Source organism: Haliotis cracherodii, unplaced genomic scaffold, assembly GCF_022045235.1.
Source record: "Haliotis cracherodii isolate W230 unplaced genomic scaffold, xgHalCrac1.p SCAF_7, whole genome shotgun sequence".
Taxonomy (NCBI): domain Eukaryota; kingdom Metazoa; phylum Mollusca; class Gastropoda; order Lepetellida; family Haliotidae; genus Haliotis; species Haliotis cracherodii.
The window spans coordinates 55,495,603-55,639,781 of NW_027266330.1; the positions used below are offsets into that span (position 1 = coordinate 55,495,603).

Here is a 144,179-nt window from a genome sequence, read left to right on the forward strand (position 1 = left end):
AATAGCACAAGGCAAGTCGATGATTTTGAGTACAGGGAAAATATGTAAGAGAAATCATTAAATATGCACGTCTGTCAAAAATACATCTGTAATAATATCATAAACAAAGCCAACAGATCGGAGACTATACATTAATTAAGAACGATACTGTATTTATTGATATATTGTTTTTAATGTTGTTACCTGTAAATACCGAGCATCTCAATTGGTTTTCCCCATTCTTTAAATACACAATTAAAATATTTTCTTGTGTAATATTTAAGCATCAAGGACAATACTTGAAATACCAATTGCAAAACGTCAACAATGTGAACTGTCGGGTACAATTAGCAGAACCCAGTGCCTTGCTTCACCATATTAGAAACGCCACCATATACCCGCACCAATTTAGTGGTTTACTATAACAATATAAGACATGTCATTGTTTAGGGGAAAAGATATATTCTTCATACACCACATTTTACGTTACTGATAAAGGCGAAGGATGTACTGGTTGACTGTCTGTACAACATGCGCTAAAAGTTTTAAGATTGTACCGGCTTTGTCGGCGTACCTAGCAGGTTAGTTAAGGGAAGATCAGTTGAAAAAGAATCCTGGCTGTTACAATGCAAGGTGAAGCAAAGGTGTTTACCTCAAAACTACTCGCACAATTAAAATGGATTTACTAAACAATCTAACTGCAGTTAAGAAGAATGTATTAATACCACAATGCAAACAATTCATCACGACAATATGGCATTATTAATATGCAAAGTCATAATCACAAGTCGTATGATTCTCCAAATCCACATCAGACATCATTATTTCAAAATGGTACTGTAACCTGGGGTTACACACTCGGTTTTTATTTTATGTCATTAATTAATAATTAATAGAGAATGCTATAATTTTTAAAAGAAACGTAATTGGACATGTACACTTGTTTTACTTAGTGTATATGAATGTACTCGAGCTGTGTCAAACTAGGAGCGCAAGTAACAAAGTATTTACTGTGATTAAAATATGGAAAAGACGACAAGAGACAGTATACCTGGAAGAGAAGGTATATCTTGGGTCTATGTAGGAATCAAATGATGACAGGATACAATGCGATTAATTTACGAGGGACTGGTAGAGTAAGTGTGGGAAGTAAGGCACGGGTGGCGTAGTTGGTAGTTTGGGAAGGTCTCAAAAGGGGGATAAATGGTATTGGGAACAAGGTCCAAAACTTGTAGAAGTCACTAAGTGGATGGTTAATTAATCAATCTTGGGCTTAATAAGTAGCGTTACAAGGAGCAGACTGGTACGGGCCAGTGTCACATGCCCTCTATGTCGTCACGTTAATTAATCTGAGAAGATACTTAAAACATCCGTCGTCCTTATTAATTTACCTACGGTAGCCCAATCCCTCGTCACACTCAGTTGCGTCAGACAGAAATATATACTCACGGCAGCTGATGAGCTCAAGCAGGTAGTGTCAGACAGCGAGGTACAGGGCAGGACCTGGTGCTCCTCCAAATGAAACTGTGTTCCGAACGTACAACAGATTTTATTCTAGTTCTTCATATCCACAAAATGTCCATCCAGTAGCTCGCCGGTGATCAAGTCTACACAAACACCTCGGTTACCAGGAGACCAAACAATCAATATAGTAACGTGTGAGACATTGCGCAAGTTTCATTGTCACCCTATATATAATCAATTACTTCCAGGGAATAGCACAAGGCAAGTCGATTTTGAGTACTTGGAAAATAGGAGAAAGAAATCACGAAACATGTGGGTCTGATAAAAATACATGTGTAATAATATGAATAAAGCTTACAGATTGGAGATTATATATTGATTAAGAACGAACTTGTTTTTGTTGACATGATGTTTTTAATGTTGTTACCTGAAAATACCTGACACCCCCATTGGTTTTTCCCACTCTTTCCCAAGAAATGGCTGTGGTTCTATTTATGATTTACATTACCCTATTATGAGGTGCAAGATAGAAAATCGAAACTCGGGCCTTGGAACAATCGATAAGAACATGAAGGGATGTATTATCAAGTTTATTTCATTTTCATATGGAATTCATTGTTATCTAGAGATCAGTAGGTATATTATAGTTTATATGCATATGTCTTTATGGGATATAGGGTACACTTCAATCTGTTGATTCCGAACACATAGATTTAGAAAATATTTTCAAAATGGTACCTGTTACGATTTACGTACGTGAAAGTGTAAAGAGTGAGTGAGTGAGTTGGGCTTAATGCCGCTTTTAAAAGTATTCCAGTTATATCACAGCATGTCAGCTTAATGTGGGAGGAAAGCCCGAAGTTCTCAGACGTTTACCACTTCAGTGAAACCAACGGTGCTGCCAAATCTAGAAACATAATTGCGGCGAACCGGGATTCAAACCCAAAATCATAGGTTTCTGGCGTGCCCAAGGGACGCAACTCTGCACAGCGAATCGCGGCACCTCTCACGACTGGGCCACCCGTGCTCCTTCTTTAATTAGTAACAATTAGGAACAACCAAAGTTCCTGAGAATATCCGCAATGTATACACAAATGTGAATATGTCACTGGAATGAGTGAGAACCACATTTGGAATGGAACTCGAGTCTGTGGCATGCTTAGCGAACACTTTTACTGCAAGAACACCCTTGGCAAAAAAACAACAACGCCACTGACTCAAAAGTGTATTGTTTGAGACATCCAACGGACATGACCGTTGATACATGTCATCGATCCCAATTGCGTCCATCGATGCTCATGATATTAATCACTGGATTGTCTGGTCCAGACTCGATTATTTTACAGACCGCCGTCATATAGCTGGAATATTGCTGAGTGCGGCGTTAAACAACAAATCAATCCAATCAACCAAATAATTATATGTGTTCCAGTGGTACATGTTAATATCGAATATTCTGGAGTGAATCCAATGTTATAGAGTGAAACACAATGATCACCAGCTTCTCGTTGTCAATGGGCCACTGTGGTTTGGCTTTACAAAAGTATTCCAGATGAATAAATTATATCGTCAACTTGAACGTTGATGTGCAGTGAACAAACACCACCACTTACATCTTGGCCGCAAAATATATTTTGTTGTGACAACGATAGTCTCATGGTTCGTTGGTGTCTGTTGCGTCGTTTCAACTGTATACACATTTCATAATATTGATTGTGAATAACCATGAACACAACACCGGAAAATATCAGGAAAGAATTATTATACATCATTCCACTGCTGAACTGTACAAGGGGTGGTCGGGTAGCCTAGTGGTTAAAGCTTTCGCTCGTCACGCTCAAGACCCGGGTTCGATTCCCGACATGGGTACAATGTGTGAAGCCCATTTCTGGTGCTCCCCGCCGTGATATTGCTGGAATATTGCTAAAGGCGGCGTAAAACCATATTCACTCACTCACGTTACTGTACAGCATGAAGTAAACACCTCCAGTCAAATTAATTATACTTTTAATAAATGGTAGTTAAGTATTGAAATGCTTCTTACTCTGAATATTATAGTTGACAGTTCATATGGAGTTTGATTCCACCAACGTCACGACACGATGAGTAATGCTACGTTTGTTATTTGCCCCAATGTTTTCATGAGGCTATGGGGCGGTCGGGTAGCCTAGTGGTTAAAGCGTTTCATCGTCACGCCCAAGACCCGGGTTCGATTCCCGACATGGGTACAATGTGTGAAGCCCATTTCTGGTGCCCCCCACCGTGATATTGTTGGAATATTGCTAAAAGCAGCGTAAAACCATACTCACTCACTTATGAGGATATACTTTTAGCGTGTTTGCTAGTACACACTTGAATAAATGGAATAAAACTTAAACATGTTATTTTCATGTAGGCAGAGTCCAATTAATGGAAGTATATTGATTTACTTACTTCAGAATATATCATCCGTTCAAGCTACAAAGATGTTTCAGAAAAGGGAGGGGAAAAGTCCCATATAAACTTCATACCCAAAAAAAACCCTCAAACGTACAGTGCGTGTGTTTTGTGCATTAAAACATTTTGGACAGTGTGTAGCTCCAAAAACTGTCAGTAAAATAAGTCAGATAGCTTTGATTACAGGACATTCAAGAAATTCTTGTCTTGAGCCATGTGGTACACACTTGACAGGAATGATAAATGGGACTTATTGTCTTTCAATGTGGACCCAAACAGCAAATGGAAAGTTCACAATTCTACTAACACAATGCAGCAGAGATTGTCCAACTGGCATACCCTCATCCTGGTTCCTGTTCATCCATGGCAATATAGAAAGAAAAAGAGGATTGAGGGAAAGTAAGTTCTCTTAACTGGTGAACATTATCCGTAGGTACTGTCAAGCGAACAGTTATCACACTCTGTTTTGAGTATTGAAGAATAGGATGAAGTTGCATACTGCATCAGGAACCATCATGTGAACACTGTTCAATGTGCAATATACTATAGGCATATGAATAAAAGAAATTGATAATTTGATTTTGGCTTATGTTTCATTTGCCAGCTATGTAAATGGGGATGTTTCATGATTTTGCCTCAGTTTAATAGCCACACTTATCTTATGAAACCATGCATTGCTTGGGCATCTCAGGAATATATAACACTTGTTTCCATAGCTCTGAGAACGTCTGATGACACATTGATCTGTTATGTCAAAGTCACAACCAGACAAAATGTTTGTTTGTGGTCTAACTCTTCCTTTGGGCAGGGGTCGAAGTTGGAAAAAAGGTCGTGCGTGACCTATATATATACTACATTTTCCCCTAAATTGCCTTTTCTGCAGAAATCTTCGGAAATTTTATACATATACTGGTTATATTTTTTTCATATTTTTGTCAATGATATGTTGAATTCTACCAAAGGACTGCATGTTTGGTTTTTGTGCTGGATAGCTCTTTGAAATGTTTTTGAAATAGCCATACTGATATTGAAGGTCAAATTCACACTCAAAAGTGATAACTCATGAAGGGTTGAAGTGTAAGATCAAGGCAATAGTGAAGGGGTCATTCATAAAGTATTTCTGCAATTATAACTAAAATGCCTATTTCTGGAGATATTTGTGAAGTATTAAGCACGTAGTTATATCATTTGAATACACATGTATGAGCAGTGGTTACAACTCCAGTGTCAAATTAACTCTCAATCTCTTTTAAAAAACGAATTCACAGTAACTGAGGAAGAGCTCACTGTAGTACCATAACACTAGGGTGAGATAAATTTCAATGAAGTTAGCATTTTTGATATAACAAGTACATGTACCGTTACAAATAGTCGCATTATCATCTCACTAGGACCAAAGGCCCAAGTGAGCACATTGTCAATGACTTTTTCTTTTTCTCAGTACAAAATGTTTTAGGAGGATATTTTCCATTAAAGTAACACAGAATATTACAACAGCTATCTGTTATGCACAGGCTAACATTATTTACTAGAAACAAGACATGAAGAAAATTTGCATCCGGATACTTTCCCGGAAACCTTCTGGAAACCTTCCGGAAACCTACCAGATGCCTTCAGCAATCTTCAAATTTCTTGGTATTTTCAATATATTTTCTTTTATGTGTTTCACACTTATGTGAACAAAATGCACCCCCCCAACTTTTGACATTTTCTTAGTAAGGTTTTCTGAAGGTATCCAGGCCGGATCCAAAATGGGTAGGTATCCGGAAGGTTTCCGGAATACGGAAACCTACACTTTTTTGGCTGTGGTCATTCTCGCTTGCAGTGCGCCACTGAAAACTTTACTTTTATTAATGATTGTTTCTAAGTTGCAGTATGTGCGGTTAACGGTGTTAACCATGATGGCCTGTCGCCCACAACGAGGTATGTCGCAAAAGATGGAGGCTTGGAAACAGTAGCTCGTTGCTCATGATATTTTATTACCACTGATTATGGCTTGTTGCCTTTTGTAGGGCTCTTTGCCATGTATATTTGAAGCTCATTGCGTTAATCGAGACTCGTCGTCAGTATTTGTATATTGTCAATTTATTCAATGTCATATGTTAGATATTTTGTATATCATGGATATGAAATGACTGAGATATATGTAAATGTGATATTAATGTTGATTTAAACGGTGTGGTGTGGTGCACTGCATAGCAATCCAGAGAGTGTTGCGTTATTTGTTGTATTGAAAGGTGATATATAGGAGAATAATAATATCATAAACAAAGCTTACAGATCGGAGACTAAACATTCATTAAGAACGATACTGTATTTGTTGATATGTTGTTTTTAATGTTGCTACCTGTAAATACCGAGCATCTCAATTGGTTTTCCCCATTCTTTAAACACACAATTAAAATATTTTCTTGTGTAATATTCAAGCATAAAAGGCAATACTTGAAATACCAATTGCAAAACGTCAACAATGTGAACTGTCGGGAACAATAAGCAGAACCCAGTGCCTCACTTCACCATATCAGAAACGGCACCATTTACCCGCACCAATTTAGTGGTTTACTATAACAATATAAGACATGTCATTGTTTAGGTGAAAAGATATATTCTCCATACACCACATTTTACGTTACTGATAAAGGCGAAGGATGTACTGGTTGACTGTCTGTACAACATGCACTATAAGTTTTAAGATTGTACCGGCTTTGTCAGCGTACCTAGCAGGTTAGTTAAGGGAAGATCAGTTGAAAAAGAACGCTGTTAAGAGGCAAGGGGAAGCAAAGGCGTTTACCTCAAAACCACTCGCACAATTAAAATGGATTTACTAAACAATCTAACTGCAGTTAAGAAGAATGTATTAATACCACAATACAAATAATTCATTACGACAATATGGCATTATTAATATGCAAAGTCATAATCACAAGTTGGCTTTATAAGTTGAGTTACAAGGAGCAGACTGGTACGGGCCAGTGTAATTAAGGGGTATATGACGTCACGTTAATTATTCTTGGAAGATGGGAGAGGATAGGTTGAGAATATAACGGGATTGAAAATCGGATATCGGACACAACGGTTTGCGGGACAGAAATAGACAGGTCGGAGGTCATTGTGCTTCCAGTTGCAGATGTCATCATATCCCAATTGCTGTGATCGATGCTCATGATGTCAATCACAGGCTTGTATGGACTAGACTCGATTATTTACAGACCACCGTCTTATAGGTGGAATATGCTGAGTGCAGCGTTAAACAACAAACAAACAGACAAACATTATAGATAAAACGGGGAGAGGCAACTCTCGAGGCTGTGTCACATCACTTTACAAACACCACTGTCCTTCTACAATAATCACACGTGTTTTAAAATGTTTTGCCGATAAGCTACCTACTTAAACTGAAAACAGCTACTCACTTGAATCAATCAGATCACAAGCTGTACATTCATTTACATAACAATTCACCCAACTGAAATCCTCTTACCTCAAGTCAAGTCTAATTGCACCTGATACCCTGATCAACAGATAAAAGTATATACCCTATACTTAAACATACATTAAACACCCGCTGTCCTAATTAATATACCTACGGTAGCCCAATCCCTCGTCAAACTCATGATCAGTTGCGTCAGACAAAACATAAACTCACGGCAGCTGATGATCTCTAGCAGGCAGTGTCAGACAGCGAGGTACAGGTCAGGACCAACAGTGCTCCTTCAAGTCTTCCCATCGTACAACAGAGTTTAATCTAGATCTTCCTAGCCATAAAATGTAGAAGCTCGTTGGTGATCAAGTCTACACAAACACCTCGGTTACCAGGAGACCAAACAATCCATATAGTCACGTGTGAGACATTGCGCAAGTTTCATTGTCATCCTATATATAATCGATAACTTCCAGGGAATAGCACAAGGCAAGTCGATTTTAAGTACTGGGAAAATAGGAGAGAGAAATCACGAACAGGTGGGTCTGATAAAAATACATGTGTAATAATAGGAATAAAACTTACGGATCGGAGATTTTATATTAATAAAGAACGAACTTGTTTTTGTTGACATGATGTTTTTAATGTTGTTACCTGAAAATACCTGACACCCCCATTGGTTTTTCCCACTCTTTCCCAGGAAATGGCTGTGGTTCTATTTATGATTTACATCACCCTATTATGAGGAGCCAGATAGAAAATCGAAAATCTAGCCTTGGAACAATCGATAAGAACATGAAGGGATGTATTACCAGGCTTATTTCATTTTCATATGGAATGCATTGTCATCTAGAGATCAGTAGGTATATTATAGTTTATATGCATATGTCTTTATGGGTTATAGGGTACACTTCAATCTGTTGATTCCGAACACATAGATCTAGAAAATATTTTCAAAATGGTACCCTTTACATTCAACGTACATGATAGTATTAAGAGTGAGTGAGTTGGGTTTAACGCCGCATACCACTTCGGTGAAACCTACGAGCACAGATATGGTGCTGACCGGGATTCGAACCCACAATCATAGGTTTCTTGCGTGCCCAAAGGACGCAACTCTGCACAGCGAATCGCGGCGCCTCACACGACTGGGCCACCCGTGCTCCTTCTTATATTAGTACCAATTAGGAACAATCAAAGTTCCTGAGAATATCCGCAATGTATACACAAATGTGAATGCGTCACTGGAATGAGTGAGAACCACATTTGGAATGGAACTTGAGTCTGTGGCGAACACTTTTACTGCAAGAACACCTTTGGCAAAAAAAAACAGCGCTACTGATTCCAAAAGTTTGTGGTTTGAGACATCCAACGGACATGACCGTTGATACATGTCATCGATCCCAATTGCGTCCATCGATGCTCATGATATTAATCACTGGATTGTCTACTCCAGATTCGATTATTTTACAGACCGCCGTCATGTAACTGGAATATTGCTGAGTGCGGCGTTAAACAACAAATCAATCCAATCAACCAAATAATTATATGTGTTCCAGTGGTTCATGTTAATATCGAATATTCTGGAGTGAATCCAATGTTATAGAGTGAAACACAATGATCACCAGCTTCTCATTATCAATGGGCCACTGTGGTTTGGCTTTACAAAAGTATTACAGACGAATAAATTATATTGTCAATTTGAACGTTGATGTGCAGTGAACAAACACCACCACTTACATTTTGGCTGCAAAATATATTTTGTTGTGACAACGATAGTCTCATGGTTCGTTGGTGTCTGTTGCTACGTTTCAACTGTATACACATTTCATAATATTGTCTGTGAATAACCATGAACACAACACCGGAAAATATCAGGAAAGAATTATCATACATGATTCCGCTGCTGAACTGTACAAGGGGCGGTCGGGTAGCCTGGTGGTTAAAGCGTTCGCTCGTCACGCCGAAGACCCGGGTTCGATTCCCGACATGCGTACAATGTGTGAAGCCCATTTCTGGTGCCACCCACAGTGATATTGCTGGAATATTGCTAAAAGCGGCGTAAAACCATACTCACTCACTTATTAGGACATACTTTTAGCGTGTTCGCTAGTACACACTTGAATCAATGGAATAAAACTTAAGCATGTTATTTTCATGTAGGCAGAGTCCAATTAATGGAAGTAAATTGATTTACTTACTGCAAAATATATCATCTGTTCAAGCTACAAAGATGTTTCAGAACAGGGAGGGGACAGTTTGCCACGTATATTTGAAGCTCGTCGCGTTAATCGAGACTCGTCGTCAGTATTTGTATATTGTCAATTTATTCAATGTCATATGTTAGATATTTTGTATATCATGGATTTGAAATGACTGAGATATATGTAAATGTGATATTAATGTTGATTTAAACGGTGTGGTGTGGTGCACTGCATAGCAATCCAGAGAGTGTTGCGTTATTTGTTGTATTGGAAGGTGATATATAGGAGAATAATAATATCATAAACAAAGCTTACAGATTGGAGACTCAACATTCATTAAGAACGATGCTGTATTTATTGATATGTTGTTTTTTTTATGTTGTTACCTTTAAATACCAAGCATCTCAATTGGTTTTCCCCATTCTTTAAACACACAATTAAAATATTTTCTTGTGTAATATTCAAGCATAAAGGGCAATACTTGAAATAGCAATTGCAAAACGTCAACAATGTGAACTGTCGGGAACAATTAGCAGAACCCAGTACCTCGCTTCACCATATCAGAAACGGCACCATATACCCGCACCCATTTAGTGGTTTACTATAAAAATACACCACATTTTACGTTACTGATAAAGGCGAAGGATGTACTGGTTGACTGTCTGTACAACATGCGCTATAAGTTTTAAGATTGTACCGGCTTTGTCAGCGTACCTAGCAGATTAGTTAAGGGAAGATCAGTTGAAAAAGAACGCTGTTAAGAGGCAAGGGGAAGCAAAGGCGTTTACCTTAAAACCACTCGCACAATTAAAATGGATTTACTAAACAATCTAACTGCAGTTAAGAAGAATGTATTAATACCACAATACAAATAATTCATTACGACAATATGGCATTATTAATATGCAAAGTCATAATCACAAGTTGGCTTTATACGTTGAGTTACAAGGAGCAGACTGGTACGGGCCAGTGTAATTATGGGGTATATGACGTCACGTTAATTATTCTTGGAAGATGGGAGAGGATAGGTTGAGAATATAACGGGATGGGAAATCGGATATCGGACACAACGGTTTGCGGGACAGAAATAGACAGGTCGAAGGTCATTGTGCTTCCAGTTGCAGATGTCATCATATCCCAATTGCTCAGATCGATGCTCATGATGTCAATCACAGGATTGTATGGACAAGACTCGATTATTTACAGACCACCGTCATATAGGTGGAATATTGCTGAGTGCAGCGTTAAACAACAAACAAACAGACAAACATTACAGACAAAACAGGGAGAGGCAACACTCGAGACTGTGTCACATCAACTTACAAACACCACTGCCCTTCTACAACAATCACACGTGTTTTAAAATGCTTTGCCGATAAGCTACCTACTTTAACTGAAAACAGCTACTCACTTGTATCAATCAGATCACAAGCTGTACATTCATTTACATAACAAGCAATTCACCCAACTGAAATCCCCTTACCTCAAGTCAAGTCTAATTGCACCTGATATCCTGATCAACAGATAAAAGTATATACCCTATACTTAAACATACATTAAACACCCGCTGTCCTAATTAATATACCTACGGTAGCCCAATCCCTCGTCACACTCATGATCAGTTGCGTCAGACAAAACATAAACTCACGGCAGCTGATGATCTCTAGCAGGCAGTGTCAGACAGCGAGGTACAGGTCAGGACCAACAGTGCTCCTTCAAGTCTTCCCATCGTACAACAGAGTTTAATCTAGATCTTCCTAGCCATAAAATGTAGAAGCTCGTTGGTGATCAAGTCTACACAAACACCTCGGTTACCAGGAGACCAAACAATCCATATAGTCACGTGTGAGACATTGCGCAAGTTTCATTGTCATCCTATATATAATCGATAACTTCCAGGGAATAGCACAAGGCAAGTCGATTTTAAGTACTGGGAAAATAGGAGAGAGAAATCACGAACAGGTGGGTCTGATAAAAATACATGTGTAATAATAGGAATAAAACTTACGGATCGGAGATTTTATATTAATAAAGAACGAACTTGTTTTTGTTGACATGATGTTTTTAATGTTGTTACCTGAAAATACCTGACACCCCCATTGGTTTTTCCCACTCTTTCCCAGGAAATGGCTGTGGTTCTATTTATGATTTACATCACCCTATTATGAGGAGCCAGATAGAAAATCGAAAATCTAGCCTTGGAACAATCGATAAGAACATGAAGGGATGTATTACCAGGCTTATTTCATTTTCATATGGAATGCATTGTCATCTAGAGATCAGTAGGTATATTATAGTTTATATGCATATGTCTTTATGGGTTATAGGGTACACTTCAATCTGTTGATTCCGAACACATAGATCTAGAAAATATTTTCAAAATGGTACCCTTTACATTCAACGTACATGATAGTATTAAGAGTGAGTGAGTTGGGTTTAACGCCGCATACCACTTCGGTGAAACCTACGAGCACAGGTATGGTGCTGACCGGGATTCGAACCCACAATCATAGGTTTCTTGCGTGCCCAAAGGACGCAACTCTGCACAGCGAATCGCGGCGCCTCACACGACTGGGCCACCCGTGCTCCTTCTTATATTAGTACCAATTAGGAACAATCAAAGTTCCTGAGAATATCCGCAATGTATACACAAATGTGAATGCGTCACTGGAATGAGTGAGAACCACATTTGGAATGGAACTTGAGTCTGTGGCGAACACTTTTACTGCAAGAACACCTTTGGCAAAAAAAAACAGCGCTACTGATTCCAAAAGTTTGTGGTTTGAGACATCCAACGGACATGACCGTTGATACATGTCATCGATCCCAATTGCGTCCATCGATGCTCATGATATTAATCACTGGATTGTCTACTCCAGATTCGATTATTTTACAGACCGCCGTCATGTAACTGGAATATTGCTGAGTGCGGCGTTAAACAACAAATCAATCCAATCAACCAAATAATTATATGTGTTCCAGTGGTTCATGTTAATATCGAATATTCTGGAGTGAATCCAATGTTATAGAGTGAAACACAATGATCACCAGCTTCTCATTATCAATGGGCCACTGTGGTTTGGCTTTACAAAAGTATTACAGACGAATAAATTATATTGTCAATTTGAACGTTGATGTGCAGTGAACAAACACCACCACTTACATTTTGGCTGCAAAATATATTTTGTTGTGACAACGATAGTCTCATGGTTCGTTGGTGTCTGTTGCTACGTTTCAACTGTATACACATTTCATAATATTGTCTGTGAATAACCATGAACACAACACCGGAAAATATCAGGAAAGAATTATCATACATGATTCCGCTGCTGAACTGTACAAGGGGCGGTCGGGTAGCCTGGTGGTTAAAGCGTTCGCTCGTCACGCCGAAGACCCGGGTTCGATTCCCGACATGCGTACAATGTGTGAAGCCCATTTCTGGTGCCACCCACAGTGATATTGCTGGAATATTGCTAAAAGCGGCGTAAAACCATACTCACTCACTTATTAGGACATACTTTTAGCGTGTTCGCTAGTACACACTTGAATCAATGGAATAAAACTTAAGCATGTTATTTTCATGTAGGCAGAGTCCAATTAATGGAAGTAAATTGATTTACTTACTGCAAAATATATCATCTGTTCAAGCTACAAAGATGTTTCAGAACAGGGAGGGGAAAAGTCCCATATAAACATCATACCCCCCTAAAACCCTCAAATGTTCAGCGCGTGTGTTTTGTGCATTAAAACATTTTGGACAGTGTGTAGCTCCAAAAACTAAAATAAGTCAGATAGCTTTGATTACAGGACATTCAAGAAATTCTTGTCTTGAGCCATGTGGTAAACACTTGACAGGAATGATAAATGGGACTTATTGTCTTTCAATGTGGACCCAAACACCAAATGGAAAGTTCACAATTCTACTAACACAATGCAGCAGAGATTGTCCAACTGGCATACCCTCATCCTGGTTCCTGTTCATCCATGGCAATATAGAAAGAAAAGGAGGATTGAGGGAAAGTAAGTTCTCTGAACTGCTGAACATTATCTGTATGTACTGTCAAGCGAACAGTTTGCCACGTATATTTGAAGCTCGTCGCGTTAATCGAGACTCGTCGTCAGTATTTGTATATTGTCAATTTATTCAATGTCATATGTTAGATATTTTGTATATCATGGATTTGAAATGACTGAGATATATGTAAATGTGATATTAATGTTGATTTAAACGGTGTGGTGTGGTGCACTGCATAGCAATCCAGAGAGTGTTGCGTTATTTGTTGTATTGGAAGGTGATATATAGGAGAATAATAATATCATAAACAAAGCTTACAGATTGGAGACTCAACATTCATTAAGAACGATGCTGTATTTATTGATATGTTGTTTTTTTTATGTTGTTACCTTTAAATACCAAGCATCTCAATTGGTTTTCCCCATTCTTTAAACACACAATTAAAATATTTTCTTGTGTAATATTCAAGCATAAAGGGCAATACTTGAAATAGCAATTGCAAAACGTCAACAATGTGAACTGTCGGGAACAATTAGCAGAACCCAGTACCTCGCTTCACCATATCAGAAACGGCACCATATACCCGCACCCATTTAGTGGTTTACTATAAAAATACACCACATTTTACGTTACTGATAAAGGCGAAGGATGTACTGGTTGACTGTCTGTACAACATGCGCTATAAGTTTTAAGATTGTACCGGCTTTGTCAGCGTACCTAGCAGATTAGTTAAGGGAAGATCAGTTGAAAAAGAACGCTGTTAAGAGGCAAGGGGAAGCAAAGGCGTTTACCTTAAAACCACTCGCACAATTAAAATGGATTTACTAAACAATCTAACTGCAGTTAAGAAGAATGTATTAATACCACAATACAAATAATTCATTACGACAATATGGCATTATTAATATGCAAAGTCATAATCACAAGTTGGCTTTAGACGTTGAGTTACAAGGAGCAGACTGGTACGGGCCAGTGTAATTATGGGGTATATGACGTCACGTTAATTATTCTTGGAAGATGGGAGAGGATAGGTTGAGAATATAACGGGATGGGAAATCGGATATCGGACACAACGGTTTGCGGGACAGAAATAGACAGGTCGAAGGTCATTGTGCTTCCAGTTGCAGATGTCATCATATCCCAATTGCTCAGATCGATGCTCATGATGTCAATCACAGGATTGTATGGACAAGACTCGATTATTTACAGACCACCGTCATATAGGTGGAATATTCCTGAGTGCAGCGTTAAACAACAAACAAACAGACAAACATTACAGACAAAACAGGGAGAGGCAACACTCGAGACTGTGTCACATCAACTTACAAACACCACTGCCCTTCTACAACAATCACACGTGTTTTAAAATGCTTTGCCGATAAGCTACCTACTTTAACTGAAAACAGCTACTCACTTGTATCAATCAGATCACAAGCTGTACATTCATTTACATAACAAGCAATTCACCCAACTGAAATCCCCTTACCTCAAGTCAAGTCTAATTGCACCTGATATCCTGATCAACAGATAAAAGTATATACCCTATACTTAAACATACATTAAACACCCGCTGTCCTAATTAATATACCTACGGTAGCCCAATCCCTCGTCACACTCATGATCAGTTGCGTCAGACAAAACATAAACTCACGGCAGCTGATGATCTCTAGCAGGCAGTGTCAGACAGCGAGGTACAGGTCAGGACCAACAGTGCTCCTTCAAGTCTTCCCATCGTACAACAGAGTTTAATCTAGATCTTCCTAGCCATAAAATGTAGAAGCTCGTTGGTGATCAAGTCTACACAAACACCTCGGTTACCAGGAGACCAAACAATCCATATAGACACGTGTGAGACATTGCGCAAGTTTCATTGTCATCCTATATATAATCGATAACTTCCAGGGAATAGCACAAGGCAAGTCGATTTTAAGTACTGGGAAAATAGGAGAGAGAAATCACGAACAGGTGGGTCTGATAAAAATACATGTGTAATAATAGGAATAAAACTTACGGATCGGAGATTTTATATTAATAAAGAACGAACTTGTTTTTGTTGACATGATGTTTTTAATGTTGTTACCTGAAAATACCTGACACCCCCATTGGTTTTTCCCACTCTTTCCCAGGAAATGGCTGTGGTTCTATTTATGATTTACATCACCCTATTATGAGGAGCCAGATAGAAAATCGAAAATCTAGCCTTGGAACAATCGATAAGAACATGAAGGGATGTATTACCAGGCTTATTTCATTTTCATATGGAATTCATTGCTATCTAGAGATCAGTAGGTATATTATAGCTTAAATGCATATGTCTTTATGGGTTATAGGGTACACTTCAATCTGTTGATTCCGAACACATAGATCTAGAAAATATTTTCAAAATGGTACCCTTTACATTCAACGTACATGATAGTATTAAGAGTGAGTGAGTTGGATTGAGCACCGCTTTTAACAGTATTCCAGTTATATCACAGCATACCACTTCGGTGAAACCCCCGAGCACGGGTATGGTGCTGACTGGGATTCGAACCCACAATCATAGGTTTCTTGCGTGCCCAAAGGACGCAACTCTGCACAGCGAATCGCGGCGCCTCACACGACTGGGCCAACCGTGCTCCTTCTTATATTAGTAACAATTAGGAACAATCAAAGTTCCTGAGAATATCCGCAATGTATACACAAATGTGAATGCGTCACTGGAATGAGTGAGAACCACATTTGGAATGGAACTTGAGTCTGTGGCGAACACTTTTACTGCAAGAACACCTTTGGCAAAAAAAACAGCGCTACTGATTCCAAAAGTTTGTGGTTTGAGACATCCAACGGACATGACCGTTGATACATGTCATCGATCCCAATTGCGTCCATCGATGCTCATGATATTAATCACTGGATTGTCTACTCCAGATTCGATTATTTTACAGACCGCCGTCATGTAACTGGAATATTGCTGAGTGCGGCGTTAAACAACAAATCAATCCAATCAACCAAATAATTATATGTGTTCCAGTGGTTCATGTTAATATCGAATATTCTGGAGTGAATCCAATGTTATAGAGTGAAACACAATGATCACCAGCTTCTCGTTATCAATGGGCCACTGTGGTTTGGCTTTACAAAAGTATTACAGATGAATAAATTATATTGTCAACTTGAACGTTGATGTGCAGTGAACAAACACCACCACTTACATTTTGGCTGCAAAATATATTTTGTTGTGACAACGATAGTCTCATGGTTCGTTGGTGTCTGTTGCTTCGTTTCAACTGTATACACATTTCATAATATTGACTGTGAATAACCATGAACACAACACCGGAAAATATCAGGAAAGAATTATCATACATGATTCCGCTGCTGAACTGTACAAGGGGCGGTCGGGTAGCCTGGTGGTTAAAGCGTTCGCTCGTCACGCCGAAGACCCGGGTTCGATTCCCGACATGCGTACAATGTGTGAAGCCCATTTCTGGTGCCACCCACAGTGATATTGCTGGAATATTGCTAAAAGCGGCGTAAAACCATACTCACTCACTTATTAGGACATACTTTTAGCGTGTTCGCTAGTACACACTTGAATCAATGGAATAAAACTTAAGCATGTTATTTTCATGTAGGCAGAGTCCAATTAATGGAAGTAAATTGATTTACTTACTGCAAAATATATCATCTGTTCAAGCTACAAAGATGTTTCAGAACAGGGAGGGGAAAAGTCCCATATAAACATCATACCCCCCTAAAACCCTCAAATGTTCAGCGCGTGTGTTTTGTGCATTAAAACATTTTGGACAGTGTGTAGCTCCAAAAACTAAAATAAGTCAGATAGCTTTGATTACAGGACATTCAAGAAATTCTTGTCTTGAGCCATGTGGTAAACACTTGACAGGAATGATAAATGGGACTTATTGTCTTTCAATGTGGACCCAAACACCAAATGGAAAGTTCACAATTCTACTAACACAATGCAGCAGAGATTGTCCAACTGGCATACCCTCATCCTGGTTCCTGTTCATCCATGGCAATATAGAAAGAAAAGGAGGATTGAGGGAAAGTAAGTTCTCTGAGCTGCTGAACATTATCTGTATGTACTGTCAAGCGAACAGTTATCACACTCTGTTATGAGTATTGAAGAATAGGATGAAATTGCATACTTCATCAGGAACCATCATGTGAACACTGTTCAATGTGCGATATACTATAGGCATATGAATAGAAGAAATTGATAATTTGATTGTTGCTTATGTTTCATTTGCCAGCTGTGTAAATGGGGATGTTTCATGATTTTGCCTCAATTTGGGCATCTCAGGAATAAATAACACTTGTTTACTTAGCTCTGAGAACGTCTGATGACACATTGATCTGTTATGTCAAAGTCACAACCAGACATAATGTTTGTTTGTGGTCTAACTCTTCCTTTGGGCAGGGGTCGAAGTTGGAAAAAAGGTCGTGCGTGACCTATATATATACTACATTTTCCCCTAAATTGCCTTTTCTGCAGAAATCTTGGGAAATTTTATACATATACTGGTTATATTATTTTCATATTTTTGTCAATGATATGTTGAATTCTACCAAAGGACTGCATGATTGGTTTATGTGCTGGATAGCTCTTTGAAATGTTTTTGAAATATTTATCACTGATATTGAAGGTCAAATTCACACTCAAAAGTGATAACTCACGAAGGGTTGAAATGTAAGATCAAGGCAATAGTGAAGGGGTCATTCATAAAGTATTTCTGCAATTATAACTAAAATGCCTATTTCTGGAGATATTTGTGAAGTATTAAGCACGTAGTTATATTATTTGAATACACATATATGAGTAGTGGTTACAACTCCAGTGTCAAATTAACTCTCAATCTCTTTTAATAAAAGATTTCACAGTAACTGAGGAAGAGCTCACTGTAGTACCATAAAACTAGGGTGAGATAAATTTCAATGAAGTTAGCATTTTTGATATAACAAGTACATGTACCGTTACTAATAGTCGTATTATCATCTCACTAGGACCAAAGGCCCAAGTGAGCACATTGTCAATGACTTTTTCTTTTTCTCAGTACAAACTGGAAGTCTGGACACGAAATTTAAGGATATCATTAAACAAGAACTGATGTTTGTTCATTGAATACCATTAACATCTGAAAAGAACAATATATGAAATTGAACAATTGTCTTCTCCAAAAATGTTTCAGGAGGATATTTACCATTAAAGTAACACAGAATATTACAACAGCTATCTGTTATGCACAGGCTAACATTATTTACCAGAAACAAGACATGAAGAAATTTGCATCTGGATACCTTCCGGAAACCTTCCGGAAACCTACCAGATGCCTTCAGCAACCTTCAAATTTCTTGGTATTTTCAAGATAATTTTTTTATGTGTTTCACACTTAAGTGAACAAAATGCACCCCCCAACTTTTGACATTTTTGGGGTAAGGTTTTCGGAAGGTATCCATGCCGGATCCGAAATGGGTAGGTATCCAGAAGGTTTCTGTCTTACTTTTTTGGCTGTGGTCATTCTCGCTTGCAGTGCGCCACTGAAAACTTAACTTTTATTAATGATTGTTTCTAAGTTGCTGTATGTACGGTTAACGGTGTTAACCATGATGGTCTGTCGCCCACAACGAGGTATGTCGCAAAAGATGGAGGCTTGTCGCCCTGAGAATGTCGCAAACATGGAGGCTTGTTGCGCTGAGAAATTGATGCCTGTCGCATGTAAACAGTAGCTCGTTGCTCATGATATTTTATTATCACTGATTATGGCTTGTTGCCTTTTGTAGGGCTCTTTGCCACGTATATTTGAAGCTCGTCGCGTTAATCGAGACTCGTCGTCAGTATTTGTATATTGTCAATTTATTCAATGTCATATGTTAGATATTTTGTATATCATGGATTTGAAATGACTGAGATATATGTAAATGTGATATTAATGTTGATTTAAACGGTGTGGTGTGGTGCACTGCATAGCAATCCAGAGAGTGTTGCGTTATTTGTTGTATTGGAAGGTGATATAAAGGAGAATAATAATATCATAAACAAAGCTTACAGATTGGAGACTCAACATTCATTAAGAACGATGCTGTATTTATTGATATGTTGTTTTTAATGTTGTTACCTTTAAATACCAAGCATCTCAAATGGTTTTCCCCATTCTTTAAACACACAATTAAAATATTTTCTTGTGTAATATTCAAGCATAAAGGGCAATACTTGAAATAGCAATTGCAAAACGTCAACAATGTGAACTGTCGGGAACAATTAGCAGAACCCAGTACCTCGCTTCACCATATCAGAAACGGCACCATATACCCGCACCCATTTAGTGGTTTACTATAAAAATACACCACATTTTATGTTACTGATAAAGGCGAAGGATGTACTGGTTGACTGTCTGTACAATATGCACTATAAGTTTTAAGATTGTACCGGCTTTGTCAGCGTACCTAGCAGATTAGTTAAGGGAAGATCAGTTGAAAAAGAACGCTGTTAAGAGGCAAGGTGAAACAAAGGCGTTTACCTCAAAACCACTCGCACAATTAAAATGGATTTACTAAACAATCTAACTGCAGTTAAGAAGAATGTATTAATACCACAATACAAATAATTCATTACGACAATATGGCATTATTAATATGCAAAGTCATAATCACAAGTTGGCTTTATAAGTTGAGTTAAAAGGAGCAGACTGGTACGGGCCAGTGTAATTATGGGGTATATGACGTCACGTTAATTATTCTTGGAAGATGGGAGAGGATAGGTTGAGAATATAACGGGATGGGAAATCGGATATCGGACACAACGGTTTGCGGAACAGAAATAGACAGGTCGGAGGTCATTGTGCTTCCAGTTGCAGATGTCATCATATCCCAATTGCTCAGATCGATGCTCATGATGTCAATCACAGGATTGTATGGACAAGACTCGATTATTTACAGACCACCGTCATATAGGTGGAATATTGCTGAGTGCAGCGTTAAACAACAAACAAACAGACAAACATTACAGACAAAACAGGGAGAGGCAACACTCGAGGCTGTGTCACATCAACTTACAAACACCACTGCCCTTCTACAACAATCACACGTGTTTTAAAATGCTTTGCCGATAAGCTACCTACTTAAAGTGAAAACAGCTACTCACTTGTTTCAATCAGATCACAAGCTGTACATTCATTTACATAACAAGCAATTCACCCAACTGAAATCCCCTTACCTCAAGTCAAGTCTAATTGCACCTGATATCCTGATCAACAGATAAAAGTATATACCCTATACTTAAACATACATTAAACACCCGCTGTCCTAATTAATATACCTACGGTAGCCCAATCCCTCGTCACACTCATGATCAGTTGCGTCAGACAAAACATAAACTCACGGCAGCTGATGATCTCTAGCAGGCAGTGTCAGACAGCGAGGTACAGGTCAGGACCAACAGTGCTCCTTCAAGTCTTCCCATCGTACAACAGAGTTTAATCTAGATCTTCCTAGCCATAAAATGTAGAAGCTCGTTGGTGATCAAGTCTACACAAACACCTCGGTTACCAGGAGACCAAACAATCCATATAGTCACGTGTGAGACATTGCGCAAGTTTCATTGTCATCCTATATATAATCGATAACTTCCAGGGAATAGCACAAGGCAAGTCGATTTTAAGTACTGGGAAAATAGCAGAGAGAAATCACGAACAGATGGGTCTGATAAAAATACATGTGTAATAATAGGAATAAAGCTTACAGATTGGAGATTATATTTTTATTAAGAACGAACTTGTTTTTGTTGACATGATGTTTTTAATGTTGGTACCTGAAAATATCTGACACCACCATTGGTTTTTCCCACTCTTTCCCAAGAAATGGCTGTGGTTCTATTTATGATTTACATCACCCTATTATGAGGAGCAAGATAGAAAATCGAAAATCTAGCCTTGGAACAATCGATACGAACATGAAGGGACGTATTACAAGGCTTATTTCATTTTCATATGGAATTCATTGTCATCTAGAGATCAGTAGGTATATTATATTTTTTATGCATATGTCTTTATGGGTTATAGGGTACACTTCAATCTGTTGATTCCGAACACATAGATCTAGAAAATATTTTCAAAATGGTACCCTTTACATTCAACGTACATGATAGTATTAAGAGTGAGTGAGTTGGGTTTAACGCCGCTTTTAACAGTATTCCAGTTATATCACAGCATACCACTTCGGTGAAACCTACGAGTACAGGTATGGTGCTGACCGGGATTCGAACCCACAATCATAGGTTTCTTGCGTGCCCAAAGGACGCAACTCTGCACAGCGAATCGCTGCGCCTCTCACGACTGGGCCACCCGTGCTCCTTCTTTAATTAGTAACAATTAGGAACAACCAAAGTTCCTGAGAATATCCGCAATTTATACACAAATGTGAATACGTCACTGGAATGAGTGAGAACCACATTTGGAATGGAACTTGAGTCTGTGGCATGCTTAGCGAACACTTTTACTGCAAGAACACCTTTGGCAAAACAAAACAAACAGCGCCACTGATTACAAAAGTTTGTGGTTTGAGACATCCAACGGACATGACCGTTGATACATGTCATCGATCCCAATTGCGTCCATCGATGCTCATGATATTAATCACTGGATTGTCTGGTCCAGACTCGATTATTTTACAGACCGCCGTCATATAGCTGGAATATTGCTGAGTGCGGCGTTAAACAACAAATCAATCAATTCAACCAAATAATTATGTGTTCCAGTGGTACATGTTAATATCGAATATTCTGGAGTGAAACACAATGATCACCAGCTTCTCGTTGTCAATGGGCCACTGTGGTTTGGCTTCACAAAAGTATTACAGATGAATAAATTATATCGTCAACTTGAACGTTGATTTTCAGTGAACAAACACCACCACTTACATCTTGGCCGCAAAATATATTTTGTTGTGACAACGATATTTTCATGGTTCGTTGGTGTCTGTTGCTACGTTTCAACTGTATACACATTTCATAATATTGACTGTGAATAACCATGAACACAACACCGGAAAATATCAGGAAAGAATTATCATACACGATTCCGCTGCTGAACTGTACAAGGGGCGGTGGGGTAGCCTAGTGGTTAAAGCTTTCGCCGTGATATTGCTGGAATATTGCTAAAAGCGGCGTAAACCATACTCACTCATGAGGATATACTTTTAGCGTGTTCGCTGGTACACTCTTGAATCAATGGAATAAAACTTAAGCATGTTATTTTCATGTAGGCAGAGTCCAATTAATGGAAGTATATTGAATTATCCTTACTTAAGTATATATCATCTGTCAAAGTTACAAATATGTTTCAGAACAGGGAGGGAAAAAGTCCCATATAAACATCATCATACCTAAAAAAAAACCTCAAATGTACAGCGCGTGTGTTTTGTGCATTAAAACATTTTGGACAGTGTGTAGCTCCAAAACCTGTCAGTTAAAAAAAGTCAGATAGCTTTGACTACCATACATGACTTATTCTTACGGAAAATGAGCCCTCGTAAATACAGGAAAAGAAGGTCTACAATTGCTACCAATGCTCTAAACAACAGTTCATTTAGAAGTTAATGAGATTCTAGCTCATTGACTTGTGACCAAGGAAGTCGGGGGTAGGCAAGAGACAACACAATTACAAGTCTTAACGAAACCTATCTGACAAACAAGTGCTGGCTGGTTAATAGGACTATCAACTGCATTATTCCAACAGAGATTTGAAAGCCATCAACCGTGATCAGCTCAGTGTGTGTTTAATGAAAGAGATACAGATCTTTGTTTACTGAATAAACACATTGATCAATGTTCTGGAATATAAATAAACAAGATAATGAAGCTACATTGCCGCCCATTTGCGTCCAGGAAATATCAGGTCTCATGAGCATCGATCCTGAGAGCCTGACCCACCCGATCCCCTTAGTCGCCTCTTACGACAAGCACAATCGCCTTTAATGGCAAGCATGGGTTGCTGAAGACATATTCTACCCCGGATCTTCACAGGTCTCATACACAATTGCGTCAGACAGAACAATATACTCACGACAGCTGATGAGCCCAAGTAGGCAGTGTCAAACACTGAGGTGCAGGCAAAACTGAGTTTTCTACAGTACAGCTGAGTATATTCTAGTTGTTCCTATCAAAATGTCTAGTGGTAGAGCGTCCGCCCGGAGAGTGGAAGGTCCGGGGTTCGATCCCCGACCGCGTCATACCAAAAGACGTTAAAAGATGGTACTTGTTGTTACCCTGTCTGGTGCTCGGCATTAAGGGGCTAAAACAAGGACTGGTGGGCTCGGAGTCAGTATACTGTGTCTGAGTGGGGTATTCATGTTAAACTGCGGCATGGTATCTCAGTGAGCTAGCACTATAAATCGGCATCAGTCCGGACTAGTACAAGCAGCCACACAAGCAAATACACGTACATGCACGTCGCTATATAAGTGCAATAATCTTGGACGCGACGTTAAACACCATTTCACCTCACCTTACCTATCAAAATGAATGTAGAAAGTCGTCCATGATCAAGTCAAACACACACACCTTTGGTTACAAGGACAACAACCAATCAATATGTCACGTGTTATTGATTGCGCAAGTCTCAAAGCACTTTGTGTGATCATTCATTTCCCAGGAATAACCTGAGGCGAGTTTATTTCAGTCTGGGGAAATCAGGTAGGAGAAATCAATAAACATGCATGTTTGTCACAAAATGTGTGCGATAATATCATGAATAAAGCTTACAGATCTGATACTTTATATTAGTTAACAACAATAGTGTTTTGGTTAATGTATTGTTTGTTACTGTTGTTACCTGTAAATACCTATCACCCCCATGGGTTTTCCCCACTGTTTCCCAAGAAACGGCTGTTTATATTTTAATGAGAGCCAAATGAAATCGTTAAACTAGTCGTGGAGCAATCGATAAAACATGAGAGAATGTATTTAAAAACATTCGATTTCATATGGAATGCAAAGGTATCTAGAAGCGAGGTGAGGTGAAATTGGGTTTAACGTCGCGTCCAAGATTATTGCACTTAAATAGCGACGTGCATGCACGTGTGTGTGTCCGCTTGTACTAGTGCGAACTGATGCCGATTTATAGTGCTAGCTCACTGAGATACCATGCCAAAGTTTAACATGAAAACCCCACTCAGACACAATATACTTACTCCGAGCCGACCAGCCCTTGTTTTAGCCCCTTAATGCCGAGCGCCAGACAGGGTAACAACAAGTACAATCTTTTAACGTCTTTTGGTATGACGCGGCCGGAAATCGAACCCCGGACCTTCCGCTACCCGGGCGGACGCTCTACCTCTAGACCACGGAGGCGGTCCCTTTTCTAGAGATATATAGTTCTATGAATATGTCACTAGGGGATGTATAGGTACACATATGGGTACACATAGATTTAGAACAAATCTTGTAAATAGACACTTGTTACGTTCACCTTACATAATACCATTACCAAACAAAATATATCGATTTGTTCAGAAAATGGTGATCGAAATAAATATATTATCAGCTGATTATTCAAAATTCAAACTATTTCACACTTGTTTGAAAAAGTATTCCAGTCTGGAATAGTATTCCAATGGACTGTCCCCTTTTGGGCCTGGGATGGAATGTCCTCATCACCCCACTGCTGGTCGTAAAAGGCGACCTATTTGCCGTGGGCTGCGCCAATTTACTATCACAAGAGTTTAAACCACCAGCTTTTATAGTCCGGTGATTAAAGGTTTATATTTCATGAATGTACAATAAAATATAGACGGAAAACTTTTTTTTAACGCATTTCAGTTCCTTGATAGGTAGGAGGTAATATTTTTTTTATTTTTTTTATTTCATGTCTCACCTCATACACATAAAAAATATATACAGGTCACGTGATAAAATACATGTGATGAGCCATTCCGTATGATGATCAACATCAGACATATCATAAAAATTGCGATTAACGTTGAACATAAAACTAACATATTTTTAGTAACATTTATATATAAGGGCAGTGTAAAAGTACATGTGCTTCATTTTCAACAACATCTTTACAATTAAAACATACTCTCTCTTCAAGGGGTGTATTATTATATCGCCCTGTCTCCACATGTAAGGGGGCTACTCCACATCGGAACAACGACAGGGCTCTTCTGTGGCGTCGGAGTATTCTCTCTGTAATGTATGGCTCAGCAGTAAACTCGGTCTTGAAAGTACAGTAGTGTCTAAGTTTGTTGCCTCCCTTGCCAGTCTTACTGTGAGCACAAGCTATAGTCTGCTTCCAGTCCCGCACATGTTGGTCGTAAACTGCTTCCCTGACCCTGGAGACATTCTGTTTAATGTAGCTGCCGTTTGAAACTTCTTCTAATCCCAATAAGTTGAGTGCCTTTAGTTTGTGTCGTATCCGTTTGATCCAGTTGTATTTATTTCTATGGGCTTGTGTCTTTGTCCATTGGAAGATCTTGTATGTAAGACGATTTCTGCTGAGGCTATTCATTCTAGTATATACACGTATTGCACTTCCCCAAAGCTTGACAGGCGTGGGTGTCCATCCCATATCCCCCTCACCGGCAGCGTTAGGAGCTGAGTTTTGAAGGCCCATAAAAAACTTCATTACTCTATTTTGTATTGTTTTTATAGACGGTTGGTTCCTTGTCCCCCATATAGCTGAACCGTACTCAACCGACGACCATTCCATGGTGTCGTACATCTTGGTATACATGTATGTACCTATATGCATCCCTCCAATCGCCTTGAACTTCGAGATGAGTAGTCCCAGTGCGCGTGTGGCAGAACTTAACACAGCTTTCTCCATGCGTGAATAGTCTAAAAACTCTGTAATCAGGAGTCCAAGGTACCTATAAGTGTCAGTAAGATCTAAGATCATTGTTCCACGGTGAAATTCTTGATCAGTTCTTGGCGTCGATAAACTTCTGCAATGAATAACTTTAGATTTTTCCTGATTCACCGACATCTTGTTAACACAGCACCAGTTATTGAGACACTCTAATAGAACATTTAGGTCCGCTTCATTCTCCGCTAAGAGCAGTATATCGTCTGCATATGCTTACACACATACCTTGTCTCCATCTATAGTTACACCGATATCCAGTCCCTTCAGTGTGATAAGCAAGTCATTTATATACATGTTAAATAATAGAGGTGATAGTAGGCACCCCTGTTTAAGACCACACTGTACATTAAACCACTGGGAGAGCTTCCCGTTTATCCTGATGCATGTTTGAACGTTCTTTTATAACGATTGAAGGGCAACATATATTCTTCCATTAATACCAGCTTGTGACAGTCGTTTCCATAGAATATCTCGGTTTATTGTGTCATACGCCTTTTTAAAAACTATAAAAGCTAAAAACGTTGATTTCTTGAGTGATTTCAGTGACTCCATTATAGAGGTGAGTGGTGATAGGTGTTCTACAGTAGACCGTCCTTTCCTGAAACCGTTCTGTTCGTCTGCTATGATGTCGTTGTTTTCTGCATACTTATACAATCGGGCATTTAAAACAGAACAATACAATTTATAGCTTGAGTTCGTGAGTGATATCCCTCTGTATGATAATGGGTCGTACTTGTTAGCAATTGATGATTTGGGGATTGGATTTATTATACCTTTCGTCCATTCTGTAGGCATTATTCCGTTTACAAAACACAGGTTAAAAAGTTTATGAAGAAACTGGATACTGTTGGTAGTTTTCATAACATCAGTGGGGATGTTATCACAAACAGGAGCCTTATTTCTGCTTGCTGATCTTACCGCCTCAAACACTTCCTTGTATGTAAATGTTGTATTGATCTCGAGGCTGTCTGCATCATGAGAAGGTCCCTCTTCTTCACCTGGGCTGACTTCCTCCTCGGGGGTATTTGAAGTTCCACCATTCAGTAGAACTCTCCAAGTGTTCAGCACAGTCTCTTTATCAGCAGACAGACTGCCGTCCTCTAGTCTCATCTCCATTGGTACAGATTGAATTATGTTATATCCCACCCCTATCTTTCCAATCTTCTTCCAAAAATGCTTCTTGTTTTCTTCACGTAGGTTTTCCAGCTCAAACGGGCATTCTGTGTTATAGTTACGTTTACATTTTCTTGTCTCCTTGTCGAATATCATCCTTTTATGAGTGAATATCTAACTGATTTCTAACTGTTTTACACTTACACCATTCACGTTCTGCCTTACACATGTCAGTCCACAGTTCGTTAAGCGTATTATTCCACCATGGTTTCTTCCTCAACCGACTCCTCTTGTTAGGTTCCCATGTAAAGGTGAGTTTTCTTTTAGGTAGAGTTCTGTCCATCTCCTCTCTCACTGTACAAGTAAAACTATTGTAGGCCGCATCAATATCAGATTGATGACAGCTAGAAGCTTCCAGTTTATTGATTGTTTCATGAAGTATATGTTCACAGTTAGTGGAACTCATAAAAGTGTCAGGCACAGTTGATACTTCATATTTAGTCATACACAGAGAATTGGTCACGCATTCTTGAACATGATCACTTATAGACACAGAAGGTAGTTTCACACTCCATGATAGAAACGAATGGTCCAGTTTGGTTATGGCTTGACCACTGACACACCCTACACACCCCGCTGTTTCCACCAGGTCAGATACACGTGTCACCTTGAAATCTGATACACTATTCGCATTCTCATATGGATGTATACAATAATCGACAACAGATGCTCCCTTGCATGAAACACAAGTAAAATCATTCTTTACATTATTTCTACCATTTGAAATACAAAAAACAGCACTGATAAGGAAATCTATAAAAAGCTGTCCATAACTATTTCTAATTAAATCAGTAGTTTCTCTTGGTGGTAGAACATCCAGTCCTTCAATATAGTCCAGTAGATTTCCACATCTGCTGTTCATATCACCACATATATAGCTAATATTTTGCACATGGTAAGTGGATATCTGTGATAACAGAGTGTCGTAAAAGTCGGTTGCATCGATGTCTCTGGTCGAACACTCTGGGGGTAAGTAGCACACACATATACAGAAACTGCAAGTGGTATCAGTCTTGTGGTTCATCTTTAACCACATTATTCCTTCATATTCAGTATCTAAAACAGTCACATCAAAAGTTAGTAAAAACTCATAAGAGGCGACTAACGGGATCGGGTGGTCAGACTCGCTGACTTGGTTGAAGCATGTCATCGATCCAAATTGCGTGGATCGATGCTCATGATACCAATCACAGGATTGTCTGGTCCAGACTCGATTATTTACAGACCGCCATCATATAGCTGGAATATTGCTGAGTGCGGCTTTTAACAACAAAGCAAAAAAGCTGATAGTAGATAGAACTACATTACTGACAACCACTTATTCTTGAAATACAATGGTATGAACTTCAACTGAATCTTAAAAGAACAAACAAGAATCAGTGAGTGAGTGAGTCGGGTTTAACGCCGCTCTGAACAGTATATTTCAGTTAGATGACGGGATATCCGCTTGATGTGGAAAGAAAGGCCGCAGTGATGCAGGAGTTTACCGCGTTTACCAAAGTAGAAACATGAGGCCGGACCGGGATTTGAACCTATATGGCACACATCAGAGACGTAACCTTGACAACCTCATGACACACATAATATGCATCTGCCTCTGTTTCCAGTTTTATGAAAACGAAAACGTCGGCCGCGCGATGCTTCGTTCGGTGCATTAGCTCTTCGTAGCCGTCCAGGAAGGAGCGTTGCAAGTGATTTTACAGATGCATCAATCGATTAAAGAAAGATGACCGATCGTCCATGGCATTCTCAGAGGTTTTTTGTTGTTGTTTTGGTTGGTTGGTTTGTTGTTTTACGCCGCACTCAGCAATATTCAAGCTATATGACGGCAGTCTTCAAATAATCGAATCTGGGCCAGACAATCCAGTGATTAATATCATGAGCATCGACCCACGCAATTGGGATCAATGACATGCATCAACCAAGTCAGCGAGCCTGACCACCCGATCCCGTTAGTCGCCTCTTACGACAAGCATAGTCACCTTTCACGGCAAGCATGGGTTGCTGAAGACCTGTTCTACCCCGGATCTTCACGGGTAGTATATATTTTGTGATATTTTGTGATGTGATACGTTAAACTTAATAACCAAAAACTAAACAATTTCTTCATCGTTTTCGGATTGAACTGAAAAAATCTTCTCGCTGATAATATGCAACGTCAATTTCGTATTTTGTGTTACATTTACCGACGATGTTGTGTTATGCTGCTGTGCATCCGTAGATAATACCAGAAGACATATTGAGTACGAATGCATTGAATATGTCACATGTCCACAGGCACTGTGCTTTATTATTCATGGCACAACTGTAAATGGCTTCTTTGAGAGGCATTGATGTTGGAGTACTAAGTAAGGATAAGATTTGTTGATGAACACCTTCTTTAATACAATCAGGAGCGACGTTTCGGTGTAGGTTCTAACACCGCTTTCAAGCAGGTGATGTACAGAGTACTTACTTACTTTGGAGATTTTACGTGCGCTTTCCGACTCCAGCGTATTTCGCACACGGGGAATTTACAGAGAGTGGTTGACAAGTATATATACATGTAGAAGGCAATGTTTATACAGTAGAGTAGATATTACTGACCGCCGGTCAATATGTTTCCTACCCTTTTGTGTTCACAACAGGCTTCTCCACTCCAGTGAAACTACATCTGATATCTACTTTACAGTATAAACACGGTGTCCTACCTGTATATATACTGTAAATCTTGAAATTAACGCGAGCGTGAATTAAATGCGAAAAATACGACTGGTCTTTGTCCGAATGAAACTTCGTATTTATGTCTCCAAAAATCACTATCAACAATGAGCCGGACTAACTCCGGAAATACCAACTTGAATATATACACAAACACGGTTTATTAAGCAGTAGTTGTAACAAGTACAAAACAATGTCATTTACAGAATAGGAATTATACAATAGGCATCCGGCGAGTTATCACTGGGGTCAAGAGTTCTACCCACTCGTGTCAATCTAGGCATCATTGACAACTCCGATTACTGAACTGTTGTTCGTTCAGTTATCTTTTGCCTTTGAACTATCTTAATGCCAGTCAACAGAATAAACATATAAACTGTGTTTTTAGGAAAACACTGTTTATTGTTATTACGGAAGTGCTTATACTCAGTGCTATTAAGCGGTGCGACTTGTGTTTGAATGGATTAAGTTAGAATATGTATAATTCGACTGGGAATGGGGTGGGGGAGTCGCATTGATTTTGAATCGCATTTATTTTCAAGATTTACAGTACTTGCCAACCATAATCTTTGAAATGATATATTCGAGGGCCTATCCCCTAAAATAAACACATCTAAATTCGCGGATGATGGGGCCCTCTGGATCCGCACAAAAAGCATTAAAATGGCCCGAAACCTACTTCAAAAATCTCTAAACAAAATACAGCAATGGGCTGCCAAATGGGGCTTCTCCCTTAACTCAGAAAAAAAAATACAGGAATAGTATTTAAACACCAAAACATGAAACCCGCCTCCCCAAAACCCCAGCGTTTAACAAACCAATCCAATTCCTAAAACAAACCAAATTCTTAGGACCAATTTTCGATGAACATCTCTCCTGGGACGCTCACATAAATAATCTAATAACTAAATGTAGCAAAGATCTAAATACGCTACGATGCCTAACTGGCTCAAACTGGGGGGCCTCCAAAGACACCCTCTTCTCACTCTATATATCACTTATTAGACCTAAAATAGACTACGGATGTGCCATATACGACACCCTAAACCAATCCCTAAGCAAAAAACTAGACTCAATCCAATATCAGGCTCTAAAACTAATAACATGCACTCAACATGGCACCGCCTACGCTTCACTCCAGGCCTTAACAAGAGAAATGCCACAAAATCTACGTAGGGAACAATTAACCCTAAATTTCTGGGCCGCGTCTCAATCCAACCCCCTAATTCAAAACCTAATAAACAAAAATATCAGCCCCAAAAACCAAGCACTAGCTCGAAAACACCCTCTACTTACTCCAATATCCCAAAGAATAACCAATTACATAAATGAACACCAAATAAACAATATTAAACAAAACTGTAAAAAATCAAATATCTTCCCAAAAAAACTTAAAACACCGAAAATAGACATAACACTAGCTAGCACAATAAATAAACAAACCGACCCGAACATAGCAAAAACCACCACACTAGCATACATACATGAAAATTGGCCAAATTGGTGTCACATTTACACAGACGGATCCTCAGATCCGATCTTCAAACACACAGGTTTCGGAGTCTACATCACACAAGCAACTAAAGCCACACAATCCTACCGACTCCCAAACAATCAATCAATATCCACGACGGAACTAATGGGCATGGCCTCAGCCCTTCATAATCAACAATCTAAAAAACAACCAAAAATCCTAATACTTACCGACTCGCTCAGTGGACTACAAGCTCTCCAAAATAAAAACACCAAAAACCGCCCTGAACTAATAAATCAAATACTAAAAAGCTCAAACGATTTAACTAAGGCAGGCAAACAAATAGTATTCATTTGGATCCCCGCCCACGTAGGAATATACGGCAATGAAATCGCCGATAAAGCAGCTAAACTATCCCTCAAAATCCCAGAAATAAGCTTAAACCTACCCATCTCCAAACCAGAAATTAAAAGTGTCAACAAACAAAAAATCACCAAAAAATGGCATAGCCTTTATCAAAACTCAAATAGCCAAATCAAAAAGGTTCTCAAAAAACCCTAACCAAACCAAAAATTCTACATCCGTCCAAAAAAATCCACAGAGTAATTACTAAACTCCAAACAGGACATACCAACCTAAATAACCACCTCAAAATAATAACAAAACACGCAACAGGAACCTGCCCACATTGCAAAACAACAAGAAACCCCAGAACACGCACTCATACACTGCACTCACTACCTACCACACCGAACTACACTACAAACCACCCTAAATCTAAATAAGGCTCTTACTCTAGAAGCAATCCTAAACCCACAAAATAAAATAGAAAAATTCAAAGCCTTAGGCGTATACTTAATCAAAACAGGACTAATAAATCGCATTTAAAACCCCAATAAACTACCAAAACCAAACCACATAATCAAACTAACAAACTTCCATACTCAGGTCCTTTAGTTCACCCCCCCCAAACCCTCTTGGCATTTTTTCCAAATTTCCAAATTTCCAAAATTCTATATAAGCAACCACTAAAACAACCCTACTGGATTGCCAAACAACTTTCTCCCCTTTTTTGGGCACACATTAAATGGCTTGGACAGGCCCGTGTGCGAAATACGCTGCAGTCGGAAAGCGCACGGAAAATCTCCAATACAAGTAAGTAAGTAAGCATAATCTTTGGTTACAATTTGTGACTCGACTGATTGTGTGTAAAAGTGTCGAATGTCATAGATCACTGCTCATGCTATGGGTCACTGCTGCTCGAGTGGTCATACACATATATATGTGTTCAAGCGATAGCTATAATTGTGCGAGTGGGTGCATTTTGTTTTACAACAAAGTAAAATCCCAGCTGTGTCACAGAGGTCTGGGGAGGTCGGGTAGTCTAGTGGTTAAAGCGTTCGCTCGTCAGACCGAAGACCCGGGTTTGATTCTCGACAGGGGTATAATGTCTGAAGCCGTGATATTGTTGGAATACTGATGGAATATTAAAAGCGGCGTAAAACAATACTCACTCACTCACAGAGGTCTGTACATCACTGTGTCTGAGCCAAGAGATTAGTGGTTGATAGCATGAACAATGTATTACCCTACAGGTATAGTACTACATGAATTAGTCAGGTCATACATTGTCACTATATAATTCATTTTCCTCAACTCTTACACAAAGAATGGTAACCTGAGGACCTATTCTAGCCGGGTATCTCCATCGGATGAAGTGAGGTGATATAGGGCTTAATGTCGCGTTCAAGATTAATGCACGTATATAGCAACACCCCACAAATGGGCATGCACGTGTGTGTGTGTGGCTGCTTGTACTAGTCCAGACTAATGCCGGTTTTATAGTGCTAGCCCACTGAGATACCATGAGATGCATGGATGCCCTCTCAGAGTGAGTGAGTTGGGTTTAACGCCGCTTTCAAAAGTATTCCAGTTATATCACGGCGTGTCAGCTTAATGTGGGAGGAAAGCCCGAAGTGATGCAGGTCTCAGACGTTTACCACTTCGGTGAAACCCACAAGCACAGGTATGGTGCTGACAAACCTAGAAACATAATCAGGGCGAACCGGGATTCAAACTCACAATCATAGGTTTCTGGCGTGCCCGAGGGACACACTGCACAGCGAATCGCGGCGCCTCTGACGACTGGGCCACCCGTGCCCCCCTCAGACACAGTGTACTGATTCCAAGCCGACCCATCTCCGGGGAGATGCTCTATCTTAAAGACCATGGAGGTGGTCTATATCTCCATGGGTATGATATTTTAAAATAATTAAAACAATATTTCTGTCAAATGCTTTATTATGCAAATGGAAATGATCATTTCCGAAGAACTACCCCAAATACGTACCCGGTAAATGAAATATGTTTGTTTCAACAATTTCAAAGGTTCAATGGGTAATTCATTATTCTTTCAGCTTTAACAAAAGTTAACAAAGCAAGCGCTTACATTTAAAACAAAAATTCATATGTATACAATGAAACGTTGTTTATATATATCATCATGACATTATGACATAACATGTATAACCTAGTGGGTAAATAAAGTTTAATATCACAGTCATCAATATCTCGGCTATGAGGTAAACATTGGCCAAGCTATCACCAATAATGTTTACAGTTTGACTTTGAACATTGAGCATGGATAAGTTTTGTTTACTCTTATGTAAGATTTTGTGAACTAAGAGCATGGGACTGACAAATCAAGGATCTTGATCAGGATAAATCTGGTACATCACTGAACATCAGGGAACCATGCAGGTAGCAGTGGTACCATAAGTCCCCTTGGTCCCTAGTATGGTAACCTTAACCTTGTTGCTGGCGATCTATAGCCCCATTTTTATATTTTGTCGTACCTCAATAATCAGATATTTTTAATGTTCTACAACTAGTTTTAAGTCAATCTGTGATACATTGCTAGTTATTATATTGTCCCTCGTCGACAGTTTTTATAATTATTGTATAACTTGTTCAAGTCACATTATGGCTGAAATATTGCCGACGTGACCTTAATTAAACTCATTCACTCACGCTGAACATCAGGTTGCAGCATGGCTCTCAAATGCCACTCAAGGAATTTGGATGTCTGAGAACACCTGAACATTCCATGCATCCTCATCTAATGCATCCTGAGCCAACCAATGGTAAAAAAAGTGAGCACCACTCACATACGGATAATAATCAAGCTGTTTTCATACAACAGACAGCAGAACCTGGTACTGCTCAGAGGCGCAACTCTGCAGGGTTATTTAGGGGGACCTAGGAATAAGACCATTAAGCCATCAATACATTCTGTATGATTGTATCAATATTATGCTGCATTATGGCAATTACATTTTCCCCATGATACCAAAAACTCTCTGATAAAATATGTAGCATATATTCTGAAGACTCCGTAGATTAATGAGCATGTCATTTCGAAAATCTACAAACATTTATGTCACCTGACCTCAAATGGTGAATGTCTCATCCTTCTTTATGAGACCCGTGAAAAACCGGAGTAGAATAGGCCTTCAGCAACCCATGCTTGCCGTAAAAGGCGACTATGCTTGTCGTAAAAGGCAACTAACAGGATCGGGTGGTCAGGTTCGCTGACTTGGTTGAAGCATGTCATCGATCCCAATTGCGTGGATCGATGCTCATGATTCCACTCACTGGATTGTCTGGTCCAGACTCGATTATTTACAGACCGCCGTCATATAGCTGGAATATTGCTGAGTGCGGCGTAAAACAACAAACAAACAAACCTTCTTTATGAGTTGCACACCACCTTAGAGCAAGTGCATGATACTGCTACTTGTGCTGATAATATTCGTTATCTGTCACTCAAACATTTACCCGAGACATGCTTAGAAACATTGTTACATATATGCACACAATTGAAAGACAGTTGCAGCTCTTTTTAAATACAATCCAATGGTTGGTCACAGCGTAACCGGCCTCAAGTTCTATTCTGTCGACAATATATACCCCAGAGTGACCCAGACTTAAATCAAGCAGGCACTCCCATTAAAGTTGTAAAGGAATCCACATTTTTTAGAATAATTCTTCATCAGCCCCTACTTTTTTGCCACATGTCAAACATCTGAAAGCTAATTGCTGAAGGCACTTGATTTTAAATTTAAATTTCCGAATGGGGAGGTGGTCAGTCGACCCTCCTTCACTTGTAAACATCACTGATCCTTTCTAAACTCGACTTTAGTTCAATCAACTATGGCGGAACCCTTAAAAGTAACCTTAGGATATTAAATACTATCCACCATCAAGCTCTAAGACTTTGTCTTGTATCTTTCCGAACTTCTTTTGACAGTCTGTACGATGAGGCCGATGAGATATCTCTTAAACCCCGCATTAAACTATCTTTACAGCATATCACAAAGTTATATTATAATAAGTCTAACCTGCGTAAAACATTGTGTTTTACCCCCTGAATAATCTGAATAATAAAATGTCATCTTTTATTCTTTTGGAATAAGAATTAACCCTTTTAGTTCTGCTGCTAATATTAAACTTGATAATATATATATATATATATATATACTTTCCGCTTGGTGACTTCTCCGTCTTGGCTAAACTAACCAAATCAGAAACAGTATAAACTAAAATGTAATCAGTTTGAAGTACATGTACATCTAATACTTACAAATCGAAATTTACCGATGGGTCCAAGGATGGTGACGCTGTTGCCAACACTACCATCGTTGGATCCAGACGTTTTTCAACCAGATTACCACATTGTTCTTCCCTTTCACAGTCGAATCAAAAGTCATTTACACAGCTCAAGAATACATCAATAAACAGTCTAAACATAGCCAATTAGGCTTTAAGACATAATTTGCGTCAGCATACAGTTTTACTTGACATCATTGAATTACATGACAACCTGGCTACCAGCCAATGCGACATCGTCCTTTGTTGGTAACCTAGCCATGTTGGAATTATTGGTAACTAAATCAGCACTCAACAGATCTGGGACACCACTTTTGATACCATACAGTGATTATAAACCTGTGACTAGAAGTTGTGTCATATATCTAATGCAAAAGAAGTGGGACACTCAAGTAGGTATGGATAAATTACTTCAAATTAAATCAACAATCCGCCACAAGTACTTAGGTTGTCAGTCCAGTCGTCTCAGGCGCCACTATTCGCTGTGCAGAGTTACGTCCCTTGGGCACGCCAGAAACCTGATTGTGGGTTCTAATCCCGGTTCAGCCCGATTATGTTTCTAGATTTGTCAGCACCATACCCGTGCTCATGGGTTTCACCGAAGTGGTAAACGTCTGAGACCTGCATTACCTGGGGCTTTCCTCCCACATTAAGCTGACACGCCGTGATATAACTGGAATACTGTTAAAAGCGGCGTTAAACCCTCTCACTCACTATAATGATAAGCTGTAAATTAAATCCAGAAACAGTGTAATTAGGCATTCTATATTAAGTGTCTTCACGTTTCTTTGTGTGAGACATTGCATTATTGCCTGGATATACAAACAAGACACATACACATGAAAATATGAAAAAAGAACTTCTTTAAAGACATCTGAAATGATGATTCAATAAAAGCCAGACCAAAAGAGGATGAATTTACCCTTATTTATAAACAGTTATATTACATTTTGTAGTATTACATCCATACCTAATCTCCCTCTTATTCTATTCAACCAATTGTAATTCCATAGAGGACCAAGGTTGAACAACTAAAAAATACTAACATACAATGACATTGAAATATATAAACAATGAATATTCCGTTTCTGATGACCTTCACAATAATGACCTTGACCTATGCATTTGGATTGACCTGTAACAGTTCACATTATCATACACAAGCAATACGTGACATTACACCTCAGGAATGTTATAATATTGTACAAGGGTAGTGAGCGTAAAGACTGAATGAAGAATACATATATTTACTTTAAATCCAGTCTCTTTTAAAGCCATTTCTGGTGTCCCCTGCCGCGATATTGCTGGAATATTGCTAAAAGCGGCGTAAAACAAAACTCACTGACACACTCTTATAAAGCACATGCACATTTTTCCTTATATTTTGCACCGACGAAAACTTGTACATGTAATACAATACTACTCAACTTTATGAAGATTTATTTGTATTATTCATGTATTCACAATTGAAATGTCAAACCCCTGTACGTGTAAATGAGTGACTTTTAAGAAACACATGAAGTCATCAAAAGTTATAACAACATTGTGTCCATAAAACAATTATGCCTCATGACAGCTCTTCAGTGTAACTGACAATGACATATAAATGACGCCACTCTTATGACGCAGCAAAGATGTGGTGTATGTTAGGAGATGTTTGGAATGAAAAAGTGGAGTCACTGTAAACAAACAGCAGATTAGAGACCCCAATGTTCGATGCTTAAGTGTCAGCAAACACATTGATGATTGCGGAAACGGGAAATTTAGTATTTTTCCGTTTTATAAATTGTTTACAAATAACAAGCAGCAGAGACTGGAAAAAGAACAAGTGTTTATCCAATCGATGAAACCCAAATTGAACTCTAGAATGTATTAAAAGATTTGTCATTTCAAACGTAAATGTAACACTGCTACGTCATTGTCAGTTACACTGAAGAGCTGTACCTCATTTTTGTATATATCAAATTCTGAGTCAAAAGACCTCTAACTGTTTCAAAAGTTAGTGGACCAAAACTATCCTACTTCATGCAAATAAACACATAATGTCTTCACTTGATACCGAGTTTGAACGAAAAACATTGAATCTCTGAAAGGAGTTTAAATGATAAGGTCCATTAAATATATATATATGTACTCCTTCTCCCTGAGTGTGCACATTCTGAATCATGCGATTTGCATATAAATAACCACTTAGACCTTTCCTCATTTCCCCGACAATATTCATATACCTAAGTTAGGGAATATGACCCAATCTGCAGTACTTGCAGGCTACGAGGTTGGAGAAAGCAACGCCCCTTCGTCCTTCCGTCTCTGTTTGCGTATCTTCCAAGTTTTATATTGCTAAAAAGAGGTTCGCCAAAGCATTGTTTACAAAACGGTGGATAACTCTTACTCGGCAGTACGTCATCCGAAAATTGCCGATTTCGGAAACATCGGCAACTGTCGTAGTTTTCACCACAACTCTCACATTATACAAGAAATACCTAAATGGATTTAACAATGAACGCAGGGGACGCTGTTGTTATACTATCGCTATCTTGATCTGACTAAAGGTATTATCCTGTAGACTATTATCACTGCTATCCAGTGTGTCAGGTCAGCATTTTTAGATACTAGGAGGTCAAACACACTTTGATGTCCTTTGAAGGCTGCCATCATTACAGGACTTAACCCGTTCTGTCCTCTAGTATTGACATTTGAAGGGGACACAACATATTGTACTATGGCGGTGTTTCCGCCATTGCAGGCAAGATGAAGTAAACTATTGCCATTTTTGTCCACCAGTGTCAGGTCAGCATTTTTAGATACAAGGAGGTCAAACACACTTTGATGTCCTTGGAAGGCTGCCATCATTACAGGAGTCCACTCGTTCTGTCCTCGAGTATTGACATTTGAAGGGGACACAAGATATTGTACTATGGCGGTGTTTCCGCCATAGCAGGCAACATGAAGTAAACTATTGCCATTTTTGTCCACCAGTGTCAGGTCAGCATCTTTAGATACTAGGAGGTCAAACACACTTTGATGTCCTTTGACGGCTGCCATCATTAAAGGAGTCCACTTGTTCTGTCCTCGAGTATTGACATTTGATGGAGACACAAGATATTGTACTATGGCGGTGTTACCACCATAACAGGCATTATGAAGTAAAATATCACCGTTGTTGTCCACCAGTGTCAGGTCAGCATTTTCAGATACCAGGAGTTCAAACACACTTTGATGTCCTTTGAAGGCTGCCATCATTACAGGAGTCCACCCGTTCTGTCCTCTTGTATTGATATTTGAAGGGGACACAAGATATTGTACTATGGCGGTGTTACCGCCATTACAGGCAATATGAAGTAAACTATTGCCGTTGTTGTCCACCAGTGTCAGGTCAGCATCTTTAGATACCAGGAGGTCAAACACACTTTGATGTCCTTTGGCGGCTGCCATCATCAGAGGAGTCCACCAGTTCTGTCCTCGAGTATTGACATTTGAAGGGGACACAAGATATTGTACTATGGCGGTGTTACCACCAAAACAGGCATTATGAAGTAAACTATCACCGTTGTTGTCCACCAGTGTTAGGTCAGCATTTTTAGATACGAGGAGGTCAAACACATTTTGGCGTCCTTGGAAGGCTGCCATCATTACAGGAGTAAACTTGTTCTGTCCTCTTTTATTGACATTTGAAAGGGACACAAGATATTGTACTATGGCGGTGTTACCGCCATTGCAGGCAAGATGAAGTAAACTATTGCCGTTGTTGTCCACCAGTGTCAGGACAGCATTCTTAGATACCAGGAGGTCAAACACACTTTGATGTCCTTTGGCGGCTGCCATCATCAGAGGAGTCCACCAGTTCTGTCCTCGAGTATTGACATTTGAAGGGGACACAAGATATTGTACTATGGCGGTGTTACCACCAAAACAGGCATTATGAAGTAAACTATCACCGTTGTTGTCCACCAGTGTTAGGTCAGCATTTTTAGATACAAGGAGGTCAAACACACTTTGATGTCCTTTGCAGGCTGCCACCATTACAGGAGTCCACCCGTTCTGTCCTCTAATATTGACATTTGAAGGGGACACAAGATATTGTACTATGGCGGTGTTACCACCAAAACAGGCATTATGAAGTAAAATATCACCGTTGTTGTCCACCAGTGTTAGGTCAGCATTTGTAGATACCAGGAGTTCAAACACACTTTGATGTCCTTTGAAGGCTGCCATCATTACAGGAGTCCACCCGTTCTTTCCTCGAGTATTGACATTTGATGGAGACACAAGATATTGTACTATGGCGGTGTTACCACCAAAACAGGCAAGATAAAGTAAACTATTGCCGTCATTGTCCACCAGTGTCAGGTCAGCATTTTTAGATACTAGGAGGTCAAACACACTTTGATGTCCTTTGAAGGCTGCCATCATTACAGGAGTCTTCCCATGATGTCCTCTAGTATTGACATTTGAAGGGGACACAAGATATTGTACTATGGCGGTGTTACCACCATAACAGGCATTATGAAGTAAACTATTGCCTTCGTTGTCCATCAGTGTCAGGTCAGCATTTTTAGATACAAGGAGGTCAAACACACTTTGATGTCCTTGGAGGGCTGCCGTCATTACAGGAGTCCAGCCGTTCTGTCCTCGAGTATTGATATTTGAAGGGGACACAAGATGTTGTACTATGGCGGTGTTACTACCATAACATGCATTATGAAGTAAACTATCATCGTCGTTGTCCACCAGTGTCAGGTCAGCATCTTTAGATACCAGGAGGTCAAACACACTTTGGCGTCCTTGGAAGGCTGCCATCATTACAGGAGTCCACCCGTTCTGTCCTCTAGTATTGACATTTGAAGGAGACACAAGATGTTGTACTATGGCGGTGTAACCACCGTCGCAAGCAATATGAAGTAAACTATCACCGTTGTTGTCCACCAGTGTAAGGTCAGCATTTTTAGATTCCAGGAGGTCAAACACACTTTGATGTCCTTTGAAGGCTGCAATCATTACAGGAGTAAACCCGTTCTGTCCTCTAGTATTGATATTTGAAGGGGACACAAGATGTTGTACTATAGCCTTGTTACCACCCTTACAGGCTAGGTGAACTATGTCATCTCCATTGTAGTCTTTGGTTTTCTTGTTTGATATTGATTGCAATACCTGATAGCAATCATTATATCCTGTGAGTGCTGCAACCATGAGAGGAGTCCTGCCTTCGTTATCTGTAGAGTTCATTACTTTATCCTTCAACTCATCATTAAAGAGTTTGATGTCATGTTCTTTTAATACCGTTAGTGTCTTCGCATGTCCTGCCATGCATGCTAGGTGTATGATGGTTTCCTTGGCTGCATCAGTACTTAATACATTGGCACCATTTTCTATTAGATAAACAAGTATTTCCGAACTCCCAGTTGCAGCTGCCAGCAAAAGCAAACTGTTAATACCAATGTCTGGACTTTCACTTCTGGAGAAAAGCCACTTTAATGCGGTCAGGTTATTTTTGAACACACAACCAAACATTGCTTCACTGATCTCTGTTTGAGTAAATTCTTCTCCAGTTATGTTTTCTATTTTAAAGACAAAATTGTTATTATGTCCAAGAACTGCCCAAAACAAAAAGCAATGCTCCTTTTCTGTCTTGTGGACCCAGCATTCGTCCATGGATCCATCATGTTGTAGTTTCTCAAGTAATTGAAGAGCTACTTGTTCTTGTTGGAGAATGGGGTGTGTCACTGATTTTGAAAACTGACCATTCTTTATTGACTCAGCAAATCGTGTAGTTAGGATATCATGATATGCTTCTGAGACATAGATCAGGTGGAGATGATCATTAATTATGGTTTCTTGTACCGACCGTGGTTGCACGCGCTCATATATAAAATTGTCACTGCAATGAGTCAGCACAAATGTTGGACTAATGTCAAACAGTGAACAAGCGCAAGCGTCAGATATCGAGGAATGGGCAAATCCAACAACATCACCACGTGTAAAGAATGTTCCTCTAAAAGTCGTTGCCGCTTCGTGCATTCCTAAACGTGAAGCTTTTGGCCGTAACTTTAAAACAGTTCTGACCATGATGTCCAGTTTCTGGTCCTTGCCGTCTGCTTGCAACTTGGCCAAATCTAACTTATCCTCACACAGTAGCATTAGAATCAATATGGCAGATCGATCAGTCTTGGACTTCAGTAATTTTCCAAGTTCTAGCTTGAGATAAAATAGAGGTTTCTTGAAAAAGTTCCTTGCATTTGGGGTAAAAGATGAAAATTCAAAAAAAAGTTTACAAGTAAGAGGAATTCCAAAAATATTTGAATCTGTGTCCAAGTCTTCATAATCAGGTAGATCTTCACAATCTTCATCAGAAGATTCTCTGTGTCGATTCCTATGGTGTTCATATATAGCCTTTTTCTCTGCTTGAGTATACCGGTGTTGCTTCTGAGTTGTTAAATCCATTACTGTTTGACTCTTGAACAGTGAGAATCTCTCATACTGCAGCTGGGCAAGTCCAGCATGGAAGTTATATGTCTTGGATGTGAAGATAATACGAATATCCTGTGTGGGATGTTCTTTTGGGTCAGAAACTCCACTCGTTTTACTTTCATCTTTACCTTCTTTCTTAGTTTGCTGCTTCTCAGATTCTCTTTTGCAGTGTTGTAAGTGTTGATAAAGTGTATTAAGAATTGTTGTAAGCTGTGAAACATCTGTAGATAACCCAACAGTACCAAACATATCATCTATGATCAGAAATACTCTTGGTGATGAGCTCAAGAAGCTATCCAAGTCAAACTGTTCAATTCTGTCCACAAATGCAAGTTCGTACCCCTTTTGTCTGTACTGTGAACCCAGCACGAGAGCTGCTGTAGTTTTACCTTCCCCTGAAGCACCACAGATGGTGACATGACCAAAATCCTTCAGTTTCCTTTTCACATTCCTGAAGCTCTCCGTTTCAACAAATATTTCTTCGGCATCATCTATACGGAGATCAAGGGTAGCTACAAACAAAAATAATCTTGTTCATTTCATTTATAATGAAATAATATTAGTAATAAGAATGCTTATGCTGTGGGTTTATAATCCATGTTTTGAATATTTGGCATGAAGAACAGTCTGTTTTGACTCATGATTCCCAAATTCTAGTCTCTCTCCACCCAAGAAATCACAGCCTAGTTAGTTTTAAAAAAATAGTTGAGAAATTGTTCAATTTGTTAACAGTATTTAAGAACAAAATAACTTACTTGCAAGCAACAGAAACAATCTTTTTCTAGATTAAAGTTAATTGTTTTAAATATTGAACACGACTAGTTTATATGTGATGCCATGAAATGCATGTATCCGCAACAATGCTGACGGTAGCATCAAACATCATTCACTCATTCGCTCTGATATGTGAGAGATATTAATATGTGAAACATCTTCTACTTTTGTAGGCAACCCTGTTGTGCCATATGCAATCTCCATCAGTGTCCTAACTTCTTAGTTTCCTTCAAACCTGTCAAGGTGATTGGACCTACCTTCACCAACTGTCCCTGTCGGCCCAGTAAATATGTTCTGCGTCCCGACGAGAGAGGTGATGGTATGAGGTACATCGCCTGTCAACACCAATCAATGACACAAGAGTATAACGCTGAATAACATTTTAGAAACACACATGACCTGTGTAGCTCACCTTCTGCTGGAGCACATGTGCATTACGTTTTGAATACTGATATTATCCTTCAGTTTTTTGTAAAGGCATCAATTCAAATTTTATGGCAACCATTTAACTATCATACCATATCAAACAAGAAGACAGTGCCATCCACATACCCTGCAATCCTTGCAAGCTTACAATTATAGAGAAATAATCTTAGAGTTCTTTGAAAAAGATAAGCACCAATCCTATTAACCAGCCTGATACATTATCAAAGTTTCATTTGAACATGTTGCCTAGGCATGCAAACACAAACACAGAACATCAAAACGCACCAGTTCAAGTTGCCGGATGTGTGCATGTCTATCAAATTTCTTTTGATCTATGCTATTGAAATGCACTCTACCCTTATCTGAGCAAATGCAAAATACATTTATAACAAGGGCCATAACTTTGTCCAAAAAAGAACATTAATAACAAGGGCCTGTTCGAAACCAGAATACCCACAAGATGAAAACTGTACATTCAGAGTTTCACCAAGAGTTACTGAATGGTTTATGAGCCATACTCTGCTTTGCCATGGAAACCCAAAATATAGAGTTTTCAATAATTCCTAATTAACTAAAGGCACCATGTATACAATGTTCCACAAATAAAATTTGAACTTAAGTGTGAGGTGAGGGGAAGTGGGGTGTAACGTCGCATTCAAGACTATTGCACTAAGATAGCGTGTGTGTGTGTGTGTGTGTGTGCATGTGTGTGCGTGCGTGCGTGCGTGCGTGCGTGCGTGCGTGTGGGCGTGCGTGCATGATTGCTTGTACTAGTTCTAACTAATGCCGATTTCATAGTGCTATCACACTGAGGTATCATGCCGCGGTTTAACACGACTACCCTACTCAGACACAGTATACTGACGACGAGCCGACCAGTCCTTATATGAGCCCCTTAGTGCCGGGCGCTAGGCAGGGAAACAACAAGTGCCATGTTTTAACGTCTTTTGGTATGGCGCGGCCTGGGATCGAACCCCGGACGCTCTACAATTAAACCTTGGGGGTGGTCTTTGAACGTGAGTGTTGAAAGTGTGTACTATGTAAATAAACATGTCACGAATAATTCTGCAAAAGAAACGACACCCAATGCCTCATATTGGAGACAAAGTGCAAACTGGTATCCATAGAAACAGAACAAATACATTTACTGATGAAACCATGATAGCAAAAGGCACAACTACAGTTGATGGTGAATGTGTTTACCATGTGTCGTACAGGTTACCCTTGAAGTGTTCGAGTTCTGTTACGGAAACTGTTTTGGGACACGCGGGTGGAACTCGTCGTTTCAATAATACAGAAGGAAGTATTATATCCTATTAATCATATTATACAATTATCACATCAAAGACGACTATTATACATTCACGTGCAAAAGAAACGTCCCAAAAGTTAGAATTATATTTTTATTGTTGAATATAGTGACACATTGCCCAAACACATCAATGCATGGTATCTCAAGGAAATTCACGTGCTGCATGTCAGAGGCGGGTAAAAATGACTTTATTCAGTGAAATTCCCTGCACGTGCAGGAAATCACCCGTATGAAGATCGGTTATAAAACCCGTTGGAAACTGTTCTTTGCAATCACCAACGTCTGAAAAACCCGCAGAACATGCCTAGATTAAAAGATGCCCAGATCCAAAGAGCGATTGGAATGTTGGAGATGGGGACAATTCACGACCATGTTGCAAGAATCATGGGCTGCGCAAAAACGAGTGGCAGACTAGTCACACATAACAGACCAACTAGCAGGACAGCAGACAGGCCAAGGAGCGGTCGACCAAAAGTCACTACGCCACAAGAAGACCCTTATCTACGTACGCTTCATTAAAGAACAGATTCCTCACTATGATGTCATCATCAGCGCATAGCCTTGGTCATCGTGTCAGCAGGTGGACAGTCTCGAGACGACTCCGTGAGCGAGGAATCAGAGCCTACAGACCGTTCAAGGGCATGACGTTAACGCTGGAATATCGACATCGAAGATTGGCATGGGCAAGACGTGTTCGTCAGTGGCAGCCACGAAACTGGCAAAGTGTCCTTTTCAGCGACGAGAGTAGGTTCCAGTTGAACAGAGCTGACGGCTGAAGACGTGTCTACCGCCCGCGTGGGGAACGGACGGCACGTTGTTGCGTTCAGGAAACGGAACCATATGGTGGAGGTAGTGTGATGGTTTGGGGAGGCATTTGTAGGAACACCAAGACCGACCTCATTATCATCGATTGCAACCTGTCAGCCCGTCGATATATTTATTAAGTTCTGCAGCCCCATGTCCTGCCTTTCCTCCAGCAAAGCCAAGAACCTTGTTTCAGCAAGACAATGCCACACCACACACCGCTGCTGTCACAACGACCTTTCTCAACGCCAACAACGTGCCCGTCCTGCCTTGGCCACCAAGATCCCCAGACATGTCTCCGATAGAACACTTGTGGGACCATCTTGGACGTCGGATTCGACAACTGCGACACCCTCCGTTGACGAGAAATGCACTGGCTCAGGCACTGCAGAGAGAATGACGTCAGATCCAAAATCACATGATCAAAAGACTTACAAACTCGGCCCGACGACGTGTTCTGGCATGTATCGATGCTAGGGGTGGACAAACGCGGTATTGACAGTCTGCATTCCAATTTCAACCTCTGTGTTTTTGTGATTTGCCGCTTTGGCTTGTGCTCGAATACTGGAATATCGACCCCCTTGTGATAACATTGACTCAACAGCTGTTCCATTTAACATATTCTTCTGTCACCCATGCTTTACATACCTTTTTGTTTTTCATAAAAAAACGTCTTTATCTATTCGTGTTTGTGTTTGTGTTGTTTGGAGACGTTTCTTTTGCACGTGAGCACGTGAGTTTATATGTTTCCTTATAGTGTGGATATCTTCTTCTTTTTTGAATGGGTAAATATAACTTAAATTCAATTACTGGAGGGTTCAGTTCAACGTAGCTAAAACAATCCTTATACAATCCTTAAATGCAAGCTCTCTCCTTCCACAGAAGACAAACACTTGTCCAATTGTTTTCGTCCATCATTTTAGAGTCCAGGTTGGATTTTTTAATCTCCTAGTCTCCTGTTACAATGCAAAATAATCACCTGATGAAGATAAGCTTGGTTTTGGTTTTAATTTCCACATAAATCAATTACACATGGAATGGGGCCACACATCTGCCTTTGAAGGTACAGTACTTAATCGTTGATTTCAGGTGATTTGGTCAGTTTATGGTTTAAAATGATCTCTTGGTTGAACTAGGTAATTAAACTCGGCAGATTTAATTGTGAAATAGAAATGCCAACAGACCTGAGTTGATTGTCTGTGGAATACCTTCTGGGGTGATAAGCTCCATCGTCTCAAGGTCATCCTGTGTTGGCAACACAATTGTGAGGTCATCTGAACTGGCCATCTCAGGTGTAGTTGTTTACATTACTACAGCATGCAGGGAAGAAGTTGCCGCTGCCATGTCTATCTACCTGAACAAAGAAAACAACCATATCCCATAATTCATAACACATTTTATAAATGCTGAGCAGTGACAGACTGTCCAAACCTCATTGCAACTTGTGAAGAAATATTTACAGTAGCTAACAATAGCAAAATTACAATTATGATCTTATGATTGATTACGTAATGGATAAAAGACTCAGTCTGTATTGATTAACCCTTGCAGATGTAGTCATTTGCCCGACACGCCCCACATGGGTACAATACCTCACATGGATACAAATCCCCACATGGGTACAATGCACATCATGGGTACAATACCCCACATGGGTACAATACCTCACATGGTTACAATGTCCCATATGGGTACACTGTCCCACATGGGTACAATACCCTACATGGGTAAAATACCCCAAATGGGTACACTGTCCCACATGGGTACACTGCTCCACATGGGTACACTGCTCCACATGGGTGCAATGCTCCACATGGGTACAATGCTCCACATGGGTACAATGCTCCACATGGGTACAATGCCCCACATGGGTACAATGCTCCACATGGGTACATGGCTCCACATGGGTACAATGCAAAACATGGGTACAATGCCCCACATGGGTACAATGCCCCACATGGGTACAATGCTCCACATGGGTACAATGCTCCACATGGGTACAATGCCACACATGGGTACAATGCTCCACATGGGTGCAATGCTCCACATGGGTACATTACCCCACATGGGTACAATGCTCCACATGGGTACAATGCCCCACATGGGTACAATGCTCCACATGGGTACAATGCAACACATGGGTACAATGCCCCACATGGGTACAATGCTCCACATGGGTACAATGCCACACATCGGTACAATGCCACACATGGGTACACTGCCACACATGGGTACAATGCCCCACATGGGTACAATGCTCCACATGGGTACAATGCAACACATGGGTACAATACTCCACATGGATACAATGCAACACATCGGTACAATGCCCCACATGGGTACAATGCTCCACATGGCTACAATGCAACACATTGGTACAATACCCCACATGGGTACAATGCTACACATGGGTACAATGCAACACATGGGTACAATGCTCCACATGGGTACAATGCCCCACATCGGTACAATGCTCCACATGGGTACAATGCCCCACATGGGTACACTGCCACACATGGGTACAATGCTCCACATGGGTACAATGCAACACATGGGTACAATGCCCCACATCGGTACAATGCTCCACATGGGTAGAATGCCTCACATGGGTACACTGCCCCACATGGGTACAATGCTCCACATTGGTACAATGCCACACATGGGTACAATACTCCACATGAGTACAATACCCCACATGGGTACAATGCTCCACATGGGTACAATGCCACAAATGGGTACAATGCCACACATGGGTACAATGCCACACATGGGTACAATGCTCCACATGGGTACAATGCCCCACATGGGTAAAATGCCCCACATGGGTACAATGCCCCACATGGGTACAATGCTCCACATGGGTACAATGCAACACATTGGTACAATACCCCACATGGGTACAATGCTACACATGGGCACAATGCTCCACATGGGTACAATGCCCCACATGGGTACACTGCCACACATGGGTACAATGCTCCACATGGGTACAATGCAACACATGGGTACAATGCCACACATGGGTACAATGCTCCACATGGGTAGAATGCAACACATGGGTACAATGCCCCACATGGGTACAATGCTCCACATGGGTACAATGCTCCACATGGGTACACTGCCACACATGGGTACAATGCCACACATGGGTACAATGCTCCACATGGGTAAAATGCCCCACATGGGTACAATGCTCCACATGGATACAATGTCCCACATGGGTACAATGCTCCACATGGGTACAATACCCCACATGGGCACAATACTCCACATTGATACAATGCCACACATGGGTACAATACTCCACATGAGTACAATACCCCACATGGGTACAATGCCACAAATGGGTACAATGCCACACATGGGTACAATGCCACACATGGGTACAATGCTCCACATGGGTACAATGCCCCACATGGGTAGAATGCCCCACATGGGTACAATGCCCCACATGGGTACAATGCTCCACATGGGTGCAATGCTCCACATGGGTACAATGCCACACATGGGTACAATGCCACACATGGGTACAATGCAACACATGGGTACAATACCCCACGTGGGTACAATGCCCCACATGGGTACAATGCCACACATCGGTACAATGCCACACATCCGTACAATGCCCCACATGGGTACACTGCCACACATCGGTACAATGCCACACATCGGTACAATGCCCCACATGGGTACAATGCTCCACATTGGGTACAATGCTCCACATGGGTACAATGCCCCTCAGTGTTACAATGCCCCACATGGGTACAATGCCCCACATGGGTACAATGCTCCACATGGGTACACTGCTCCACATGGGTACAATGCCACACATGGGTACAATGCTCCACATGGGTACAATGCCCCACATGGGTACAATGCTCCACATGGATACAATGTTCCACATGGGTACAATGCCACAAATGGGTACAATGCCACACATGGGTACAATGCAACACATGGGTACAATGCTCCACATGGGTACAATGCCCCACATGGGTAGAATGCCCCACATGGGTACAATGCTCCACATGGGTACACTGCTCCACATGGGTGTAATGCTCCACATGGGTACAATGCTCCACATGGGTACAATGCTCCACATGGGTACAATGCCCCACATGGGTACAATGCTCCACATGGGTACAATGCTCCACATGGGTAAAATGCAACACATGGGTACAATGCAACACATGGGTACAATGCCCCACATGGGTACAATGCCCCACATGGGTACAATGCTCCACATGGGTACAATGCTCCACATGGGTACAATGCCCCACATGGGTACAATGCTCCACATGGGTACAATGCTCCACATGGGTACAATGCAACACATGGGTACAATGCAACACATGGGTACATTACCCCACATGGGTACAATGCTCCACATGGGTACAATGCCACACATGGGTACAATGCTCCACATGGGTACAATGCTCCACATGGGTACATTACCCCACATGGGTACAATGCTCCACATGGGTACAATGCCCCACATGGGTACAATGCTCCACATGGGTACAATGCAACACATGGGTACAATACCCCACATTGGTACAATGCTCCACATGGGTACAATGCCACACATCGGTACAATGCCCCACATGGGTACACTGCCACACATGGGTACAATTCCCCACATGGGTACAATGCTACACATGGGTACAATGCAACACATGGGTACAATACTCCACATGGATACAATGCAACACATCGGTACAATGCCCCACATGGGTACAATGCTCCACATGGGTACAATGCAACACATTGGTACAATACCAAACATGGGTACAATGCTACACATGGGTACAATGCAACACATGGGTACAATGCTCCACATGGGTACAATGCAACACATTGGTACAATACCAAACATGGGTACAATGCTACACATGGGTACAATGCAACACATGGGTACAATGCTCCACATGGGTACAATGCCCCACATGGGTACAATGCTCCACATGGGTACAATGCCCCACATGGGTACACTGCCACACATGGGTACAATGCCACACATGGGTACAATGCAACACATGGGTACAATACCCCACGTGGGTACAATGCCCCACATGGGTACAATGCCACACATCGGTACAATGCCACTCATCGGTACAATGCCCCACATGGGTACACTGCCACACATCGGTACAATGCCACACATCGGTACAATGCCCCACATGGGTACAATGCTCCACATTGGGTACAATGCTCCACATGGGTACAATGCCCCTCAGTGTTACAATGCCCCACATGGGTACAATGCCCCACATGGGTACACTGCTCCACATGGGTACACTGCTCCACATGGGTGCAATGCTCCACATGGGTACAATGCTCCACATGGGTACAATGCTCCACATGGGTACAATGCCCCACATGGGTACAATGCTCCTAATGGGTACAATGCTCCACATGGGTACAATGCCACACATAGGTACAATGCAACACATGGGTACAATGCCCCACATGGGTACAATGCCCCACATGGGTACAATGCTCCACATGGGTACAATGCTCCACATGGGTACACTGCCCCACATGGGTACAATGCTCCACATGGGTACAATGCTCCACATGGGTACAATGCAACACATGGGTACAATGCAACACATGGGTACAATGCCCCACATGGGTACAATGCCCCACATGGGTACAATGCTCCACATGGGTACAATGCTCCACATGGGTACAATGCCACACATGGGTACAATGCTCCACATGGGTACAATGCTCCACATGGGTACATTACCCCACATGGGTACAATGCTCCACATGGGTACAATGCCCCACATGGGTACAATGCTCCACATGGGTACAATGCAACACATGGGTACAATACCCCACATGGGTACAATGCTCCACATGGGTACAATGCCACACATCGGTACAATGCCCCACATGGGTACAATGCTCCACATTGGGTACAATGCTCCACATGGGTACAATGCAACACATGGGTACAATGCCCCACATCGGTACAATGCTCCACATGGGTAGAATGCCTCACATGGGTACACTGCCCCACATGGGTACAATGCTCCACATGGGTACAATGCTCCACATGGGTACACTGCCACACATGGGTACAATGCCACACATGGGTACAATGCTCCACATGGGTACAATGCCCCACATGGGTACAATGCTCCACTTGGATACAATGTCCCACATGGGTACAATGCTCCACATGGGTACAATACCCCACATGGGCACAATGCTCCACATTAGTACAATGCCACACATGGGTACAATACTCCACATGAGTACAATACCCCACATGGGTACAATGCCACAAATGGGTACAATGCCACACATGGGTACAATGCCAAACATGGGTACAATGCTCCACATGGGTACAATGCCCCACATGGGTAGAATGCCCCACATGGGTACAATGCCCCACATGGGTACAATGTTCCACATGGGTACAATGCTCCACATGGGTACAATGCCACACATCGGTACAATGCCACACATGGGTACAATGCAACACATGGGTACAATACCCCACGTGGGTACAATGCCCCACATGGGTACAATGCCACACATCGGTACAATGCCACACATCGGTACAATGCCCCACATGGGTACACTGCCACACATCGGTACAATGCCACACATCGGTACAATGCCACACATGGGTATAATGCTCCACATTGGGTACAATGCTCCACATGGGTACAATGCCCCTCAGTGTTACAATGCCCCACATGGGTACAATGCCCCACATGGGTACAATGCTCCACATGGGTACAATGCTCCACATGGGTACAATGCCACACATGGGTACAATGCTCCACATGGGTACAATGCTCCACATGGGTACAATGCTCCACATGGATACAATGTCCCACATGGGTACAATGCTCCACATGGGTACAATACCCCACATGGGTACAATGCGCCACATTGGTACAATGCCACACATGGGTACAATACTCCACATGAATACAATACCCCACATGGGTACAATGCTCCACATGGGTACAATGCCACAAATGGGTACAATGCCACACATCGGTACAATGCTCCACATGGGTAGAATGCCTCACATGGGTACACTGCCCCACATGGGTACAATGCTCCACATGGGTACAATGCTCCACATGGGTACACTGCCACACATGGGTACAATGCCACACATGGGTACAATGCTCCACATGGGTACAATGCCCCACATGGGTACAATGCTCCACTTGGATACAATGTCCCACATGGGTACAATGCTCCACATGGGTACAATACCCCACATGGGCACAATGCTCCACATTAGTACAATGCCACACATGGGTACAATACTCCACATGAGTACAATACCCCACATGGGTACAATGCCACAAATGGGTACAATGCCACACATGGGTACAATGCCACACATGGGTACAATGCTCCACATGGGTACAATGCCCCACATGGGTAGAATGCCCCACATGGGTACAATGCCCCACATGGGTACAATGTTCCACATGGGTACAATGCTCCACATGGGTACAATGCCACACATCGGTACAATGCCACACATGGGTACAATGCAACACATGGGTACAATACCCCACGTGGGTACAATGCCCCACATGGGTACAATGCCACACATCGGTACAATGCCACACATCGGTACAATGCCCCACATGGGTACACTGCCACACATTGGTACAATGCCACACATCGGTACAATGCCCCACATGGGTATAATGCTCCACATTGGGTACAATGCTCCACATGGGTACAATGCCCCTCAGTGTTACAATGCCCCACATGGGTACAATGCCCCACATGGGTACAATGCTCCACATGGGTACAATGCTCCACATGGGTACAATGCCACACATGGGTACAATGCTCCACATGGGTACAATGCTCCACATGGGTACAATGCTCCACATGGATACAATGTCCCACATGGGTACAATGCTCCACATGGGTACAATACCCCACATGGGTACAATGCGCCACATTGGTACAATGCCACACATGGGTACAATACTCCACATGAATACAATACCCCACATGGGTACAATGCTCCACATGGGTACAATGCCACAAATGGGTACAATGCCACACATGGGTACAATGCCACACATGGGTACAATGTTCCACATGGGTACAATGCCCCACATGGGTAGAATGCCCCACATGGGTACAATGCCCCACATGGGTACAATGCTCCACATGGGTACAATGCTCCACATGGGTACAATGCCACACATGGGTACAATGCCACACAAGTGTACAATGCAACACATGGGTACAATACCCCACGTGGGTACAATGCCCCACATGGGTACAATGCCACACATCGGTACAATGCCACACATCGGTACAATGCCCCACATGGGTACACTGCCACACATCGGTACAATGCCACACATCGGTACAATGCCCCACATGGGTACAATGCTCCACATTGGGTACAATGCTCCACATGGGTACAATGCCCCTCAGTGTTACAATGCCCCACATGGGTACAATGCCCCACATGGGTACAATGCTCCACATGGGTACAATGCTCCACATGGGTACAATGCCACACATGGGTACAATGCCACAGATGGGTACAATGCAACACATGGGTACAATACCCCACGTGGGTACAATGTCCCACATGGGTACAATGCTCCACATTGGTACAATGCCACACATCGGTACAATGCCCCACATGGGTACAATGCTCCACATTGGGTACAATGCTCCACATAGGTATAATGCCCCTCAGTGGTACAATGCCCCACATGGGTACAATACCTCACATGGGTACAATGCCCCACATGGGTACAATGCCCCTCATGGGTACAAGGTCCCACATGGGTACAATAACCCACATTGGTTCAATACCTCACATGGGAACAATGCCCCACATGGGTACAATACTCCACATGGGTACAATACCTCACATGGGTACAATCCCCCACATGAGTACAATGCCCCACATGGGTACAATACTCCACATGGGTACAATACCTCACATAGGTACAATGCCCAACATGGGTACAATGCCCCTCATGGGTACAATGTCCCACATGGGTACAATACCCCACATGGGAACAATACTCCACATAGGTACAATACCCCACATGGGAACAATGCCCCAATTGGGTACAATGCCCATCATGGGAACAATGCCCCACATGGGTACAATGCCCATCATGGGTACAATACCCCACAAGGGTACAATACCCTACATGGGTTCAACGCCCCACATGAGTACAATACCCAACATGGGAAAAAATGCCAAACATGGGAACAATACCCCACATGGGTACAATATCCCACATGGGTACAATGCCCCACATGGGTACAATACCCCACATGGGCACAATACCCCACATGGGTACAATACCTCACATTGGTACAATGCCCTACATGGGTACAATACCCCACATAGGTACAAGGCTCCACATGGGTACAATACCCCATATGGGTACAATACCCCACATGGGTACAAGGCCCTACATGGGTACAATACCCCACATGGGTACAGTACCCCACATGGGTACAATGCCCCACATGGGTACAATGCCCCACATGGGTACAATGCCCAACATAGGTACAGTACCCCACATGGAAATACCCCATCAGCCATTACCCCACACCTAGAAGGTTAATACCCGACACCCAAATATTTCATTTAGTTACGTTTGTAAGGAGAGTGAGAACAATTTATTCAATGACATTGGTATTGTTGTGTTTTGTAACACGTCAGTGTGATCGTGGTCCTGTGTTTAGAGAGAGGGATAAATTGCTGAGTTTAAACTTTAATGACGGATGCAACACCTCAGGATGATGTCGGATGTTTTTTTCTAGCAATTTAAACTAATTCATTGAGAATTGTTCTATAAATTACCTTAGGAGACACTGGAAACAGATAGTTCCTGATTTAGACAACATATCACTTTGAGCTGACCATACCGAGCAACTGACGAAAGTTAAAGGGGCACTGATCTAACGCAATTCTTTGGACTGGTTGTTGCCTTTGTTATTGTTTTCCCCCCCGTGAGTACCCGGATGATACGCAACGCAACTGAGCGTGACCAGAGACTGGGCTACCGTCTGCATGGACAGCTAAATAAACTTGGAGGCTTGAGGCAATATTGGTTTTACGTATTTTTGCATTAACACTGATTGGTTAACTGTGATCTATAAATATTTCGACAAAAGGCGCATGTTAATTAATTTCTTCAGCCTAAACAAACAGACAAAAAGAACGACGGAGCTCATCGGATGTCGTCATTTGGAAATACCCCAGATTGTTATAGTTTAATACTAAAAAAAGTATCCATGCAGTGAAAGCATTTTCGGATTTCGGATTGCGTCGATAATAAGATTACTACTCCCTTGTTGTCATCCACGTTTTCTCGTATAAACTACACTTGTGTATTTGTCGTCAATCACTTGATGCTCAGTTAATGAATTTATTACAGGTACAATTAGTGGTAGCACCACTTAGAATACCTGACAAAGGTTCCCATTTGGCATTTATTGTGTCTGGGGTAATTATTCAATCTAAATCCAGGTTTGAAGTGAGTTGAAAAGTGTGTTATGTAATATGCACGTGGCAGCCCAGCAAGAGATGAATGATCAGTTGATTTACATTTTTTGTAAATCAACGGATCGTACGTAGTCATCAAAGGATTAACAGAAAATACGTTGATTGATTAATCACTGTTATCTTGCACAGTGGATATGTCAAAGTGAGTGTTTACATGTCTAGGTTTACTAAAACGAAGGGAATACACTCATATCATGGCGTGAAGTGCCGATTTTAAAACAACATACTTTGTTTAAAGGGTTAACTGATAATACGTTGATTGATCATTGTTAGCAATCACTCAATAGTTTTTTTAGGAACCGTGGACGTTATGAAAATAGTTGTCACGTGGGCTTTCTCAGCCGACCCTTGAGACTTGACACCTATGTGAAACACCTGAAACAATCTCAGTGATCAGTTGAGAAACGAACACGGGTTATAATATCCCGAAACGATGTATATCTTTGAAAATATTTGCTTGTTACAGAGACACGTGACATCGAATAAGTTTCTTTGTACAGCTGCAGACGAGTGGGATATTGTTCCCTTGTGTGGATATTCACGGATACATTCCTCGAACAAGGAAGCTCCTAAAATTTATACACATAAATTTGGTAGGTTGTAATTATGGTATTTGCATTTTGTTTTCCTTCATTTGAATCGATTCGTTCTTGCTTCTCTACGTCTTGGTTGGGAAATTCTTCAATGCGCAATAAACGTTGTTTTCACAGGTCTTTTCCTTTGTGTATATTACCGTCAATTTGTAAAATGTGATTCTCTCAGGCAATTTATAAAATGTGTAAATATTTCAGTCATTTTGACTAAAAAATCTGTCCAGATTGATTAAGACGATCAAAAGGGCCTACAAACATTACAGATTATTATGTAGGATTTAAAGCCAAACAACATAGAAATGTACTTTTAAACGTAACATTTTCAGTCTCTTGGTGATGACATTAAACATCAAAATGTTTGGAATTCGTTATCATAATAATACAGATGGAAATGTGTTTCAGTAACTTTGTAAAATAACTGAATATTTAGACGTTTAATAAATTTGTTACACATTTTGACAGTAAAAAATATACACACAATAAAAAAGCAATGCTCAGGTGAAATATTTACTTTGTGTTGCAAGTCGAAATAGTGTAAACAAAAATCGCAAAATTACCAAGCAAGTGACTTATCCAAACTTCGTCACCATTACCGATGCTACCCACAAAGATACCTACATTTCCTTATTATCTCGAAAACTGTATTTCATCTTGTTGATCAATGTGACCATACGCCCTTATTACTACACATAAAAGTGACTAATGCGCTTACGAATGGCGCAGCAGAGGTCGCGAACTAGTCTAGATTTCTGCTATACATCCGGGTACTCACTGGGAAAAAACAATAACAAAGGCAACAACCAGTCACGGGGAATTGCGTGAATTCAGTGCCCCTTTAATAATGAATGAAAACTAACAAGTTTGAAGTAAGAAATATGTGATGATTTATTTTCAATAGTCCCCAGGAAAAAAGTAGTTCCTTTTCAAATGCATTTGGAGAAAAGTCTTCTTATTACAAGAAATAAAGATGTATATAGATAAACATTACTCGTCTTTGCTTACACAGCTACCCAAAACCCCTGTCCCATTAAGCAACACGTCCTTAAAATAAACAAACAAATCATAAATCAGACCCACCCAAGGAAAAAAGGTAGTCCCTTTTCAAATGCATTTGGAGAATAGTCTTCTTATTACAAGAAATAAAGATGTATATAAAAAAAACATTACTCGTCTTCGCTAACACAGCTGCCCAAAACACCTGTCCCATTAAGCAACACATCCTTAAAATAAACAAACACATCAAATAATCAGACCCCTCAAAACCAGCAACCATATACGAGTCACACAATACGTCATAACACCAGGCGAAGAATTCCAACCTCTCACAGAAGAATCCTTGAATCAGCAGTTTGCTCCTACAATGGTCTCCAAGCAAATGGATATGAGCTTAAGGAACTTATCGCTCTAAACAAACTCCAAACACTTATCATAGCACTCCAAGAAATCCGCATATCCTCTAAAAATATCTTCAGATTTCCAGGCTTCAATTGTCTTCGAATAACACGGGAGTAGTTATGTTCGATGTTATGGTAGCCGAACGAATTTATGGGAGCAGGAAGTGGTTCTGCGCATGCGCAAGATGGCTGCACTTCCGGTTCCAGGGGAGGGCGTGTGCGCATCACAACAGCCTGAGGTTGATCTGAGGTGAATACTCCCTGACTCATGTTCTTGGAAGAGTTACCTCATTTGCCAACTCAATAACGAAAGTAGAAGTCACTGCTGAGGTGGAGAGCGGATACAATCACACATACCTGTCCTTATGACTTTCACTTAACGTTTAAACATTTACCCACTTATATAAATTGTTTGATGAGGGGTAAGCATAAGTGTTGTCAAACATCCTGCTGATAATATATTTACTTTGATCACCCGTTTGTGAACAAATCGGTTATGTTTGTTTCTTGATAGTATTAGCTAAGTTGAATGTAACTGGTGCCATTTTGATTTTTTTTTCTAAATCTATTTGTTTGCAATCGACAGACTTGACAGACCCATATATCCCCTAAATAGATATGCATAAAAACTAAAATATACCTACAGATCTCTCAATAACAATGCATTCAATGCATAGGAAAACTTGGAAATACATCCCTTCATGTTTTTTATCGATTGTTCCAAGAATAATTCAACGATTTTCTCTGCCGCTCCTCATAATAGGGTGATGTAAAGCATATATATAACCACAGCCATTTTGGGGAAAGAGTGCGGAAAATCAATAGGGGTAGTAGGTATTTTCATGTAGCAACATTAAAAACAACACATCAACACAAATACAGTATCGTTCTTAAGGAATGTTTTGTCTCCGATCTGTAAGCTTTGTTTATGATATTATTACAGATGTGTTTTTGACAGACCCGCATATTTAATGATTTCTCTTACATATTTTCCCTGTACTCAAAATCGACTTGCCTTGTGCTATTCCCTGGAAGTTATTGATTATGCACAGGTTAACGATGAAACTTGCGCAATGTATCACACGTGACTGTATTGATCGGTTAGTGTCCTGGTAACCGAGGTGTTTGTGTTGACTTTGAAATCATTAAATTTGCGCGTCTGTCGAAAATACATGACATTGTGTAATTATATTATGAACAAAGCTTACAGATCGGAGAATATATATTCATTTGGAACGATACTGTATTTGTTGGTTTAGTGGTTTACTATAACAATACACCACAGTTTACGTTACTGATAAAGGCGAAGGATATACTGGTTGACTGTCTGTACAACATGCGCTATAAGTTATAAGATTGTACCGGCTTTGTCAGCGTACCTAGCAGGTTAGTTAAGGGAAGATCAGTTGAAAAAGAACGCTGTTACGAGGCATGGTGAAGCAAAGGTGTTTACCTCAAAACCACTCGCACAATTGATTTACTAAACAATCCAACTGCAGTAAAGAAGAATGTATTAATACCACAATACAAACAATTCATTACAACAACATGGCATTATTAATATGCAAAGTCATAATCACAAGTCGTATGATTCTCCAAATCCACATCAGACATCGCTATTCAAAATGGTACTGTAACCAGGGGTAACACACCCGGTTTTTATTTTATGTCTTTAATAAATAACTATAAAGAAAATCTTTTAATTTTTAAAAGAAAGGTAATTGGACATACAAACTTGTTTTACTTAGTGTATATGAATGTACTCGAGCTGTGTCAAACTAGGAGCGCAAGTAGCAAAGAATTTATGTGATTAAAATATGGAAAAGACGACAAGGGACAGTATACCTGAAAGAGATGGTATATCTCGGGTCTTTGTTGGAATCAAAAGATGACAAGATACAATGCGATATATTTACGAGGGACTGGTAGAGTAAGTGTGGGATTAAGGCACAGGTCGCGTAGTTGGTAGTTTGGGAAGGTCTCAAAAGGGGGATAAATGGTATTGGCCGAGGGAACCAGATCCAAACCTTGTAGAAGTCACTAAGTGGATGGTTAATTAATCAATCTTGGGCTTGATAAGTTGAGTTACAAGGAGCAGACTGGTACGGGCCAGTGTTACTAGCGCTCTATGACGTCACGTTAATTAATCTTGGAAGATGAGAGAGGAAAGGTTGAGAGTATAACGGGATGGAAATCGGATATCGGACAGAACGGTTTGTGGGACAGAAAAAGACAGGTCGAAGGTCATTGTGCTTCCAGTTGCAGATGTCATCATATCTCAATTGCTGTGATCAGTGCTCATGATGTCAATCACAGGATTGTATGGACCAGACTCGATTATTTACAGACCACCGTCATATAGGTGGAATATTGCTGAGTGCAGCGTTAAACAACAAACAAACAGACAAACATTATAGATAAAACAGGGAGAGGCAACTCTTGAGGCTGTGTCACATCACTTTACAAACACCACTGCCCTTCTAAAACAATCACACGTGTTTTAAAATGCTTTGTCGATAAGCTACCAACTTTAACTGAAAACAGCTACTCCCTTGAATCAATCAGATCATAAGCTGTACATTCATTTACATAACAAGCAATTCTCCCAACTGAAATCCCCTTACCTCAAGTCAAGTCTAATTGCACCTTATATCCTGGTCAACACATAAAAGTATACACCCTATACTTGAACATACTTTAAACATCCGCTGTCCTTATTAATATAAATACGGTAGCCCAATCCCTCGTCACACTCAGTTGCGTCAGACAGAAAAATAAACTCACGGCAGATGATGAGCTCAAGCAGGCAGTGTCAGATACCGAGGTAAGCCTACAAGTCAGGACCTAGTGCTCCTTCAAATGAAACTGTGTTCCCATCGTACAACAGAGTAAATTCTAGTTGTTCCTATCCACAAAATGTAGAAGCTCGTTGGTGATCAAGTCTACACAAACACCTCGGTTACCAGGACACTAACCGATCAATATAGTCACGTGTGATACATTGCGCAAGTTTCATTGTCAACCTGTGCATAATCACTTACTTCCAGGGAATAGCACAAGGCAAGTCGATGATTTTGAGTACAGGAAAAATATGTAAGAGAAATCATTAAATATGCGGGTCTGTCAAAAATACATCTGATATTATTTCTTTCGTTTGAGGTACGAATAAGAAAGAAATTACTTTCTCCTACCGTAGGAAAATACAACATGGTGTTGTGTAATAGTAGAGGGCGCTTATGTATAGAGTGGTCATTCTCGCTTGCAGTGCACCACTGAAAACTTTACTTTTGTTATGGAAGCCCAAACACCTATCAACGACAAGTTAGACGCCATTTTGAAACAGCTGAATTCATCTTAAGAAGAGATAGCGAAAAGTATAGATTAACGATTAGATCTTAGAGTTGCTGGTTTAAGAGAAGAATTCTCAAAAACAAGCAAGGAGTTACAGAAACTGAAAGCAGAAAAAAATTACTTATGGTCACGTGAGGGCAATCGCATTCAATATTCTTTTAATGAAGAGACTTTAGAGACATTTAAACAAATTGAATTTGGAATTCAGTACGGTAAGAGTGATTACGTATCTGAGTTAGTCAAGAACGAGATAGATAGGATCGAGAACAGAAACAAACACATAAAGATTGCAGATTCGTCCGAGGGAGGCTGGGAGACTGTGAGAAACTACGTGTCCAGTGAATTGGCTGACGACTCCGACGATGACCGTCGCATCACGAGGGCCGAGAACAAAGCCATCAAGAAAATCAAGGCCAAAAACGCACGTAATGCACGTGCGCGTCCATATAGGTATGGATCACGACCCATTCCAGCGTCAACAGCGGTCAGCGACAGCATGCACGGTCAGTCTGCTGCTGGTGGTTCTCAACTTTTTCGTGCCCGTGGAGGTCAGAGGTCAACAGGGGCCTGCTTTCACTGTGGTGACTTCTCGAATTGGAGACGACATTGTCCACTCGCCAACGGCCACACCCAGCACAAGCTCAACTCAGACAAACAATCAACGAGGTGAAAGTCATCACGGAGAAGACGGGACAAAAGTTAAGTGTAGTTTTGAATCTTCTTCACTCAATAATGATACATTTAGAATTACAACCGATTATTATGAGTATAAGCAGGGTCAGGCTTAGATTTGCGTGAAGAATAGACTTAAAGAGAATGTTTCTTTTTGCAAGTATATCGGAGCAACAGATTTTGTGTTAGAAATTATTTAAAACGGGTACAAGATCCCGTTTTACTCGACTCCTCCAATGATGGATGAGAGAAATAACAGATCTGCTATTAAAAAACAGTGACTTTGTTGATTCGGCCATTCAAGATTTAGTACATAAAGGTCTCGTACATGTTTGTGACGTAAAACCTCATATAGTGAGCCCTCTATCAGTCGCTACACAATCGTCAGGGAGGAAAGAACTTATTCTAGACTTATCTATTATAAATAAACATATCTGGAAAGCTTCAGTGAAGTATGAAGATTGGACATCAGCTTTGATGTATATTGAAAAAGGAGATTGGTTATCAAAATTTGACATTCATTCTGCCTATCATCATATAGACATTTAGCCTGCACATACTGACTTTTTAGGATTTGCGTGGGGAGAAGGTCAGAATCGCATATTCTACAAATTTCTAGTTTTAGCCTTTGGCTTAACAACCGCCCCATATGTTTTTACGAAAGGTAATTGGTTAAATACTGGCAGTTTCAAGGTCATAAGGTTGTAACGTTTTTGGATGATGGAATTGTGTCTGATAAAACGAAAGATTGTGCAGTGTCTACAAGTGGTTCTATAAAGAATGACTTAATCAAATCAGGATTTGTTCCGAAAGTAGAAAAATCTTTTTGGGAGCCTCAACAATGCATTGAGTCGTTGGGTCTTATCATTGAAACTAAAAGTATGTCTTTGACTGTTCCGGCCAGAAGATTGGAAAAAGTTCTGAAAATGATAGATCGTTTGTTAGACATAGGCGTTCGAAGGAAGGTTTCTGTGAGAGATGTTGCATCAGTGATTGGTCAAATTATTTCTATGAAAATGGTTACAGGCTCAGTGTGTCAATTGATGACTCGGTTTATGAGTATGCAAACATTAGATGTATCATCATGGAACGCAAGTATCAGATTGAATGAAGTTAGTTTGCGCCAGTTAGAGTTTTGGAAAAGTAACATTCATAAGCATCCACAATGTACTTTATCAGAAACACAAGGTGTGACTCCTGTTGTATATAGCGATGCAAGTGCTTCGGGATATGGTGGTTACTGTGGTCAATATGGAAACCAGAGGGCTCAAGGTCAATGGTCATGTGACGAGGCAGAACAAAGTTCAACTTGGAGAGAATTAACAGCGGTTAAGTTTGTATTACATGCTTTATCCAGATTTCTAACATCCCAGAGGGTAAAATGGTTTACCGATAACAGCAATGTGGAATCCATAGTGTCTAAAGGAAGTATGAAAGCAGATTTGCAGGAAATTGCTTTAGAGATATTTGATTTACGTGTGTCACATGCTATTCATATGGAGATTCAATGGATACCCAGATCAGAGAATCAGAAGGCAGATGATATCAGTAGGATTGTAGATTATGATGATTGGGGTATAGCTACCCACATTGTCAATGAGCTCGAACAAAAATTGGATAAATGTGACATCGATAGATTTGCCACGTATTACAACTGTAAAGCTGTCAGATTCTGTTCAAGGTTTTGGAATCCTGGGTGTGAATACATCGATGCGTTCACACAGAGTTGGGATAGTGTAACTAACTGGGTAGTTCCCCCTGTGTACCTCGTGAGTAGAGTGTTGAAACACATGAAATGGTCAAAAGCGAAAGGTACTTTGATAGTTCCGGCATGGTATTCTGCAAATTACTGGCCATTATTGTGTCCTAATCTTCAAACCACAAGTGTTGGATCTCTGTTATCTACCGAGAGAAAGAGAGGCTAACGTGCCAGGTAGATGTCAAGGGGGAATATTTAGTATTGAGCATTTGCATTTTAACATGTTGGCGTTGAAAATGCTGACCAGATTACATACTTGTTAAATTGTGCTCGAGCTGATTCTACTAGCAGGAGGTACCATTACGGATTTAAAGCGTGGCAAAGGTGGGGTAATTCAAACAGCATATGTGTAGACGTTCCTGTTCAGCCTTTGCATTGTACTATTTATCTTGTTGTTGTAATGCAGCGTAATGATTCGTTTTCATCAGTTCAGACTGCGTTTTATAGCATACGCCATGTGCATATTTTGTTGGGACTGCCAAGTCCGACAGATATTTCTCTTGTTCGAAATGTTCTTGAGGCTGCTAAGAGAAAGCTTTCAAAACCCAAATGTAAAAAATATCCAATTACTGTAGATATTTTAGCGCAATTGGTTGATGTAAAGCAACACAGCAATTTTTTGCTTGAAGGATATTCGCATTGTTGCTATGAGTTTTGTTGCTTATGCCGGCTTTTTGAGATCTGCTGAGCTTCTCAATTTGAAGAATGTGATATTATTTTTTACGAATCTTATATGACAGTGTTTATTGACAAATCGAAAACTGATATGTATCGAGCTGGTGCCTGGTTATTAATAAGCAGAACAAGAGGGAAGCTATGCCCCGTTTCTTGGTTAGAAAAATATGTTGAAGCGGCTTGTATTGATAATGAGTCACAAGAGTATCTTTTGAGAAACTTATCAAAGTGTAAGACATCTTACGTCTTAAGAAAACAAAATTCAAGTATGTCATATACTCGTTTGAGGGAAGAGTTTATTGAAGCTTACAGATCGGAGACTAAACATTCATTAAGAACGATACTGTATTTGTTGATATGTTGTGTTTAATGTTGTTACCTGTAAATACCGAACATCTCAATTGGTTTTCCCCATTCTTTAAACACACAATTAAAATATTTTCTTGTGTAATATTCAAGCATAAAGGGCAATACTTGAAATACCAATTGCAAAACGTCAACAATGTGAACTGTAGGGGACAATTAGCAGAACCCAGTGCCTCACTTCACCATATCAGAAACGGCACCATATACCCGCACCAATTTAGTGGTTTACTATAACAATACACCACATTTTACGTTACTGATAAAGGCGAAGGATGTACTGGTTTACTGTCTGTACAACATACGCTATAAGTTTTAAGATTGTACCGGCTTTGTCAGCGTACCTAGCAGATTAGTTAAGGGAAGATCAGTTGAAAAAGAACACTGTTAAGAGGCAAGGCTGAAGCAAAGGCGTTTACCTCAAAACCACTCGCACAATTAAAATGGACATACTAAACAATCTAACTGCAGTTAAGAAGAATGTATTAATACCACAATACAAATAATTCATTACGACAATATGGCATTATTAATATGCAAAGTCATAATCACAAGTTGGCTTTATAAGTTGAGTTACAAGGAGCAGACTGGTACGGGCAAGTGTAATTAAGGGGTATATGACGTCACGTTAATTATTCGTGGAAGATGGGAGAGGATAGGTTGAGAATATAACGGGATGGGAAATCGGATATCGGACACAACGGTTTGCGGGACAGAAAAAGACAGGTCGGAGGTCATTGTGCTTCCAGTTGCAGATGTCATCATATCCCAATTGCTGTGATCGATGCTCATGATGTCAATCACAGGCTTGTATGGACTAGACTCGATTATTTACAGACCACCGTCATATAGGTGGAATATGCTGAGTGCAGCGTTAAACAACAAACACACAGACAAACATTATAGATAAAACAGGGAGAGGCAACTCTCGAGGCTGTGTCACATCACTTTACAAACACCACTGTCCTTCTACAAGGTACAGGTCAGGACCCACAGTGCTCCTTCAACTGTTCCCATCGAACAACAGAGTTTATTCTAGATCTTCCTATCCTCATAACGTAGAAGCTCGTCGGTGATCAAGTCTACACAAACACCTCGGTTACCAGGAGACCAAACAAGCCATATAGTCACGTGTGATACATTGCGCAAGTTTCATTGTCATCCTATATATAATCGATAACTTCCAGGGAATTGCACAAGGCAAGTCGATTTTGAGTACTGGGAAAATAGGAGAGAAATCACGAAACATGTGGGTCTGATAAAAATACATGTGTAATAATATGAATAAAGCTTACAGATCGGAGATTATATATTAATAAAGAACGAACTTGTTTTTGTTGACATGATGTTTTTAATGTTGGTACCTGAAAATACCTGACACCCCCATTGGTTTTTCCCACTCTTTCCCAGGAAATGGCTGTGGTTCTATTTATGATTTACATCACCCTATTATGAGGAGCCAGATAGAAAATCGAAAATCTAGCCTTGGAACAATCGATAAGAACATGAAGGGACGTATTACCAGGCTTATTTCATTTTCATATGGAATTCATTGTCATCTAGAGATCAGTAGGTATATTATAGTTTATATGCATATGTCTTTATGGGTTATAGGGTACACTTCAATCTGTTGATTCCGAACACATAGATCTAGAAAATATTTTCAAAATGGTACCCTTTACATTCAACGTACATGATAGTATTAAGAGTGAGTGAGTTGGGTTTAACGCCGCTTTTAACAGTATTCCAGTTATATCACAGCATACCACTTCGGTGAAACCTACGAGCACAGGTATGGTGCTGACCGGGATTCGAACCCACAATCATAGGTTTCTTGCGTGCCCAAAGGACGCAACTCTGCACAGCGAATCGCTGCGCCTCTCACGACTGGGCCACCCGTGCTCCTTCTTTAATTAGTAACAATTAGGAACAACCAAAGTTCCTGAGAATATCCGCAATGTATACACAAATGTGAATACGTCACTGGAATGAGTGAGAACCACATTTGGAATGGAACTCGAGTCTGTGGCATGCTCAGCCAACACTTTACTGCAAGAACACCTTTGGCAAAAAACAACAACAACGCCACTGATTACAAAAGTTTGTTGTTTGAGACATCCAATGGACATGACCGTTGATACATGTCATCGATCCCAATTGCGTCCATCGATGCTCATCATATTAATCACTGGATTGTCTGGTCCAGATTCGATTATTTTACAGACCGCTGTCATATAGCTGGAATATTGCTGAGTGCGGCGTTAAACAACAAATCAATCAAATCAACCAAATAATTATATGTGTTCCAGTGGTACATGTTAATATCGAATATTCTGGAGTGAATCCAATGTTATAGAGTGAAACACAATGATCATCAGCTTCTCGTTGTCAATGGGCCACTGTGGTTTGGCTTTACAAATGTATTCCAGATGAATAAATTATATCGTCAACTTGAACGTTGATGTGCAGTGAACAAACACCACCACTTACATGTTAGCCGCAAAATATGTTTTGTTGTGACAACGATAGTCTCATGGTTCGTTGGTGTCTGTTGCTACGTTTCAACTGTATACACATTTCATAATATTGACTGTGAATAACCATGAACACAACACCGGAAAATATCAGGAAAGAATTATTATACATCATTCCGCTGCTGAACTGTACAAGGGGTGGTCGGGTAGCCTAGTGGTTAAAGCTTTCGCTCGTTACGCCGAAGACCGTGGTTCGATTCCCGACATGGGTACAATGTGTGAAGCCCATTTCTGGTGCCCCCCACCGTGATATTGTTGGAATATTGCTAAAAGCGGCATAAAACCATACTCACTCACTTATGAGGATATACTTTTAGCGTGTTCGCTAGTACACACTTGAATCAATGGAATAAAACTTAAGCATGTTATTTTCATGTAGGCAGAGTCCAATTAATGGAAGTATATTGATTTACTTACTTCAGTATATATCATCTGTTCAAGCTACAAAGATGTTTCAGAACAGGGAGGGGAAAAGTCCCATATAAACTTCATACCCCCCCCTAAAAAACCTCAAATGTACAGCGCGTGTGTTTTGTGCATTAAAACATTTTGGACTGTGTAGCTCCAAAAACTGTCAGTAAAAGAAGTCCGATAGCTTTGATTACAGGACATTCTAGAAATTCTTGTCTTGAGCCATGTGGTAAACACTTGACAGGAATGATAAATGGGACGTATTATCTTTCAATGTTGACCCAAACAGCAAATGGAAAGTTCACAATTCTACTAACACAATGCAGCAGAGATTGTCCAACTGGCATACCCTCATCCTGGTTCCTGTTCATCCATGGCAATATAGAAAGAAAAAGAGGATTGAGGGAAAGTAAGTTCTCTGAACTGGTGAACATTATCCGTAGGTACTGTCAAGCGAACAGTTATCACACTCTGTTTTGAGTATTGAAGAATAGGATGAAATTGCATACTGCATCAGGAACCATCATGAGAACACTGTTCAATGTGCGATATACTATAGGCATATGAATAAAAGAAATTGATAATTTGTCGTGCTTATGTTTCATTTGCCAGCTGTGTAAATGGGGATGTTTCATGATTTTGCCTCAGTTTAATAGCCACACTTATCTTATGAAACTATGCATTGCTTGGGCATCTCAGGAATATATAACACTTGTTTACTTAGCTCTGAGAACGTCTGATGACACATTGATCTGTTATGTCAAAGTCACAACCAGACAAAATGTTTGTTTGTGGTCTAACTCTTCCTTTGGGCAGGGGTCGAAGTTGGAAAAAAGGTCGTGCGTGACCTATATATACTACATTTTCCCCTAAATTGCCTTTTCTGCAGAAATCTTCGGAACTTTTATGCATATACTGGTTATATTATTTTCATATTTTTGTCAATGATATGTTGAATTCTACCAAAGGACTGCATGTTTGGTTTTTGTGCTGGATAGCTCTTTGAAATGTTTTTAAAATAGCCACACTGATATTGAAGGTCAAATTCACACTCAAAAGTGATAACTCATGAAGGGTTGAAGTGTAAGATCAAGGCAGTGGTTACAACTCCAGTGTCAAATTAACTCTCAATCTCTTTTAAAAAACGAATTCACAGTAACTGAGGAAGAGCTCACTGTAGTACCATAACACTAGGGTGAGATAAATTTCAATGAAGTTAGCATTTTTGATATAACAAGTACATGTACCGTTACAAATAGTCGCATTATCATCTCACTAGGACCAAAGGCCCAAGTGAGCACATTGTCAATGACTTTTTCTTTTTCTCAGTACAAACTGGAAGTCTGGACACGAAATTTAAGGATATCATTATACGAGAACTGATGTTTGTTCATTAAATACCATTAACATCTGAAAAGAACAATATATGAAATTGAACAATTGTCTTCTCCAAAAATGTTTTAGGAGAATATTTACCATTAAAGTAACACAGAATATTACAACAGCTATCTGTTATGCACAGGCTAACATTATTTACCAGAAACAAGACATGAAGAAAATTTGCATCCGGATACTTGCCGGAAACCTTCCGGAAACCTACCAGATGCCTTTAGCAACCTTCAAATTTCTTGGTATTTTCAATATAGTTTTTTTATGTGTTTCACACTTAAGTGAACAAAATGCACCCCCCAACTTTTGACATTTTCTTGGGAAGGTTTCCGGAAGATATCCGGGCCGGATCCAAAATGGGTAGGTATCCGGAAGGTTTCCGGAAGACAGAAACCTACACTTTTTTGGCTGTGGTCATTCTCGCTTGCAGTGCGCCACTGAAAACTTTACTTTTATTTATGATTGTTTCTAAGTTGCAGTATGTGCGGTTAACGGTGTTAACCATGATGGCCTCTCGCCCACGACAAGGTATGTCGCAAAAGATGGAGGCTTGTCGCCGTGAGAATATCGCAAACATGGAGGCTTGTCGCGATGAGAAATTGATTCCTGTCGCATGGAAACAGTAGCTCGTTGCTCATGATATTTTATTACCACTGATTATGGCTTGTTGCCTTTTGTAGGGCTCGTTGCAACGTATATTTGAAGCTCGTCGCGTTAATCGAGACTCGTCGTCAGTATTTGTATGTTGTCAATTTATTCAATGTCATATGTTAGATATTGTGTATATCATGGATGTGAATATGTAAATGTGATATTAATGTTGATTTAAACGGTGTGGTGTGGTGCACTGCATAGCAATCAAGAGAGTGTTGCGTTATTTGTTGTATTGGAAGGTGATATAAAGGAGAAAAATAATATCATAAACAAAGCTTACAGATCGGAGACTAAACATTCATTAAGAACGATACTGTATTTGTTGATATGTTGTTTTTAATGTTGTTACCTGTAAATACCGAGCATCTCAATTGGTTTTCCCCATTCTTTAAACACACAATTTAAAATAATTTCTTGTGTAATATTCAAGCATAAAGGGCAATACTTGAAATACCAATTGCAAAACGTCAACAATGTGAACTGTCGGGTACAATTAGCAGAACCCAGTGCCTTGCTTCACCATATTAGAAACAGCACCATATACCCGTACCCATTTAGTGGTTTACTATAACAATATAAGACATGTCATTGTTTAGGTGAAAAGATATATTCTCCATACACCACATTTTACGTTACTGATAAAGGAGAAGGATGTACTGGTTTACTGTCTGTACAACATGCACTATAAGTTTTAAGATTGTACCGGCTTTGTCAGCGTACCTAGCAGGTTAGTTAAGGGAAGATCAGTTGAAAAAGAACGCTGTTAAGAGACAAGGTGAAGCAAAGGCGTTTACCTCAAAACCACTCGCACAATTAAAATGGATTTACTAAACAATCTAACTGCAGTTAAGAAGAATGTATTAATACCACAATACAAATAAATTACGACAATATTGCATTATTAATATGCCAAGTCATAATCAGAAGTTGAATGATTCTCCAAATCCACAAGAGACATCGTTACTCAAAATGGTACTGTGACCTGGGGTTACACTCCAGGTTTTTATTTTATGTCATTAATAAATAATTGATAGAGAATGTTAGAATTTTTAAAAGAAACGTAATTGGACATGTAAACTTGTTTTACTTAGTGTATATGAATGTACTCGAGCTGTGTCAAACTAGGAGCGCAAGTAGCAAAGAATTTATGTGATTAAAATATGGAAAAGACGACAAGAGACAGTATACCTGAAAAAGATGGTATATCTCGGGTCTATGTAAGAATCAAATGATGACAGGATACAATGCAATTTATTTACGAGGGACTGGTAGAGTAAGTGTGGGAAGTAAGGCACGGGTGGCGTAGTTGGTAGTTTGGGAAGTGTTCAAAGGGGGGATAAATGGTATTGGCTGAGGGAACAAGGTCCAAACTGTGTAGAAGTCACTAAGCGGATGGTTAGTTAATCAATTTTGGGCTTGATAAGTTGAGTTACAAGGAGCAGACTGGTACGGGCCAGTGTAACTAGCGCTCTATGACGTCACGTTAATTAATCTTGGAGATGGGAGAGGAAAGGTTGAGAATATAACGGGATAGAAAATCGGATATCGGACACAACGGTTTGCGGGACAGAAATAGACAGGTCGGAGGTCATTGCGCTCCCAGTTACAGATGTCATCATATCCCAATTGCTGTGATCGATGCTCATGATGTCAATCACAGGATTGTATGGACCAGACTTGATTATTTACAGACCACCGTCATATAGGTGGAATATTGCTGAGTGCAGCGTTAAACAACAAACAAACAGACACACATTACAGATAAAACAGGGAGAGGCAACACTCGAGGCTGTGTCGCATCAACTTACAAACACCACTGCCCTTCTACAACAATCACAAGTGTTTTAAAATGATTTGCCGATAAGCTACCTACTTTAACTGAAAACAGCTACTCACTTGAATCAATCAGATCACAAGCTGTACATTCATTTACATAACAAGCAATTCACCCAACTGAAATCCTCTTACCTCAAGTCAAGTCTAATTTCACCTTATATCTTGGTCAACATATAAAAGTACACACCCTATACTTGAACATACTTTAAACATCCGCTTTCCTTATTAATTTACCTACGGTAGCCCAATCCCTCATCACACTCAGTTGCGTCAGACAGAAAAATAAACTCACGGTAGCTGATGATCTCACGCAGGCAGTTTACAGACAGCGAGGTAGGCCTACATGTCAGGACCTAGTGCTCCTTCAAGTGAAACAGTATGTTCTAGTTGTTCCTATCCACAAAATGTAGAAGCTCGTTGGTGATCAAGTCTACACAAACACTTTGGTTACCAGGAAACCAAACAATCAATATAGACACGTGTGATACAATGCGCAAGTTTCATTGTCAACCTGTGCATAATCAATTACTTCCAGGGAATAGCAGAAGGCAAATCGATGATTTTGAGTACAGGGAAAATATGTAAGTGAAATCATTAAATATGCGGGTCTGTCAAAAATACATCTGTAATAATATCATAAACAAAGCTTACAGATCGGAGACTATACATTCATTAAGAACGATACTGTATTTGTTGATATGTTGTTTTTAATGTTGTTACCTGTAAATACCGAGCATCTCAATTGGTTTTCCCCATTCTTAAAACACACAATTAAAATATTTTGTTGTGTAATATTCAAGCATAAAGGGCAATACTTGAAATACCAATTGCAAAACGTCAACAATGTGAACTGTCGGGAACAATTAGCAGAACCTAGTGCCTCGCTTCACCATATCAGAAACGGCACCATATACCCGCACCAATTTAGTGGTTTACTATAACAATATAAGACATGTCATTGTTTAGGTGAAAAGATATATTCTCCATACACCACATTTTACATTACTGACAAAGGCGAAGGATGTACTGGTTTACTGTCAATGCCCATCATGGGTACAATACCCCAAATGGGTACAATACCCCACAGGGGTACAATACCCTACATGGGTACAATACCCTACATGGGTACAATGCCCCACATGGGTACAATACCCCACATGCCAATACCCCATCAGCCATTACCCGACTCCTAGTAGGACAATACCCGACACCCAAATATTTTATTTAATTAGGTTGGTAAGGAGAGGGAGAACAATTTATTCAATGACATTGGTATTGTTGTGTTTTTTAACACGTCAGTGTGGTCGTGGTCTTGTGTTTGGAGGGTGGGATAAATTGCTAAGTTTATACTTTAATGACGGATGCAACACTTCAGGATGATGTCGGATGTTTTCTTCAAGCAATTTAAACTAATTCATTGAGAATTGTTCTATAAATTACCATAGGAGACACAGGAAACAGATAGTTCCTGATTTAGACAATATATCACTTTGAGCTGACCATACCGAGCAACTGACGAAAGTTAATTATGAATGAAAACTAACAAATTCAAAGTATAAATATGTGATGATTTATTTTCAATAGTTCCCAGGAAAAAAGTAGTTTCTTTTCAAATGCATTTGGAGAATAGTCTTCTTATTACAAGAAATATAGATATATATAAATAAACATTACACGTCTTTGCTTACACAGCTACCAAAAACACCTGTCCAATTAAACAACACGTCCTTAAAATAAACAAACACATCAAACAATCACACCCCTCAAAACCAGCAACCACATAACACAGTACGTCATAAGAAGAATTCCAACCTCTCACAGAAGAATCCCTGAATCAGCAGTTAGCTCCTGCAATTGCCTCTCTTGCCAACTCAATAACGAAAGTAGAAGTCACTGCTGAGGTGGAGAGCGGATACAATCACACATACCTGTCCTTATGACTTTCACTTAACTTTGAAACATTTACCCACTTACATAAATTGTTTGATGAGGAGTAAGCATAAGTGTTGTCAAACATCCTGCTGATAATATATTTACTTTGATCACCCGTTTGTGAACAAATCGATTATGTTTTGTTTCTTTATAGTATTAGCTAAGTTGAATGTATCTGGTGCCATTTTCAATATTTTTTCTAAATCTGTTTGTTTGCAATCGACAGACTTGACAGACCCATACATCCCCTAAATAGATATGCATAAAAACTATAATATACCTACAGATCTCTCAAAAACAATGCATTCCATGCATAGGAAAGCGAAATAAACTTGGTAATACATCCCTTCATGTTTTTATCGATTGTTCCAAGAATAATTCAACGATTTTCTCTGCCGCTCCTCATAATTGGGTGATGTAAAGCATATAACCACAGCCATTTCTTGGGAAAGAGTGCGGAAAATCAATAGGGGTGTTAGGTATTTCCGTGTAGCAACATTAAAAACAACAAATCAACAAATACAGTATCGTTCTTAATTAATGTATAGTCTCCGATCTGTGAGCTTTGTTTATGATATTATTACAGATGTATTTTTGACAGACGCGCATATTTAATGATTTCTCTTACATATTTTCCATGTACTCAAAATCATCGACTTGCCTTGTGCTATTCCCTGGAAGTAATTGATTATGCACAGGTTGACAATGAAACTTGCGTAATGTATCACACGCGACTATATTGATAAGTTAGTGTCCTGGTAACCGAGGTGTTTGTGTAGACTTTGACACAATCCTAATACTTACAGTGCATGTTGTATAGACAGTTAACCAGTACATCTTTCACCTTTATCAGTAAGGTAAAGTGTGGTGTATGGACAATACATCTTTTAGTCTAAAATATGACATGTCTAGTGTCAAGTCCTGACATCAGTGATGCTTACATTGTTTTAGTAAACCTCTTGATGAGTGCGGGTATATGGTGCCCTTTCTGATAACGTCACATGTGCCATCTGAAGCGAGGCAGTGGGATCGGCTCATTGCTCCCATCAGTTCACGTTGTTGACGTTTCGTAATCAGTATTAAAATGGTTGCCGTTGATGCTTGAATATTACACATGAAATATATTTTAGTTGTTTGTGTTTGACAAACGTCTGGTATGGAGATATCATTTGGCCTTTTTACGTGTGTGTTGAAATAAGTCAACACCAACACCTCGGTTACCAGGAAACCAAACAATCAATATAGTCACGTGTGATACATTGCACAAGTTTCATTGTCAACCATGTGTCATCAATATCTTCCAGGGAATAGCACAAGGAAAGTCGATTTTGAGTACAGGGAAAACATGTAAGAGAAATCATTAAATATGCGCGTCTGTCGAAAATACATGACATTGTGTAATGATATTATGAACAAAGCATACAGTTCGGAGAATATATTTTCATTTGGAACGATACTGTATTTCTTGATATGTTGTTTTTATTGTTGCTACATGAAAATACCTAACACCCCCATTGTCAGCGTACTTAGCAGGTTAGTTAAGGGAAGATAAGCTGAAAGAGAACGCTGTTAAGAGGCAAGGTGAAGCAAAGGTGTTTACCTCAAAACCACTCGCACAATTAAAATGGATTTACTAAACGATCAAACTGCAGTTAAGAAGAATGTATTAATACCACAATACAAACAATTCATTACGACAATATGGCATTATTAATATGCAAAGTCATAATCACAAGTCGTATGATTCTCCAAATCCACATCAGTGATCGTTATTTCAAAATGGTACTGTAACCTGGGGTTACACACTCGGTTTTTATTTTATGTCATTAATTAATAATTATTAGAGAATGCTATAATTTTTAAAAGAAACGTAAATTCGACATGCAAAAACTTGTTTTACTTAGTGTATATGAAAGTAATCGAGCTGGGTCAAACTAGGAGCGCAAGTAGCAAAGAATTTATGTGATTAAAATATGGAAAAGACGACAAGGGACAGTATACCTGAAAGGGATGGTATATCTCGGGTCTCTGTTGGAATCAAAAGATGACAGGATACAATGCGATATATTTACGAGGGACTGGTAGAGTAAGTGTGGGGGTAAGGCACGGGTCGCGTAGTTGGTAGTTTGTGAAGGTCTCAAAAGGGGGGATAAATGGTATTAGCCGAGGGAATCAGGTCCCAACCTTGTAGAAGTCACTAAGTGGATGGTTAATTAATCAATCTTGGGCTTGATAAGTTGAGTTACAAGGAGCAGACTGGTACGGGCCAGTGTAACTAGCGCTCTATGACGTCACGTTAATTAATCTTGGAGACGGGAGAGGAAAGGTTGAGAATATAACGGGATAGAAAATCGGATATCGGACACAACGGTTTGCGAGACAAAAATAGACAGGTCGAAGGTCATTGTGCTCCCAGTTGCAGATGTCATCATATCCCAATTGCTGTAATCGATGCTCATGATGTCAATCACATGATTGTATGGACCAGACTTGATTATTTACAGACCACAGTCATATAGGTGGAATATTGCTGAGAGCAGCGTTAAACAACAAACAAATAGACACACATTACAGATAAAACAGGGAGAGGCAACACTCGAGGCTGTGTCGCATCAACTTACAAACACTACTGCCCTTCTACAACAATCACAAGTGTTTTAAAATGCTTTGCCGATAAGCTACCTACTTTCACTGAAAACAGCTACTCACTTGAATCAATCAGATCCCAAGCTGTACATTCATTTACATAACAAGCAATTCACCCAACTGAAATCACCTTACCTCAAGTCAAGTCTAATTTCACTTTTATTCTGGTCAACATATAAAAGTATACACCCTATACTTGAACATACTTTAAACATCCGCTGTCCTTATTAATATACCTACGGTAGCCCAATCCCTCCCCACACTCAGTTGCGTCAGACAGAAAAATAAACTCACGGCAGCTGATGATCTCAAGCAGGCAGTGTCAGACACCGGGGTAGGCCTACAAGTCAGGACCTAGTGCTCCTTCAAGTGAAACTGTGTTCCCATCGTACAAAAGAGTATGTTCTAGTTGTTCCTATCATCAAAATGTAGAAGCTCATTGGTGATCAAGTCTACACAAACACTTCGGTTACCAGGACACTAACCAATCAATACAGTCACGTGTGATACATTGCGCAAGTTTCATTGTCAACCTGTGCCTAATCAATTACTTCCAGGGAATAGCACAAGGCAAGTCGATGATTTTGAGTACAGGGAAAATATGTAAGAGAAATCATTAAATATGCGCGTCTGTCAAAAATACATCTGTAATAATATCATAAACAAAGCCAACAGATCGGAGACTATACATTAATTAAGAACGATACTGTATTTATTGATATATTGTTTTTAATGTTGTTACCTGTAAATACCGAGCATCTCAATTGGTTTTCCCCATTCTTTAAATACACAATTAAAATATTTTCTTGTGTAATATTTAAGCATCAAGGACAATACTTGAAATACCAATTGCAAAACGTCAACAATGTGAACTGTCGGGTACAATTAGCAGAACCCAGTGCCTTGCTTCACCATATTAGAAACGCCACCATATACCCGCACCAATTTAGTGGTTTACTATAACAATATAAGACATGTCATTGTTTAGGGGAAAAGATATATTCTTCATACACCACATTTTACGTTACTGATAAAGGAGAAGGATGTACTGGTTGACTGTCTGTACAACATGCGCTAAAACTTTTAAGATTGTACCGGCTTTGTCGGCGTACCTAGCAGGTTAGTTAAGGGAAGATCAGTTGAAAAAGAATCCTGGCTGTTACAATGCAAGGTGAAGCAAAGGCGTTTACCTCAAAACTACTCGCACAATTAAAATGGATTTACTAAACAATCTAACTGCAGTTAAGAAGAATGTATTAATACCACAATGCAAACAATTCATCACGACAATATGGCATTATTAATATGCAAAGTCATAATCACAAGTCGTATGATTCTCCAAATCCACATCAGACATCGTTATTTCAAAATGGTACTGTAACCTGGGGTTACACACTCGGTTTTTATTTTATGTCATTAATTAATAATTAATAGAGAATGCTATAATTTTTAAAAGAAACGTAATTGGACATGTACACTTGTTTTACTTAGTGTATATGAATGTACTCGAGCTGAGTCAAACTAGGAGCGCAAGTAACAAAGTATTTACTGTGATTAAAATATGGAAAAGACGACAAGGGACAGTATACCTGGAAGAGAAGGTATATCTTGGGTCTATGTAGGAATCAAATGATGACAGGATACAATGCGATTAATTTACGAGGGACTGGTAGAGTAAGTGTGGGAAGTAAGGCACGGGTGGCGTAGTTGGTAGTTTGGGAAGGTCTCAAAAGGGGGATAAATGGTATTGGGAACAAGGTCCAAAACTTGTAGAAGTCACTCAGTGGATGGTTAATTAATCAATCTTGGGCTTAATAAGTAGCGTTACAAGGAGCAGACTGGTACGGGCCAGTGTCACATGCCCTCTATGTCGTCACGTTAATTAATCTGAGAAGATACTTCAAACATCCGCTGTCCTTATTAATTTACCTACGGTAGCCCAATCCCTCGTCACACTCAGTTGCGTCAGACAGAAATATAAACTCACGGCAGCTGATGAGCTCAAGCAGGTAGTGTCAGACAGCGAGGTACAGGGCAGGACCTGGTGCTCCTCCAAATGAAACTGTGTTCCGAACGTACAACAGATTTTATTCTAGTTCTTCATATCCACAAAATGTCCATCCAGTAGCTCGCCGGTGATCAAGTCTACACAAACACCTCGGTTACCAGGAGACCAAACAATCAATATAGTAACGTGTGAGACATTGCGCAAGTTTCATTGTCACCCTATATATAATCAATTACTTCCAGGGAATAGCACAAGGCAAGTCGATTTTGAGTACTTGGAAAATAGGAGAAAGAAATCACGAAACATGTGGGTCTGATAAAAATACATGTGTAATAATATGAATAAAGCTTACAGATTGGAGATTATATATTGATTAAGAACGAACTTGTTTTTGTTGACATGATGTTTTTAATGTTGTTACCTGAAAATACCTGACACCCCCATTGGTTTTTCCCACTCTTTCCCAAGAAATGGCTGTGGTTCTATTTATGATTTACATTACCCTATTATGAGGTGCAAGATAGAAAATCGAAACTCGGGCCTTGGAACAATCGATAAGAACATGAAGGGATGTATTATCAAGTTTATTTCATTTTCATATGGAATTCATTGTTATCTAGAGATCAGTAGGTATATTATAGTTTATATGCATATGTCTTTATGGGATATAGGGTACACTTCAATCTGTTGATTCCGAACACATAGATTTAGAAAATATTTTCAAAATGGTACCTGTTACGATTTACGTACGTGAAAGTGTAAAGAGTGAGTGAGTGAGTTGGGCTTAACGCCGCTTTTAAAAGTATTCCAGTTATATCACAGCATGTCAGCTTAATGTGGGAGGAAAGCCCGAAGTTCTCAGACGTTTACCACTTCAGTGAAACCAACGGTGCTGCCAAATCTAGAAACATAATTGCGGCGAACCGGGATTCGAACCCAAAATCATAGGTTTCTTGCATGCCCAAGGGACGCAACTCTGCACAGCGAATCGCGGCACCTCTCACGACTGGGCCACCCGTGCTCCTTCTTTAATTAGTAACAATTAGGAACAACCAAAGTTCCTGAGAATATCCGCAATGTATACACAAATGTGAATATGTCACTGGAATGAGTGAGAACCACATTTGGAATGGAACTCGAGTCTGTGGCATGCTTAGCGAGCACTTTTACTGCAAGAACACCCTTGGCAAAAAAACAACAACGCCACTGACTCAAAAGTGTATTGTTTGAGACATCCAACGGACATGACCGTTGATACATGTCATCGATCCCAATTGCGTCCATCGATGCTCATGATATTAATCACTGGATTGTCTGGTCCAGACTCGATTATTTTACAGACCGCCGTCATATAGCTGGAATATTGCTGAGTGCGGCGTTAAACAACAAATCAATCCAATCAACCAAATAATTATATGTGTTCCAGGAGTACATGTTAATATCGAATATTCTGGAGTGAATCCAATGTTATAGAGTGAAACACAATGATCACCAGCTTCTCGTTGTCAATGGGCCACTGTGGTTTGGCTTTACAAAAGTATTCCAGATGAATAAATTATATCGTCAACTTGAACGTTGATGTGCAGTGAACAAACACCACCACTTACATCTTGGCCGCAAAATATGTTTTGTTGTGACAACGATAGTCTCATGGTTCGTTGGTGTCTGTTGCTACGTTTCAACTGTATACACATTTCATAATATTGATTGTGAATAACCATGAACACAACACCGGAAAATATCAGGAAAGAATTATTATACATCATTCCACTGCTGAACTGTACAAGGGGTGGTCGGGTAGCCTAGTGGTTAAAGCTTTCGCTCGTCACGCTCAAGACCCGGGTTCGATTCCCGACATGGGTACAATGTGTGAAGCCCATTTCTGGTGCTCCCCGCCGTGATATTGCTGGAATATTGCTAAAGGCGGCGTAAAACCATATTCACTCACTCACGTTACTGTACAGCATGAAGTAAACACCTCCAGTCAAATTAATTATACTTTTAATAAATGGTAGTTAAGTATTGAAATGCTTCTTACTCTGAATATTATAGTTGACAGTTCATATGGAGTTTGATTCCACCAACGTCACGACACGATGAGTAATGCTACGTTTGTTATTTGCCCCAATGTTTTCATGAGGCTATGGGGCGGTCGGGTAGCCTAGTGGTTAAAGCGTTTCATCGTCACGCCCAAGACCCGGGTTCGATTCCCGACATGGGTACAATGTGTGAAGCCCATTTCTGGTGCCCCCCACCGTGATATTGTTGGAATATTGCTAAAAGCAGCGTAAAACCATACTCACTCACTTATGAGGATATACTTTTAGCGTGTTTGCTAGTACACACTTGAATAAATGGAATAAAACTTAAACATGTTATTTTCATGTAGGCAGAGTCCAATTAATGGAAGTATATTGATTTACTTACTTCAGAATATATCATCCGTTCAAGCTACAAAGATGTTTCAGAACAGGGAGGGGAAAAGTCCCATATAAACATCATACCCCCCTAAAACCCTCAAATGTTCAGCGCGTGTGTTTTGTGCATTAAAACATTTTGGACAGTGTGTAGCTCCAAAAACTAAAATAAGTCAGATAGCTTTGATTACAGGACATTCAAGAAATTCTTGTCTTGAGCCATGTGGTAAACACTTGACAGGAATGATAAATGGGACTTATTGTCTTTCAATGTGGACCCAAACACCAAATGGAAAGTTCACAATTCTACTAACACAATGCAGCAGAGATTGTCCAACTGGCATACCCTCATCCTGGTTCCTGTTCATCCATGGCAATATAGAAAGAAAAAGAGGATTGAGGGAAAGTAAGTTCTCTGAACTGCTGAACATTATCTGTATGTACTGTCAAGCGAACAGTTATCACACTCTGTTATGAGTATTGAAGAATAGGATGAAATTGCATACTTCATCAGGAACCATCATGTGAACACTGTTCAATGTGCGATATACTATAGGCATATGAATAGAAGAAATTGATAATTTGATTGTTGCTTATGTTTCATTTGCCAGCTGTGTAAATGGGGATGTTTCATGATTTTGCCTCAATTTGGGCATCTCAGGAATAAATAACACTTGTTTACTTAGCTCTGAGAACGTCTGATGACACGTTGATCTGTTATGTCAAAGTCACAACCAGACATAATGTTTGTTTGTGGTCTAACTCTTCCTTTGGGCAGGGGTCGAAGTTGGAAAAAAGGTAGTGCGTGACCTATATATATACTACATTTTCCCCTAAATTGCCTTTTCTGCAGAAATCTTCGGAAATTTTATACATATACTGGTTATATTTTTTTCATATTTTTGTCAATGATATGTTGAATTCTACCAAAGGACTGCATGTTTGGTTTATGTGCTGGATAGCTCTTTGAAATGTTTTTGAAATATTTATCACTGATATTGAAGGTCAAATTCACACTCAAAAGTGATAACTCACGAAGGGTTGAAATGTAAGATCAAGGCAATAGTGAAGGGGTCATTCATAAAGTATTTCTGCAATTATAACTAAAATGCCTATTTCTGGAGATATTTGTGAAGTATTAAGCACGTAGTTATATCATTTGAATACACATGTATGAGCAGTGGTTACAACTCCAGTGTCAAATTAACTCTCAATCTCTTTTAATAAAAGATTTCACAGTAACTGAGGAAGAGCTCACTGTAGTACCATAAAACTAGGGTGAGATAAATTTCAATGAAGTTAGCATTTTTGATATAACAAGTACATGTACCGTTACTAATAGTCGTATTATCATCTCACTAGGACCAAAGGCCCAAGTGAGCACATTGTCAATGACTTTTTCTTTTTCTCAGTACAAACTGGAAGTCTGGACACGAAATTTAAGGATATCATTAAACAAGAACTGATGTTTGTTCATTGAATACCATTAACATCTGAAAAGAACAATATATGAAATTGAACAATCGTCTTCTCCAAAAATGTTTCAGGAGGATATTTACCATTAAAGTAACACAGAATATTACAACAGCTATCTGTTATGCACAGGCTAACATTATTTACCAGAAACAAGACATGAAGAAATTTGCATCTGGATACCTTCCGGAAACCTTCCGGAAACCTTCCGGAAACCTACCAGATGCCTTCAGCAACCTTCAAATTTCTTGGTATTTTCAAGATAATTTTTTTATGTGTTTCACACTTAAGTGAACAAAATGCACCCCCCAACTTTTGACATTTTTGGGGTAAGGTTTTCGGAAGGTATCCGTGCCGGATCCAAAATGGGTAGGTATCCAGAAGGTTTCTGTCTTACTTTTTTGGCTGTGGTCATTCTCGCTTGCAGTGCGCCACTGAAAACTTTACTTTTATTAATGATTGTTTCTAAGTTGCTGTATGTACGGTTAACGGTGTTAACCATGATGGTCTGTCGCCCACAACGAGGTATGTCGCAAAAGATGGAGGCTTGTCGCCCTGAGAATGTCGCAAACATGGAGGCTTGTTGCGCTGAGAAATTGATGCCTGTCGCATGTAAACAGTAGCTCGTTGCTCATGATATTTTATTATCACTGATTATGGCTTGTTGCCTTTTGTAGGGCTCTTTGCCACGTATATTTGAAGCTCGTCGCGTTAATCGAGACTCGTCGTCAGTATTTGTATGTTGTCAATTTATTCAATGTCATATGTTAGATATTTTGTATATCATGGATTTGAAATGACTGAGATATATGTAAATGTGATATTAATGTTGATTTAAACGGTGTGGTGTGGTGCACTGCATAGCAATCCAGAGAGTGTTGCGTTATTTGTTGTATTGGAAGGTGATATAAAGGAGAATAATAATATCATAAACAAAGCTTACAGATTGGAGACTCAACATTCATTAAGAACGATGCTGTATTTATTGATATGTTGTTTTTAATGTTGTTACCTGTAAATACCAAGCATCTCAAATGGTTTTCCCCATTCTTTAAACACACAATTAAAATATTTTCTTGTGTAATATTCAAGCATAAAGGGCAATACTTGAAATACCAATTGCAAAACGTCAACAATGTGAACTGTCGGGAACAATTAGCAGAACCCAGTACCTCGCTTCACCATATCAGAAACGGCACCATATACCCGCACCCATTTAGTGGTTTACTATAAAAATACACCACATTTTACGTTACTGATAAAGGCGAAGGATGTACTGGTTGACTGTCTGTACAATATGCGCTATAAGTTTTAAGATTGTACCGGCTTTGTCAGCGTACCTAGCAGATTAGTTAAGGGAAGATCAGTTGAAAAAGAACGCTGTTAAGAGGCAAGGGGAAGCAAAGGCGTTTACCTCAAAACCACTCGCACAATTAAAATGGATTTACTAAACAATCTAACTGCAGTTAAGAAGAATGTATTAATACCACAATACAAATAATTCATTACGACAATATGGCATTATTAATATGCAAAGTCATAATCACAAGTTGGCTTTATAAGTTGAGTTACAAGGAGCAGACTGGTACGGGCCAGTGTAATTATGGGGTATATGACGTCACGTTAATTATTCTTGGAAGATGGGAGAGGATAGGTTGAGAATATAACGGGATGGGAAATCGGATATCGGACACAACGGTTTGCGGAACAGAAATAGACAGGTCGGAGGTCATTGTGCTTCCAGTTGCAGATGTCATCATATCCCAATTGCTCAGATCGATGCTCATGATGTCAATCACAGGATTGTATGGACAAGACTCGATTATTTACAGACCACCGTCATATAGGTGGAATATTGCTGAGTGCAGCGTTAAACAACAAACAAACAGACAAACATTACAGACAAAACAGGGAGAGGCAACACTCGAGGCTGTGTCACATCAACTTACAAACACCACTGCCCTTCTACAACAATCACACGTGTTTTAAAATGCTTTGCCGATAAGCTACCTACTTAAACTGAAAACAGCTACTCACTTGTATCAATCAGATCACAAGCTGTACATTCATTTACATAACAAGCAATTCATCCAACTGAAATCCCCTTACCTCAAGTCAAGTCTAATTGCACCTGATATCCTGATCAACAGATAAAAGTATATACCCTATACTTAAACATACATTAAACACCCGCTGTCCTAATTCATATACCTACGGTAGCCCAATCCCTCGTCACACTCATGATCAGTTGCGTCAGACAAAACATAAACTCACGGCAGCTGATGATCTCTAGCAGGCAGTGTCAGACAGCGAGGTACAGGTCAGGACCAACAGTGCTCCTTCAAGTCTTCCCATCGTACAACAGAGTTTAATCTAGATCTTCCTAGCCATAAAATGTAGAAGCTCGTTGGTGATCAAGTCTACACAAACACCTCGGTTACCAGGAGACCAACCAATCCATATAGTCACGTGTGAGACATTGCGCAAGTTTCATTGTCATCCTATATATGATCTATAACTTCCAGGGAATAGCACAAGGCAAGTCGATTTTAAGTACTGGGAAAATAGCAGAGAGAAATCACGAAGAGATGGGTCTGATAAAAATACATGTGTAATAATAGGAATAAAGCTTACAGATTGGAGATTATATTTTTATTAAGAACGAACTTGTTTTTGTAGACATGATGTTTTTAATGTTGGTACCTGAAAATATCTGACACCACCATTGGTTTTTCCCACTCTTTCCCAAGAAATGGCTGTGGTTCTATTTATGATTTACATCACCCTATTATGAGGAGCAAGATAGAAAATCGAAAATCTAGCCTTGGAACAATCGATAAGAACATGAAGGGACATATTACCAGGCTTATTTCATTTTCATATGGAATTCATTGTCATCTAGAGATCAGTAGGTATATTATATTTTTTATGCATATGTCTTTATGGGTTATAGGGTACACTTCAATCTGTTGATTCCGAACACATAGATCTAGAAAATATTTTCAAAATGGTACCCTTTACATTCAACGTACATGATAGTATTAAGAGTGAGTGAGTTGGGTTTAACGCCGCTTTTAACAGTATTCCAGTTATATCACAGCATACCACTTCGGTGAAACCTACGAGCACAGGTATGGTGCTGACCGGGATTCGAACCCACAATCATAGGTTTCTTGCGTGCCCAAAGGACGCAACTCTGCACAGCGAATCGCTGCGCCTCTCACGACTGGGCCACCCGTGCTCCTTCTTTAATTAGTAACAATTAGGAACAACCAAAGTTCCTGAGAATATCCGCAATGTATACACAAATGTGAATACGTCACTGGAATGAGTGAGAACCACATTTGGAATGGAACTCGAGTCTGTGGCATGCTTAGCGAACACTTTTACTGCAAGAACACCTTTGGCAAAACAAAACAAACAGCGCCACTGATTACAAAAGTTTGTGGTTTGAGACATCCAACGGACATGACCGTTGATACATGTCATCGATCCCAATTGCGTCCATCGATGCTCATCATATTAATCACTGGATTGTCTGGTCCAGACTCGATTATTTTACAGACCGCCGTCATATAGCTGGAATATTGCTGAGTGCGGCGTTAAACAACAAATCAATCAATTCAACCAAATAATTATGTGTTCCAGTGGTACATGTTAATATCGAATATTCTGGAGTGAATCCAATGTTATAGAGTGAAACACAATGATCACCAGCTTCTCGTTGTCAATGGGCCACTGTGGTTTGGCTTCACAAAAGTATTACAGATGAATAAATTATATTGTCAACTTGAACGTTGATTTTCAGTGAACAAACACCACCACTTACATCTTGGCCGCAAAATATATTTTGTTGTGACAACGATATTTTCATGGTTCGTTGGTGTCTGTTGCTACGTTTCAACTGTATACACATTTCATAATATTGACTGTGAATAACCATGAACACAACACCGGAAAATATCAGGAAAGAATTATCATACACGATTCCGCTGCTGAACTGTACAAGGGGCGGTCGGGTAGCCTAGTGGTTAAAGCTTTCGCCGTGATATTGCTGGAATATTGCTAAAAGCGGCGTAAACCATACTCACTCATGAGGATATACTTTTAGCGTGTTCGCTGGTACACTCTTGAATCAATGGAATAAAACTTAAGCATGTTATTTTCATGTAGGCAGAGTCCAATTAATGGAAGTATATTGAATTATCCTTACTTAAGTATATATCATCTGTCAAAGTTACAAATATGTTTCAGAACAGGGAGGGAAAAAGTCCCATATAAACATCATCATACCTAAAAAAAAACCTCAAATGTACAGCGCGTGTGTTTTGTGCATTAAAACATTTTGGACAGTGTGTAGCTCCAAAACCTGTCAGTTAAAAAAAGTCAGATAGCTTTGACTACCATACATGACTTATTCTTACGGAAAATGAGCCCTCGTAAATACAGGAAAAGAAGGTCTACAATTGCTACCAATGCTCTAAACAACAGTTCATTTAGAAGTTAATGAGATTCTAGCTCATTGACTTGTGACCAAGGAAGTCGGGGGTAGGCAAGAGACAACACAATTACAAGTCTTAACGAAACCTATCTGACAAACAAGTGCTGGCTGGTTAATAGGACTATCAACTGCATTATTCCAACAGAGATTTGAAAGCCATCAACCGTGATCAGCTCAGTGTGTGTTTAATGAAAGAGATACAGATCTTTGTTTACTGAATAAACACATTGATCAATGTTCTGGAATATAAATAAACAAGATAATGAAGCTACATTGCCGCCCATTTGCGTCCAGGAAATATCAGGTCTCATGAGCATCGATCCTGAGAGCCTGACCCACCCGATCCCCTTAGTCGCCTCTTACGACAAGCACAATCGCCTTTAATGGCAAGCATGGGTTGCTGAAGACATATTCCACCCCGGATCTTCACAGGTCTCATACACAATTGCGTCAGACAGAACAATATACTCACGACAGCTGATGAGCCCAAGTAGGCAGTGTCAAACACTGAGGTGCAGGCAAAATTGAGTTTTCTACAGTACAGCTGAGTATATTCTAGTTGTTCCTATCAAAATGTCTAGTGGTAGAGCGTCCGCCCGGAGAGTGGAAGGTCCGGGGTTCGATCCCCGACCGCGTCATACCAAAAGACGTTAAATGATGGTACTTGTTGTTACCCTGTCTGGTGCTCGGCATTAAGGGGCTAAAACAAGGACTGGTGGGCTCGGAGTCAGTATACTGTGTCTGAGTGGGGTATTCATGTTAAACTGCGGCATGGTATCTCAGTGAGCTAGCACTATAAATCGGCATCAGTCCGGACTAGTACAAGCAGCCACACAAGCAAATACACGTACATGCACGTCGCTATATAAGTGCAATAATCTTGGACGCGACGTTAAACACCATTTCACCTCACCTCACCTATCAAAATGAATGTAGAAAGTCGTCCATGATCAAGTCAAACACACACACCTTTGGTTACAAGGACAACAACCAATCAATATGTCACGTGTTATTGATTGCGCAAGTCTCAAAGCACTTTGTGTGATCATTCATTTCCCAGGAATAACCTGAGGCGAGTTTATTTCAGTCTGGGGAAATCAGGTAGGAGAAATCAATAAACATGCATGTTTGTCACAAAATGTGTGCGATAATATCATGAATAAAGCTTACAGATCTGATACTTTATATTAGTTAACAACAATAGTGTTAAGCCCTTGTTTTAGCCCCTTAATGCCGAGCGCCAGACAGGGTAACAACAAGTACAATCTTTTAACGTCTTTTGGTATGACGCGGCCGGAAATCGAACCCCGGACCTTCCGCTACCCGGGCGGACGCTCTACCTCTAGACCACGGAGGCGGTCCCTTTTCTAGAGATATATAGTTCTATGAATATGTCACTAGGGGATGTATAGGTACACATATGGGTACACATAGATTTAGAACAAATCTTGTAAATAGACACTTGTTACGTTCACCTTACATAATACCATTACCAAACAAAATATATCGATTTGTTCAGAAAATGGTGATCGAAATAAATATATTATCAGCTGATTATTCAAAATTCAAACTATTTCACACTTGTTTGAAATAGTATTCCAGTCCGGAATAGTATTCCAATGGACTGTCCCCTTTTGGGCCTGGGATGGAATGTCCTCATCACCCCACTGCTGGTCGTAAAAGGCGACCTATTTGCCGTGGGCTGCGCCAATTTACTATCACAAGAGTTTAAACCACCAGCTTTTATAGTCCGGTGATTAAAGGTTTATATTTCATGAATGTACAATAAAATATAGACGGAAAACTTTTTTTTAACGCATTTCAGTTCCTTGATAGGTAGGAGGTAATCTTTTTTTTTTTTTTTTTTATTTCATGTCTCACCTCATACACATAAAAAATATATACAGGTCACGTGATAAAATACATGTGATGAGCCATTCCGTATGATGATCAACATCAGACATATCATAAAAATTGCGATTAACGTTGAACATAAAACTAACATATTTTTAGTAACATTTATATATAGGGGCAGTGTAAAAGTACATGTGCTTCATTTTCAACAACATCTTTACAATTAAAACATACTCTCTCTTCAAGGGGTGTATTATTATATCGCCCTGTCTCCACATGTAAGGGGGCTACTCCACATCGGAACAACGACAGGGCTCTTCTGTGGCGTCGGAGTATTCTCTCTGTAATGTATGGCTCAGCAGTAAACTCGGTCTTGAAAGTACAGTAGTGTCTAAGTTTGTTGCCTCCCTTGCCAGTCTTACTGTGAGCACAAGCTATAGTCTGCTTCCAGTCCCGCACATGTTGGTCGTAAACTGCTTCCCTGACCCTGGAGACATTCTGTTTAATGTAGCTGCCGTTTGAAACTTCTTCTAATCCCAATAAGTTGAGTGCCTTTAGTTTGTGTCGTATCCGCTTGATCCAGTTGTATTTATTTCTATGGGCTTGTGTCTTTGTCCATTGGAAGATCTTGTATGTAAGACGATTTCTGCTGAGGCTATTCATTCTAATATATACACATATTGCACTTCCCCAAAGCTTGACAGGCGTGGGTGTCCATCCCATATCCCCCTCACCGGCAGCGTTAGGAGCTGAGTTTTGAAGGCCCATAAAAAACTTCATTACTCTATTTTGTATTGTTTTTATAGACGGTTGGTTCCTTGTCCCCCATATAGCTGAACCGTACTCAACCGACGACCATTCCATGGTGTCGTACATCTTGGTATACATGTATGTACCTATATGCATCCCTCCAATCGCCTTGAACTTCGAGATGAGTAGTCCCAGTGCGCGTGTGGCAGAACTTAACACAGCTTTCTCCATGCGTGAATAGTCTAAAAACTCTGTAATCAGGAGTCCAAGGTACCTATAAGTGTCAGTAAGATCTAAGATCATTGTTCCACGGTGAAATTCTTGATCAGTTCTTGGCGTCGATAAACTTCTGCAATGAATAACTTTAGATTTTTCCTGATTCACCGACATCTTGTTAACACAGCACCAGTTATTGAGACACTCTAATAGAACATTTAGGTCCGCTTCATTCTCCGCTAAGAGCAGTATATCGTCTGCATATGCTTACACACATACCTTGTCTCCATCTATAGTTACACCGATATCCAGTCCCTTCAGTGTGATAAGCAAGTCATTTATATACATGTTAAATAATAGAGGTGATAGTAGGCACCCCTGTTTAAGACCACACTGTACATTAAACCACTGGGAGAGCTTCCCGTTTATCCTGATGCATGTTTGAACGTTCTTTTATAACGATTGAAGGGCAACATATATTCTTCCATTAATACCAGCTTGTGACAGTCGTTTCCATAGAATATCTCGGTTTATTGTGTCATACGCCTTTTTAAAAACTATAAAAGCTAAAAACGTTGATTTCTTGAGTGATTTCAGTGACTCCATTATAGAGGTGAGTGGTGATAGGTGTTCTACAGTAGACCGTCCTTTCCTGAAACCGTTCTGTTCGTCTGCTATGATGTCGTTGTTTTCTGCATACTTATACAATCGGGCATTTAAAACAGAACAATACAATTTATAGCTTGAGTTCGTGAGTGATATCCCTCTGTATGATAATGGGTCGTACTTGTCAGCAATTGATGATTTGGGGATTGGATTTATTATACCTTTCGTCCATTCTGTAGGCATTATTCCGTTTACAAAACACAGGTTAAAAAGTTTATGAAGAAACTGGATACTGTTGGTAGTTTTCATAACATCAGTGGGGATGTTATCACAAACAGGAGCCTTATTTCTGCTTGCTGATCTTACCGCCTCAAACACTTCCTTGTATGTAAATGTTGTATTGATCTCGAGGCTGTCTGCATCATGAGAAGGTCCCTCTTCTTCACCTGGGCTGACTTCCTCCTCGGGGGTATTTGAAGTTCCACCATTCAGTAGAACTCTCCAAGTGTTCAGCACAGTCTCTTTATCAGCAGATAGACTGCCGTCCTCTAGTCTCATCTCCATTGGTACAGATTGAATTATGTTATATCCCACCCCTATCTTTCCAATCTTCTTCCAAAAATCCTTCTTGTTTTCTTCACGTAGGTTTTCCAGCTCAAACGGGCATTCTGTGTTATAGTTACGTTTACATTTTCTTGTCTCCTTGTCGAATATCTTCCTTTTATGAGTGAATATCTAACTGATTTCTAACTGTTTTACACTTACACCATTCACGTTCTGCCTTACACATGTCAGTCCACAGTTCGTTAAGCGTATTATTCCACCATGGTTTCTTCCTCAACCGACTCCTCTTGTTAGGTTCCCATGTAAAGGTGAGTTTTCTATTAGGTAGAGTTCTGTCCATCTCCTCTCTCACTGTACAAGTAAAACAAGTGTAGGCCGCATCAATATCAGATTGATGACAGCTAGAAGCTTCCAGTTTATTGATTGTTTCATGAAGTATATGTTCACAGTTAGTGGAACTCATAAAAGTGTCAGGCACAGTTGATACTTCATATTTAGTCATACACAGAGAATTGGTCACGCATTCTTGAACATGATCACTTATAGACACAGAAGGTAGTTTCACACTCCATGATAGAAACGAATGGTCCAGTTTGGTTATGGCTTGACCACTGACACACCCTACACACCCCGCTGTTTCCATCAGGTCAGATACACGTGTCACCTTGAAATCTGATACACTATTCGCATTCTCATATGGATGTATACAATAATCGACAACAGATGCTCCCTTGCATGAAACACAAGTAAAATCATTCTTTACATTATTTCTACCATTTGAAATACAAAAAACAGCACTGATAAGGAAATCTATAAAAAGCTGTCCATAACTATTTCTAATTAAATCAATAGTTTCTCTTGGTGGTAGAACATCCAGTCCTTCAATATAGTCCAGTAGATTTCCACATCTGCTGTTCATATCACCACATATATAGCTAATATTTTGCACATGGTAAGTGGATATCTGTGATAACAGAGTGTCGTAAAAGTCGGTTGCATCGATGTCTCTGGTCGAACACTCTGGGGGTAAGTAGCACACACATATACAGAAACTGCAAGTCCTATCAGTCTTGTGGTTCATCTTTAACCACATTATTCCTTCATATTCAGTATCTAAAACAGTCACATCAAAAGTTAGTAAAAACTCATAAGAGGCGACTAACGGGATCGGGTGGTCAGACTCGCTGACTTGGTTGAAGCATGTCATCGATCCAAATTGCGTGGATCGATGCTCATGATACCAATCACAGGATTGTCTGGTCCAGACTCGATTATTTCCAGACCGCCGTCATATAGCTGGAATATTGCTGAGTGCGGCTTTTAACAACAAAGCAAAAAAGCTGATAGTAGATAGAACTACATTACTGACAACCACTTATTGTTGAAATACAATGGTATGAACTTCAACTGAATCTTAAAAGAACAAACAAGAATCAGTGAGTGAGTGAGTCGGGTTTAACGCCGCTCTGAACAGTATATTTCAGTTAGATGACGGGATATCCACTTGATGTGGAAAGAAAGGCCGCAGTGATGCAGGAGTTTACCGCGTTTACCAAACTAGAAACATGAGGCCGGACCGGGATTTGAACCTATATGGCACACATCAGAGATGTAACCTTGACAACCTCATGACACACATAATATGCATCTGCCTCTGTTTCCAGTTTTATGAAAACGAAAACGTCGGCCGCGCGATGCTTCGTTCGGTGCATTAGCTCTTCGTAGCCGTCCAGGAAGGAGCGTTGCAAGTGATTTTACAGATGCATCAATCGATTAAAGAAAGATGACCGATCGTCCATGGCATTCTCAGAGGTTTTTTGTTGTTGTTTTGGTTGGTTGGTTTGTTGTTTTACGCCGCACTCAGCAATATTCAAGCTATATGACGGCAGTCTTCAAATAATCGAATCTGGGCCAGACAATCCAGTGATTAATATCATGAGCATCGACCCACGCAATTGGGATCAATGACATGCATCAACCAAGTCAGCGAGCCTGACCACCCGATCCCGTTAGTCGCCTCTTACGACAAGCATAGTCACCTTTCACGGCAAGCATTGGTTGCTGAAGACCTGTTCTACCCCGGATCTTCACGGGTAGTATATATTTTGTGATATTTTGTGATGTGATACGTTAAACTTAATAACCAAAAACTAAACAATTTCTTCATCGTTTTCGGATTGAACTGAAAAAATCTTCTCGCTGATAATTATGCAACGTCAATTTCGTATTTTGTGTTACATTTACCGACGATGTTGTGTTATGCTGCTGTGCATCCGTAAATAATACCAGAAGACATATTGAGTACGAATGCATTGAATATGTCACATGTCCACAGGCACTGTGCTTTATTATTCATGGCACAACTGTAAATGGCTTCTTTGAGAGGCATTGATGTTGGAGTACTAAGTAAGGATAAGATTTGTTGATGAACACCTTCTTTAATACAATCAGGAGCGACGTTTCGGTGTAGGTTCTAACACCGCTTTCAAGCAGGTGATGTACAGAGTACTTACTTACTTTGGAGATTTTACGTGCGCTTTCCGACTCCAGCGTATTTCGCACACGGGGAATTTACAGAGAGTGGTTGACAAGTATATATACAGGTAGAAGGCAATGTTTATACAGTAGAGTAGATATTACTGACCGCCGGTCAATATGTTTCCTACCCTTTTGTGTTCACAACAGGCTTCTCCACTCCAGTGAAACTACATCTGATATCTACTTTACAGTATAAACACGGTGTCCTACCTGTATATATACTGTAAATCTTGAAATTAACGCGAGCGTGAATTAAATGCGAAAAATACGACTGGTCTTTGTTCGAATGAAACTTCGTATTTATGTCTCCAAAAATCACTATCAACAATGAGCCGGACTAACTCCGGAAATACCAACTTGAATATATACACAAACACGGTTTATTAAGCAGTAGTTGTAACAAGTACAAAACAATGTCATTTACAGAATAGGAATTATACAATAGGCATCCGGCGAGTTATCACTGGGGTCAAGAGTTCTACCCACTCGTGTCAATCTAGGCATCATTGACAACTCCGATTACTGAACTGTTGTTCGTTCAGTTATCTTTTGCCTTTGAACTATCTTAATGCCAGTCAACAGAATAAACATATAAACTGTGTTTTTAGGAAAACACTGTTTATTGTTATTACGGAAGTGCTTATACTCAGTGCTATTAAGCGGTGCGACTTGTGTTTGAATGGATTAAGTTAGAATATGTATAATTCGACTGGGAATGGGGTGGGGGAGTCGCATTGATTTTGAATCGCATTTATTTTCAAGATTTACAGTACTTGCCAACCATAATCTTTGAAATGATATATTCGAGGGCCTATCCCCTAAAATAAACACATCTAAATTCGCGGATGATGGGGCCCTCTGGATCCGCACAAAAAGCATTAAAATGGCCCAAAACCTACTTCAAAAATCTCTAAACAAAATACAGCAATGGGCTGCCAAATGGGGCTTCTCCCTTAACTCAGAAAAAAAAATACAGGAATAGTATTTAAACACCAAAACATGAAACCCGCCTCCCCAAAACTCCAGCGTTTAACAAACCAATCCAATTCCTAAAACAAACCAAATTCTTAGGACCAATTTTCGATGAACATCTCTCCTGGGACGCTCACATAAATAATCTAATAACTAAATGTAGCAAAGATCTAAATACGCTACGATGCCTAACTGGCTCAAACTGGGGGGCCTCCAAAGACACCCTCTTCTCACTCTATATATCACTTATTAGACCTAAAATAGACTACGGATGTGCCATATACGACACCCTAAACCAATCCCTAAGCAAAAAACTAGACTCAATCCAATATCAGGCTCTAAAACTAATAACATGCACTCAACATGGCACCGCCTACACTTCACTCCAGGCCTTAACAAGAGAAATGCCACAAAATCTACGTAGGGAACAATTAACCCTAAATTTCTGGGCCGCGTCTCAATCCAACCCCCTAATTCAAAACCTAATAAACAAAAATATCAGCCCCAAAAACCAAGCACTAGCTCGAAAACACCCTCTACTTACTCCATTATCCCAAAGAATAACCAATTACATAAATGAACACCAAATAAACAATATTAAACAAAACTGTAAAAAATCAAATATCTTCCCAAAAAAACTTAAAACACCGAAAATAGACATAACACTAGCTAGCACAATAAATAAACAAACCGACCCGAACATAGCAAAAACCACCACACTAGCATACATACATGAAAATTGGCCAAATTGGTGTCACATTTACACAGACGGATCCTCAGATCCGATCTTCAAACACACAGGTTTCGGAGTCTACATCACACAAGCAACTAAAGCCACACAATCCTACCGACTCCCAAACAATCAATCAATATCCACGACGGAACTAATGGGCATGGCCTCAGCCCTTCATAATCAACAATCTAAAAAACAACAAAAAATCCTAATACTTACCGACACGCTCAGTGGACTACAAGCTCTCCAAAATAAAAACACCAAAAACCGCCCTGAACTAATAAATCAAATACTAAAAAGCTCAAACGATTTAACTAAGGCAGGCAAACAAATAGTATTCATTTGGATCCCCGCCCACGTAGGAATATACGGCAATGAAATCGCCGATAGAGCAGCTAAACTATCCCTCAAAATCCCAGAAATAAGCTTAAACCTACCCATCTCCAAATCAGAAATTAAAAGTGTCAACAAACAAATAATCACCAAAAAATGGCATAGCCTTTATCAAAACTCAAATAGCCAAATCAAAAAGGTTCTCAAAAAACCCTAACCAAACCAAAAATTCTACATCCGTCCAAAAAAATCCACAGAGTAATTACTAAACTCCAAACAGGACATACCAACCTAAATAACCACCTCAAAATAATAACAAAACACGCAACAGGAACCTGCCCACATTGCAAAACAACAAGAAACCCCAGAACACGCACTCATACACTGCACTCACTACCTACCACACCGAACTACACTACAAACCACCCTAAATCTAAATAAGGCTCTTACTCTAGAAGCAATCCTAAACCCACAAAATAAAATAGAAAAATTCAAAGCCTTAGGCGTATACTTAATCAAAACAGGACTAATAAATCGCATTTAAAACCCCAATAAACTATATATATATGTGTTCAAGCGATAGCTATAATTGTGCGAGTGGGTGCATTTTGTTTTACAACAAAGTAAAATCCCAGCTGTGTCACAGAGGTCTGGGGAGGTCGGGTAGTCTAGTGGTTAAAGCGTTCGCTCGTCAGACCGAAGACCCGGGTTTGATTCTCGACAGGGGTACAATGTCTGAAGCCGTGATATTGTTGGAATACTGATGGAATATTAAAAGCGGCGTAAAACAATACTCACTCACTCACAGAGGTCTGTACATCACTGTGTCTGAGCCAAGAGATTAGTGGTTGATAGCATGAACAATGTATTACCCTACAGGTATAGTACTACATGAATTAGTCAGGTCATACATTGTCACTATATAATTCATTTTCCTCAACTCTAACACAAAGAATGGTAACCTGAGGACCTATTCTACCCGGGTATCTCCATCGGGTGAAGTGAGGTGATATAGGGCTTAAGTGAGTGAGTGAGTGAGTTGGGTTTAACGCCGCTTTTAACAATATTCCAGTCATATCGCGGCGTGTCAGCTTAATGTGGGAGGAAAGCCCGAAGTGATGCAGGTCTCAGACGTTTACCACTTCGGTGAAACCCACGAGCACGGGTATGGTGCTGACAAACCTAGAAACATAATCGGGGTGAACCGGGATTCGAACCCACAATCATAGGTTTCTGGTGTGTCCAAGGGACGCAACTCCGCACAGCGAATCGCGGCGCCTTAGACGACTGGGCCACCCGTGCCCCCGATATAGGGCTTAATGTCGCGTTCAAGATTAATGCACGTATATAGCAACACCCCACAAATGGGCATGCACGTGTGTGTGTGTGTGGCTGCTTGTACTAGTCCGGACTAATGCCGGTTTTATAGTGCTAGCCCACTGAGATACCATGAGGTGCATGGATGCCCTCTCAGAGTGAGTGAGTTGGGTTTAACGCCGCTTTCAAAAGTATTCCAGTTATATCACGGCGTGTCAGCTTAATGTGGGAGGAAAGCCCGAAGTGATGCAGGTCTCAGACGTTTACCACTTCGGTGAAACCCACGAGCACGGGTATGGTGCTGACAAACCTAGAAACATAATCGGGGCGAACCGGGATTCAAACTCACAATCATAGGTTTCTGGCGTGCCCGAGGGACACACTGCACAGCGAATCGCGGCGCCTCTGACGACTGGGCCACCCGTGCCCCCGGCCCTCAGACACAGTGTACTGATTCCAAGCCGACCCATCTCCGGGGAGATGCTCTATCTTAAAGACCATGGAGGTGGTCTATATCTCCATGGGTATGATATTTTAAAATAATTAAAACAATATTTCTGTCAAATGCTTTATTATGCAAATGGCAATGATCATTTCCGAAGAACTACCCCAAATACGTACCCGGTAAATGAAATATTTTTGTTTCAACAATTTCAAAGGTTCAATGGGTAATTCATTATTCTTTCAGCTTTAACAAAAGTTAACAAAGCAAGCGCTTACATTTAAAACAAAAATTCATATGTATAAAATGAAACGTTGTTTATATATATCATCATGACATTATGACATAACATGTATAACCTAGTGGGTAAATAAAGTTTAATATCACAGTCATCAATATCTCGGCTATGAGGTAAACATTGGCCAAGCTATCACCAATAATGTTTACAGTTTGACTTTGAACATTGAGCGTGGATAAGTTTTGTTTACTCTTATGTAAGATTTTGTGAACTAAGAGCATGGGACTGACAAATCAAGGATCTTGATCAGGATAAATCTGGTACATCCCCGAACATCAGGGAACCATGCAGGTAGCAGAGGTACCGTAAGTCCCCTTAGTCCCCAGTATGGTGACCTTAACCTTGTTGCTGGCGATCTATAGCCCCATTTTTATATTGTGTCGTACCTCAATAATCAGATATTTTTAATGTTCTACAACTAGTTTTAAGTCAATGTGTGATATATTGCTAGTTATTATACTGTCCTTCGCCGACAGTTGTTATAACTATTGTATAACTTGTTCAAGTCACATTAGGGCTGACATATTGCCGACGTGACTTTAATTAAACTCACTCACTCACTCACTCACTCACTCACTCACTCACTCACCCTGAACATCAGGTTGCAGCATGGCTCTCAGATGCCACTCAAGGAATTTGGATGTCTGAGAACACCTGACCATTCCATGCATCCTCAGCTAATGCAACCTGAGCCAACCAATGGTCAATACAGTGAGCATCACTCACATACGGATAATCAAGCTGTTTTCATACAATAGACAGCAGAACCTGGTACTGCTAAGAGGCGCAACTCTGCAGGGTTATTTAGGGGACCTAGGAATAAGACCATTGGGCCATCAATACATTCTGTATGATTGTATCAATATTATGCTGCATTATGGCAATTACATTTTCCCCATGATACTAAAAACTCTCTGATAAAATAAGTAGCATATATTCTGAAGACTCCGTAGATTAATGAGCATGTCATTTCGAAAATCTACAAACATTCATGCCACCTGACCTCAAATGGTGAATGTCTCATCCTTCTTTATGAGACCCGTGAAGATCTGGGGTAGAATAGGTCTTCAGCAACCCATGCTTGCCGTAAAAGGCGACTATGCTTGTCGTAAAAGGAGACTAACGGGATCGGGTGGTCAGGCTCGCTGACTAGGCTAATGCATGTCATCGATCCCAATTGCGTGGATCGATGCTCATGATGTCAATCAGTGGATTGTCTGGTCCAGTCCCGATTATTTACAGACCGCCGTCATATAGCTGGAATATTGCTGAGTACGGCGTAAAACAACAAACAAACAAACCTTCTTTATGAGTTACACACCGCCTTAGAGCAAGTGCATGATACTGCTACATGTGCTAATAATATTCGTATCTGTCACTCAAACATTTACCCGAGGCATGCTTGGAACATTGTTACATATATATGCACACAATTGAAAGACAGTTGCAGCTTTATCTAAATACAATCAATGGTTGGTCACAGCGTAACCGGCCTCAAGTTCTATTCTGTCGACAATATATACCCCATAGCATGGACGGATACAGCTTTTTTTAAAAGGATGGGGGGGGGGGGGGTGCACAATTAAGATCTATCTATTGTCTTTTGTGGTAAACATCACTTATCCTTTCAAAACTCGACTTTGGTTCAATCACCTATGGCGGAACCCTTAAAAGCAACCTTGGGATATTAAATACTATCCACCATCAAGTTCTAAGACTTTGTCTTGTATCTTTCCGAACTTCTTTTGACAGTCAGTACGCTGAGGCCGATGAGATATCTCTTAAACCCCGCATTAAACTATCTTAACAGTATATCACAAAGTTATATCATAATAAGTCCAACCCTGCATACAACATTGTGTTTAACCCCCTTTATGGGGATCTGAATGATAAAATGTCATCTTTTATTACGCCTGTTGGAATTAGAACTAACCCTTTTAGTTCTGCTGCTATTTTAAACTTGATAATATATATATATACTTTCTTCTCCGCCTTGACTTAACTAACCAAATCAGAAACAGTATAAACTAAAATGTAATCAGTTTGAAGTACATCTAATACTTACAAATCGAAATTTACCGATTGGTCCAAGGATGGTGACGCTGTTGCCAACACCAACATCGTTGGATCCAGACGTTTTTCAACCAGATTACCACATAGTTCTTCCCTTTCACAGTCGAACCAAAAGTCATTACACAGCTCAAGAATACATCAATAAACAGTCTAAACATAGCCTATTCATTATTTCTTCAGACTGTCATGTCTTCAGGCTTTAAGACATAATTTGCGTCAGGATACAGTTTTACTTGACATCATTGCATTACATGACAACCTGTCGGGATGAACGTTACGCCACCATATGTGTGCAGCAGGTTGTCCCATTTGGCGGCGAGGGTGTCATGACATGGGCCGGAATTCATCACGGTGGTAGGGCGCCTCTCGTGCATACGGCAGGTGTGCTTTACAGAGACTCGATCCTACAGCCTTACGTTCTTCCTCACGTCAACGTTCATGGCGGACAGTTCCAGCAGGACAACCCTCGACCGCATATTGCACGTGTTTGTCAGGACTTCTTACAGAACAATAACATCCAGGCATTACCTTGGCCAGCCCGGTCACCAGATTTGTCCCCGATTGAGCATCTGTGGGACGAGTTGAATCGACGCGTTCGCAGAAGGAATCCACCGCCCCAAACACTTCCGGCGCTTCTTGATGCACTTCAGCATGAATGGCAGCACATCCAACAGCGTGTTATTTACAACTTGATTGCATCTATGGGTCGTCGGTGTCAATCGGTGATTGATGCACGTGGTGGGTACAACCGATACTGACATTTTCTATACTCCTGTATAGTGTACGTGTGTCTGTCTAGGTGACACGAATAATGTTTTGAACATTGTGTACATTGATCTTTAAACAGTGTTTCAGTTATGGTTTCTGTGTCCTATTTTGACACAATCGCATTAAATTACATTTTGAAAGTCAGTGTCAAGTTTCTTTTTTTGAAGAGTATATATATGTGTGTGTGTGTGTGTGTGTGTGTGTGTGTGTGTGTGTGTGTGTGTGTGTGTACTCCTTCTCCCTGAGTGTCTCCTCCCACATTCTGAATAATGCGATTCACATATAAATAACCGCTTAGACCTTTCCTCATTTCCCTGACAATATTCATATAAGTTAGGGAACATGACCTAATTTGCAGTACTTGCAGGCCACGAGGTTGGAGAAAGCAACGCCCCTTCGTCCTTCCGTCTCTGTTTTCGTATCTTCCGAGTTTTATATTGCTAAAAAGAGGATTGCCAAAGCATCGTTTACAAAACGGTGGATAACTCTTACTCGGCATTACGTCATCCGGAAATTGCCGATTTCGGAAACATCGGTAAATGTCGTAGTTTTCACCCCAACTCTCACATTATACAAGGAATACGTAAATGGATTTAACAATGAATGCAGGGGACGCTGTTGTTATACTATCGCAGTCTTGATCTGATTATTATCATGTAAACTATTAGCATTGCTATCCAGTGTGTCAGGTCAGCATTTTTAGATACCAGGAGGTCAAACACACTTTGATGTCCTTTGAAGCCTACCATCATTACAGGAGTCCACCCGTTTTGTCCTCTAGTATTGACATTTGAAGGGGACACAAGATGTTGTACTATGGCGGTGTTACCACCCCAACAGGCAAGATGAAGTAAACTATCACCGTTGTTGTCCACCAGTGTCAGGTCAGCATCTTTAGATACCAGGACGTCAAACACTCTTTGGTGTCCATTGAAGGTGGCAATCATTACAGGAGTCCACCCATACTCTCCTCTAGTATTGACATGTGAAGGGGACACAAGATGTTGTACTATGGCGCTGTTACCACCCCAACAGGCAAGATGAAGTAAACTATCACCGTTGTTGTCCACCAGTGTCAGGTCAGCATCTTTAGATACCAGGACGTCAAACACTCTTTGGTGTCCATTGAAGGCGGCAATCATTACAGGAGTCCACCCATACTCTCCTCTAGTATTGACATGTGAAGGGGAAACAAGATATTGTACTATGGCGGTGTTTCCACCATAACAGGCATTATGAAGTAATTTATTGCCACTCTTGTCCACCAGTGTCAGGTCAGCATCTTTAGATACCAGGAGGTCAAACACGCTTTGATGTCCTTTCATGGCTGCCATCATTACAGGAGTCCACCCGTTCTGTCCTCTAGTATTGACATGTGAAGGGGACACAAGATATTGTACTTTGGCGGTGTTACCACTCCAACAGGCAAGATGAAGTAAACTATCACCGTTGTTGTCCACCAGTGTCAGGTCAGCATCTTTAGATACCAGGACGTCAAACACTCTTTGGTGTCCATTGAAGGCGGCAATCATGACAGGAGTCCACCCATACTCTCCTCTAGTATTGACATTTGAAGGGGACACAAGATGTTGTACTATGGCGCTGTTACCACCCCAACAGGCAAGATGAAGTAAACTATCACCGTTGTTGTCCACCAGTGTCAGGTCAGCATCTTTAGATACCAGAAGGTCAAACACTCTTTGGTGTCCTTTGAAGGCTGCCATCATTACAGGAGTCCATCCGTTCTGTCCTCTAGGGGCGGTCGGGTAGCCTAGTGGTTAAAGCGTTCGCTCGTCACGCCAAAACCCGGGTTCGATTCCCGACATGGGTACAATGTGTGAAGCCCATTTCTGGTGTCCCCCGCCGTGATATTGCTGGAATATTGCTAAAAGCGGCGTAAAACCATACTCACTCACTCACTCACTGTCCTCTAGTATTGACATTTGAAGGGGACACAAGATGTTGTACTATGGCGCTGTTACCACCCCAACAGGCAAGATGAAGTAAACTATCACCATTGTTGTCCACCAGTGTCAGGTCAGCATCTTTAGATACCAGGAGGTCAAACACTCTTTGGTGTCCTTTGAAGGCGGCCATCATTACAGGAGTCCATCCGTTCTGTTCTCTGCTATTGACATGTGAAGGGGACACAAGATATAGTACTATGGCGGTGTTACCACCATTGCAGGCAAGATGAAGTAAACTATCACCATTGTTGTCCACCAGTGTCAGGTCAGCATTTTTAGATATCAGGAGGTCAAACACGCTTCGATGTCTTTTGAAGGCTGCCATCATTACAGGAGTCCATCCGTTCTGTTCTCTGCTATTGACATGTGAATGGGACACAAGATATAGTACTATGGCGGTGTTACCACCATTGCAGGCAAGATGAAGTAAACTATCACCATTGTTGTCCACCAGTGTCATGTCGGCATTTTTAGATACCAGTAGGCCAAACACTCTTTGATGTCCTTTGAAGGCTGCCATCATTACAGGAGTCTCCCCATACTGTCCTCTAGTATTGACATTTGAAGGGGACACAAGATATTGTACTATGGCGGTGTTACCACCCCAACAGGGAAGATGAAGTAAACTATCTCCGTTGTTGTCCACCAGTGTCAGGTCAGCATTTTTAGTAACTAGGTCAAAAACACTTTGATGTCCTCCGAAGGCTGCCATCATTAGAGGAGTCCACCCATACTCTCCTCTAGTATTGACATTTGAAGGAGACACAAGATATTGTACTATGGCGGTGTTTCCACCATAACAGTCATTATGAAGTAATTTATTGCCACTCTTGTCCACCAGTGTCAGGTCAGCATTTTTAGATATCAGGAGGTCAAACACGCTTTGATGTCTTTTGAAGGCTGCCATCATTACAGGAGTCCATCCGTTCTGTTCTCTGCTATTGACATGTGAATGGGACTCAAGATATAGTACTATGGCGGTGTTACCACCATTGCAGGCAAGATGAAGTAAACTATCACCATTGTTGTCCACCAGTGTCAGGTCGGCATTTTTAGATATCAGGAGGTCAAACACGCTTTGATGTCCTTTGAAGGCTGCCATCATTAGAGGAGTCCACCCATACTCTCCTCTAGTATTGACATTTGAAGGAGACACAAGATATTGTACTATGGCGGTGTTTCCACCATAACAGGCATTATGAAGTAATCTATTGCCACTCTTGTCCACCAGTGTCAGGTCAGCATCTTTAGATACCAGGAGGTCAAACACGCTTTGATGTCCTTTCATGGCTGCCTTCATTACAGGAGTCCACCCGTTCTGTCCTCTAGTATTGACATGTGAAGGGGACACAAGATATTGTACTTTGGCGGTGTTACCACCCCAATAGGCAAGATGAAGTAAACTATCACCGTTGTTGTCCACCAGTGTCAGGTCAGTATCTTCAGATACCAGAAGGTCAAACACTCTTTGGTGTCCTTTGAAGTCTGCCATCATTACAGGAGTCCATCCGTTCTGTTCTCTAGTATTGACATTTGAAGGGGACACAAGATATTGTACTATGGCGGTGTTACCACCCCAACAGGCAAGATGAAGTAAACTATCACCATTGTTGTCCACCAGTGTCAGGTCGGCATTTTTAGATATCAGGAGGTCAAACACGCTTTGACGTCCTTTGAAGGCTGCCATCATTACAGGAGTCCATCCGTTCCGTCCTCTGCTAATGACATGTGAAGGGGACACAAGATATAGTACTATGGCGGTGTTACCACCCCAACAGGCAAGATGAAGTAAATTATCACCATTGTTGTCCACCAGTGTCATGCCGGCATTTTTAGATACCAGTAGGCCAAACACTCTTTGATGTCCTTTGAAGGCTGCCATCATTACAGGAGTCTCCCCATACTGTCCTCTAGTATTGACATTTGAAGGGGACACAAGATATTGTACTATGGCGGTGTTACCACCTCAACAGGCAAGATGAAGTAAACTATCTCCGTTGTTGTCCACCAGTGTCAGGTCAGCATTTTTAGTAACTAGGTCAAAAACACTTTGATGTCCTCCGAAGGCTGCCATCATTAGAGGAGTCCACCCATACTCTCCTCTAGTATTGACATTTGAAGGAGACACAATATATTGTACTATGGCGGTGTTTCCACCATAACAGTCATTATGAAGTAATTTATTGCCACTCTTGTCCACCAGTGTCAGGTCAGCATCTTTAGATACCAGGAGGTCAAACACGCTTTGATGTCCTTTCATGGCTGCCTTCATTACAGGAGTCCACCCGTTCTGTCCTCTAGTATTGACATGTGAAGGGGACACAAGATATTCTACTTTGGCGGTGTTACCACTCCAACAGGCAAGATGAAGTAAACTATCACCGTTGTTGTCCACCAGTGTCAGGTCGGCATCTTTAGATACCAGGACGTCAAACACTCTTTGGTGTCCATTGAAGGCGGCAATCATTACAGGAGTCCACCCATACTCTCCTCTAGTATTGCCATTTGAAGGGGACACAATATATTGTACTATGGCGCTGTTTCCACCCCAACAGGCAAGATGAAGTAAACTATCTCCGTTGTTGTCCACCAGTGTCAGGTCAGCATTTTTAGTAACTAGGTCAAAAAAACTTTGATGTCCTCCGAAGGCTGCCATCATTAGAGGAGTCCACCCATACTCTCCTCTAGTATTGACATTTAAAGGAGACACAAGATATAGTACTATGGCGGTGTTTCCACCATAACAGGCATTATGAAGTAATCTATTGCCACTCTTGTCCACCAGTGTCAGGTCAGCATCTTTAGATACCAGGAGGTCAAACACGCTTTGATGTCCTTTCATGGCTGCCTTCATTACAGGAGTCCACCCATTCTGTCCTCTAGTATTGACATTTGAAGGGGACACAAGATATTGTACTTTGGCGGTGTTACCACCCCAACAGGCAAGATGAAGTAAACTATCACCATTGTCGTGCACCAGTGTCAGGTCGGCATTTTTAGATACCAGGAGGTCAAACACGCTTTGATGTCCTCCGAAGGCTGCCATCATTAGAGGAGTCTCCCCATACTGTCCTCTAGTATTGACATTTGAAGGGGACACAAGCTATTGTACTATGGCGGTGATACCACCATTGCAGGCATGATGAAGTAAACTATCACCATTGTTGTCCACCAGTGTCAGGTCGGCATTTTTAGATACTAGGAGGTCAAACACACTTTGCTGTCCTCTGATTGCTGCCATCATTAGAGGAGTCCCCCCATACTGTCCTCTAGTATTGATATTTGAAGGGGACACAATATATTGTACTTTGGCGGTGTTACCACCCCAACAGGCAAGATGAAGTAAACTATCACCATTGTTGTCCACCAGTGTCAGGTCAGCATTTTTAGATACCAGGAGGTCAAATACACTTTGATGTCCTTCGCAGGCTGCCATCATTAGAGGAGTCTCCCCATCCTGTCCTCTAGTATTGACATTTGAAGGGGACACAATATATTGTACTATGGCGGTGTTACCACCATTGCAGGCATAATGAAGTAAACTATCACCATTGTTGTCCACCAGTGTCAGGTCGGCATTTTTAGATACTAGGAGGTCAAACACACTTTGATGTCTTTTGAAGGCTGCTATCATTATGGGAGTCCACCCGCCCTGTCCTCTAGTATTGACATTTGAAGGGGACACAATATATTGTACTATGGCGGTGTTACCACCATAACATGCATAATGAAGTAAACTATCACCATTGTTGTCCACCAGTGTCAGGTCGGCATTTTTAGATACTAGGAGGTCAAACAAACTTTGATGTCCTTTGAAGGCTGCTATCATTATGGGAGTCCTCCCGTCCTGTCCTCTAGTATTGGCATTTAAAGAGGACACAAGATGTTGTACTATAGCCTCGTTACCTTCCAAACAGGCAATATGAAGTAAGCTATCACCTTTCTCGTCCACCAGTGTCAGGTCAGCATTTTTAGATACTAGGAGGTCAAACACACTTTGCTGTCCTCTGATTGCTGCCATCATTACAGGAGTCCCCCCATACTGTCCTCTAATATTGATATTTGAAGGGGACACAATATATTGTACTATGGCGGTGTTACCACCCCAACAGGCAAGATGAAGTAAACTATCACCATTGTTGTCCACCAGTGTCAGGTCAGCATTTTTAGATACCAGGAGGTCAAATACACTTTGATGTCCTTCGCAGGCTGCCATCATTAGAGGAGTCTCCCCATCCTGTCCTCTAGTATTGACATTTGAAGGGGACACAATATATTGTACTATGGCGGTGTTACCACCATTGCAGGCATAATGAAGTAAACTATCACCATTGTTGTCCACCAGTGTCAGGTCAGCATTTTTAGATACTAGGAGGTCAAACACACTTTGATGTCCTTTGAAGGCTGCTATCATTATGGGAGTCCACCCGCCCTGTCCTCTAGTATTGACATTTGAAGGGGACACAAGATATTGTACTATGGCGGTGTTACCACCATAACATGCATAATGAAGTAAACTATCACCATTGTTGTCCACCAGTGTCAGGTCGGCATTTTTAGATACTAGGAGGTCAAACAAACTTTGATGTCCTTTGAAGGCTGCTATCATTATGGGAGTCTTCCCGTCCTGTCCTCTAGTATTGGCATTTAAAGAGGACACAAGATGTTGTACTATAGCCTCGTTACCTTCCAAACAGGCAATATGAAGTAAGCTATCACCTTTCTCGTCCACCAGTGTCAGGTCAGCATTTTTAGATACTAGGAGGTCAAACACACTTTGATGTCCTTCGCAGGCTGCCATCATTACAGGAGTCCACCCGTTCTGTCCTCTAGTATTGACATTTGAAGGAGACACAAGATATTGTACTTTGGCGGTGTTACCACCCCAACAGGCAAGATGAAGTAAACTATCACCGTTGTTGTCCACCAGTGTCAGGTCAGCATTTTTAGATACCAGGAGGTCAAACACGCTTTGATGTCCTCCGAAGGCTGCCATCATTAGAGGAGTCTCCCCATACTGTCCTCTAGTATTGACATTTGAAGGGGACACAAGCTATTGTAATATGGCGGTGATACCACCATTGCAGGCAAGATGAAGTAAACTATCACCATTGTTGTCCACTAGTGTCAGGTCGGCATTTTTAGATACTAGGAGGTCAAACACGCTTTGCTGTCCTCTGATTGCTGCTATCATTACAGGAGTCGCCCCATACTGTCCTCTAGTATTGATATTTGAAGGGGACACAATATATTGTACTATGGCGGTGTTACCACCCCAACAGGCAAGATGAAGTAAACTATCACCGTTGTTGTCCACCAGTGTCAGGTCAGCATTTTTAGATACCAGGAGGTCAAATACACTTTGATGTCCTTCGCAGGCTGCCATCATTACAGGAGTCTCCCCATCCTGTCCTCTAGTATTGACATTTAAAGGGGACACAAGATATTGTACTATAGCGGTGTTACCACCATTGCAGGCATAATGAAGTAAACTATCACCATTGTTGTCCACCAGTGTCAGGTCGGCATTTTTAGATACTAGGAGGTCAAACACACTTTGATGTCTTTTGAAGGCTGCTATCATTATGGGAGTCCACCCTCCCTGTCCTCTAGTATTGACATTTGAAGGGGACACAATATATTGTACTATGGCGGTGTTACCACCATTGCAGGCATAATGAAGTAAACTATCACCATTGTTGTCCACCAGTGTCAGGTCGGCATTTTTAGATACTAGGAGGTCAAACAAACTTTGATGTCCTTTGAAGGCTGCTATCATTATGGGAGTCCACCCGTCCTGTCCTCTAGTATTGGCATTTAAAGAGGACACAAGATGTTGTACTATAGCCTCGTAACCTTCCAAACAGGCAATATGAAGTAAGCTATCACCTTTCTCGTCCACCAGTGTCAGGTCAGCATTTTTAGATACTAGGAGGTCAAACACACTTTGATGTCCTTTGAAGGCTGCCATCATTACAGGAGTCCTCCCGTCCTGTCCTCTAGTATTGACATTTAAAGGGGACACAAAATGTTGTACTATAGCCTCGTTACCTTCCAAACAGGCAATATGAAGTAAGCTATCACCTTTTTTGTCAACCAGTGTCAGGTCAGCATTTTTAGATACTAGGAGGTCAAACACACTTTGATGTCCTTCGCAGGCTGCCATCATTACGGGAGTCCGTTTCAACAAATATTTCTTCTGCATCATCAATACGGAGATCAAGGGTAGCTACAAAAAAAAACAATCTTGTTCATTTCATTTATAATGAAATAATATTATTATTAAGAATGCTTTAATTGAACACGACTAGTTTATATGTGATGCCATGAAATACATGTATCCGCAACATAGCGGACGGTGGTATCAAACATGTGAGAGATATTAATATGTTTGTAGGTAACCATATTGTGCCATATGCAATCTCCAGCAGTGTCCTAACTTTTTAGTTTCCTTCAAACCTGTCACGGTGGTTGGACCTACCTTCACCAACTGTCCCTGTCGGCCCAGTAAATATGTTCTGCGTCCCGACGAGAGAGGTGATGGTATGAGGGACATCGCCTGTCAACACCAATCAATGACACAACAGTATAACGCTGAATAACATTTTAGAAACACACGTGACCTGTGTAGCTCACCTTCTCCGGGAGCACATGTGCATTACGTTTTGAATACTGATATTATTCTTCAGTTTTTTGTAAAGGCATCAACTCAAATTTCATACCATTATAAACAAGAATACAGTGCCAACCACATCCCTCACAATCCTAGCAAGCTTACAATTATATACTCTTCAAAAAAAGAAACTTGACATAGATGTAAAAACACTTTTTGCCAAATATCTAAAATAATTACATTAAATGAGAACCAGATAAGTCAAACAGAAAGATAATGTGTCTATAATTCGCTCAAACACATGCAAAGCACATAAACGTAGCGTTTGAGGATCAGCTTTACAGCTTAATCCAAACGCAACAGCCCCCCCTGCTGAATGGGTATAAAAATCCACATCAACGGTTGTTCATACAGTCCTTATAAAGGCAGTAGAGGCGCTGACAGAATGCCAAGACTGAATGCAGCTCAACGGAACAACGCCATTGGGGAATTACAAGCTGGAGCAACTGAGCAAGAAGACAGACAATCTCCGCACACCAACACCAACAGGGTTGACGACAGACCAAGGTCAGGAAGACCAAGGGTGACAACCCAAGCACACGATCGATACATCCGGCTGCGACACCTCCGAGACCACAGCCACGTCTACAACCACACAGATCCCTGGGTTACGTAGAATATCAGATCAAACGGTATGCAACAGACTGAGGGAGGCTGGACGTTTTGCACGAAGACCTGTTCGACGTCATCTTGCGGACCATCTGGTTTGGTGCCAACAGAGGGTTAGATGGGCACGTGCAAGGTGGAGCAATGTACTGTTTACTGACGAATCCCGTTTCCTACTCACACGTGCTGATGGGCGCGCACGTGTCTACAGACGTCGGGGTGAATGTTACGCCCCCGACTGTGTGCAGCAGGTTGTCCCATTTGGCGGCGGGAGTGTCATGGTATGGGTCGGAATTCATCACGGAAGTAGGACGCCTCTCGTGCATGTGGCAGGTGCATTGACAGGTGTGCGTTACAGAGACTTGATCCTACAGCCTTACGTTCTTCCTCACGTCAACGTTCATGGCGGACAGTTCCAGCAGGACAACCCTCGACCGCATATTGCACGTGTTTGTCAGAACTTCTTACAGCACAACAACATCCAGGCATTACCTTGGCCAGCCCGGTCACCAGATTTGTCCCCGATTGAGCATCTGTGGGACGAGTTGGATCGACGCGTTCGCAGAAGGAATCCACTGCCCCAAACACTTCCGGTGCTTCTTGATGCACTTCAGCATGAATGGCAGCACATCCAACAGCGTGTTATTTACACCTTGATTGCATCTATGGGTCGTCGGTGTCAATCGGTGATTGATGCACGTGGTGGGTACAACCGATACTGACATTTTCTGTACCCTGTCTAGGTGACACGATTAATGTTTTGAACATTGTGTACATTGATCTTCAAACAGTGTTTCAATTATGGTTTCTGTGTCCTATTTTGAAACAATCGCATTAAATTACATTTTGAAAGTCAGTGTCAAGTTTCTTTTTTTGAAGAGTATAGATAAATAATCTTGGAGTTCTTTGAAAATGATAAGCACCAATCTTATTAACCGGCCTGATACATTATCAAAGTTTCATTTGAACATGTTGCCTAGGAATGCAAACACAAACACAGAACATCAAAACGCACCAGTTCAAGTTGCCGGATGTGTGCATATCTATCAAATTTCTTTTGATCTATGCTATTGAAATAGCCTCATTTGAGCAAACGCAAAATACATTTATAACAAGGGCCATAACTCTGTCCAAAAAACAACATTAATAACCAGGGCCTGTTCGAAGCCAGAATACCCACATGATGAAAACTGTACATTCAGAGTTTCACCAACAGTTACTGAATGGTTTATGAGCCATACTCTGTTTTGCCATGGACACCCAAAATATAGAGTTTTCAATCATTCCTAATTAACTAAAGGCACCATGTATACAAAGTTCCACAAATAAAATTTGAACTGAAGTGTGAGGTGAGGGGAAGTGGGGTGTAACGTCGCATTCAAGACTATTTCACTTAGATAGCGCGTGTGTGTGTGTGTGTGTGTGTGTGTGTGTGTGTGTGTGTGTGTGTGTGTGTGTGTGTGTGTGTGTGTGTGTGTGTGTGTGTGTGTGTGTGTGTGTGTGTGTGTGTGTGTGTGTGTGTGTGTGTGTGTGTGTGCGTGCGTGTGTGCTTGCGTGCGTGACTGCTTGTACTAGTTCGGACTAATGCCGATTTTATAGTGCTATCACGCTGAGGTATCATGCCGCGTTTTAACACGACTACCCTACTCATACTGACGACAAGCCGACCAGTCCTTATATGAGCCCCTTAATGCCGGGCGCCAGGCAGGGAAACAACAAGTACCATGTTTTAATGTCTTTTGGTATGACGCGGCCTGGGATCGAACCCCGGACGCTCTACCATTAGACCATGGAGGCGGTCTTTGAACGTGAGTGTTGAAAGTGTGTACTATGTAAATAAATATGTCACGAATCTGCAAAAGAAACGACACCCAATGCCTCATATTGGAGACGAAGTGCAAACTGGTATCCATGGAAACAGAACAAATACATTTACTGATGAAACCATGATAGCAAAAGGCACAACTACAGTTGATGGTGAATGTGTTTACCAGGTGTTGTACAGGTCACCCTTTTAGTGTTCGAGTTCTGTAACGGAAACACGCGGTAGGAACTCGTCGTTTCAATATTACAGAAGGAAATATTACATCCTATTAATCATATTATACAATTATCACATCAAAGACGACTGTCATATATGTTTCCTTATAGTGTGGATACCTTTTGAATGGGTAAATATAAATCAAATTTAATTACTGGACTGGTGTAACTGAGTGTTCAGTTCAGCAAAGCTGAAACAATCCTTATACAATCCTGAAATGCAAGCGTTCTCCTTCCACACAAGACAAACACACTTTTGTCCCAGTGTTTTCGTCCATCATTTTAGAGTCCACGTTGGATTTTTTAATCTAGTCTCCTGTTACAATGTTAAATAATCACCTCATGAAGATAAGCTTGGTTTTGGTTATAATTTCCACATAAATCAACTATACATGGAATGGGGCCACACATCTGCCTTTGACAGTACAGTACTTAACCGTTGATTTCAGGTGATTTTGTCACTTTATGTTTTAAAATGATTTCTTGGTTGAACTAGGTAATTATACTCGGCAGATTTAATTGTGAAATAGAAATGCCAACAGACCTGAGTTGATTGTCTGTGGAATACCTTCTGGGGTGATAAGCTCCATCGTCTCAAGGTCATCCTGTGTTGGCAACACAATTGTGAGGTCATCTGAACTGGCCATCTCAGGTGTAGTTGTTTACATTACTACAGCATGCAGGGAAGAAGTTGCCGCTGCCATGTCTATCTACCTGAACAAACAAACAACCATATCCCATAATTCATAACACATTTTATTAATGCTGAGCAGTGGCAGATTGTCCAAACCTCATTGCAACTTGTGAAGAAATATTTACAGCAGCTAAAAATAGCAATATTACAATCATGATCTTATGATTGATTACGTAATGGATAAAAGACTCAAAGTCTGTATTGATTAACCCTTGCAGATGTAGTCAGTCATTTATGTTGTCTGTCTTTGAGTGCACATGTTGTATATACATGTAAGTCTGTATTAACCCTTCTAGATGTGGTCAGTCATATACCTTGTATGTGTATATATATATATATATATATAACCGTTCTCATAATAACACCCATTTTCAATTCAATATAGTAGTTTTCAGTTAAACAGATTATAGACCATAAATTACATATTACTTTCTTTGTTGACAGGCTTCACTCGTTGATGCGAAATGGTTATGTGTTATTTGTGCTATTGTCATGTGAGATGTCTTCACCAAATTGAAGAAGTACGAGAAATGTCTCACAAATCTCACCATACCTTGGCAGGACTACAAGAAGTAGAACGTTTTTCATCCTAATGAGGGGATATGACCTAACCCCGCATAGGTACAATACCCCACATGGGTACAATGCCCAACATGGGTACAATACCCCACATGGGTACAATGCTCCACATGGGTACAATACCCCACGTGAGTACAATGCCCTACATGGGTACAATGCCCATCATGGGTACAATGTCCCACATGGGTACAATACCCCACATGGGTACAATGTCCCATCATGGGTACAATGCCCCACATGGGTACAATACCCCACATGAGAACAATGCCCCACGGTGGAACAATCCCCATCATGGGAACAATGCTCCACATGGGTTCAATGCCCATCATGGGCACAATACCCCACGTGGGTACAATGTGCCACAAGGGTACAATACCCTACATGGGTAAAATTCCCCACATGGGTACAATGCTCCACATGGGTAAAATGCACATCATGGGTACAATGCCCCACGTGAGTACAATGCTCCACATGGGTACAATGCCCCTCATGGGTACAATGTCCCACATGGGTACAATACCCCACATAGGTACAATGTCCCATCATTGGTACAATGCCCCACATGGGTACAATACCCCACATGGGTACAATACCCCACATGAGAACAATGCCCCACATGGGAACAATGCCCATCATGGGAACAATGCCACTCATGGGTACAATGCCCATCATTAACACAATACCCCACATGGGTACAATGTCCCACAAGGGTACACTACCCCCTATGGGTAAAATTCCCCACATGGGTACAATACCCTACATGGGTACAACGCCCCACATGAGTACAATACCCCACATGAGTACAATGCCCCACATGCCAATACCCCACATGGATACAATGCCCCACAGGGGTACAATACCCTACATGGGTACAATGCCCCACATGGGTACAATGCCCATCATGGGAACAGTGCCCCACATGGGTACAATGCCAATCATTGGCACAATACCCCACGTGGGTACAATGTCCCACAAGGGTACAATGCCCCCTATAGGTAAAATTCCCCACATGGGTACAATACCCCACATTGGTACAATACCCCACATGGGTACAATGCCCCTCATGGGTACAATACCCTACATGGGTACAATGCCCCACATTGGTACATTACCCCACATGGGTACAATGCCCCACATGGGTACATTACCCCACATTGGTACAATGCCCATCATGGGTACAATGCCCCACATGGGTACAATACCCTACATGGGTACAATGCCCCACATGGGTACAATACCCTACATGGGTACAATGCCCCACATGGGTACAATACCCGACATGGGTACAATGCCCCACATGGGTACATTACCCCACATGGGTACAATGCCCCACATGGGTACAATGCCCCTCATGGGTACAATGTCCCACATGCGTACAATACCCCACATAGGTACAATGTCCCATCATTGGTACAATGCCCCACATGGGTACAATACCCCACATGAGTACAATACCCCACATGAGAACAATGCCCCACATGGGAACAATGCCCATCATGGGAACAATGCCCCACATGGGTACAATGCCCATCATTGGCACAATACCCCACGTGGGTACAATGTCCCACAAGGATACACTACCCCCTATGGGTAAAATTCCCCACATGGGTACAATGCCCCACATGGGTACAATACCCTACATGGGTACAACGCCCCACATGAGTACAATACCCCACATGAGTACAATGCCCCACATGCCAATACCCCACATGGATACAATGCCCCACAGGGGTACAATACCCTACATGGGTACAATGCCCCACATGGGTACAATGCCCCACATGGGGACAATGCCCATCATTGGCACAATACCCCACGTGGGTACAATGTCCCACAAGGGTACAATGCCCCCTATAGGTAAAATTCCCCACATTGGTACAATACCCCACATGGGTACAATGCCCCTCATGGGTACAATACCCTACATGGGTACAATGCCCCACATGGGTACATTACCCCACATGGGTACAATGCCCCACATGGGTACATTACCCCACATGTGTACAATGCCCCACATGGGTACAATGCCCCACATGGGTACAATACCCTACATGGGTACAATGCCCCACATGGGTACAATAACCTACATAGGTACAATGCCCCACATGGGTACAATACCCTACATGGGTACAATGCCCCACATGGGTACACTACCCCCTATGGGTAAAATTCCCCACATGGGTACAATACCCCACATTGGTACATTACCCCACATGGGTACAATACCCCACATTGGTACAATACCCCACATGCCAATACCCCATCAGCCATTACCCGACTCCTAGTAGGACAATACCCGACACCCAAATATTTTATTTAATTAGGTTGGTAAGGAGAGGGAGAACAATTTATTCAATGACACTGGTATTGTTGTGTTTTTAACACGTCAGTGTGGTCGTGGTCTTGTGTTTGGAGGGTGGGATAAATTGCTAAGTTTATACTTTAATGACGGATGCAACACTTCAGGATGATGTCGGATGTTTTTTTCTAGCAATTTAAACTAATTCATTGAGAATTGTTCTATAAATTACCATAGGAGACACAGGAAACAGATAGTTCCTGATTTAGACAATATATCACTTTGAGCTGACCATACCGAGCAACTGACGAAAGTTAACAATGAATGAAAACTAACAAATTTAAAGTATAAATATGTTATGATTTATAATAGTTCCCAGGAAAAAGGTAGTTCCTTTTGAGAATAGTCTTCTTATTACAAGAAATAAAGATGTATATAAATAAACATTACTCGTCTTTGCTTACACAGCTACCCAAAACACCTGTCCCATTAAGCAACACATCCTTAAAATAAACAAACACATCAAATAATCAGACCCCTCAAAACCAGCAACCATATACGAGTCATACAATACGTCATAACTCCAGGCGAAGAATTCCAACATCTCTCAGAAGAATCTCTGAATCAGCAGTTAGCTCCTGCAATGGTCTCCAAGCAAATGGCTATGAGCTTAAGGCACTTATCGCTCTAAACCAACTCAAACCACTTATCATAGTACTCCAAGAAATCCGCATATCCTCGCAAAATACCTCCATATTTCCAGGCTTCAAATGTTTTCGAATAAGACGGGAGTAGTTGTAGGCCCCCGTATGGTAGCCGCCCGATTTTATGGTAACCGAACGAATTTATGGGAGCCGGAGGTGGTTCTGTGCATGCGCAAGATGGCGGTACTTCCGGTTCCGGGGGAGGGCGCCCTCGTGTGCGCATCACAACAGCCTGAGGTTGATCTGAGGTGAATACTCCCTGACTCATGTTCTTGGAAGAGTTGCCTCTCTTGCCAACTCAATAACGAAAGTAGAAGTCACTGCTGAGGTGGAGAGCGGATACAATCACACATACCTGTCCTTATGAATTTCACTTAACTTTGAAACATTTACCCACTTACATAAATTGTTAGATGAGGAGTAAGCATAAGTGTTGTCAAACATCCTGCTGATAATATATTTACTTTGATCACCCGTTTGTGAACAAATTGATTATGTTTTGTTTCTTGATAGCATTAGCTAAGTTGAATGTAACTGGTGCCATTTTGAATTTCTTTTCTAAATCTATTTGTTTGCAATCGACAGACTTGACAGACCCATATATCCCCTAAATACATATGCATAAAAGCTATAATATACCTACAGATAACAATGCATTCCATGCAGAGGAAAACGAAATAAACTTGGAAATACATCCCTTCATGTTTTTATCGATTGTTCCAAGAATGATTCAACGATTTTCTTCATAGTGGGGTGATGTAAAGCATATATATAATCACAGCCATTTTGGGGAAAGAGTGCGGAAAATCAATGGGGGTAGTAGGTATTTTCATGTAGCAGCATTAAAAACAACACATCAACACAAATACAGTATCGTTCTTAAGGAATGTATAGTCTATGTATTTGTTTATGATATTATTACAGATGTGTTTTTGACAGACCCGCATATTTAATGATTTCTCTTACACATTTGCCCTGTACTCAAAATCGACTTGCCTTGTGCTATTCCCTGGAAGTAATTGATGACACACAGGTTGGCAATGAAACTTGCGCAATGTATCACACGCAAGTACCAAAGAATTTATGTGATTAAAATATGGAAAAGACGACAAGAGACAGTATACCTGAAAGAGATGGTATATCTCGGGTCTATGTAGGAATCAAATGATGACAGGATACAATGCGATATATTTACGAGGGACTGGTAGAGTAAGTGTGGGAGTAAGGCACAGGTCGCGTAGTTGGTAGTTTGGGAAGGTCTCAAAAGGGGGATAAATGGTATTGGCCGAGGGAACAAGGTCCAAAACTTGTAGAAATCACTCAGTGGATGGTTAATTGATCAATCTTGGGCTTAATAAGTAGCGTTACAAGGAGCAGACTGGTACGGGCTAGTATCACATGCGCTCTATGACGTCACTTTAATTAATCTGAGAAGATACTTTAAACATCCGCTGTCCTTATTAATATACCTACGGCAGCCCAATCCCTCGTCACACTCAGTTGCGTCAGACAGAAAAATAAACTCACGGCAGCTGATGAGCTCAAGCAGGCAGTGTCAGACAGTGAGGTACGGGTCAGGACCTAGTGCTCCTTCAAGTGAAACTGTGTTCCCATCGTACAACAGAGTTTATTCTAGTTGTTCCTATCCATAAAATGTAGAAGCTCTTCAGTGATCAAGTCTACACAAACACCTCGGTTACCAGGAGACCAAACAATCAACATAGTCACGTGTGAGACATTGCGCAAGTTTCATTGTCATCCTATATATAATCAATTACTTCCAGGGAATAGCACAAGGCAAGTTGATTTTGAGTACTGGGAAAATAGGAGAGAGAAATCACGAAACATGTGGGTCTGATAAAAATGCATGTGTAATAATATGAATAAAGCTTACATATCGGAGATTTAATATTGATTAAGAACGAACTTGTTTTTGTTGACATGATGCTTTTAATGTTGTTACCTGAAAATATCTGACACCCCCATTGGTTTTTCCCACTCTTTCCCAAGAAGTGGCTGTGGTTCTATTTATGATTTACATCGCCCTATTATGAGGAGCAAGATATAAATTCGAAAATCTGGCCTTGGAACAATCGAGAAGAACATGAAGGGATGTATTACCAAGTTCATTTCATTTTCATATGGAATTCATTGTTATCTAGAGATCAGTAGGTATATTATAGTTTATATGCATATGTCTTTATGGGATATAGGGTACACTTCAATCTGTTGATTCCGAACACATAGATTTCAGTCGATAAGGATCTTCACACGACAGCACATGACCTACGTGGAATGACTGACAGGGATTGGCGTATGGCACAAGCTACAGATACAACTTTACCATCTTAGATACAGGCAGTACGTAACAAGAAGAAGCCAAGGAGACAAGACTTTCCTCATACCCTAGCCAATACCTCCTAGTATCGGAGCTTCCATTCTCTTGTACTTAAACGTGGGATATTGTATCGCCAAATTAAGGTGGGCGGAATTACAAAAGATCAACTTGTGTTACGATCTAACTTCATCAGTGATGTGTTACAAGGCCTCCACAATGATATTGGACACCCTGGACGTGATCGAAACCTTTCATTAGTTCGTCACAGATTTTACTGGCCAGGCATGTAAGCTGATACAATGGACTGGATTAAGAACTGCGACAGATGTCTCAGGAGGAAAACGCCAACTAATATCCGGGCACCTCTAGTTTCCATCACCACGTCACAACCATTGGAGTTAGTCTGCATGGCTTTTCTCACCCTAGAAACTTCAAAGGGAGGATATCAACATGTGCTTGTGATCACAGATCATTTCACGAGGTATGCGTTAGCAGTGCCAACCAAGAATACTACAGACCGGACCACTGCAGAAGCATTCTACAAGAACTTTGTTCTCCACTATGAAATGTCCATGCGAATTCACAGCGACCAAGAAGCCAACTTTATGAGTCAAATGATAAAGGAAGTGTGCAGCATCTTGGGCATATCTCAGTTAAGAACTACAACATACCATCCAATGTGTAATGGGATGACATAACGCTTCAACAGGACTCTGCTCAACATGCTTGGGACACTGAAGCCGGATCAGAAGTAGGACTGGAAAGGATTTGTCCGTCCACTTGTTCATGCATACAATGCAACAAGACACAAATCAACGGGCTACTCCCCATTTTACCTGCTGTTTGGTAGAGAAGCACGACTACCCATCGACCTTGCCTTTGGAATTGAGATTAGTAAGGACAAGCAGACACTGACGTCCTATGTCAAAGCCCTGAAGACAAGGTTGGAACAGAGCTATATGATCGCAACATCTGCATCAAGGGAAGCCCAGAAGAAACAGAAGACGGGGTATGATGTCAAAGCCAGAGGTGCAACAGTCCAGTCTGGAGATCGCGTCCTGGTGAAGATTCTAGCCTTTGAGGGAAAGCACAAGCTTTCTGACAAGTGGGAAGAGGATCCGTACGTAGTTCTTTCTCAGCCAAACTTGGGCATACCAGTGTTTGTTGCGACGAAAGAAAACGGAGAAGTAAGGAACAGAACTTTACATCGTAACCTCCTCTTACCCATAGGATCTTTACCAGTTGAGAGAATTGAAGAAGTGCCAACAGCTCCGACTCCAGGACCAGAGAACCCTAAAGAACCAGAAACAGAGACAGAAACATCAGTGTCGGATCAAGATGAGCGTGGGTCCATCTCAAGCCTGCTTGTTGAACTTCCAACGGAGCCTGATGATACCACTGTCATCAACACAGAATCCTTGGAACGAGATTCTACCTCACAGTTGGAGGGTGACGATCTGACGACTGGAGAGGTAGGCAGCCATTATTCTGGTGGCGACAGCCACATGCCACGGGAATCAGAGAACCCTGGTACAGAAGCGGATGCAAGAGAAGAAGACGCAGCAGATGCTAATGTCAGTGAAGAACAGGACACAGACCCAGTGGTAGGAGCCACAGCTCCTGTCCCATCAGATGACCGACCAAGGCCAAGACCCAAGCCGCCACCAAGGAAATCACTCCGGCAGAGACGGAGATTATGTGATGAGTCAGACAACATCAGAGGACAGGGATGATCGAACTCAATTAATCGAACAGCTTGCGGCTGCTGGCATCTTTGAGCGAATTGGTGGTGCGATGTCACAGCTCATTGTCACCTTACTTAATAACACCAGCAAATGACAAGGACGTCATTTGGGTGCAGGGAGAAGTATGTGGCAGACTCAACTATGTACATAACTTTTAATTAAGATTTATTAGTAAGTAGTAAGGTCATATGGTCTTGTTACCATTTTAACTGATAAGTTTATTACGATATTTACATGATAAGAAGATATTATTAGTTATAATATTAGTTATAATATTAGTTATGTTTTATACCTTAGTATTTTATACCTTAAACATTCATTCCATAGCTCTGTAACATTAAGTAAGCTTACTCTCAGTCTAACTTCCACTAATTGTCACACTGCATGCTTTTGACTTACAGCACTCTCTGCCCCGGCCCAGTCTATTGTCTTGTTGATAGGCCAAGCTGGCCATAGCTACAACAATGTTTGTTGTTGAATTTTGCTATTTGTCCCCTCAAGGAAATACCATAGACTCAACGAGATTTATTGTCTTATCATGTGGGGATTTGGATTTGAGAAAGGATTTATTCATATTTGAGGTTAGTTGGTTATTTATTTTATGATGTTGTATATATGGATGTTTTCTAATTATTGCGATTAGAAATAAAATATATTGTAGAATGCATTCTTAATTTATTAGAAACATAATGCATCTTGTATATATTTATAGTGCTTGATGAACTTACAGTTCAGTGAGTAATTATTATCTGTATAAAACAGTATTAAACACGAAACCTAAATATATATATAAACTAAGTAATATAAACCCTTCTGGACAGTAATGGAAACTAAATGTATGTCTGTATGCTTGATGTATGTTGGTAAGTGCAAGTGTATGAGTGTTGTATGTCTGAAATGAGTGGCTGATGTACTATATAGTTTTATACACTATTTTACCATAGGATATCACTTGTATATAGTATTCTGCATTTGTATTTCTTTATTATGCAGATTTCTCAGTGGCAACGTTCACCGTACAATCATTGTTACGGTATTACCAGTTCATGTATCACATATCTGGTATGTAATATTCGTTATCACTCTATTATCATATTAATATATTTTGTATCTATGTATTGTACGGAAACGCCAGATGTATTGTGTAATTAAAGTAAATGCTATTCATTTAATTGAAGTGATGTCTATATTTTAGAAATTTAAAGAGTAACTATAACGGATTGTATATATTTATTTCTATGTTATATTTGCTTATGTTGTACGTTTATTGTTTCAGACTGAATTAAGTGCCTCCATTCGCACCTATAATACAATAAACGTCATCACCCCACCCATAATTCAACGATTTTCTCTGCTGCTCCTCATAATAGGGTGATGTAAAGCATATATATAACCACAGCCATTTTTGGGAAAGAGAGCGGAAAATCAATGGGGGTGTAAGGTATTTTCATGTAGCAACATTAAAAACAACACATCAACACAAATACAGTATCGTTCTTAATGAATGTATAGTCTCCGATCTGTAAGCTTTGTTTATGATATTATTACAGATGTATTTTTGACAGACGCGCATATTTAATGATTTCTCTTACATATTTTCCATGTACTCAAAATCGACTTGCCTTGTGCTATTCCCTGGAAGTAATTGATGACACACAGGTTGACAATGAAACTTGTGCAATGTATCACACATTCATTAAGAACGATACTGTATTTGTTGATATGTTGTTTTTAATGTTGTTACCTGTAAATACTGAGCATCTCAATTGGTTTTCCCCATTCTTTAAACACACATTTTAATAATTTCTTGTGTAATATTCAAGCATAAAGGGCAATACTTGAAATACCAATTGCAAAACGTCAACAATGTGAACTGTCGGGAACAGTTAGCAGAACCCAGTGCCTCGCTTCACCATATTAGAAACGGCACCATATACCCGCACCCATTTAGCGGTTTACTACAACAATATAAGACATGTCATTGTTTAGGGGAAAAGATATATTCTCCATACACCACATTTTACGTTACTGATAAAGGCGAAGGATGTACTGGTTTACTGTCTGTACAACATGCGCTATAAGTTTTAAGATTGTACCGGCTTTGTCAGCGTACCTAGCAGGTTAGTTAAGGGAAGATCAGTTGAAAAAGAACGCTGTTACGAGGCAAGGGGAAGCAAAGGCGTTTACCTCAAAACCACTCGCACAATTAAAATGGATTTACTAAACAATCTAACTGCAGTTAAAGCCCCATCTGCGGTAGTAACTATCGCACTCTAGTGGGCGGAGCTTATACAAGTGATTTGACAGGTCAATATGACGTCATGATAACACGTACATTTCATTGGTTAATGCGTAAACGGGTGACGTCATGTAAACACCCACCCACGTGGGCCGTTTGACAACAAGGACGCAAGTTTTAATGGTAATATAGATATCTACCAAACGATTCCAAGACTTTTCAACAAACGCGTACATCTTTGGTTTCAAAACCTCCCTGCCATGTCGTCTTCACATCTTCATAAAATGATACCGTGTGAATGTCCACGATTTATCCAACACACAAATTATAGTTTTAGTTCTCTGGACTAGAACGAAATACGTTTGTCGTGATGCATATTAGCAGTGTAAATGAACAAGAAACATAATATGTGTTGGGGCACCAATCGTTATCCTGTGATGTACGGTATATCTGCAGTTTATAAATAGCATTTCTCACAATATATACGGCAATCGGTGATTTCAACAACGTTTTTCTTCGTTGTGTTCGTCTTGCCTCATCTGGAAACTGGATGACAACGATCGTGTAAAAAAAACCAAGTAATGGTCAAAAATATTTTCAAGTGATCAAAGTAGTTTCTTGTCGTTTTTTCATTGCCCAGTAGCAATGTATTTTGGCAAAGTCTGACTTGTCCAATGAAGCTCCTCATACCGAGGTAACTCGATCCGTGAAACTTGGCGGGTCCCAGTGACCCAGATCCCTGTTGATTGGCATGCCAAGTGTCATTTGCATAAGGCCATCCATATTTTTTGTATGTGTTTCTCCCCTCAAGCCTCAACTAATCAGAGAGCGGGCGGACGAAATAAAATATATGACATCAAAAAATAATTGTGTGATTTATTTTATGACATTTTAAAAAAGGTTCAACACTTGGTTCTAGAATCGATTCGCTTTTTTCGGAAACGAATTTTTAATAAACATGGGAACAAAGATAAAGTTGACCTGGTTCTTTTATGACGGTGACATTGTAGATCTAGTAGTATTTCTTTTATTAGATCGGTGCACAATTTAAAATTTCCATAGCGGCAGCAAAATTGAGACACGAAGACATTATATTATTTCACGTCGGAATGGAGATAAAAATATTCAAATACGGACAGCCTCACAGACTTCGAAACGATGTTCAGATAAATATTTGTTCACATTAATTCTGTCAAGTGCGTGAAAATGGGTTTCAATATTACTTTCATCAAGCTCACATTCAGGTCGCTGGCTACTTCGGCAGTAGTGTTTTGTCTCGAAGCTCAAAGCAACAATGTTTCTCTCAGATACATTTTTCTCTCCATCCATGACGAACATCTGTCATAATGTCAATGCCTCAACAATCTTCCTGAGCAGTTGAATTCAACAATGTTATACACACGACCTCATTCACGGCGTCATCGCAAAGATTCCTTCCAAATATCCACCACGTGATCAGGGTTACGACCTTGTGATAAATTAATAAATTATTTTGCATTTTTAGAAAAGATTTTTTCGTGAATATTATTATTAGAAAAATATCCTGTACATGGTACTTTTCCATTGTACTGGGTATTTCTTTTATTACTTTCTAAAACTTTATTTTCGCCTTTCTGAACACGCGATCTCGCCCCATGAGCGCATCGAGTTGCTGCTTACAACTGTCAAGAACTTTGCAATTTCGCTTGTCTTCAATATGAGCAACAGAACATTTTCATGTGAAGCTTAATTTGACGAAGAATTGTTTGAGATAATCAGAGAGCCTTAGGTCATTTCGATTATGACATTGGTGACTTTATCGTGGAGAAAGTTCCAGTTCAAGATGACATCATTCCGATTCACAACTCGAATCGACAAGATGGCGCCTCTCTTCCCGCCTTTGCAAGTGCATCAGAAACTTTGATAAATTCAGTGCCGATTCTTGATATTAGTGAATCAGTGTCACAGCTAGATTCCATTGTGGAACTAGATGAAGGCGAATATGTATGTTCACACTTTTTTTGTCAACCATGCGTGACACGGCACAGGCAATCGCAGTTAGGGAATGGTGCAGCCACCATGTTGCAGAAATTCGTCGATTCGAACACATTGTTTCTGGACTGAGCTAAATAAACGAAGTGTTTGGAGAGATCGTAGATACTTGGACTTGTAGAAACGGAATTAAACGTTGCAGCAAATGAAGGATTGGTGTGGACAAAACGGGAAAGGGATCCCAAATTGCATTGTAAAACTTGTGCGCGAAGTGTATCCAAATACCCCGAACAAAAAATACATGGGACAAGTGTGGATCTAATGATCAAACTCAGTTCTGTGTGTGAAAATTCTGTGAAAGAAAAGGAAATTCATAATTAAAGTTGTCTTGGAATATGTGTATTGGAGTTTTCGTTTATCGTAAGTACATTATTATCTGGAGGCCAAAACATCAAGTATATTTCGTTACTTATTTACCAATTGCTTATGTGCATTGTTATGTTGATCACGTGACATATTCATCTATTGTAGTCAAGCTGAGAAATATTGGCGCAACTTCTGGTGCTTCAAGTTAGGCCTAGGCCCCTTCCTAAACACTAGTTGAAAAATCTTTGAATAATTTACGTTTTATGAATATAAACTGTTTATTGTGTGGCACAAATCTAACTGTTGAATGCAAATAACCAAAACTAAACAAATATCTGTAATTTTCGGATTGAACTGAAAGAATCGCGTCGTCAATTTCGTATTTAAGAATCGTTACTGTTACATTAACCGAAACTGATGTTCTGCTACTGTTCTGCCGTAAAAATATACAACACAATACACTTTGACCACAAATATATTAAATGTGCCACATGTACACATGACCATGTGCTTTTCTATTTATAGCGCAATCGTAAATAAGCTCCGCCCACTTTGATCGATGCAGACGTCAAACACGATCGATTCGATTTTGAGAATAAAACTACAGAAAAATTTATTGACTTATATCTTGATATAGAGGCATTTGTTGTATCCATGGTTTGTCATTCATGTTGATACGAAGTTTGACGGTCAATGGTAATCTCGTTCCCGTATGGTTTTCAAAAAACGTCTCCCGACACTCGGTTGTGTTTACATTGTCAGTCATTGTTCGAAACTGAAACACCGCCACCTTGCGGGCTATTTATAGTCAGGGTGGGGCTTTAAGAAGAATGTATTAATACCACAATACAAATAATTCATTACGACAATATGGCATTATTAATATGCAAAGTCATAATCACAAGTCGTATGATTCTCCAAATCCACATCAGACATCGTTATTTCAAAATGGTACTGTAACCTGGGGTTACACTCCAGGTTTTTATTTTATGTCATTAATAAATAATTGATAAAGAATGTTATAATTTTAAAAAAAAGGTAAATTGGACATGTAAACTTGTTTTACTTAGTGTATATGAATGTACTCGAGCTGTGTCAAACTAGGAGCGCAAGTAGCAAAGTATTTGCTGTGATTAAAATATGGAAAAGACGACAAGGGACAGTATACCTGAAAGAGATGTTATATCTCGGGTCTATTTTGGAATCAAATGATGACAGGATACAATGCGATTTATTTACGAGAGACTGGTAGAGTAAGTGTGGGTGTAAGGCACGGGTGGCGTAGTTGGTAGTTTGGGAAGGTCTCAAAAGGGAGATAAATGGTATTGGCTGAGGGAACAAGATCCAATTCTTCTAGAAGTCACTCAGTGGATGGTTAATTAATCAATATTGGGCTTGATAAGTAGCGTTACAAGGAGCAGACTGGTACGGGCCAGTGTAACTAGCGCTTTATGACGTCACGTTAATTAATCTTAGAAGATACTTTAAACATCCGCTGCCTTTATTAATATTCCTACGGTAGCCCAATCCCTCATCACACTCAGTTGCGTCAGACAGAAAAATAAACTCACGGCAGCTGATGATCTCAAGCAGGCAGTGTCAGACAGCGATGTAGGCCTACAAGTCAGGACCTAGTGCTCCTTCAAGTGAAGCTGTGTTCCCATCGTACAAAAGAGTATGTTCTAGTTGTTCCTATCCACAAAATGTAGAAGCTCGTTGGTGATCAAGTCTACACAAACACTTCGGTTACCAGGACACTAACCAATCAATATAGTCACGTGTGATACATTGCGCAAGTTTCATTGTCAACTTGTGCATAATCAATTACTTCCAGGGAATAGCACAAGGCAAGTCGATGATTTTGAGTACAGGGAAAATATGTAAGTGAAATCATTAAATATGCGGGTCTGTCAAAAATACATCTGTAATAATATCATAAACAAAGCTAACAGATCGGAGACTATACATTCATTAAGAACAAAACTGTATTTGTTGATATGTTGTTTTTAATGATGTTACCTGTAAATACCGAGCATCTCAATTGGTTTTCCCCATTCTTTAAACACACAATTAAAATATTTGCTTGTGTAATATTCAAGCATCAATGGCAAGATTGCAAATCGTCAACAATGTGAATTGTCGGGAACAATTAACAGAACCCAGTGCCTCGCTTCACCATATCAGAAACGGCACCATGTACCCGCACCCATTTAGTGGTTTACTATAACAATATAAGACATGTCATTGTTTAGGGGAAAAGATATATTCTCCATACACCACATTTTACGTTACTGATAAAGGCGAAGGATGTTCTGGTTGACTGTCTGCACGACATGCGCTATAAGTTTTAAGATTGTACCGGCTTTGTCAGCGTACCTAGCAGGTTAGTTAAGGGAAGATCAGTTGAAAAAGAACGCTATTAAGAGGCAAGGTGAAACAAAGGCGTTTACCTCAAAACCACTCGCACAATTAAAATGGATTTACTAAACAATCTAACTGCAGTTAAGAAGAATGTATTAATACCACAATACAAATAATTCATTACGACAATATGGCATTATTAATATGCAAAGTTATAATCAGAAGTTGAATGATTCTCCAAATCCACACCAGACATCGTTACTCAAAATGGTACTGTAACCTGGGGTTACACTCCCGGTGTTTATTTTATGTCATTAATAAATAATTGATAGAGAATGTTAGAATGTTTAAAAGAAACGTAATTGGACATGTAAACTTGCTTTACTTAGAGTACATGAATGTACTCGAGCTGTGTCAAACTAGGAGCGCAAGTAGCAAAGTATTTACTGTGATAAAAATATGGAAAAGACGACAAGGGACAGTATACCTGAAAGAGATGGTATATCTCTGGTCTATGTAGGAATCAAATGATGACAAGATACAATGCGATATATTTACGAGGGACTGGTAGAGTAAGTGTGGGGGTAAGGCACGGGTTGTGTAGTTGGTAGTTTGGGAAGGTCTCAAAAGGGAGATAAATGGTATCAATCAGATCACAAGCTGTACATTCATTTTCATAACAAGCAATTCATCCAACTTAAATCACCTTACCTCAAGTCAAGTCTAATTTCACCTTATATCCTGGTCAACATATAAAAGTATACACCCTATACTTGAACATACTTTAAACATCCGCTGTCTTTATTAATATACCTACGGCAGCCCAATCCCTCGTCACACTCAGTTGCGTCAGACAGAAAAATAAACTCACGGCAGCTGATGAGCTCAATCAGGCAGTGTCAGACAGCGAGGTAGGCCTACAAGTCAGGACCTAGTGCTCCTTCAAATGAAACTCTGTTCCCATCGTACAACAGAGTATATTCTAGTTGTTCCTATCCACAAAATGTAGAAGCTCGTTGGTGATCAAGTCTACACAAACACCTCGGTTACCAGGACACTAACCGATCAATATAGTCACGTGTGATACATTGCGCAAGTTTCATTGTCAACCTGTGCATAATCAATTACTTCCAGGGAATAGCACAAGGCAAGTCGATGATTTTGTGTACAGGAAAAATATGTAAGAGAAATCATTAAATATGCGGGTCTGTCAAAAATACATCTGATATTATTTTTTTCGTTTGAGGTACGAATAAGAAAGAAATTACTTTCTCCTACCGTAGGAAAATACAACATGGTGTTGTGTAATAGTAGAGGGCGCTTATAAGGGGCTATATAAGGTCAAGCATGTATAGAGTGGTCATTCTCGCTTGCTGTGCGCCACTGAAAACTTTACTTTTGTTATGGAAGCCCAAACACCTATCAACGACAAGTTAGACATGCTGGTTTGACTTCTCGCATGGGAGACGACATTGTCCACTCGCCAACGGCCAGACCCAGCCCAAGCTCAACTCGGACAAACAATCAACGAGGTGAAGGTCATTACGAAGAAGCCGGGACAAAAGTTAAGTTTTAGTTTTTAATCTTCTTCACTCAATAATGATACATTTAGAATTACAACCGATTATTATGAGTATGAGCAGGGTCAGGCTGAGATTTGCGTGAAGAATAGACTTAAAGAGAATGTTTCTTTTTGGAAGTATATCGGAGCAACAGATTTTGTGTTAGACATTATTTAAACCGGGTAATAGATCCCGTTTTACTCGACTCTTCCAATGATGGATGAGAGAAATAACAGATCTGCTATTAAACATCAGTGACTTTGTTGATTCAGCCATTCAAGATTTAGTACATAAAGGTCTCGTAGATGTTTGTGACGTAAAACCTCAAATAGTGAGCCCTCTATCAGTCGCTACACAATCGTTATGGAGGAAATGACTTATTCTAGACTTATCTATTATAAATAAACATGTTTGGAAAGCTTCAGTGAAGTATGAAGATTGGAGATCAGCTTTGATGTATATTGAAAAAGGAGATTGGTTATCAAAATTTGACATTCATTCTGCCTATCATCATATAGACATTTATCCTGCACATACTGACTTTTTAGGATTTGCGTGGGGAGAAGGTCAGAATCGCATGTTCTACAAATTTCTAGTTTTGCCCTTTGGCTTAACAACCGCCCCGTATGTTTTCACGAAAGTTGCAAGGCAATTGGTTAAATACTGGCGGTTTCAAGGTCATAAGGTTGTAACGTTTTTGGATGATGGAATTGTGTCTGATAAAACGAAAGATCGTGTAGTGTCTACAAGTGGTTCTATAAAGAATGACTTAATCAAATCAGGATTTCTTCCGAAAGTAGAAAAATCTTTGTGGGAGCCTCAACAATGCATTGAGTGGTTGGGTCTTATCATTGAAACTAAAAGTATGTCTTTGACAGTTCCGGCCAGAAGATTGGAAAAAGTTCTGAAAATGATAGATCGTTTGTTAGACATAGGCGTTCGAAGCAAGGTTTCTGTGAGAGATATTGCATCAGTGATTGGTCAAATTATTTCTATGAAAATGGCTACAGGCTCAGTGTGTCAACTGATGACTCGGTTTATGAATATGCAAACATTAGATGTATCATCATGGAATGAAAGTATCAGATTGAATGAAGTTAGTTTGCGCCAGTTAGAGTTTTGGAAAAGTAACATTCATAAGCATTCACAATGTACTTTATCAGAAACACAAGGTGTGACTCCTGTTGTATATAGAGATGCAAGTGCTTCGGGATATGGTGGTTACTGTGGTCAATATGGAAACCAGAGGGCTCAAGGTCAATGGTCACGTGACGAGGCAGAACAAAGTTCAACTTGGAGAGAATTAACAGCGGTTAAGTTTGTATTACATGCTTTATCCAGATTTCTAACATCCCAGAGGGTAAAATGGTTTACCGATAACAGCATTGTGGAATCCATAGTGTCTAAAGGAAGTATGAAAGCAGATTTGCAGGAAATTGCTTTAGAGATATTTGATTTACGTGTGTCACATGCTATTCATATGGAGATTCAATGGATACCCAGATCAGAGAATCAGAAGGCAGATGATATCAGTAGGATTGTAGATTATGATGATTGGGGTATAGCTACCCACATTGTCAATGAGCTCGAACAAAAATTGGATAAATGTGACATCGATAGATTTGCCACGCATTACAACTGTAAAGCTGTCAGATTCTGTTCAAGGTTTTGGAATCCTGGGTGTGAATACATCGATGCGTTCACACAGAGTTGGGATAGTGTAACTAACTGGGTAGTTCCCCCTGTGTACCTCGTGAGTAGAGTGTTGAAACACATGAAATGGTCAAAAGCGAAAGGTACTTTGATAGTTCCGGCATGGTATTCTGCAAATTACTGGCCATTATTGTGTCCTAATCTTCAAACCACAAGTGTTGGATCTCTGTTATCTACCGAGAGAAAGAGAGGCTAACGTGCCAGGTAGATGTCAAGGGGGAATATTTAGTATTGAGCATTTGCATTTTAACATGTTGGCGTTGAAAATGCTGACCAGATTCCAGACTTGTTAAATTGTGCTCGAGCTGATTCTACTAGCAGGAGGTACCATTACGGATTTAAAGCGTGGCAAAGGTGGGGTAATTCAAACAGCATATGTATAGGCGTTCCTGTTCAGCCTTTGCATTGTACTATTTATCTTGTTGTTGTAATGCAGCGTAATGATTCGTTTTCATCAGTTCAGACTGCGTTTTATAGCATACGCCATGTGCATATTTTGTTGGGACTGCCAAGTCCGACAGATATTTCTCTTGTTCGAAATGTTCTTGAGGCTGCTAAGAGAAAGCTTTCAAAACCCAAATGTAAAAAATATCCAATTACAGTAGATATTTTAGCGCAATTGGTTGATGTAAAGCAACACAGCAATTTTTTGCTTGAAGGATATTCGCATTGTTGCTATGAGTTTTGTTGCTTATGCCGGCTTTTTGAGATCTGCTGAGCTTCTCAATTTGAAGAATGTGATATTATTTTTTACGAATCTTATATGACAGTGTTTATTGACAAATCGAAAACTGATATGTATCGAGCTGGTGCCTGGTTATTAATAAGCAGAACAAGAGGGAAGCTATGCCCCGTTTCTTGGTTAGAAAAATATGTTGAAGCGGCTTGTATTGATAATGAGTCACAAGAGTATCTTTTGAGAAACTTATCAAAGTGTAAGACATCTTACGTCTTAAGAAAACAAAATTCAAGTATGTCATATACTCGTTTGAGGGAAGAGTTTATTGAAGCTTACAGATCGGAGACTAAACATTCATTAAGAACGATACTGTATTTGTTGATATGTTGTGTTTAATGTTGTTACCTGTAAATACCGAACATCTCAATTGGTTTTCCCCATTCTTTAAACACACAATTAAAATATTTTCTTGTGTAATATTCAAGCATAAAGGGCAATACTTGAAATACCAATTGCAAAACGTCAACAATGTGAACTGTACGGGACAATTAGCAGAACCCAGTGCCTCACTTCACCATATCAGAAACGGCACCATATACCCGCACCAATTTAGTGGTTTACTATAAAAATACACCACATTTTACGTTACTGATAAAGGCGAAGGATGTACTGGTTTACTGTCTGTACAACATACGCTATAAGTTTTAAGATTGTACCGGCTTTGTCAGCGTTAGCAGATTAGTTAAGGGAAGATCAGTTGAAAAAGAACACTGTTAAGAGGCAAGGGGAAGCAAAGGCGTTTACCTCAAAACCACTCGCACAATTAAAATGGACATACTAAACAATCTAACTGCAGTTAAGAAGAATGTATTAATACCACAATACAAATAATTCATTACGACAATATGGCATTATTAATATGCAAAGTCATAATCACAAGTTGGCTTTATAAGTTGAGTTACAAGGAGCAGACTGGTACGGGCCAGTGTAATTAAGGGGTATATGACGTCACGTTAATTATTCTTGGAAGATGGGAGAGGATAGGTTGAGAATATAACGGGATGGGAAATCGGATATCGGACACAACGGTTTGCGGGACAGAAAAAGACAGGTCGGAGGTCATTGTGCTTCCAGTTGCAGATGTCATCATATCCCAATTGCTGTGATCGATGCTCATGATGTCAATCACAGGCTTGTATGGACAAGACTCGATTATTTACAGACCACCGTCATATAGGTGGAATATGCTGAGTGCAGCGTTAAACAACAAACACACAGACAAACATTATAGATAAAACAGGGAGAGGCAACTCTCGAGGCTGTGTCACATCACTTTACAAACACCACTGTCCTTCTACAATAATCACACGTGTTTTAAAATGCTTTGTCGATAAGCTACCTACTTTAACTGAAAACAGCTACTCACTTGAATCAATCAGATCACAAGCTGTACATTCATTTACATAACAAGCAATTCACCCAACTGAAATCCCCTTACCTCAAGTCAAGTCTAATTGCACCTGATATCCTGATCAACAGATAAAAGTATATACCCTATACTTAAACATACATTAAACACCCGCTGTCCTAATTAATATACCTACGGTAGCCCAATCCCTCGTCACACTCATGATCAGTTGCGTCAGACAAAACATAAACTCACGGCAGCTGATGATCTCTAGCAGGCAGTGTCAGACAGCGAGGTACAGGTCAGGACCCACAGTGCTCCTTCAACTGTTCCCATCGAACAACAGAGTTTATTCTAGATCTTCCTATCCTCATAACGTAGAAGCTCGTCGGTGATCAAGTCTACACAAACACCTCGGTTACCAGGAGACCAAACAATCCATATAGTCACGTGTGATACATTGCGCAAGTTTCATTGTCATCCTATATATAATCGATAACTTCCAGGGAATTGCACAAGGCAAGTCGATTTTGAGTACTGGGAAAATAGGAGAGAAATCACGAAACATGTGGGTCTGATAAAAATACATGTGTAATAATATGAATAAAGCTTACAGATCGGAGATTATATATTAATAAAGAACGAACTTGTTTTTGTTGACATGATGTTTTTAATGTTGGTACCTGAAAATACCTGACACCCCCATTGGTTTTTCCCACTCTTTCCCAGGAAATGGCTGTGGTTCTATTTATGATTTACATCACCCTATTATGAGGAGCAAGATAGAAAATCGAAAATCTAGCCTTGGAACAATCGATAAGAACATGAAGGGACGTATTACCAGGCTTATTTCATTTTCATATGGAATTCATTGTCATCTAGAGATCAGTAGGTATATTATAGTTTATATGCATATGTCTTTATGGGTTATAGGGTACACTTCAATCTGTTGATTCCGAACACATAGATCTAGAAACTATTTTCAAAATGGTACCCTTTACATTCAACGTACATGATAGTATTAAGAGTGAGTGAGTTGGGTTTAACGCCGCTTTTAACAGTATTCCAGTTATATCACAGCATACCACTTCGGTGAAACCTACGAGCACAGGTATGGTGCTGACCGGGATTCGAACCCACAATCATAGGTTTCTTGCGTGCCCAAAGGACGCAACTCTGCACAGCGAATCGCTGCGCCTCTCACGACTGGGCCACCCGTGCTCCTTCTTTAATTAGTAACAATTAGGAACAACCAAAGTTCCTGAGAATATCCGCAATTTATACACAAATGTGAATACGTCACTGGAATGAGTGAGAACCACATTTGGAATGGAACTCGAGTCTGTGGCATGCTCAGCCAACACTTTACTGCAAGAACACCTTTGGCAAAAAACAACAACAACGCCACTGATTACAAAAGTTTGTTGTTTGAGACATCCAATGGACATGACCGTTGATACATGTCATCGATCCCAATTGCGTCCATCGATGCTCATCATATTAATCACTGGATTGTCTGGTCCAGATTCGATTATTTTACAGACCGCTGTCATATAGCTGGAATATTGCTGAGTGCGGCGTTAAACAACAAATCAATCAAATCAACCAAATAATTATATGTGTTCCAGTGGTACATGTTAATATCGAATATTCTGGAGTGAATCCAATGTTATAGAGTGAAACACAATGATCATCAGCTTCTCGTTGTCAATGGGCCACTGTGGTTTGGCTTTACAAATGTATTCCAGATGAATAAATTATATCGTCAACTTGAACGTTGATGTGCAGTGAACAAACACCACCACTTACATGTTAGCCGCAAAATATGTTTTGTTGTGACAACGATAGTCTCATGGTTCGTTGGTGTCTGTTGCTACGTTTCAACTGTATACACATTTCATAATATTGACTGTGAATAACCATGAACACAACACCGGAAAATATCAGGAAAGAATTATTATACATGATTCCGCTGCTGAACTGTACAAGGGGTGGTCGGGTAGCCTAGTGGTTAAAGCTTTCGCTCGTCACGCCGAAGACCGTGGTTCGATTCCCGACATGGGTACAATGTGTGAAGCCCATTTCTGGTGCCCCCCACCGTGATATTGTTGGAATATTGCTAAAAGCGGCATAAAACCGTACTCACTCACTTATGAGGATATACTTTTAGCGTGTTCGCTAGTACACACTTGAATCAATGGAATAAAACTTAAGCATGTTATTTTCATGTAGGCAGAGTCCAATTAATGGAAGTATATTGATTTACTTACTTCAGTATATATCATCTGTTCAAGCTACAAAGATGTTTCAGAACAGGGAGGGGAAAAGTCCCATATAAACTTCATACCCCCCCAAAAAAACCTCAAATGTACAGCGCGTGTGTTTTGTGCATTAAAACATTTTGGACAGTGTGTAGCTCCAAAAACTGTCAGTAAAAGAAGTCCGATAGCTTTGATTACAGGACATTCTAGAAATTCTTCTCTTGTGATGTGGTAAACACTTGACAGGAATGATAAATGGGACTTATTATCTTTCAATGTTGACCCAAACAGCAAATGGAAAGTTCACAATTCTACTAACACAATGCAGCAGAGATTGTCCAACTGGCATACCCTCATCCTGGTTCCTGTTCATCCATGGCAATATAGAAAGAAAAAGAGGATTGAGGGAAAGTAAGTTCTCTTAACTGGTGAACATTATCCGTAGGTACTGTCAAGCGAACAGTTATCACACTCTGTTTTGAGTATTGAAGAATAGGATGAAATTGCATACTGCATCAGGAACCATCATGAGAACACTGTTCAATGTGCGATATACTATAGGCATATGAATAAAAGAAATTGATAATTTGTCGTGCTTATGTTTCATTTGCCAGCTGTGTAAATGGGGATGTTTCATGATTTTGCCTCAGTTTAATAGCCACACTTATCTTATGAAACTATGCATTGCTTGGGCATCTCAGGAATATATAACACTTGTTTCCTTAGCTCTGAGAACGTCTGATGACACATTGATCTGTTATGTCAAAGTCACAACCAGACAAAATGTTTGTTTGTGGTCTAACTCTTCCTTTGGGCAGGGGTCGAAGTTGGAAAAAAGGTCGTGCGTGACCTATATATACTACATTTTCCCCTAAATTGCCTTTTCTGCAGAAATCTTCGGAACTTCTATGCATATACTGGTTATATTATTTTCATATTTTTGTCAATGATATGTTGAATTCTACCAAAGGACTGCATGTTTGGTTTTTGTGCTGGATAGCTCTTTGAAATGTTTTTAAAATAGCCACACTGATATTGAAGGTCAAAATACACACTCAAAAGTGATAACTCATGAAGGGTTGAAGTGTAAGATCAAGGCAGTGGTTACAACTCCAGTGTCAAATTAACTCTCAATCTCTTTTAAAAAACGAATTCACAGTAACTGAGGAAGAGCTCACTGTAGTACCATAACACTAGGGTGAGATAAATTTCAATGAAGTTAGCATTTTTGATATAACAAGTACATGTACCGTTACAAATAGTCGCATTATCATCTCACTAGGACCAAAGGCCCAAGTGAGCACATTGTCAATGACTTTTTCTTTTTCTCAGTACAAACTGGAAGTCTGGACACGAAATTTAAGGATATCATTATACGAGAACTGATGTTTGTTCATTAAATACCATTAACATCTGAAAAGAACAATATATGAAATTGAACAATTGTCTTCTCCAAAAATGTTTTAGGAGAATATTTACCATTAAAGTAACACAGAATATTACAACAGCTATCTGTTATGCACAGGCTAACATTATTTACCAGAAACAAGACATGAAGAAAATTTGCATCCGGATACTTGCCGGAAACCTTCCGGAAACCTACCAGATGCCTTTAGCAACCTTCAAATTTCTTGGTATTTTCAATATAGTTTTTTTATGTCTTTCACACTTAAGTGAACAAAATGCACCCCCCAACTTTTGACATTTTCTTGGGAAGGTTTCCGGAAGGTATCCGGGCCGGATCCAAAATGGGTAGGTATCCGGAAGGTTTCCGGAATACGGAAACCTACACTTTTTTGGCTGTGGTCATTCTCGCTTGCAGTGCGCCACTGAAAACTTTACTTTTATTTATGATTGTTTCTAAGTTGCAGTATGTGCGGTTAACGGTGTTAACCATGATGGCCTCTCGCCCACGACGAGGTATGTCGCAAAAGATAGAGGCTTGTCGCCGTGAGAATATCGCAAACATGGAGGCTTGTCGCGCTGAGAAATTGATTCCTGTCGCATGGAAACAGTAGCTCGTTGCTCATGATATTTTGTTACCACTGATTATGGCTTGTTGCCTTTTGTAGGGCTCGTTGCCACGTATATTTGAAGCTCGTCGCGTTAATCGAGACTCGTCGTCAGTATTTGTATGTTGTCAATTTATTCAATGTCATATGTTAGATATTGTGTATATCATGGATGTGAAATGACTGAGATATATGTAAATGTGATATTAAAGTTGATTTAAACGGTGTGGTGTGGTGCACTGCATAGCAATCCAGAGAGTGTTGCGTTATTTGTTGTATTGGAAGGTGATATAAAGGAGAAAAATAATATCATAAACAAAGCTTACAGATCGGAGACTAAACATTCATTAAGAACGATACTGTATTTGTTGATATGTTGTTTTTAATGTTGTTACCTGTAAATACCGAGCATCTCAATTGGTTTTCCCCATTCTTTAAACACACAATTTAAAATAATTTCTTGTGTAATATTCAAGCATAAAGGGCAATACTTGAAATACCAATTGCAAAACGTCAACAATGTGAACTGTCGGGAACAATTAGCAGAACCCAGTGCCTTGCTTCACCATATTAGAAACAGCACCATATACCCGCACCCATTTAGTGGTTTACTATAACAATATAAGACATGTCATTGTTTAGGTGAAAAGATATATTCTCCATACACCACATTTTACGTTACTGATAAAGGCGAAGGATGTACTGGTTTACTGTCTGTACAACATGCGCTATAAGTTTTAAGATTGTACCGGCTTTGTCAGCGTACCTAGCAGGTTAGTTAAGGGAAGATCAGTTGAAAAAGAACGCTGTTAAGAGACAAGGTGAAGCAAAGGCGTTTACCTCAAAACCACTCGCACAATTAAAATGGATTTACTAAACAATCTAACTGCAGTTAAGAAGAATGTATTAATACCACAATACAAATAATTCATTACGACAATATTGCATTATTAATATGCCAAGTCATTATCAGAAGTTGAATGATTCTCCAAATCCACATCAGACATCGTTACTCAAAATGGTACTGTGACCTGGGGTTACACTCCAGGTTTTTATTTTATGTCATTAATAAATAATTGATAGAGAATGTTAGAATTTTTAAAAGAAACGTAATTGGACATGTAAACTTGTTTTACTTAGTGTGTATGAATGTACTCGAGCTGTGTCAAACTAGGAGCGCAAGTAGCAAAGAATTTACTGTGATTGAAATATGGAAAAGACGACAAGAGACAGTATACCTGAAAAAGATGGTATATCTCGGGTCTATGTAAGAATCAAATGATGACAGGATACAATGCAATTTATTTACGAGGGACTGGTAGAGTAAGTGTGGGAAGTAAGGCACGGGTGGCGTAGTTGGTAGTTTGGGAAGTGTTCAAAGGGGGGATAAATGGTATTGGCTGAGGGAACAAGGTCCAAACTGTGTAGAAGTCACTAAGCGGATGGTTAGTTAATCAATTTTGGGCTTGATAAGTTGAGTTACAAGGAGCAGACTGGTACGGGCCAGTGTAACTAGCGCTCTATGACGTCACGTTAATTAATCTTGGAGATGGGAGAGGAAAGGTTGAGAATATAACGGGATAGAAAATCGGATATCGGACACAACGGTTTGCGGGACAGAAATAGACAGGTCGGAGGTCATTGCGCTCCCAGTTACAGATGTCATCATATCCCAATTGCTGTGATCGATGCTCATGATGTCAATCACAGGATTGTATGGACCAGACTTGATTATTTACAGACCACTGTCATATAGGTGGAATATTGCTGAGTGCAGCGTTAAACAACAAACAAACAGACACACATTACAGATAAAACAGGGAGAGGCAACACTCGAGGCTGTGTCGCATCAACTTACAAACACCACTGCCCTTCTACAACAATCACAAGTGTTTTAAAATGATTTGCCGATAAGCTACCTACTTTAACTGAAAACAGCTACTCACTTGAATCAATCAGATCCCAAGCTGTACATTCATTTACATAACAAGCAATTCACCCAACTGAAATCCTCTTACCTCAAGTCAAGTCTAATTTCACCTTATATCTTGGTCAACATATAAAAGTACACACCCTATACTTGAACATACTTTAAACATCCGCTTTCCTTATTAATTTACCTACGGTAGCCCAATCCCTCATCACACTCAGTTGCGTCAGACAGAAAAATAAACTCACGGTAGCTGATGATCTCACGCAGGCAGTTTACAGACAGCGAGGTAGGCCTACATGTCAGGACCTAGTGCTCCTTCAAGTGAAACAGTATGTTCTAGTTGTTCCTATCCACAAAATGTAGAAGCTTGTTGGTGATCAAGTCTACACAAACACTTTGGTTACCAGGAAACCAAACAATCAATATAGACACGTGTGATACAATGCGCAAGTTTCATTGTCAACCTGTGCATAATCAATTACTTCCAGGGAATAGCAGAAGGCAAATCGATGATTTTGAGTACAGGGAAAATATGTAAGTGAAATCATTAAATACGCGGGTCTGTCAAAAATACATCTGTAATAATATCATAAACAAAGCTTACAGATCGGAGACTATACATTCATTAAGAACGATACTGTATTTGTTGATATGTTGTTTTTAATGTTGTTACCTGTAAATACCGAGCATCTCAATTGGTTTTCCCCATTCTTAAAACACACAATTAAAATATTTTCTTGTGTAATATTCAAGCATAAAGGGCAATACTTGAAATACCAATTGCAAAACGTCAACAATGTGAACTGTCGGGAACAATTAGCAGAACCTAGTGCCTCGCTTCACCATATCAGAAACGGCACCATATACCCGCACCAATTTAGTGGTTTACTATAACAATATAAGACATGTCATTGTTTAGGTGAAAAGATATATTCTCCATACACCACATTTTACATTACTGACAAAGGCGAAGGATGTACTGGTTTACTGTCAATGCCCATCATGGGTACAATACCCCAAATGGGTACAATACCCCACAGGGGTACAATACCCTACATGGGTAAAATACCCTACATGGGTACAATGCCCCACATGGGTACAATACCCCACATGCCAATACCCCATCAGCCATTACCCGACTCCTAGTAGGACAATACCCGACACCCAAATATTTTATTTAATTAGGTTGGTAAGGAGAGGGAGAACAATTTATTCAATGACACTGGTATTGTTGTGTTTTTTAACACGTCAGTGTGGTCGTGGTCTTGTGTTTGGAGGGTGGGATAAATTGCTAAGTTTATACTTTAATGACGGATGCAACACTTCAGGATGATGTCGGATGTTTTCTTCAAGCAATTTAAACTAATTCATTGAGAATTGTTCTATAAATTACCATAGGAGACACAGGAAACAGATAGTTCCTGATTTAGACAATATATCACTTTGAGCTGACCATACCGAGCAACTGACGAAAGTTAATTATGAATGAAAACTAACAAATTCAAAGTATAAATATGTGATGATTTATTTTCAATAGTTCCCAGGAAAAAAGTAGTTTCTTTTCAAATGCATTTGGAGAATAGTCTTCTTATTACAAGAAATATAGATATATATAAATAAACATTACACGTCTTTGCTTACACAGCTACCAAAAACACCTGTCCAATTAAACAACACGTTCTTAAAATAAACAAACACATCAAACAATCACACCCCTCAAAACCAGCAACCACATAACACAGTACGTCATAAGAAGAATTCCAACCTCTCACAGAAGAATCCCTGAATCAGCAGTTAGCTCCTGCAACTGCCTCTCTTGCCAACTCAATAACGAAAGTAGAAGTCACTGCTGAGGTGGAGAGCGGATACAATCACACATACCTGTCCTTATGACTTTCACTTAACTTTGAAACATTTACCCACTTACATAAATTGTTTGATGAGGAGTAAGCATAAGTGTTGTCAAACATCCTGCTGATAATATATTTACTTTGATCACCCGTTTGTGAACAAATCGATTATGTTTTGTTTCTTTATAGTATTAGCTGAGTTGGATGTATCTGGTGCCATTTTCAAGATTTTTTCTAAATCTATTTGTTTGCAATCGACAGACTTGACAGACCCATACATCCCCTAAATAGATATGCATAAAAACTATAATATACCTACAGATCTCTCACAAACAATGCATTCCATGCATAGGAAAGCGAAATAAACTTGGTAATACATCCCTTCATGTTTTTATCGATTGTTCCAAGAATAATTCAACGATTTTCTCTGCCGCTCCTCATAATAGGGTGATGTAAAGCATATAACCACAGCCATTTCTTGGGAAAGAGTGCGGAAAATCAATAGGGGTGTTAGGTATTTCCGTGTAGCAACACTAAAAACAACAAATCAACAAATACAGTATCGTTCTTAATTAATGTATAGTCTCCGATCTGTGAGCTTTGTTTATGATATTATTATAGATGTATTTTTGACAGACCCGCATATTTAATGATTTCTCTTACATATTTTCCCTGTACTCAAAATCATCGACTTGCCTTGTGCTATTCCCTGGAAGTAATTGATTATGCACAGGTTGACAATGAAACTTGCGTAATGTATCACACGCGACTATATTGATAAGTTAGTGTCCTGGTAACCGAGGTGTTTGTGTAGACTTTGACACAATCCTAATACTTACAGTGCATGTTGTATAGACAGTTAACCATTACATCTTTCACCTTTATCAGTAAGGTAAAGTGTGGTGTATGGACAGTACATCTTTTAGTCTAAAATATGACATGTCTAGTGTCAAGTCCTGACATCAGTGATGCTTACATTGTTTTAGTAAACCTCTTGATGAGTGCGGGTATATGGTGCCCTTTCTGATAACGTCACACGTGCCATCTGAAGCGAGGCAGTGGGATCAGCTGATTGCTCCCATCAGTTCACGTTGTTGACGTTTCGTAATCAGTATTAAAATGGTTGCCGTTGATGCTTGAATATTACACATGAAATATATTTTAGTTGTTTGTGTTTGACAAACGTCTGGTATGGAGATATCATTTGGCCTTTTACGTGTGTGTTGAAATAAGTCTACACCAACACCTCGGTTACCAGGAAACCAAACAATCAATATAGTCACGTGTGATACATTGCGCAAGTTTCCTTGTCAACCATGTGTCATCAATATCTTCGAAGGGAATAGCACAAGGAAAGTCGATTTTGAGTACAGGGAAAACATGTAAGAGAAATCATTAAATATGCGCGTCTGTCGAAAATACATGACATTGTGTAATGATATTATGAACAAAGCATACAGATCGGAGAATATATATTCATTTGGAACGATACTGTATTTCTTGATATGTTGTTTTTATTGTTGCTACATGAAAATACCTAACACCCCCATTGTCAGCGTACTTAGCAGGTTAGTTAAGGGAAGATAAGCTGAAAAAGAACGCTGTTAAGAGGCAAGGTGAAGCAAAGGTGTTTTCCTCAAAACCACTCGCACAATTAAAATGGATTTACTAAACGATCTAACTGCAGTTAAGAAGAATGTATTAACACCACAATACAAACAATTCATTATGACAATATGGCATTATTAATATGCAAAGTCATAATCACAAGTCGTATGATTCTCCAAATCCACATCAGTGATCGTTATTTCAAAATGGTACTGTAACCTGGGGTTACACACTCGGTTTTTATTTTATGTCATTAATTAATAATTATTAGAGAATGCTATAATTTTTAAAAGAAACGTAAATTCGACATGCAAAAACTTGTTTTACTTAGTGTATATGAAAGTAATCGAGCTGGGTCAAACTAGGAGCGCAAGTAGCAAACAATTTATGTGATTAAAATATGGAAAAGACGACAAGGGACAGTATACCTGAAAGGGATGGTATATCTCGGGTCTCTGTTGGAATCAAAAGATGACAGGATACAATGCGATATATTTACGAGGGACTGGTAGAGTAAGTGTGGGGGTAAGGCACGGGTCGCGTAGTTGGTAGTTTGTGAAGGTCTCAAAAGGGGGGATAAATGGTATTAGCCGAGGGAATCAGGTCCCAACCTTGTAGAAGTCACTAAGTGGATGGTTAATTAATCAATCTTGGGCTTGATAAGTTGAGTTACAAGGAGCAGACTGGTACGGGCCAGTGTAACTAGCGCTCTATGACGTCACGTTAATTAATCTTGGAGACGGGAGAGGAAAGGTTGAGAATATAACGGGATAGAAAATCGGATATCGGACACAACGGTTTGCGAGACAAAAATAGACAGGTCGAAGGTCATTGTGCTCCCAGTTGCAGATGTCATCATATCCCAATTGCTGTAATCGATGCTCATGATGTCAATCACATGATTGTATGGACCAGACTTGATTATTTACAGACCACAGTCATATACGTGGAATATTGCTGAGAGCAGCGTTAAACAACAAACAAATAGACACACATTACAGATAAAACAGGGAGAGGCAACACTCGAGGCTGTGTCGCATCAACTTACAAACACTACTGCCCTTCTACAACAATCACAAGTGTTTTAAAATGCTTTGCCGATAAGCTACCTACTTTCACTGAAAACAGCTACTCACTTGAATCAATCAGATCCCAAGCTGTACATTCATTTACATAACAAGCAATTCACCCAACTGAAATCACCTTACCTCAAGTCAAGTCTAATTTCACTTTTATTCTGGTCAACATATAAAAGTATACACCCTATACTTGAACATACTTTAAACATCCGCTGTCCTTATTAATATACCTACGGTAGCCCAATCCCTCCCCACACTCAGTTGTGTCAGACAGAAAAATAAACTCACGGCAGCTGATGATCTCAAGCAGGCAGTGTCAGACACCGGGGTAGGCCTACAAGTCAGGACCTAGTGCTCCTTCAAGTGAAACTGTGTTCCCATCGTACAAAAGAGTATGTTCTAGTTGTTCCTATCATCAAAATGTAGAAGCTCATTGGTGATCAAGTCTACACAAACACTTCGGTTACCAGGACACTAACCAATCAATACAGTCACGTGTGATACATTGCGCAAGTTTCATTGTCAACCTGTGCCTAATCAATTACTTCCAGGGAATAGCACAAGGCAAGTCGATGATTTTGAGTACAGGGAAAATATGTAAGAGAAATCATTAAATATGCGCGTCTGTCAAAAATACATCTGTAATAATATCATAAACAAAGCCAACAGATCGGAGACTATACATTAATT

General features: G+C 40.2%; 1 protein-coding gene and 3 pseudogenes across 4 annotated transcripts; 2 read left to right on the forward strand and 2 right to left on the reverse strand.

The window, feature by feature from the left end:
* Nucleotides 1-34,200: 34,200 nt before the first annotated feature.
* Nucleotides 34,201-85,193, reverse strand: LOC139447220 (serine/threonine-protein phosphatase 6 regulatory ankyrin repeat subunit B-like). 4 transcript variants are annotated; one of them, XM_071228448.1, is made up of 4 exons: nt 85,112-85,193; nt 47,366-47,535; nt 43,897-43,974; nt 34,201-43,377 (listed from the first exon to the last, which is right to left on the reverse strand). In XM_071228448.1, the coding sequence occupies exons 2-4, from the start codon at nt 47,466-47,468 to the stop codon at nt 38,930-38,932; spliced, it is 4,629 nt and encodes a 1,542-aa protein (XP_071084549.1). In that variant the 5' UTR covers nt 47,469-47,535; nt 85,112-85,193; the 3' UTR covers nt 34,201-38,929. The 4 variants fall into 4 exon arrangements, with proteins under 4 accessions (XP_071084549.1, XP_071084552.1, XP_071084553.1 ...); XM_071228451.1 differs by lacking the exon at nt 85,112-85,193 and adding an exon at nt 78,869-78,893; XM_071228452.1 differs by lacking the exon at nt 85,112-85,193 and adding an exon at nt 77,234-77,280.
* LOC139449021 (uncharacterized) lies at nt 58,903-70,363 on the forward strand (annotated as a pseudogene).
* A 16,235-nt stretch (nt 85,194-101,428) lies between the features above and the next one.
* On the reverse strand, nt 101,429-108,935 carry LOC139449022 (ankyrin repeat and KH domain-containing protein 1-like; annotated as a pseudogene).
* Nucleotides 108,936-129,400: 20,465 nt separating this feature from the next.
* LOC139449023 (uncharacterized) lies at nt 129,401-130,952 on the forward strand (annotated as a pseudogene).
* Nucleotides 130,953-144,179: the final 13,227 nt, after the last annotated feature.

Bases quoted from the DNA above. Each gene is read 5' to 3' on its own strand.
- LOC139447220 (XM_071228448.1), bottom strand. From the start codon at position 47,468: ATGGCCAGTTCAGATGACCTCACAATTGTGTTGCCAACACAGGATGAC. The intron at 43,975-47,365 runs GTCTGTTGGCAT...TGGTGTTGACAG, and splicing joins TCCACAGACAATCAACTCAG to GCGATGTACCTCATACCATC. The intron at 43,378-43,896 runs GTAGGTCCAATC...TTTTGTTTGTAG, and splicing joins GACAGGGACAGTTGGTGAAG to CTACCCTTGATCTCCGTATA.